Source organism: Camelina sativa, chromosome 11 (assembly GCF_030686135.1).
Source record: "Camelina sativa cultivar CO46 ecotype springtype chromosome 11, ASM3068613v1".
In the NCBI taxonomy this organism is placed as follows: Eukaryota; Viridiplantae; Streptophyta; class Magnoliopsida; order Brassicales; family Brassicaceae; genus Camelina; species Camelina sativa.
The window spans coordinates 30674357-30812572 of record NC_141890.1 but is presented as its reverse complement, the minus strand read 5'-3'; the positions used below and the strand labels follow the sequence as shown (position 1 = coordinate 30812572).

The 138216-nt window shown below is 36.7% G+C and overlaps 15 protein-coding genes, 2 long non-coding RNA genes, 2 other non-coding genes and 6 pseudogenes across 32 annotated transcripts; 12 read left to right on the top strand and 13 right to left on the bottom strand.

Moving 5' to 3' along the window:
• Positions 1-1257: 1257 nt before the first annotated feature.
• LOC104724503 (putative E3 ubiquitin-protein ligase RHB1A) lies at positions 1258-3645 on the top strand. Its single transcript, XM_010442996.3, has 5 exons — positions 1258-1428; positions 2209-2348; positions 2548-2977; positions 3078-3187; positions 3323-3645. Exons 2-5 carry the CDS (start codon positions 2280-2282, stop codon positions 3350-3352), a joined length of 639 nt encoding a protein of 212 aa, XP_010441298.1. The 5' UTR covers positions 1258-1428; positions 2209-2279; the 3' UTR covers positions 3353-3645.
• Positions 3646-4237: 592 nt separating this feature from the next.
• Positions 4238-6572, top strand: LOC104724502 (ubiquitin-conjugating enzyme E2 4). Its single transcript, XM_010442995.2, has 6 exons — positions 4238-4651; positions 4757-4836; positions 5310-5424; positions 5505-5557; positions 5661-5789; positions 6241-6572. Exons 1-6 carry the CDS (start codon positions 4608-4610, stop codon positions 6384-6386), a joined length of 567 nt encoding a protein of 188 aa, XP_010441297.2. The 5' UTR covers positions 4238-4607; the 3' UTR covers positions 6387-6572.
• Positions 6573-17702: 11130 nt separating this feature from the next.
• LOC104724499 (BTB/POZ domain-containing protein At5g41330) lies at positions 17703-20576 on the top strand. The gene is made up of 2 exons (XM_010442992.3): positions 17703-19794; positions 19928-20576. Exon 1 carries the CDS (start codon positions 18061-18063, stop codon positions 19453-19455), a length of 1395 nt encoding a protein of 464 aa, XP_010441294.1. The 5' UTR covers positions 17703-18060; the 3' UTR covers positions 19456-19794; positions 19928-20576.
• On the bottom strand, positions 19796-21532 carry LOC104724500 (uncharacterized; annotated as a pseudogene). The gene has a single exon (XR_015572840.1). The product of XR_015572840.1 is annotated as an uncharacterized LOC104724500 (transcript).
• Positions 21533-23054: 1522 nt separating this feature from the next.
• On the bottom strand, positions 23055-28223 carry LOC104728444 (transcription factor GLABRA 3-like; annotated as a pseudogene). The gene is made up of 8 exons (XR_015570486.1): positions 27934-28223; positions 27653-27787; positions 27088-27369; positions 25495-25591; positions 25324-25395; positions 24026-24862; positions 23501-23934; positions 23055-23417 (listed from the first exon to the last, which is right to left on the bottom strand). The product of XR_015570486.1 is annotated as a transcription factor GLABRA 3-like (transcript).
• An 11245-nt stretch (positions 28224-39468) lies between these two features.
• On the top strand, positions 39469-46266 carry LOC104724498 (kinesin-like protein KIN-14K). 2 transcript variants are annotated; one of them, XM_087471131.1, is made up of 21 exons: positions 39469-39661; positions 40188-40313; positions 40435-40586; positions 40687-40785; positions 41012-41230; positions 41348-41425; positions 41510-41587; positions 41674-41766; positions 41869-42171; positions 42259-42340; positions 42493-42588; positions 43073-43252; positions 43335-43441; positions 43653-43831; positions 44061-44225; positions 44312-44565; positions 44656-44819; positions 45143-45395; positions 45510-45609; positions 45687-45790; positions 45947-46266. In XM_087471131.1, the coding sequence occupies exons 2-21, from the start codon at positions 40190-40192 to the stop codon at positions 46003-46005; spliced, it is 2889 nt and encodes a 962-aa protein (XP_087327257.1). In that variant the 5' UTR covers positions 39469-39661; positions 40188-40189; the 3' UTR covers positions 46006-46266. The 2 variants fall into 2 exon arrangements, with proteins under 2 accessions (XP_087327257.1, XP_087327256.1); XM_087471130.1 differs by having other exon boundaries at positions 45143-45609.
• Positions 46267-54619: 8353 nt separating this feature from the next.
• Positions 54620-54726, bottom strand: LOC147934641 (small nucleolar RNA R71). The gene has a single exon (XR_015573406.1). It is a non-coding gene; the product is annotated as a small nucleolar RNA R71 (small nucleolar RNA).
• Positions 54727-71294: 16568 nt separating this feature from the next.
• Positions 71295-71848, bottom strand: LOC147934640 (uncharacterized). The gene is made up of 2 exons (XM_087472716.1): positions 71489-71848; positions 71295-71372 (listed from the first exon to the last, which is right to left on the bottom strand). Exons 1-2 carry the CDS (start codon positions 71846-71848, stop codon positions 71295-71297), a joined length of 438 nt encoding a protein of 145 aa, XP_087328842.1.
• A 6621-nt stretch (positions 71849-78469) lies between these two features.
• LOC147934639 (uncharacterized) lies at positions 78470-85146 on the top strand. Of its 2 annotated transcripts, XR_015570318.1 has the most exons (7): positions 78470-78730; positions 78825-78878; positions 78993-79023; positions 79126-79189; positions 79279-79365; positions 84803-84875; positions 85039-85146. It is a non-coding gene; the product is annotated as an uncharacterized LOC147934639 (long non-coding RNA). The 2 variants fall into 2 exon arrangements; XR_015570317.1 differs by lacking the exons at positions 78470-78730; positions 78825-78878; positions 78993-79023 and having other exon boundaries at positions 79049-79189.
• Positions 79841-83927, bottom strand: LOC104728442 (uncharacterized; annotated as a pseudogene).
• A 1608-nt stretch (positions 85147-86754) lies between the features above and the next one.
• LOC104728441 (uncharacterized) lies at positions 86755-89091 on the bottom strand. Its single transcript, XM_087472715.1, has 8 exons — positions 88945-89091; positions 88406-88488; positions 88032-88148; positions 87795-87927; positions 87666-87721; positions 87309-87399; positions 87016-87219; positions 86755-86940 (listed from the first exon to the last, which is right to left on the bottom strand). The coding sequence occupies exons 1-8, from the start codon at positions 89089-89091 to the stop codon at positions 86755-86757; spliced, it is 1017 nt and encodes a 338-aa protein (XP_087328841.1).
• A 761-nt stretch (positions 89092-89852) lies between these two features.
• LOC104724497 (cysteine-rich repeat secretory protein 57-like) lies at positions 89853-91366 on the bottom strand. The gene is made up of 2 exons (XM_010442989.2): positions 90551-91366; positions 89853-90069 (listed from the first exon to the last, which is right to left on the bottom strand). Exons 1-2 carry the CDS (start codon positions 91332-91334, stop codon positions 89999-90001), a joined length of 855 nt encoding a protein of 284 aa, XP_010441291.2. The 5' UTR covers positions 91335-91366; the 3' UTR covers positions 89853-89998.
• A 1572-nt stretch (positions 91367-92938) lies between these two features.
• LOC104724496 (cysteine-rich repeat secretory protein 57-like) lies at positions 92939-94511 on the bottom strand. Its single transcript, XM_010442988.3, has 2 exons — positions 93576-94511; positions 92939-93226 (listed from the first exon to the last, which is right to left on the bottom strand). Exons 1-2 carry the CDS (start codon positions 94378-94380, stop codon positions 93156-93158), a joined length of 876 nt encoding a protein of 291 aa, XP_010441290.1. The 5' UTR covers positions 94381-94511; the 3' UTR covers positions 92939-93155.
• A 1410-nt stretch (positions 94512-95921) lies between these two features.
• Positions 95922-97002, bottom strand: LOC104724495 (uncharacterized). Its single transcript, XM_010442986.3, has 2 exons — positions 96723-97002; positions 95922-96540 (listed from the first exon to the last, which is right to left on the bottom strand). Exons 1-2 carry the CDS (start codon positions 96941-96943, stop codon positions 96015-96017), a joined length of 747 nt encoding a protein of 248 aa, XP_010441288.1. The 5' UTR covers positions 96944-97002; the 3' UTR covers positions 95922-96014.
• An 82-nt stretch (positions 97003-97084) lies between these two features.
• On the top strand, positions 97085-97156 carry TRNAC-GCA (transfer RNA cysteine (anticodon GCA)). Its single transcript has one exon. It is a non-coding gene; the product is annotated as a tRNA-Cys (tRNA).
• A 791-nt stretch (positions 97157-97947) lies between these two features.
• LOC104728439 (putative xyloglucan galactosyltransferase GT20 pseudogene) lies at positions 97948-99782 on the top strand (annotated as a pseudogene). Its single transcript, XR_015570563.1, has one exon. The product of XR_015570563.1 is annotated as a putative xyloglucan galactosyltransferase GT20 pseudogene (transcript).
• Positions 99783-101414: 1632 nt separating this feature from the next.
• Positions 101415-103383, bottom strand: LOC104724493 (uncharacterized). Of its 3 annotated transcripts, none has more exons than XR_015573148.1 (6): positions 103001-103383; positions 102855-102904; positions 102238-102329; positions 102014-102076; positions 101842-101925; positions 101415-101759 (listed from the first exon to the last, which is right to left on the bottom strand). It is a non-coding gene; the product is annotated as an uncharacterized LOC104724493 (long non-coding RNA). The 3 variants fall into 3 exon arrangements; XR_015573149.1 differs by having other exon boundaries at positions 101415-101742; XR_015573150.1 differs by having other exon boundaries at positions 102238-102526; positions 103001-103380.
• Positions 103384-106276: 2893 nt separating this feature from the next.
• Positions 106277-107994, top strand: LOC104728438 (putative xyloglucan galactosyltransferase GT20 pseudogene; annotated as a pseudogene).
• A 264-nt stretch (positions 107995-108258) lies between these two features.
• Positions 108259-109815, top strand: LOC104724492 (glutathione S-transferase T1). Its single transcript, XM_010442985.3, has 7 exons — positions 108259-108489; positions 108597-108670; positions 108772-108832; positions 108927-108980; positions 109065-109144; positions 109229-109434; positions 109526-109815. Exons 1-7 carry the CDS (start codon positions 108425-108427, stop codon positions 109718-109720), a joined length of 735 nt encoding a protein of 244 aa, XP_010441287.1. The 5' UTR covers positions 108259-108424; the 3' UTR covers positions 109721-109815.
• A 112-nt stretch (positions 109816-109927) lies between these two features.
• Positions 109928-111804, bottom strand: LOC104724491 (F-box/LRR-repeat protein At5g35995). Of its 2 annotated transcripts, none has more exons than XM_087473607.1 (3): positions 110777-111804; positions 110550-110690; positions 109928-110482 (listed from the first exon to the last, which is right to left on the bottom strand). In XM_087473607.1, the coding sequence occupies exons 1-3, from the start codon at positions 111656-111658 to the stop codon at positions 110375-110377; spliced, it is 1131 nt and encodes a 376-aa protein (XP_087329733.1). In that variant the 5' UTR covers positions 111659-111804; the 3' UTR covers positions 109928-110374. The 2 variants fall into 2 exon arrangements, with proteins under 2 accessions (XP_087329733.1, XP_010441286.1); XM_010442984.3 differs by having other exon boundaries at positions 109928-110465.
• LOC104724489 (RNA-binding NOB1-like protein) lies at positions 111736-114570 on the top strand. Its single transcript, XM_087473606.1, has 5 exons — positions 111736-112297; positions 112388-113453; positions 113584-113752; positions 113961-114080; positions 114171-114570. The coding sequence occupies exons 1-5, from the start codon at positions 111979-111981 to the stop codon at positions 114318-114320; spliced, it is 1824 nt and encodes a 607-aa protein (XP_087329732.1). The 5' UTR covers positions 111736-111978; the 3' UTR covers positions 114321-114570.
• An 84-nt stretch (positions 114571-114654) lies between these two features.
• LOC104724490 (putative LRR receptor-like serine/threonine-protein kinase At1g63430) lies at positions 114655-118368 on the bottom strand. Of its 4 annotated transcripts, none has more exons than XM_087473602.1 (13): positions 118131-118368; positions 117834-117972; positions 117653-117724; positions 117394-117537; positions 117153-117284; positions 116959-117051; positions 116808-116872; positions 116508-116708; positions 116206-116411; positions 115974-116106; positions 115712-115869; positions 115407-115625; positions 114655-115094 (listed from the first exon to the last, which is right to left on the bottom strand). In XM_087473602.1, the coding sequence occupies exons 1-13, from the start codon at positions 118204-118206 to the stop codon at positions 114795-114797; spliced, it is 1938 nt and encodes a 645-aa protein (XP_087329728.1). In that variant the 5' UTR covers positions 118207-118368; the 3' UTR covers positions 114655-114794. The 4 variants fall into 4 exon arrangements, with proteins under 4 accessions (XP_087329728.1, XP_087329729.1, XP_087329730.1 ...); XM_087473603.1 differs by having other exon boundaries at positions 116811-116872; positions 118131-118327; XM_087473604.1 differs by having other exon boundaries at positions 117834-117896; positions 118131-118261.
• Positions 118369-119726: 1358 nt separating this feature from the next.
• On the top strand, positions 119727-121806 carry LOC104728437 (uncharacterized; annotated as a pseudogene).
• Positions 121807-124251: 2445 nt separating this feature from the next.
• Positions 124252-128770, top strand: LOC104724488 (DNA repair endonuclease UVH1). Of its 3 annotated transcripts, XM_010442980.3 has the most exons (10): positions 124252-124962; positions 125065-125376; positions 125519-125742; positions 125844-125929; positions 126121-126270; positions 126405-127121; positions 127399-127509; positions 127598-127858; positions 127972-128195; positions 128288-128770. In XM_010442980.3, exons 1-10 carry the CDS (start codon positions 124409-124411, stop codon positions 128496-128498), a joined length of 2850 nt encoding a protein of 949 aa, XP_010441282.2. In that variant the 5' UTR covers positions 124252-124408; the 3' UTR covers positions 128499-128770. The 3 variants fall into 3 exon arrangements, with proteins under 3 accessions (XP_010441282.2, XP_087331058.1, XP_087331059.1); XM_087474932.1 differs by lacking the exons at positions 124252-124962; positions 125065-125376 and adding an exon at positions 125475-125518 and having other exon boundaries at positions 125599-125742; XM_087474933.1 differs by lacking the exons at positions 124252-124962; positions 125065-125376; positions 125519-125742 and having other exon boundaries at positions 125846-125941.
• Positions 128771-128776: 6 nt separating this feature from the next.
• LOC104724487 (uncharacterized) lies at positions 128777-133283 on the bottom strand. The gene is made up of 9 exons (XM_087474934.1): positions 132748-133283; positions 132202-132408; positions 131978-132100; positions 131768-131808; positions 131581-131686; positions 129609-131480; positions 129402-129533; positions 129249-129319; positions 128777-129174 (listed from the first exon to the last, which is right to left on the bottom strand). Exons 1-9 carry the CDS (start codon positions 132826-132828, stop codon positions 128988-128990), a joined length of 2820 nt encoding a protein of 939 aa, XP_087331060.1. The 5' UTR covers positions 132829-133283; the 3' UTR covers positions 128777-128987.
• Positions 133284-138216: the final 4933 nt, after the last annotated feature.

The window sequence follows — 138216 nt, the reverse complement described above, 5'->3', positions numbered from 1 at the left end:
TTGTCGATCGATGCATGCTCGATATTTCACAAAATCTCTAATTGCATCGACCGATGCCTCCTCATGGTATTGATCGATGCTCGTAGGTCAAACACGCCGTCCTCGCATCAGTGTCGACCGACACAAGACTTATGTCGATCCTGTTGAACATCGCCTCTTCACAATCAGAAACTCCGAATCTCGCCTCCAAGCTTCTCCTATCTGTCCCACACGAACCCAGGGGCATATCTAAGCCTGAGGAGTCACGAAAAACGCATAGAACTCACAAGAAAACAATTACATATCACACAAAATCACATAAACAAAGATGTTAGCTTAGATAAGCCATGGTCATGCACTCACATTTGTTAATCAATGAGATCTAAGCTCAAACGACGAAGCTAGCACCACATCAACCTCCCCTCCCCCCCCCCACACTTGCTAGTCTTGGATCCACACTCTCCAGGAAGAAAACTCACTCACAAGACCAAAGATCTCCAAAAACTCAAGAACGCTTCTTTGGGAAAAAAAGCTTCTTTGGGAAAACTCTTTTTTCTTTTTTCTCTCTAAAACACTAAAAGTGTGAAAACGGCTAGAAATAAAAGAAATTAATTTTTTTTTTAATACTCGGAATCTAGAACTTTCCTAAAACAACCACGCAAACCGAAGAAATAAAATCGAATCGGTTGATTCAGTCGAACACTATATCGATTGACACGCCCACGAGAATCCCAGGTATTACAGTACTAGTTTTGGTTTGGATGTTATTTGAACCGGAAGTATTATGGCATTAATATTCATTCGAATATTTCTTCATGCTAGAATCAGATTTTTCGGTTTGTTGGAATTTTTGCCTAGTAGTAAAAATTGGTATATTTATTTTACTAAAAAATGTTTGGCTTGACTATTATGTAAATAAATATTTTTTGTAGCAAGATCAATATTTGATTGGTAATATTTTACGGTGGGACCACCGGTGCAGTGGGCTAGTAGTTTAAGTGCAGGAGTTGGATCCTTGTGTTCCCTAGTTCGATTCCTGGTGGGAAAGATGCTTTACACCATGTCATAAGGTATTAGCAAAAGCTGGTTCCGGACCATGGGGGAGATTAAAGCCTAGGTCCGAACTCTTCCTAATTAACAAAAAAAAAAAAAAATATATATATTTTACCGTGGGGTGAAAAGGCATATTACCGTTTTTGTTATGGAAAAATTAGGCAGCTAATTAGTTAATAATTAAATTAGGTAAGTTATCATATATGTATATATATATATAGATTATTATATTGTCAGTGTGAAGAGTCTTGTATTTTTCTTAGTAAAGTCGTTTTTGATAGAGCGCACGATAAACAGCACCGCAAAAGCACACAAGCAGAGAGAGAGAGAGAGAGAGAGAGAGAGACGAAGACAAAACCAAAGAGCTTCTCCCGAGAAAAGAGAAAAGAAAAAAAAGTAAAATTCTCTTTTTGATTTTGAGATTTTCAATTCTTCTTTTCTGATTCAATCTCGAAGATGATCGGGGTTCTTGTTTGGGCTGTTTTGATCTTGCTTAGTGATGATCGTTGCTCTTTAGTTTTTTTTTTTTTGGCTTTATTATGACTTATGAGCTTGATTTTTTTTTTTTTTTTGTGAATTTTTATGGGTTTTACTGTTTTTTCCTTTGTGTTTATGCTAGATTCTGAGAATTCTCATGTTTATGGAGTTTCGGTTTAGGGTTTTACGGATTAGCTTGCTCTCCCTCTCTATGAAGCTTTTGGGGCTAATTGTTTGTGTTGGAGTTGAATTCCGAGTAGAATTTTTTTTTAGTAACCTTGGGTGTTGTTAGTATTTTGAATTCACTGTGGTTGTGTGTAAAGATGGTGCTAAAAGAGATTGTGAATTTTGGCTTTCTCCCTGATTTTGGAGATAGCTCCTTAGGCTTTATCTCAAACTCTGTTGTTTAAAGTCAATTGGTTTTGCGAAGAGGTTATTTTGGTCTTGTTGTATCTTTGATTATTAAGACTGGATTTGGACTTGTTGAGTAGCTGTATGTTGGAGTGAGTCAAGTGTTGTGCTATCTCTTGTAGTTATTGTTACTGATCAGGCTTGCTTGTGTATAGACAGCTTAAACTGATATCGATAACGACAAAGCTTGTTTCAGTTTCTTGTATATATGTGATGGATACTCACTGATACTCTTTTATGGGATTCGAAAATGTAATTTTGTTTCTTGTTTCTTCACATTTCTTGTAGGTTAGCATAGATGAAGAGTCTTCAGTTTTTGTAGTTTCTGATAGAAAAACAGAAAAAAAGAAAAAGAAGAGATGGGAGGTTGCTGTTGTTGCTCTTCGTCACGAAGAGCTGATGTAGATAATGGACTTCCGTACTACTACGTTAGTGTGATACTTCTCCCACTTCCTTTTTCATTGCTACTTTTTTTTTGTGTGTTGTTCTGCAAATCAATCAATCTTGTTCTGTCTCGTATTCGTATAGCTTAGAGAGATGCATATGGGGAATGAGTTTTCCACTGTAAGATTGAATTGTTTTTTTTACCATTGTTAATCATCATTTTTTTCTGACTTGTATTTGCAGTACCCGAGGGCAACAGAAGAGCGTGTGCCTTTATCTTCTGCTCATAACAGGACTTCCTCTGCAATCTCTACTGGTGTTGTGGTAGTAGACACAAACTTAGAGACATCATCTCCCGATGCTTATATACCACCGCCACCGCCTATCCCTTTTGATGTGGCTATTGGAATTCCTCATACACCAGGGAATTGTGACGAGGCTACTTGTGTTGATATAAGAGAGGTTTCAGTGGAACCTGCTAATACCGAGCTTGCTCAAGATACAGTTGACGGTATTACCCTCGGGGTTCCAACTACATGCTCACATAAAGAAATGGATAGCAAAATCCAAACAGAGATTGATCTTGAATCTGCTGAAGAGATAGACCCCAAGCTATCAAAAGCCGTCTTTGTACCAATAGAGGAAGAGGAGGACTGTCCCATATGTTTGGAAGGTAAGAACTTTTTGCTTTTCCCACATCTCAAAGACATAAAACATCATTGTACATTGTATGACTGCGAATGTTTATTATGTTGTCTTTCTTTTTGATTCAGAATATGATATCGAGAACCCAAAACTTCTAGCCAAATGCGATCACCATTTTCACCTTGCCTGCATTCTAGAATGGATGGAGAGAAGTGAAACTTGCCCTGTCTGCAATACGGTACATTATTTTCTTTGGTGTATTCCGGAAAACACTATTCTCTAGTAAACCATAATGAGTACTCCCAATTCTACTTGTTTACATATTTGTTATACATCCGGCGGATTTGTCTGAGAGGATCCTTTTGGTCTGCAGGAAATGATATTTGACTCTCCTCTCGACTAGCAACACGCAAGTACCGGAGCTTAGAAGGTATCCGAACAAAGAAACTGGAGAAAAGGAGAAAAAACTTAAAGAAGGAAAAAAAAAAAAAACGTTTGGTAAGAATACACTAATAGTTGAATCACAAAGTTGAATTTACAAAAACATATCAGTGTTATTGATTATACATATGTTTGTACAGACGTTTCAATTCGTCTACGAAGGAGACCTAAGAATTAGAGTTTGTGTTTTAGATTCACTTATGTGAATACAAAAAAAAATGACAAAAATGAAAAGCAAAAAAAAAAATTCTGCTAGATGTCTGTTTTTGTTTTAAGCTGGGTTTTCAATTTGGGTTTGATTCATTTTTTTCTTGGGTTTGAGAAAAATATTAATCAAACAGAAATTGAATTTATTATGCATTGGGTTTATTTAGGGTTCGGAGTTTAGTTTAGTGCCTTGTTCATTCTCTTTTAATTGTTCTGTGATATGTAATACGAAAATTGTTTCTAGTGTGCATGTTTTATTTTAGATTTCATTTGACGTTTTCGAAAAGTTTGTATGTTCACTAGTCTCACTTGTTTAATACGTGTGGTACATTACATCTCTTTAATTACATCAGTAAAGTCAAAATCAAGGAGACTTATCTAGTAAATGATACCATTACGTGTAGATGCACTATTAGTATATTGCTTTGTTTGACAACATTATGTTGTACTAATAAATAACATTGTCAGAGCTAAAATAGTGGAGTAATTGTAATCTATTCTAAATGTGATCGGACATGTCCACCCAAACTATTTTTAGGTCGAACAACACCAACAAGTTCAACGTGGCGTAAAAGCGTCTACTTTACGTTCAATTGTGTCACCGCTTTAAATGTAATTTAATACTGTTAGATTATGAATAATTGAATATAAAACTTTTTATTATTTTGAAGTGATTTTTTTTTCTATAGAAACAAAAATGTAATCTAACTTTGGGAGAAAGTAATTAAAAAGAAAAACTTAGGGAGAAAGTAATTAAAAAAAGCAAAAAAAGATAACAAAATTTACTGAGGTAATATTCATATACTGTATATATATATATTGAAGAGATACGGTCTCTTCGATTCACTAATCCATCATCGAAAGAAGAAAAAAAGAGAATTTAATAAAGAAATAAAACAAAAATCTTTTCTTTTTCTCTCACATTTTTCTTCTTCTTCTTCTTCATCTCCACTCGAATCCGGAAGAAGAAATAATAAAAAAACCCAGAAAACTCAAGAGGAAAGAAAAAAATGTCTTCACCAAGCAAACGCAGAGAAATGGATATGATGAAACTGTAATCACTCTTTTTTCATTCATTTCAATTTTGAATTTTTTTTTTTAACTTTTCTAATGTCGGTTTCTTATTGATGATTTTGGGGTTTGGATTGATTTGATACAGGATGATGAGCGATTATAAAGTGGAGACGATCAACGATGGCATGCAAGAGTTCTATGTTGAATTCAATGGTCCCAAAGACAGTAAGATTTACAATTTTGACAAAAACACAAAACACACCTTATGTTTTTGTTTTATTGAAGTTTCGTTTGATTTTGTTAGTCTTCTTAATCAGACACTTCTGTGTATGTTTACTTTACTGCTTTTTGATTTTCTGGTTTTGGTGATTACTTGTGAAATGATTGAGATAGGGTTTTTGCAATTATTGATGGTTTCTCTTTTAGATTTTTGTTCATTTTTTTCTTTCTGTAAAATTCGTGTGTGGTGGTGGCATGGTGGATTCGGATCTAAGGTTTGAGTCTACTGTGTTTTACACACTATGTGTTGGTTACTTACTTGGTTCACATTTTTGCTTTTGCTATGATTACTTTACTCACCTCCGGGATTAGTTAGGCGCTTGGGATACTTCTGGTGTTAAGTTGTAAAGAAATGTTGTTAAACGATTACTTTTTTCCTCTTCTTATTTGTGGGTTTTATGTGTTTGTTGATGTGATAGGTCTCTATCAAGGAGGTGTGTGGAAGATAAGAGTTCAGCTTCCCGATGCTTATCCTTACAAATCTCCTTCTGTTGGTTTCATTACTAAAATTTATCACCCTAATGTTGATGAACTGTGAGTTTTAATGTTTTGCATTATTTATTGGAACCTTGTCTTGCTGTATCTTTTATCTTTGGTGTCTTTTGTTATCGCAGGTCAGGTTCTGTTTGTTTAGATGTGATTAACCAAACTTGGAGTCCTATGTTCGGCAAGTGCCATTTCAAATGTGGTTGATTTTGAAATAAAAATGATTGTTGTTGTTTTGAAGATTTGATTTAACTTTATGTTTTGGGTTTCTTTTTTTGATTCAGACCTTGTGAATGTTTTTGAGACATTTCTTCCTCAGCTTCTGTTGTATCCAAACCCATCAGATCCATTGAATGGAGAAGCTGCTGCATTGATGATGCGTGATCGTCCTGCTTATGAACAGCGAGTTAAAGGTAGGTACAATCAGATTCTCATGTATTAAGAGATATGAAAAATCTGCTAGTATCTTGAACTTGTTCTTAATAAGTGCGTTCTTGAGATGATTACTTAAACGCCAAATGTTCCTCATTCGTGTTTACTTGTTCTCATGAATTATAGCTTTTGTTGGTTAATGTGTCAACTGAAAAATTCCTAAATCGTGGAGCTAATGATTATACGTTAGAAACCCTTTAAGTTGATTTACTCATTAGAATTTCATAATGAATTTTAAGTTTCTGATCATTTTTAAGTTTAGGAACATTTAACAAAAGAGGTGAATAACGATATATCATTGTAGAGACTTAACCATAGGTTTAGGCGTTTACAGGGTCTTGATAGTGTTGTGATTGAGGGTTTTTTGGGGACATTTTTAAGGAAGTTTTGATGGGTTATTTTGCTCATCGTTGTTGGGTTTTGCGGTTTCAGAATACTGTGAGAAGTATGCAAAGCCAGGGGAAGGTTCAGACGATAAGTCTAGCGATGAAGAACTAAGTGAAGAGGAATTCGGCTCAGATGACGAAGATGAAGATGATGATGATGATGTTGCTATTGCAGGCAAACCAGATCCCTGAATCGGCTTTGGTAGGGAGCTTGTTCTATGTATATGATCATGCTTATAACTGAGAACTGTGAAATCTATTTCTCCCTTTGTGCTTTGTTCACCTGTTTAATTTATCGGACCGGACGTTTGTGTACATTATTAGACCGACCGAATTGCTAGTCTTTTCAATTTCAAATAAGTGGGGTTTTTCGGTTTAGACCGGTTATTGATTCGATAATTTATTTTCTTGTAGGCTTTTTATTTATTTTTTCTCTTCTCTAACATCGTTTACTTTTTACTATTTCAAACAAAGTTTAGATTACATAGATAAGCATGATACAAATCCATATTAATGGTAATATATTATACCTACCTTTATATTCTGATCTCGATTGTTTGATGGTTCATGTGTCACATTTTTAATGATTCAAATAGCCTATTTGATATGTGGTTAATGTGTCACATTTTGGCTCCTTCAAACCAAAAGAAACAGTTACTAAATTTCTCTTTGCGACATGTCGAACAAGTCTTACAATATGGCTTTGTTTTTAATTCTCAAAGATGATAACCTTTACCCTACTGTTGGAATTGGGTTTTGCTGCTCCTGGGCCAGCATCCGGCCCGTCCAAAATAATGAGCTTAACGGGCTAATGGATCCAAATTGACGACGAGCCTATAAATGTCTCAAAGATAAAGGAGCGGTAAGGTCAAGCGGTTGAGAGAATCACGGGAGGTCGAGACTAAGCGAGGAGAGATCGATGGAGTAAATCTCGGGATCCGCACACAAAATTGAAGTGATTTAAATGCCGCGAGAAGAAGTGTAGAAAGGATAGAATAAACTCGAGCATAAAACTTGTAACCTCGCAAGAGCACCTTTAAGAATCGTATTAATATCAATCCAGTTCGTCATTTCTCTAAGTTCATATCAATTTATACCGAAAGTCTGCCCAGATCTTATCATTCATTCGAACACTTTTAATTGTTGTTTATCATACCAACAATTTGGCGCCGCCTGTGGGGACACGTCTTTCTATTCTCAAAGATCGATTACATTGAAGAAATCTAGACGAAATGGATCCATCCGCAACTAACACAACCATGCCAAAAACCACTCGCGAACACGCCAACGTAACGTCACACGTCAGCCACGACTAGACAAGCGGCATCGCATCACCGGTAACGCACCAGGGGTCCTCCCCTAGCAATGCCCCCTGTCGGGGTGAGCAGACTCAAGTCCAGTCCAATCATGAAGTCCCGAGTTCGGTCAGACCCGGGATAGACTCGTTGCTCGGCGTCACTCAATCACCGGATCAAGGTTCCTCGGGTTGCTCAGATCTCACCCGCCAGAGACCCATCTCGATCCGGAATCCACGCGGCTCGAACCAAGGGGCTCCCGTCGGGGTTACTCCCACGGTCCCCACGATTCCTATGGGAAACAAGAACCAGTCTCGGGTATGGACCCATTCGAAAATAACGGAACGAATCGACCTGGGCAACCTCCAGTGCCACCCACCTCCTTTGGGGGTGAACGGCGCGACCAATCTCTCCGAGATACGGGGGATGCTCGCCGTCCTGATCGATAAGACTCAAAGTCAGGACACCACGAATCGAGCTCTTTTGAGCAGGATCGAGAGGCACAAGCACGAGCTCGCACTTCGCTCAAATCCTTATCTCCATCGGGGAGGCACATATCCTTCAGACATGATCCTCACCGACTCCGTAGAAAGAGCACTTCCACGGACGCGTCTGGACTTTGCAGCGGTCTATGCTACACCACCAGGGGTCAGAACGTTACCTGTGTTCTCATCAACGGGACTTCCCCGAGCCTCGAGCTTGTCTGGGTACCGTACAACGATAATGCGAGCATGCGACCTACTGACCCTCCATTGGTCGGGTATGGAAGCTCAGCGGCACCAGATGCCGGCATTCCAAGCGCGCCCGGAGATCCCTTGGTCGGGGTAAACCCAGCTTCGAGTAAGGAACTCGCAGGCCGAACGCCTCGCCTTGCGACGACTAGTAGCTTGGCCCTCCCCGGTCCGCCGAGGAATGACGCGATAAGCGCCCAATTTCTCATGGAATACATGAACAAGGCTAGCGCCAAAATGGACCAAATACGCTCCAAGGTCCATTTGGCCACGAGCGCGGGGAAGTACACCTTTGGGACATGGGCAAGTTACGTCTGCCCAAATATGCGGGTGCCTCGGATCCCAGGGGACACCTCCGTGCATTCAGACTGGCGATAACCAAAGCCTATCTCACCGATGACGAATGCGAGGTAGGCTATTTCCGCTATTTTGCCGAGAACCTAGTCGGCCCTGCTTTGGAATGGTTTGCTTCCCTCGAATCTAATTCCATCGACAAGTTCGACCAACTCGCTTTGGCATTCCTGAAGCAGTACTCGGTCTTCTTCCAGGCCAAGGTGACCGAGTCGGACCTCTGGCTTCTGGTCCAGAGGAAGGACGAGTCGGACCTCTGGCTTCTGGTCAAGTAAACCAAGGCCAAGATAGCTAACCTATACGACGAGGTTGCCCTGGCAGCCTTCCGACACGGCCTATAGTACACCTCGAAGTTCCGGGAAGAGCTAGCTGTTCGGCGACCACCATCGCTCGACGATGCACTTCAAAGATCCATTTATTTTGCCAGAGCCGAGGAGGAACAAGCCGCTATGACCGAACTCCATCAGTTGGCAAAGGCACCTTTTAACCCTCCTAAAAAATAGTTCCGGAGAGAGCCCCTCGAATCTGTTCCTCACGCTTTTGCGGTCGATTCCGCACCGAGGACCAAAAACAAGAACTTCGACCCTGAGAAATTCTGCAAGTATCACAAGGTACGGGATCACTCTACCGAGGAGTGCAGAAGCGTGGGACGCCTCCTTGCGAGAAAACACGAAGCAGGAGAGATTGGCAAAATCAACCTCGAAAAAGAGGGAGAAAAAGTAAGAGAAGAAAACACTAACACCAAAGACGTCGCCACAAAACGCGAAAGAACCGACGAGGCAGAGGGATAATCCCCTCCATCCAGCCCCAAAGAAACGTATTGACGTGGTCTTCAAAGGGCTCACCCTTTGTCGCACCTCTCCTAACTCGTTCTTTACACCACCTCCGGCACCTTGCAAATTCGCGAACTGCCGCCCACGCATCTGCCATTGTTTTAAAAAGTCCAACCCGGTCCACAGGATTGACTACATCATAGGAGTATCATCTTTGTGCCATAAATCTATCAACTCGATCAAAGCATAGCAACGCAGGGTCGAGAGTTACCATCGAGAAAGAAAGCCTCGCTCTGACCTCGATTACAAAATCATGTTTTGGGAGAGCGAGACCGCCGACTTGGATAAGCCATACGACAACACTCTAATCATAAGACTCGACGTTGGGATATGCAAGCTCTCCAGGATAATGATAGATACGGGGACTTAGTTCGACCTCCTGTTCTGTGACGCCTTCAAGCGAATGGGTTACCCCACTTACCCGGTTCGCCGGTGATACAACCTTAGCCAAAGGCACCGTCCAGCTTACAGTAGAAGCCAGGGGTACGCTGTTTAGTCGATTTTGTGGTCGTCGACCGTCCCGCACCCTTCAACGCCATCCTCGGCAGGCCGTGGCTGTATGGGATGAAGACTGTCCCGACAACATACCACCAATGCGTTAAGTTTTCGTCACGGAGCAGGATCGTAACTATCTATGGTAGCCAACGCACCTCGAGACAGTGCTACAGAGGCGGCTACGATTTGATCAAGAAGTCCTGTCAATAGCAATTAATGATTAGCGACAAGCTCGAAGCTCGGAAGCTCGTGGGACATAAGGACCCCGTCGCCCGCGGCCCACCAATGACCAAGGTCGACCAAATACCGATCATGGAAGGTTACCGTGACAGATGTGTCGGATTCGGAGCCGAACTGAACGCCAATTCCAGGAACGAGCTAATTCAATTCCTAGGACAGAACTTCGCCTGGTCAACATCAGCGTTATGTCATATCAGCTTAACGTCAACACCACCTACAAGCCAATAAAGCAAAAGTGTCGCAAGCTCGGCCCCGAAAGGGCCAAAGCAGTAAACGACGAGGTGGACCAATTGTTGAAAATAGGATCTATCCGAGAGGTCCAGTACGCCGAGTGGCTAGCCAACCCCGTCGTGGTCAAAAAGAAAAACGGGAAGTGGCGGATCTGCATCGATTTCAAAGATCTCAACAAATCTTGTCTGAAGGACAATTACCCCTGCCTCACATCGACAGATTCGTCGAAACAACCACAGAGCACGAGACCCTGTCCTTCATGGATGCTTTCTCGGAGGACAACCAGATCCTGATGGATCCCACCGACCAAGAAAAAACCACTTTCATAACCGACCGAGGCACTTACTGTTACAAAGTAATGCACTTGGTCAATAACCGCTTTCATAACGCCGAAGCAACCTACCAGCGGTTGGTCAATAAAATGTTCGCTGGACACCTTGGGAAAACAATGGAGGTCTACATCGAAGACATGTTTGTCAAGTCGACGTGCTAACAGGATCATGTTTCCCAGCTTAAAGAGTGTTTCAAGATACTTAACTAGTACGGGATGAAACTCAACCCGACCAAATGCACATTTTGCGTCGCGTCCGGCTAATTCCTGGGGTACCTGGTTACAGAGCGTGGGATAGAGACCAAACCCAAACAGATCACTACTTTCCTCGAGATGCCATCCTCGAAAACTACCCAGGACGGATAGCTGCCCTGAACCACTTCACCGCGCGGTCCACAAATTGTTGCCTTCCGTTTTATCAGATGTTGAAAGGTAACCGAAAGTTCGAGTGGGACGACAAGTGCGAAGAAGCATTCCGGGAGTTAAAGAAGTATCTTACCGAGCCCCCGTCCTCTCTAAACCAGCGGACGGAGAGCATCTCTTTCTCTACATCGCGGTTTCTAACTCTGCAGTAAGCGGGGTACTAGTGCGAGAACACGAAGGGGAGCAGAAACTCATCTATTATGTTAGTAAAACACTGATCGACGCTGAAACACGGTACCTCGCCATGGAAATAATAGCCCTAATTGTCGTGATGTCGGCCCGCAAGTTACGTCTCAACCTATTCGCTCGATCCTCCATAGTCTTAGCCAGTCCGACAGATTATCCAAATGGACCATAGAACTCAGTGAGTACGACATTGAGTACTGACCTAGGATCTGCGCCAAGGCGCAAGTCCTCGCCGATTTTGTAATCGAGCTCGTTCCGAGTAATGACTGCACTGAGAGCCGCACCAAGAAGTGTTCGTTGTATGCGGACGGAGCGTCGTCCAGACAAGGATGCGGGATCCGGATTTGACTCGTCTCCCCAACCAACAAAATCATGGAACAGTCTTTCCGGCTTAGGTTAACGGCTTCAAATAATGAAGCCGAGTAAGAAGCCCTAATAGCTGGACTCCGACTAGCATTAGGCTTGGGAGTCAGGGAGCCTGCTGCTTTCAGCGACTCACAGCTCGTCACCAGCCAGTTTTACGAAAACTACGACCCAAACAACGAATAAATGGATGCCTACCTCTGAATCGTTCGGTCACTGGCAGAGCAGTTCTCTTCGTTCGAACTCACCAAAATTCCTCGGGGAGAGAACTCAGCCGCTGATGCCCTCGCCGCACTTGCCTCCACCTCTGACCCTTCGATCAAGTGATTCATACTCGTGGAAGGTATAGACGAGTCCAGTATCTCTATTCCCATCAAAGCCTAGAGCGTCCACCAAGTCAAGGGCCGCATAAGCCCCGTCGAGGAAGAGCTCGAACAAGCGCCTGACCAGGACGACGAGCTCCTAGACGAACATATCTCAGGAGACGAGCACGACACGGAACCAAAAACAGACTGGCGGGTCCCAATACACGAATACATCGTAAATTGAACCACCTCCAAATATCGGTGGCAAGCGCGTAAGCTCAAAGCACAAAGCGCGAGGTTTTGCCTTATCGGTGACGAGCTTTATAAGCGATCCATCTCCGGATCATATCTGAGATGCGTCCAAGGGGACGAAACCCAAAGCATCATGAAAGAGGCTCACGAAGGCCCCTGCGAAAATCATTCCGGAGGAAGATCATTGGCTCTCAGAGTAAAACGACAGTGATACTTCTGGCCAACCATGCTCGCGGACTGCGACGCGCACGCCAAAAAATGCGACAAATGTCAAGGTCACGCACCCATGATCAATCAGCCCGCCGAGCTGATGAGCTCAGTCTCCGCCCCTTATCCCTTCAATTGGTGGTCGATGGACGCCATCGACCCCCTCGAGCAGTCAAGGAGGCGACGCGTAACTAACCTACTGGTCGTAATTGACTATTTTACCAAGTGGATCGAACCCGAGTCCTACCAGTCCATCACTGGAGAACATGTAAAGGACTTCCTCTGGAAAAACCATGTATGCCGGCACGACATCCCCTACGAAATTGTAACATATAATGGGACCAACTTGACGTTCTCCGCGATGCAAAAGTTTTGCGACGACTAGGGTATCTGGCTAACCGCATCCACACCTCGATACCCTCATGGGAATGGACAGGCCGAGGCGGCCAATAAGCTGATCCTGCATGGCTTAAAATGAAGTTTAGGCACCGTGAAATCTGGCTGGGATGCCTAGCTCCTTAGTGTCCTATGGGCTACCCAAACTACTCCGCGGGGCAGCACGGGGGAAACTGCTTTCTCCCTATCTTACGGGATCGAGGGCGTAGTACCGATAGAAGTCTCTGTGGGCAGTATCCGCCGAAAACGAGGACGCAAACAACAAAGCACTGCATGTTACCTCACAATTATCGACGAAAAAAGAGAGCAAGCCCTAGTGCAAGCTCAAAACTACCAAATTGCCATAGCCCGCTTCTACAATTCTACTGTTCGACCCCGAAATTTCGTCGTTGGAGAACTAATACTCCGCAAGGTGTTCGATCACAAGAAGGAGAAGAATGTCGGGAAAATGGGGACTAAATAGGAAGGACCCTACAGGATCACTGAGGTCGTTCGCAATGGTCTATACTGTCTTGAGGACGAGAGCAATGGAAAAGCGGAACTTCGACCTTGGAACGTCATGAATCTAAAGAAATACTTCCAGTGAGTATTAACAACAATCGAACTACGATCAAGCTTGATCCCCTTACTGGGTACGTAGGCAGCTCAACTGTGCGAGTGAAGCCACCACATCAACCTAGTTTATTCGACTCTTACACTTGTATCCCATTTCTTGTCTCATTCTGATTGTTTTTTCGGATAATAATAGAAATAAAACCACACCTTACACAATAAATCCATTTTAGTCATTGCTAACAATGGAAAACAAACTAGACCACCTCGACTTCGAGTAATTTTCTTTCGGATCGCAAGGCCCAAACAGGAAGCTAGAAAGGCAACCTCACGCGAGCTCGCGAAGAGCTTTGCTATCAAACTATCAAAACCTTTCTTCACGCGAGTTCGCAAAGAGCTTCGCTGTCAAACTATTAAAACCTTTTTGTGAACACTAAAAGTCTTAAATAAAAAGGAAAAAAGGAGAATCAGTTGTCTTCCTCCTCCCGTCCAGTTGCCAAGTCCACCTCTTTGCTAGCGTTATTCCCGTGCTCGTTCAAACCCCGCGGGACCCTGGTACCAGCGTCGACCTCCATTGGAGCAACCGAATCCTCCGAGATCTGTGGAAGATCGAGCTTTCCAACAGAGAAATCCGAGACCACAATGGAATCAGAACGAACATTGAGGGCCGCCTTCTGAGCCTTGAGAATCTGCATTTCCTCCTCGACCATGGTCTTTCCTTCGCCGATCTTCTTGATCAACAGAAGGTTTGACTCGATCTCTATGAGGTCGCCCTCAACTTCTGACTTTTTCTTCTTCTTCTCCCACTTGCTTTTGATGGAGTCGAGGATTGCACGGTAGTCTTGCGACAGTCGAGCTTTGGCGTCATGGACCGACCGACGAGTAGCTTCGGCATGTTGCTTCTCGACATCCCCGGCCTTGTCCTTCATCCACCTCTTTTCTTTCAGCAGCAGGTCCCAGTCCATAGTGGCCTTTGACTGAGCATCCTTGGACGACGTTAGCTCATTTTCAAGCTCAGTAAACCTCTCCTGTACAGTCTTCAGGGAGTTTACCTCCTGCTCGAGGAGCGTTACCCTGTCATTAGTAGCCATTTCCCTCTCCTGCGCGGCCTTCAGTGTTGTCGTCAGCTCATGGACCACCTTGGTTGTGTTCTCCAGTTCCGCAGCCTGCGGGATGTCCTTCAATCTTCGCTCATAGAGAGCCACCAGCTTATTGTCAGCAGCAACGGCATGCGGGTGACAGTCACATAAGGCGTGTCGGTTCCCCAAAACAAAGACTTACACCCAGAAATAGTAGGGGAGAATTACCATAGCATGCACCACCATTGCATCGATGTAGGCTTCTCCTTCACCAGCGAAACTTGGCACTTGGCTGTCTTTAGATGCCGGAACAACGTGGCCATCCCAAGATGGTCATCTAAGGCTGGAGAATCGCGGGAATGAGCAAATCACCAGTGAAACGGGCGGTTTGTCGACAAGCCATTCCCATAAGTCGCATGCTCTCCTGCAGGCGGTTCAGACCAATTAGCAACATTACGGCTCCCTTGGCTCTCGCGGCCCCTGTCCTCGGTAGAACGAGGAACATCTGTCTGAGCTCTTTTCTAAGGCGGAGGAGGTTCGCTATGTGTCGTCTGTGAACTAACCAGCATTACCTTTCAGCCCGGTCCGGATGGCCCCGCTGGGGTAGGAAGAACCTGGTTCTAGCGGGCTCGGCTTGCACGACTTTCAAGGCGAATGCTCTGCACCTTTGCTGCATGGGAGGGCGACTAAGTCTGGTACGTCGTGATCGTTGGGCAGGACAGGAAGAACCGGAGGAACTATCGGATTCGCAACTGGGGCTAGTGCGTCTTGGCCGACAGGTGCGTTGAGTGTCGTAACAATGCGGGCTTGGGTAAACGAGTCCCTGTTAACCTGTCCTCCTTGGAGCCTATTCGCCAACGTCTGGATCGCCGGAGTCATAAGATGCTCGCCGGAGTCTTAACAGGTAAAAAATTTAAAAGATTCAGTTTGTTTGGTGCAAACTACTGTTATATTCGAAAAAAAAAAAATTAGGTCCTATAGATATTCAGAGGCCGTCCTGACCCACACATACGGCCCATTGACTTCGGAGGCGGTCGAAATTAAGCTGCCCCAGTGAGGCTGGGTTAACATGGAAGTAGAAGTACTTCTCCCTCCATCGATCGTCGCGACCAGGAATCTCCTGGATGATCTCCCGGCCCTGGCGACGGGACATGTAGAAAGTCCCTTGGAATCCCGAGTTGTGCTTGATGTGGCATAACCGGAGAATGTCGTCGACTTTATTGTCGAGCCCCTCCTCCCGGCCTCTAACGTACATGCCGATGACGTGCCAAACAAAGTTGGGGCACATTTGAGGAAACGCCATCCGAAGCCGTCGGAGAACCAGGAAGATAATCTCCGGAATGGGGAATACGAGCCCACACCGCTCAAAGTACGCGGTGTAGGTGCAACAGTAACTAGGGGGAACAATCTCCAGGGTAAACGGTTCGCCCGGGGAAAGTATCGTCTCAACCCCGGGAGGGACACCGTGTCTCTGACGGAGATCCGCGAGTTGCCTTTTGGTAGTGATTGGCGGAAGGTGGGTTCCCCAAAGTTTGAGTTTAGGCATAGTTAACAAGAAACAAAGGAGGATTGACTTGGTGGTTGACGAGAAGTTGACGGAATTGGAAAACCGAGAGAAAAAAAAACTAGAGCAAAAGAAAGCAGGGAAGGAATTATAAAATGTAACAGCGAGGGAAAGAAGCAAGTTACCTTAACGTAGTGGATGAATGTGCAGTTGTGATGAGACGTGTGATTAAGGGGGTATAAGTCATAATTACCTTGGTTTGCGAGATCCCACGTATCTCTCCCGGTTCGATCATGACCGTTCAAACCTTTCGTATCCACTGTTGGATTTTGGAGGAGAGAGGGAGTAATCATATCAAATCTTGGGGACTCGGATTCGGCGTAATCTCCCTCAAGAAAGATCGCGAAACCTGAAACGTCATAAGATTCTGCGAATATTCGCCCTTCGGCCTCGATGAAAGGCCAAAAGGCTGAGGGGGCAATTGTTGGAGTTGGGTTTCGCTGCTCCTGGGCCAGCATTCGGCCCGCCCAAAATAATGAACTTAACGGGCTTATGGCCCAAATTGACGACGAGCCTATGAATGTCTCAAATATAAAAGAGCGGCAAGGTCAAGCAGTTGAAAGAATCACGGGAGATCGAGGCTAAGCGAGGAGAGATCGATGGAGTAAATCTCGGGATCCGCGCACAAGATTCAAGTGATTTAAATGCCTGAGAAGAAGTGTAGAAAGGATAGAACAAACTCGAGCATAAAACTTGTAACCTCGCAATAGCACCTTTAAGAATCGTATTAATATCAATCAAGTTCGTCATTTCTCTAAGTTCATATCGATTTCTACCGAAAGTCTGCCCAGATCTTATCATTCATTCGAACATTTTTAATTGTTGTTTCTCGTACCAACACCTTGGAAGATAAATATACCAAAATCGGTTTATGTTAATAAAATTCTAAAGAAATTAATTAAATGATGTATTAGAACCATGTTTAATTGGATCTTGTATTTCTCACTCAAATTTATATATTTTTCCAATCGTTAATAACATAATATTCTTCAAAGCATGCAATATTTAGTACCATACGTATGAAGGAGCTCCAAGGGCTCTTTGTGATTATCTCATCCGAAGTTAGTTTTCTAGCAAAGATTTGAAAGCATCCAAATAAATCAAAACAAACTGGTTTCGTAGTTTGCTAATATTAAATTCGGAAAGTAACACAGTTATAAAATAAATCGAACTAATGGGATCAAATCATATTAAAAAAAACAGCCCTAGTCAAAAACATCGACAATTCGGGCAGCTTCGGTTCTGCTTCAGCCAAGAAACAATACAAAAACGATGAAAAACATGTCTACACTTGTTTATGTGAACAATCGCATGGCCATCTTCAAACTCTTCAAGACAAATTGAACAACAAATCTTATCACCAAATCCATCTTCTTTGATGATATCCTTAAACTTTACTTCCTTGATCCGACTGTCTTGTTGTTGAGACTGAGGCGGCCCTAGATGTCCGGTCTCAATGTCTTGTTGAGGTAGAGACAGTGGAGGATTTTGGTGAGGCTCAAGAGCTGGTTCCGTAGGAGGTTGAATACACTTGGATAACTTGATGTAAATTTCCCAGATGATACTTATGAGGAGGGCGAGTATGACGCAGAGTATTGGAACAAACATTAGAAGCGTTTCCTTCCAGGACCAGGACGAAGATACCATCGTCCTAATTGATATTGCTTTTCAACCACAGAGAGAGAGAGAGAGAGAGAGAGAGAGAGAGAGAGAGAGATCAATAAATTTGGCGTTTAGAAACCATAATGAAAATTAATCTATCATCAATTCTCATTTAAATTATATCTTCTCTCCTTTTTCTTTTTCTTTTTCTTTTAGGAGATAGATAAACACATATTTTAGATACATGTTAGATTTTACTATATATTATGTAGACTTAAGATTAGATTTCATAATTTTGTTTTACTACATATATAAAAGGGACCAAAGTTTGTATGTTTTACTACTCTTCTCTGTTTTCTCTGAAAAAAAAAAACAAAAAACAAAACAAAACAAAAAAGCTAAGAAGGTCTTGTGATTTGCTGCTGCTCGGATGAATTTTTCGACGATCCCTCATGAATCGAACGTTGTCTCCATCAACGTCGGAGGCCGAATCTTCCAAACGACGAAACAAACCTTAACCTTAGCCGGAACCGATTCTCTTCTATCTCGACTCGTCGTCACTGACTCAACTCCTCGTTTCGTCGATCGAGATCCCGATTTGTTCTCCGTTCTTCTCTATATCCTCCGTACTGGGAACTTACCTGCGAGATCATCATCATCATCACGCTCCTTCGATGTTCGAGATCTCATCCATGAATCTGGATACTACGGTATCGAGTCTTTCTTAATCGATTCACTCTCGAATCCGTCGCAGTTCGAGCCGTTCGATCTCCGTAGATCTAGGATTCTTCAATTGAACGGTCGAGATTCTCCGTCGGCTATCTCGCCGTCGGTTAACGGCGGAGGTCTCCACGTGGCGCACGGTAGCAAAATCACTTCGTTCGATTGGTCGTTGAGGCAAAAATCGACTGTGTTGACGAACTTCTCCGCGGTGGATTCTCTTCTTGAGATATCTCCGGGAGTTTTAGCCGCCGGAGCCACCGATTTCCCAGGTTTGCAAATCATCGATCTCGAAAACGGCGGATTCGTCCGTACGACTCTTAATTGGGAAAACGTGACTAGGTCTAGCTCAACGGTTCAAGCCATAGGTTCTTCCTCTGAGTTTTTGTTTACTAGCTTTGAATCTAGCAGAAGGAACTCTAATTCGATTATGGTGTATGATCTCTCTACCTTGTTGCATGTGTCTGAGATTGATCATTGTGAGATTTATGGTGCTGGCATTGATTCTGCGATTCCATCGACTAAGTTGAGATGGGTTGAGAGTTGTAACTTGTTGATGGTTTCTGGTTCTCATACTAGTCCATCTGGTGTCAATGGCCACATAAGGTTTTGGGATGTTAGGTCAAGGAATATGGTTTGGGAGATTAAGGAGACACAAGATTGTTTCTCTGATGTTACTGTCTCGGATAATCTCTCAGCGGTTTTCAAGGTCGGTGTGGCTTCAGGGGATGTTTTCTACGCCGATTTGAGGAGTTTAGGAGCTAAGGACCCATGGGTTTGTCTTGGGGAAGAGAGAAAGAGAAGCTTGAATGAAAGAAGAGAAGGAGTTGGGTGTAAGATTGAGAGCTATGGCAATCATGTGTTTTGTAGTAAAGGAAGTGGGATCGAGCTTTGGTCTGAAGTGATCACGGGGTTGGTAGGGAATGCAAGCCGGGATGTACCGGAAGGGAGGGTTTTTAGGAAGAATTCATTTGGGAAATTAGCGGATTCAGGAGAAAACAAGATTACTGGATTGGCGTTTGGAGGAAGTAGAATGTTTGTGACCCGAAAGGATCACCAGTCTATTGAAGTTTGGCAAAGTCCTAGTCGTGGAATATCGATCTAATGAGCAAGTACCAAGCTCTGGTTTGGGATGATCACTAGTTGGTTAGAATTGAATCCAAAACCAAACTAGTTAGCGACTTACATTGTCTTACTCTTACAGAAGAATGAAACTTAATCCCAATAGTCCAATACTTGATGAAGCTGTCCCAACCATCAACTTCTTATTTCTGATAAGGACTTACATGGGTCACCGAGGCTTTGAAGGGTATATGCATTGTACATAGTAACAGGACCTTATAAAATTACCTGGAGAGAGAAGCAAATGATCATGCTTGGGAAAGAATGAAATTGTGGAAACACCTTTCGAGTTCAAACGGTTTGTTACAGAAGACATATCTATGTGAGGACAAAGACATTTTTATTTTATTTGAAGACAATCCAATTTTTCAATCTACTTTTTTTTTCTGCTCAAATATTTCGATCTAATCAAGGAACAAATAGATTATTCATTGTTGCTGTTGTCTCTGGAACAGGCATTTATCTACCAGAGCTAGTTCTGTATTCAGAGAAGCCGCTAATACAGCTTCCAACTTCGGCTTCGGGAACTCTGTTACCAGAATATCTTATGGCTCCACCTGCCATCCTCAGACCTCCGAACATATTGTTATCGTCTCTCTGCTGTGAAGAAGTCGCAGAATTCAGTTGTTGTGGAAAATTATAACCGCCGGCTAACAGATGAGGCTGGAAAGCTGCTGGAAAACCAGAAAAGTAGCCATTGTTGTGAAACATAGAATTCTCAAATCCTTGTACTCCTGTCTGAAATTCAGAAAGATCAGGAGCCTGAGCTACTGGTTGTCTCGGTTCAAAGTTGGTGTTGCTTGCTAGTGGAGTGATCCCTTGGCTTGACAAAGGAAACAATGAAGAAGGTACTGGAAAACTTGGCAGCAACAATTGTGAAGAAAGTTTTGGAAACAAGGAAGAAGATACCGGAAAACTCGGCAACGATGATGATGAAGACAGTTGTGACGCAAAGGGTGTCCCAAAGTTATGATCTGTCTGCGTTTCTTGCCCTGTTCTCTCCACCATTGATGATCTGTTCTTGTTGGTGTTAGCTTCACTTGTCTTCTTTTGTTTCTTACTCAGATTTGGAGCTTGAATGGCCAAAACAATGCTCTTCTGACTCTTCACGGTCTCATTTTTCGAATTCTCCATCTCTGTTTGCGTAACAAGCGCTTCTTGATCTTCTTGTAGTTGCTGAAAGTAGTTTCTACCGAAACCACCTGGACCGCCCTTAAGAAACTTATCCAACAGTCCAGCATTAGAACCCAAATCTCCACCGCTTTGTGCAATCTCTGGAGTTTTCTCTTTAGGTATGTACATCCCTTGACCGCCCTCTAGAAACCTATCCAATGGTCTAGCAATACAATCAAGATCACGACCGTTTGGAGCAATCTCTGAAATTTTCTCTTCAGGTGTGTTCATCTCTTGACTGTGCTCGCTTGGTTTTCTCTGCTTTTCACTCTCCTTCTCCTCTTCTTCCTTCTTCTTCATCTTCTCCTCCTCTTCCTTCTTCTTCTTCGTCATTCTCTTCTTCACTGGTCTCTTTGCTGCTACCGCAGCAGCAACCCCTCGCTTCTTCGAAGGCGGCCGAGATGCAACATTTTCATCCGATGCTCCATACAATTCAGTCTTCACCCAATCCATTAAACGCTCTCTAGAAGCCGTAAGATCATCAAGCAATGTCTCCATAAACATTCCAACACCATCCATACCCGTCCCTATTTCTTCTTTCTTCTTAGTCTCCTCTGCAGAAACAGTTCCCATTTCTTCTTTCTTCTTATTCTCCTCTGCAGAAACAGTTTTCGGTTTCCGTCTTCCTACTTGCTTAGGTTTCTCAGGTTTACTTTCATCTTTCTTGCTTCTCCTCTTCCGGGTTTTCACAGGTTCTTCTCTAGTCACTGTTTTTGGTCCATTATCGACCTGACTCGAATCAAGAAGAACATTTGGATTATGAATAATAGGATCCTGGGTCGAGTTTGAATCTGGATCATCGCTTGAAGAATCTTCAAACTCGTTATCCTTCTGAAATCCCATTTCTCACTGAATCTTGGCTCATCTCCCATTCTTAGAGATTGCAACTTTCTTTCAAACTTATTCAGACAGCTGCAAGTTAAAAAAAAAAAAAAAAAAAAAAAAAAAAAAAAACAGGGATAATTATAAAACAACAAAAGTCTGTTGTAATGGATCTAAATGGACTACAGATTCATATGCCAAAGTTTAGAAACCTGATTAAAACAAAGTACAAGGGTTAATGTTTCAAAATGGACCTTAACAGTAAATTGTGTTTAAAGACTCTTCTATAGGGTCGGGTACTATGGGAATTAGTCTACGGTCCCGTTATCAAAAACGTTATCAAAAAAGGAGGAGTACAATCTAAGAGAATAAGATGTCAGGATATATATAAACATGTAAATGCAAGTTACTTACCGGAGAGAAGAAATTTTCAGGCCAGAAGCTGCTTCACCATCTCTCTTTTCCTGATCTCTCACTTTGTATGCACACTACACAGACATGTAAAATCTTTGAATTTATGTTTTCGGTTTTGTAGTTCAAAAGGAAAGAAGTTATGTTTTTGTCTGAAAAGATATTTTCCCTAAGAGGTATGTATATATTTGCTTTGGGGTATATTTTTTCAATGAAAATATCATTGTAGTCAATTAATTTTGGTTCTAACTTCTTAAATAATAATATCTTAACATTCCAGTTTGGATTTTTTTCTTAATAATCATTTTTACCATTTTTACCACTTTTTTTAGATCTCCATGATTTGGAAAAAAAAATCTAGTAAGATTAAAACATTTTAAAAAAACATGATTAGATAGGTAAAACTAAAAATAAATTAGAAAGTAATCGGTCAACGCTTTTAAATTTGTAAAAGTAAGATACAGCATTTAGTTTTGTTGATTTTCAATTTGATTTGATAAAATAGTATGAGCCAGTTAGGGAAATTAATCTGGTTTTTTTTTTTTTTTTTTTTTTTTTTTTTTTTCACTTGAACATTTTCATTATATAATACAAGTATAGAATACAAGGGTGGAATTCGGTTTTGAAATCATAAAGTCGGAAGAAAACAGAGATACCCCCAGAAGCTTAAGTCTGATACGCGGGGAACACAAATTGAAACAACAAAGCCAAAAGAAAAGCTCTCAAAATCAACGAAGAAGTCGGAAGAGAACAATAGTCACAGGAATATATACTCAAGAGCCGACGTCGAAAGGACCTATAAGCGCAGATGGAAGAGGACCAAGGATAGAGGCTACCGCGATGATTTAACCCAACTGAAAACGGATACCTCGAACCGAGAAGCAAGGAACACGAATCTAATTCCCACCCACCTAGTTTTTTACTAAGAATCTATATCTAGGACTTTGCATCCCCACAAGAAACATTATTACAAGAGATTAGCCTTATAAGTACAGACAAAGAAGAAGACCTATTTATTTTATAAACTAAATAAATTGTTATAAACTAATCTGGGTTTTCTTTATCATAAACTTTTACCTGTTTTTCCTTAAATTGTTAAAAGATACGTAGAATCTTGTGACCACTAATTTCATTTTCACATTTTATGTTTTTTTTCCGCAGCGTCACATTATATTATTGTGCTTAGAAAAATAATACCATATGAATATTCAAAATGTGATTAACTACAAAAATAGCTTTAAAAATTTAACTAAACTAGCTACTACAAATTTTTAATTCATCGCTAAATTAAAATAATCTACCCTCAAAAGAAAACACTCGTAGTTTTTGTTTTTCCTCTTCACCTACGTTAAGAGACAGCACAAAATAATTAAGGTCTTTACACGAATTCCTAAAACCCGGTTAGATTAATACGAAAGAGTAGAAAACCAAACCGGGGAGCCTTTCCTAATTTAAACCAAGTAGTCTTCAACAAATCCATGCAACCCTTTGAAGAGCCTCTTTGATCATTCCTGGTGTCGCTATTTTTGACCCCTTGTGCTGAAAACCAAAACATTTCAATAATATGTGTATTCAGGTTAACCAAATATCGGTTAAGAAAAAATCAGGTTAAGAGTGTATACCTTGCAGTTGACGGTTAAGCAGAGTAAACCGTCTCCGGTCGATGATTGAACCGAATGAGAATCCAAGTTGAGATCACTTATCACATCCATTATCTCAAGCAAGACACCTTCTCTCCAAGCACATCTAAGCTCAATGACGACCTCATTACCAAACGAACCGATCCTTAAGTTATCGGTCAAACCAGTAAAGCCAGTGTCTGCTGGCTCGGCTTCACCACCATTGTTAACCGAAACCTTCTTCCCATTTCCGGTTTCATTGTTTGTGCAATTAGCTGATGTTCTTTCCCCTGCATCGCATGGTTTCTTCCTCTTCATCGTCATCGTCCCACGCGTATCTGTATCGGTTGATTCTCTGCAAGATTCTAGTTCTTGACCCGTCTCTCGAGTTCTTGAAGATACTCTATCGTATCGTCAAGAATCGATACTTTGTCGATCTATCGAAAATGTAAGACCTTATGATTAGTCTCCTCGCGATATTCATGGATTTTTGAAATTTTGAAGATTCAGGTAGATGTATATATATACCTTGTTGACTGAAGGAATGATTGATCTCAAGATCATGAACCGTTCGTTAAGTTTCTCGCGGCGTTTCTTCTCTAAAACAGCGTGGTTCGCGGTTTCATCACCTCTGGCATCTGGTGAGTCCAACAATAACTTCTCTTTCTGGTGCACTCGTGGAACCTCGAAAATAATCTTCTTTAGCATTCCTTGTGATGGTGCTGCGACCGTGGCGGTTCCTGATGATGATGAAGACGATTTCTTCCACCTCGTGAAGCTTGACTGCTTATCGCAGTTTCGAAACTGCGGTCCGAGAATTAACTGATGGTTGGTCTTAAAAATCGTTGAGATCACACTTTGGTAATGAACGTCGTCGTTTTTGGGATCAAATGACAACGTCTTTACATTTCTCTGCTGCTCTTGAATTTGCCCTAGTCTTTGAACCCTACCCTTTCTTGCACCGTAAGAAACCCGTCCAGCCGCACCTTCAACAAACGTTTGAGAGACGCAATCGCTAGAATTCAGCGACTGGTGAACGCAGTTGCTAAGCTCGTCGTCCATGAGCTGCCAGCTTTGCACCTGAGAAGCTCCTCCGGTGATTCTTTCGGTCATGAACGAATCATGATCTTCTGCTAGTTGCTCATATTCCGGATCGAAACCGTTGGTAGTTCTGCTCGGAGAAGCCGTCGGAAAAGGATCCGTGCCGAACATAGGCGCGTAAATCTCGTCGCCTAGAATATGTTGCTGATCGAGAACGTTGTCGATGTGATAATCGGATCTTGTTGGTAATATAGTAGCGTAAGGATCAGGGGCTTCAAGGAATGATGTCTTCACGCATTGTATTACGTTCATGTCTTCTGTAATCTACCAATGAAACACACCAAGAAAAGTTGTGTAAAATTTCAATTATAAAATTATAATTAAGTAAACATGACCTTAAGCATAAATTAGCAAACTGCTATAAGCCATATTTAAGCCTATATTTAATTTATTTGGTTTTTGTTTCTAAACCATATGGTTATTACAGAAAAACAAAAAAGACTAGTTTTAAATAAGTTTTCTACTAATCGACTTCATAAACCATATAAAGTAGGATAAAACACAAAGACTTTAGACTTAACGTAAAACCCAAAAACAAAAAAAAAAAACAAAAAATCAATGATTTGTATTGACACATCATAATCACACCGTGGAAATCTTATACCGGTACGAGACTCCCAAAATGTTAAGCTTAATTATGTGTTTTGGGTGTATTATTCGATATCAAAATGCTTTGTGGTAAGTTTGTAATTAACATTCAAGGCAGAACATAAATATTGGCTTACATGTTCTGTGGTACCAATCTCAACGACTCCTCCAAGAAACGGGAAGCAAACCACTGTCTTAACTGAAGCACTCTAAACCAGCACCCACAAAAACACACAATCAAAAATGGTACTGATTTTAGCGTTTTCAATCAGTAACAAGTACGTTGGTACTACGGTACTAGCACTTACTTTTGCCAGAAGGGAGCGGCTAAAGACTTTACTATCCGCCATATGAGCGTTGCACAACCATATCGGTTCACCGTTCGCAAACGTCCTTCCAGGCATTCTACCAACAACCAAAAAAACCAGATTAATTAAAAAAAGACGTAATTGAATTCTATAAATAAATCTATCATTTTTCCATAATTTTCTTCCTAACAATTTTCACAACTGTCGAAAGATAGATGTGTCATGTGCGCAGGAAAAACCAAAATGATGGGAAAATATATTAATCTGAACTTTTTATGATGATTAACAGGACTAAACTGAACCAAACACGAATTTAAACCGAATAAAACAAAAGTTGTTTAGAATAGAGTTAAACATACTTAAATACACATGCTTAACTCTTTAAAATTAATCATGTGTTTAACTTCTTTGTTTTTCTTAATGACATACCGACCAAATCCAAACATTAAAATTTCAAACCAAACAAAAACTAAAATAGTGGTTCTAGTATATGTAATTTTTTTTTCGTCCCGCAAAACCCTGAAATCCTCCAACAAACCTAAACTGAACCATAAAAGTCGAAACACCTGGACCTACGAGTATATTAAAAGTGTGTTTTGTCATTGAACAATATTTGGGTTCACCCATAAGGGTAAACCTTTTCATTCACCCCCTTATAAAATAAGAAAATAAAATTTGTATACATTATTATAAAATTAAAAACTTAAACCGTTTTTTAATAAACTCAAAACCTACATATAATTTCGTTCTACTTGTAAAATTTAAACCATAACCATCTCATTTGTGAACCTAAACCGACATATAATTTCGTTCTACTTGTAAAATCTAAACCCTAACCATCTCATTTATGAACCCAAACCGACATATAATTTCGTTCTAATTGTAAAATCTAAACCCTAACATCTCATTTGTGAACCCAAACCGACATATAATTTCATTCTACTTGTAAAATCTAAACCCTAACCAACTCATTTGTGAACCCAAACCGACATATAATTTCATTCTACTTGTAAAATCTAAACCCTAACCATCTCATTTATGAACCCAAACCGACATATAATTTCGCTCTAATTGTAAAATCTAAACCCTAACATCTCATTTGTGAATCCAAACCAACAAATAATTTCATTCTACTTGTAAAATCTAAACCCTAACCATCTCATTTGTGAATCCAAACCGACATATAATTTCATTCTAATTATAAAATCTAAACCCTAACCACCTCATTTGTAAACCCAAACCGACATATAATTTCGTTTTAATTGTAAAATCTAAACCCTAACCATTTTATTTGTAAACCCAAACCGACATGTAGTTTTGTTCTAATTTTAAAAATCTAAACCAAGCCAATATTTAACTTTCCTTAATTAAAAATATACAGAATTTTTTTCCTTACTATGTTTTCTTTTTAATTTAATTTGATTTATTTTTTAAATAAAATATAAGATAGAAGATTCTAATTGGTTGAGAGAAGAAGGGGTGAACCTAAACATTTTTGTTTGTCATTTTGTTTAAAAACTGGCAAAGATCAAATCCGAACACGACATATAATAAATGTCAATATATGTTGATGTAGGGAAAAGACGTGTTTACCCTTCACCGATGTTGAAGACGAATGACATACAAACCAAGAAGTACCACTCGGTGTCGGCGAGATCTTCCGGCGAGAGAGCGGCGGCGGAAGCTCTTCTAGTGACCTGAGATCCAGCGGCGGCGCCGGAGGAAGAAGATTCAGCTACGGAGAGAGACTCGTAAAGCTCGCTAAGCTGCTCGCTCCTCCTTAAACCAAGCTGATCAGCTTTGATCTCCGAAGCTTGAATCGTCTTCCTCGTTTTGATATCTCCATTGTAATATCCATCTCCCCATTCTAATACTCTTTTGAATCAAAACAAAAAAAAAACGAATCAGGAAAATAAAACAAAACTTTTTTTTTTTGGGGTTTTGATAAAACAGAACATTTTCTTGAACTAATCAAGAACTTCAAAAAGAGACAAAAAGAACAAAATTTTCAAGAGACCTAGAAATCTTTATAATAAAAAACAAAACCAGTTTTGAATTAAACCCATAAGTTTTATCTAATTTTGAAAAAATATTTTCATCAATATATGTTAAAATTCTCCAACTTATAGTTTTGGAGGAATATGATTATGAAACTTACCCAGACTGAGAAGAAGAGACAGACCAAAAGATACCATAACTCCATTGAATGCTTCGAACTGAAACTGCGAGATGTTTCTTCAGATTCTCTGGCACACTTGTTCTGTTTTGTCCAGTAGCCATTGTTTCTTCATCCCTAGATCCCCATGAAACCACACACAAAAAGATAAAATAAAGAAAACAAAACAAAATCAGACTTTCTTTTTTGTCTTGGTTTAGAAATGAATAAGATACTTATTAAATTGATAGCCTAACAGAGAAAGAAAAGAAACTGATCTTTACATTTTTTTTTTGAAGTATCAAAGAGGAAACGAATTGGATTTTATTGTGTTTGTCATTTACATGAAACAGTTTCCGTTTTCGCCGGCAAAAGACAACAAACGTACAGAGAAATGTTTGAGGTTTTTTCTTTTTCTTTGGTCACTCCATACTTTCTTTTTTTTAATATTGTTTTGAATATTACTTTTGTTGTTGTTTGAGCTTGAACTCGAAAGATTAGAAGAACTGTCTACGAGACTCCGAATCCATTTTTTTTTTTCCTTATATCATCTTAGGTGTGTACAGAACAAAACACAGACATTTATGACAAAATAAAAAATATTAATGATTTATGAGAAAAAAGGAACAAAATAGAAGAAAATAACCAAAACGGTAAGTATCGATCTTGAAGTTGATTGATTGTTCCTCTTTTTAGCTACAAGTTGTTAGATTAGTTCCTCGTTTGGGAAAAACATTTTTTTTTTGTTATAGAAAATAAAGTAAAATGATAATTGTTGGGGTCATTCCTAGATTTCGAATAGAATTGATAGACATATATATACCTAGCTAGTACGTACTCTGCCCAAACATCTCAACAATCTACCAAATAAGCATTTTTCGGCAGGAGACATACAAATAAGTTTTCATGTTGTTTGAAAATGACTAGCTATACTCTCTCATCAATCGAAACATGTTTCCAGCCGCCCCTCCGGAAGTTGTTCACCCAGCTTTTCTCAAAAATAAATTGTTTCTTTGACTTCATAATTTTTAAAATAATGTTGACAAGAATGGGCTTGTTAGCATGAGCATACCATCTCAATGTAATTTACTTCAAAATGCCAAGATTATACGGCCTGCTGGTTAGTTAGTATGGTGACTATAATTTCATAAAGTGTTGAATATAGTACTAATAAATAGCAAACCACAACTGAGTTTTCTACTATTTGAGTGATCAAAAATGTTGTATTCCTTTTCTTTTTCTTTTGTGTGTCTCAATTACTAAATGCATAAAGTTTGTTATTGTCGGTGAGTAATATCGTGTTATAAATTTTGTACACAAAACGAGAGCAAGTATCATCGTCATGTCTTAAATCAGAGCATATGATTAATTTTTGCAATCACATCGTTAAAATCTGTTAACATTTGTTTTTTATTTTAATACAATGTTATTTTCTACTTTGATTCTCCCTAGTCCCTATAGTCATATATTTTATATAATAAGATTTGAATTTCTTTAATATTGAAAACCAAATTTTAAATATTTATGCAACTACATTTTTAAAAAAGTTAATAAAACCCTGCTAAATGGACCAATAGTTTCTTTTTCTGACATCTAGAAAAGAGAGAGACGTTGACGTTAAAAACATTAAAAATATATACACGTTTGGTTCCCTACAAAATCAAAATATTTTTTTAGAACAGTAGTTTACGGCATATCACATGGTATATATGAGATATATATATATTTTTTTAATATATGATAACTTCATATTACACTAGTTTCGACAATAAATATATTATCCATTAATATATATATATATATATATATATATATTAATATATATATATATATTAATATATATATATATATATATATATATATATATATATATATATATATTAATATATATAACAATTATTAAGACCGTGGACTGCTTATTATTATTGCTTTAGGGCATATCAAATTATCGCTTATTGTTTTACCATTTGTGAATATGTACACGACAATATATAATAAATTTAAGACTCATTCTAATTTATTTGCTACTATAACAGTTGTGATTTGGGAAAATAAGTAGTATATACATTATTTTGACATTGACGGCACAGTGAAATAATGTTGAAAACCTGGCCACTAAAATCATAAATTTTGGGCATATACGAGAAGATGAGATTGAATGCTATGGTATCTGACAATGGAAGCATGACACTGATTTACTATTAACTGGTCTCTATCCTCTCTTATATGTTTAGTATTCAACATTGTTTTATAAAGTGACATTGTCTACTACTCCTCTAGGCATCTAAACGTCTGAAAGGCGGCCACCCATTTGACATTTCGATTTTCTAACCAAAAGCAATCACAAAGTTGAACAACGAAATAATTTGTTTTTTCTATGTTAATTGATGATTTTTATATGCAAAATAATTTTATGTCATTTCATTTCTTTATAATAATAAATTAGTGAAAGAAGGAGAAAAAATAACAAAAAAGCATATGCAATATATATATATATACTTTAATTTGAAGAAGTACTAAAAACAATACTACAAAAGATCACATATATATATATATATACAAAAAGATCACACATATATATATATACCAGTCTCTTATTATTCATATAAATAAGGTTCTTCTAGAACATCCGAATAGCGTTTAACAAATTTTTAGAATTTACTATTTGGTAACATCTCTATATCCTCGTGATTGTATCAAATTGTAAACCTAATACACATGTTAATCATATAAGTAAATGCAGCATATGCTGATATGCATAGCTGAAAAATGGCATTTTAATTTGGATATACTAATTAAATTGATTTAACAGGGAAGCACATATAAATGGATCAGTGGTTCCACCTCATTAATTAGTTTTTTTCACCGGATTATTGACTTAATATAATTATAATCTTTCAGAATGTGAGTCCAAGGTCATTGGACCAATCAACAAAATAATAGAAGTTATCCAAACCAAATCAAGAAAAATGACTGATTATTTCATTTGGTCGAAGTAATCTTTGTTAGTGGAAGTCAAACAATGTAAATATAAGTTTTATTTTGTTTTATTTTACGATTTGATTTAAATATCATAGAGGATATTAGGAGGTAGAGAATCACATGAATTTGGATGGGAATTCAAAAAATTATGCTTGATTACCATTTTTATACTTATTGGTTTGATGAGACAATTAATAAAGAAGAAACCAAGAGTCATTATTGTCACTGAATATGTTAATTAAGCCTTCAACTATATAAAAAACTTGTCATTTCCCTAAATTGTCATTAATACTTGTTGCATCTCCATGAGAATCATAATGAACATTAGACCTTAATTATTTAATTGTATTATTAACCCCCTGTCCTCTTTTGTTTTTATCCTGCTTTTTAAGCATTATTTTACTTAGACGATCTAGTAGTAAACTAAAATTTAGATACCTATGTTTATCTACCATTTGCACCTATTTAAATATTGCATATAAGTTTATACAAAATAATATTCGTATATGTATCCTTCTCTCGGCATTGTTTTGTTTTTCTTATTTTTAACAATCATGTTGGGAAGATCGATCCTCCCCCACTTATTTTTTTCTAATTTTTTTTATAGATAACAGTTTATAGTACTGGTCTATACTTCCGCTCCAATTTTATTGTCATACAAATTTCAAATGATGTCCACAATTCAAAGCAAAAATCCAGCGGTCAGTTGAACAACTTAACGTTCTGATTAACTTTTCTGTTTTAGGCTTTTAGCTAATGTTTTAGCAGATTTTTGGCTAATTTCGTGCTATACGTAAATTTGTTTCCCTTTGAAGTATTTGAATCAAATCAGTTCTTGACAGAAAAATGACAATCACTTTGTTGTATAACACCACATGCATATATAAAAACAAAATTGAACTACTTCTCGTTTGAGTCTATTTGTTTTGAATGGTGTAATAACATGCATGCTAATCATTTTTGTATAACTAATGAAAAAATATAAATAACAATATATTAAAGTTATATTTTGTTTGTGATCATTTGTATATTGCATATTATTTAGAAAAAATTACTTAGATGTTATTAAAAAGTTGGTTTATTCCTGATATGAATACATTTTCTAAAAATTGCTTAGATATTTAGTGCTCTGAATGTAATTACAATTTAATCTTTGAAATTATTTTTTCGATTTTAATTAAAAATAATAATAAAAAATACACATCAGCAAATTAAAATACACGTCATCTTCCATAATCCACGTCACAACCCGAAAAAAATTAACAGCTGAGTTATAGTATTTACGAGAAAACGAAAGGTCTCGTCGAAATCTGAGTTATAATGTTTTGTGGCTGAGTTATCACAAAAAATAATCTGAAAGCAAACAGTTGATTTATATTACTTGACGGCTGAGTTATAGTATTTACGAGAAAACGAAAGGTCTCGTTGATTTATATGATGGCTGAGTTATAATGCTTTGTGGCTGAGTTATCACAAGGAATAATCTGAAAGCGGAAAACGAAAGGTCTCGTCGATTAATATGACGGCTGAGTTATAATGCTTGACGTCTGACTTATTGCACAAAATACAACAAATGTATTACAATAATACTATATCAGACAAGTTTTCGCATTGTGCCCAACTTGTTTACATCGAGAACATGCGTTTAGCTCATGGCTTAACGCGTTCAATCCGTAGTCATCAAAAACAAGATTCACAAGCTTGTCGTGCATTGTTTCCGCATCTATCTGCACAACTCTACACCCTCTATCGTCAGTGTTAAATACATATTTGTGTTTTTTTTACCCAATTACCAGAAACAACAATTAATGGAACTGGATCCATGAAAGAAAATGAAGAAGAATGAGGAAAATTAATAAGAATGAGTGTAATTAAGAAGTGAAGAACAAGGAGAAAAAGAAGGGAAAAACAAGGTGAAAAACACTTTTTAACCAGTTGAAGAACAAGAGTTGAAGGAACGACGTTTCGTATTTCCGGAGAAGATGATGACATGGAATGCTGACATGGATGATGCGTCCGAAGTGGCAAGTCAGCCACCAAATGAACATGTAAATCAACCTAATTAAATCAGTCATCAAACAAAGTTATAACTCAGCCGCAACATGAATAATATTACAGTAATTAAAAAGCAAACAAATGGCTGCCAAATTCAGCCGCTTAATGTCATAACTCAACTGAAAATTTGTAACTCAGCCGTATCGTTAAATAAGTCAGCCATAACTGAATGATATTCTAGTAATTAATCTTTTGCTACTAAGTCAGTCGTAAAATGACCGAGTTTTACGATAATTCAGCTCATGGCGGCTGAGTTATAAAACTTAACCATAACTCAGCCATAACCACATCTCATAAGTCAGCCGTTGTTCATAACTCAGCCAGATTTAGAATGATAATTCAGCCGTGTCGTAGTGATAACTCAGCCAAAAATTTTACAACTCAACCATCGGATTATAACTCAGTCATAAGGGCACTTAAGTTATGGCATAACTCAACCAGATTTCATTAATCCAGCTGTAACGCTTGGCTGAGTTATGCTCTAAGTCAGCTGTCCGCTCTTACTCAAATGTTTTTTCCATAAATCAGCCGCAACATACCATAACTCAGCCGTCATTACCTCTATAACGCGTTACGTCTGAGTTATTTAATACACGTCAGCGATTTCTGACGTGGCATCTGACATGGCAATGACATTTTTGTAATTATGTTTTTTCCTGTAACATAAAACAAGGACACGTTGGGTATTTTGAAAATACCCGAAATATCCTAGTAATAAAAAAAAATTGTTGATTCTGGTAATATAACCTATTTGGAGTACATCTGAGTAAATCTCCCTATTATTTATCACTGATTAAATTGTGTTTTTTTTGTCGTCTGATAAAACAAAATGACCATAGTATTACCGTACAAAAAACATAAACTAAAACCAAGACAGAAAGATAAAAACAAAAACACAAAAAACACTTGAAATGAAACCGAGAAGGCTCTCCAAGCACTAGAGGATCAAAACGATCTTATTCCAACACCAATACCCTTACACATCTGCAGCGAGAAGATCCATAAGCCATAAAGGTCCTCCTAAAGCCAAATAGAACCGTAGTCTTCCATCCCGTGTCACACTCTTTGTAATAGATAACGCCACTTTATTTGCGGAAACCACCATTGCTTGGCACTCCCATGATACAAATCCAGCTAAGATATGATGAATATCACCTAAAAGAACACAAAACCGGGGCCAACCATGGGGTCAATTAATAGCCTCCACCACCATAGGACTATCAATAGAGACTACCACCCTCTCAATGTGCAGGTTTTGTAACGCTTCCAACGTACACAAAATACATTGTAAACCCGCTCTCACAGCCGAATCTGTTTGACAAAAACCTTCTCTAGCATGGTACACCACTTGCCCCTGCACATCTCTGACTAACAACGCACCTCCAAACATAGAAGAACTATTAATCCAAGAAAGAGCGACATTACACTTTAAGCTTCCTGGCAATGGTTTACACCAAGCTGAGTCCATGTTGTCAAGCGTCTGCTGCGCCTCTCGCTAGAGCAGGGCATTTTGTTGTGCTTTCATAACCATCTCTCTCACATCACCTTGTTTTTCTTGGAAAATAAAATTGTTTCTGTATTTCCACACTGCCCACAACACCCAAGGAATAACCAACCTTGTCTCTTCAGGGAGCAAAGGATCATGGATAACTATGTAAAAATGCTCCCAATTCTTCTCTATATCATTCTCAGGGAAACCGTCCAATGGTGGAGGGATGTTAGCCAACACAAAAGCTTGGCGAGCTACATGACAACCAAACAGTGTGTGCCCAATTGTCTCAACCTGACAACCACAAATATACACTTAGACCTTGTGAAGCCAAACGATCTGAGACCGCCAAAGCTCCTGACAACATCCTCCACATAAACGTTTTAATTTTTTGCACCATTTTTAATCTGCATACCTTAGCTTTAAGCTCATTTGTTTTCTTTAACACCACCAGCATCGTCACATGTACTGTGGGAAGAGAACACACAAGCCAATAACCTCTCTTAACCGAATATGCTCTTGATTGCGAATTTGGCCAAATGAAACGGTCTACTTGGTCCCCATCTAACTTCATTGCTAAAATAGTCCTCGCATCCTTCGGAGGGAACAACTCCTTCACTTTAGCCGCATTCCACTGACCCCCAACTAGATCCCTCAGATCAACCACTTTCAGATTCACATAAAAAAATGTTTGAAATCTGTAAGGTGCTCGAGGATGGATCTCATGAATCCACTTACCCTGCTATACCAAGGTATCACGCCCATTACCCACCACCTTAAGCAGCCCTTTCTTTAGAAGATCACGACCATGTAGAATACTCCTCCACGCATATGAAGGTCTTGATCCAATACCACATTCTAAAATTGATTTAGTTTGAAAGTAACAACCTTTATAGAAACACGCAATCAAGGAAACAACATTATTTAGCATTCGCCAAAACTTCTTTGCTAGTAACGCTTGGTTAAAGTCACGTAAGTAAATTGTGTTTAGATTAATAATAAATTAAGTTTTAGCTTTTTTAAATTGTATGTAATTAAGAGTGTTAAATATCTTTTATTTTGATAAAAAATATTGTAGTAAATAATGTTAAGCTAATACCTAATCAGTTTTGCTTTTGTTTTTGTTTTATGAGAACGACATGTTAGATAACAAAAAATTATATATATGTTCCTCAACTTCTTTAACTCAATGACATGCATATGCATTAGTCTTTTTTTTTGAACAAAGCAAATAACATGCATTAGTCAAATGTCATGTTTTCTATTGCTACCATCCCAATCAACATAGAATTAGTAATATGGTATAGAAGTATAAAATGAAGTAATATCGAGAGATGGACATATAAAATATAAACTTATACTCAGAGAGACTCGCAAAGTAAAATATTGAATGGAACAGTCCACAGTTTTCATGGTCCACTAATTTAATTAGCATTAATAACTGTGTCAGGTCGAGCCAATCTCAATTATTTGGTTCATCAAATAGCACTAGTTATAACTTATAACTATAAAAATGTACATTCAATGTATAAAGTAAGTATACAAAATAGATTCAAAAACATAATGTCCTTATATCTTCTATAAATAAAAAAAATAAAAAAATAGGAAAAAAGTGGAAAGATGAGAAAAAGTGTCTACCTCCAACTATTAAGACATCAAATCTACAACTGTCTATATTTTATTGGTTAGATAAATTAAAGAATAAATAAATAATTAAATTAAATTAAAATATTATTAATTAATTCTTTTGATACACCAAATGGAGGTATAACCAATGGACTTGCCCTTACCAAAATTAGATTTTTTATAACATGTAATTCATTTAAGATACTCAATCCTAACGAATTAAACTATTTATGAAATTTGAAATTATTTAGTTTCCAATGTGCCAATTTATGAATTTAAATTTACATTGATTAAGTTTTCATTTTCTATTTTTCTTTTCTTTTAAACTAGCTATTTCATTTTGGATTTTGGCTCTTTAATACATATTTCAAATTTTCAATCGGTTTACTTCTTTTTTTTTTGGGTATTCTCTCTTTTCGATTTTGTTTAGCCGTTTAGGATCATGGGGATGATTAGATGATTTGGTTGTTATATAAGAAAATGAAACCAATCCAACATTTCTACGTTAAATTTTTGGATTAGCTTCTCGACCAAATTTGGTTTTTTTTTTCGGTACGTACATATGTTCAGGTATAACTAGTGGGTGGACATATATTCTTTCGACGCATGGTATTTTAGATTACTTGTATTCTACAAAATCTAAATGAATTGTCTCTTTTAGTTGAAAAGCAAAATAGTTGTCTCCTCGCCGATATACGTATTTTTCACGTATATATATATATATATATATGTGTGTGTGTGCATGGATTGGAGATAATGCATGTCATTGTCTCATTCAATTGACTTTGTCCCTCATATTATACGTACTCAAACACTCTTACGCGTAGATCATATTGTGTCTATATATACAATACACACATGTTTAAGTTAGGTGGCTAGGAGGAGTCTGTGATTCCCCTTTGAGTTTAATTTACTTATTACAATTAAATTCAAACCATGGTACAACTTTTAAAGTTATTTTTCTTGTATATTATAAATCGAGTTCGAGTGTATTATTTTGCTCTTATGATACTATCGTTTATTAGTTATTACTTACTCACGAATGATGAAATTATATCCATTCTTTTTCGTTTTTTTTTCTCAATCTTTTGATATTTTTTTCCACATCTCTAATTTGATTATTGTGAAAGTTTGTTCTGTAAATTTACATAACAATGGAGCCCTAACTAATATTTTCACGTTTTAGGGAATAAAAAGAATATTTGGAGTTTTTTTTCACTAATGTTAATATTTATATTATTTTTAGAATTGTGATAACGATTACAAAATAAATAAAGAAGATAGAAAAACTGAACAATATAACTAAAAAATTACAAAACAACATAAAACAGCACAATAAAGTTTAAACGAAAACAAGCAACGAAGGACCTAAAATTAAAAATGTTAGTTTCAAACAGTGAAACTCGAACATTTACGTGATTGCTTCAAGTCTAAAGAATTCAAATCCTCATCGTTGTTGTGACGAATAACGGAATAAAAGCCTATCCAAGACCATTCCTCAAACTCGAGCCCTCATTGCTTTAAGTTGTAGTTATGAGTAATTTATCTTCTTTAATTTGAGGGATTATGTTCCATTTAAAACCATCAGTTTAGTTTTTAGAATTTAGATGAAGACGAAGACTTTGTTCATAAAAAAACAAAAAAGATGACGATGAAGAAAGCTCTATTTCTTCTACCAAAAAAGAAAGCTCTATTTTTTTTCGTTTTGACAAATTGACTTGCGTTACAGCATACGCCACGTGCTTGGTAATAAAAGAATCTGAGTTATGTCTTATTCTTATTACTTATACTCTCTCTTTTAAAAACCCCGCCTAACATCGATTACGCCTCACAAAATTATTAAATCCACCCTCTACTCGATTAATAACTAATTTCTACCTATCATCGATTATTCAATTATACATATCTAATTTGATTATAACATGTTTAATACGGTTACTTTCCGCTTAATTTTGTATATAATGATTATTTTTAGAGCCAAATATAAATCAAATATGTACTTTTTGTTATTTAGACATTTAAATTAAAAGTTTATGATATTTTACTATAACTAATGTACAAACTTTTAATGAAAATTATGAATTTTCTTTTAAAATTACATTTTAAAGACAAAACTATAATTTTATATTTTATTTGATATTTTTATTTTAACATAAACAAAATTATACTTATATTTAATAGTACATATTTTTATTTTATTAATAATTTGATAAAATAATTCTAAAATTAGTTCCCGATTAATTTTTATTTAATTTTTGATTTTTTCGTTAAATGCTCAACGCTAGATCTATCCCAACCGCCCAACTAGCGCTTAACGGTTTTAAAAAAAGGGCTTATACTATTTAGTAGTTTAGTACTAGTATTGTTATTATATTTCGTAATTAATGCGAAAGCACATTCTTTCACTTATTTCAACATTAATATATAATCATATTTATATATTTATAGAACTATTTTACTCCACCACTCTTTCCCACGATCTGTGGATGGTCTGCGTGGCGCCACGCATGAACTTTTATAAACAAAAATATGAAAACTTGAAAAAAAAAATACTTGAAGATTTCATAAATACTAACAAATTCACTGAAAAAAACAGCTAACAATCTCTGAATTTACATCAAATATTAAATGAGATCAGTGTCTATAGTTATACTAACAGTTTCTGAAGGGAATATGTAAATTAGTAGTATTCTATTTTTGCTTACAGAAAAAAGTTATACAGTCTAACTGAGGAATAATTACGAAATATTCTTTAGTTATACAGTCTAAGGAACAATTAACGTAAGAAAAACTTAAAGCTGTTGGTTGTGAATTACAATGATAATAGTTGCAGTTCTTTTGACATAAATTAGTTTTGTTTGAAACTAATGATTGTTTATTCTGCACTCAGTGTCGCTCATCAGAGCATATTTTTGTTCAACTTTCTTAAACCAAAAAAAAAAAATGTTGGATATGTAATGTATCTTCAAGCCAAAAACTAGAAAACGGTATATATATATTTTTTTTCTTTTCGTTACTGTGTTTTTAGCCTAAGACTTATAGCCTTCATTATTAAGTTACATAGGGTCTCAACCACTAGAATCAATTACTGGTACGTAGAACAGTGTATCCTATAACCATTTTTCATTTTTGTTGTGTATAAAGTGCCATAATTCGTTTACAAATGAACTTCGTATTAATCTTTCTCTTTTGCTCCTTTGTGGCAACAACAACATGAATTACGAACGGAAACTCGAAAATGAATCTCTTAGTTGTTTAATGAACTCTTGATAGACATAAACAACCATAATTACTTTGGTTGTTTAAAAGAAACTCAATGCCACATGGGCCTTTAGCTCGTAAACGTGTAAATTTTGTTTACCGATTAATAATATTTGGGCTCATTACTCTCCTTGAGAATTCTCTCTCTCTCTTTTTTTCTTCACGGTTTTTTTTTCGCCTTTCAATACCGTCCGTAGTTTTTAATTTTAACTTCAATCAAAATGCCACAAAGTCACAAACACAAAGCAGGAATGTCTTTGTAGGACTACTAGGGCCAAACCGGAAACATATTTGCTTAAAGCAAACTCAAACGTAAAATATAATTTCCATTTATTTTTAGTTTCCAGTATTTTTTTGGTGTTTGTTTTCTAAATATATAAAAAAAAAAAGAAACTAAAAGGATCGTAAACGTTTCCCGCAATTAGCCTTTTTCATTTCCAATTTCTTGTTTTTTTCTTGATTACCAAAAAAAAAACAGAAACAAAAACTGGACATTTTGAATTATTTTCCGGCAAAAGATCAACCGTCAAAATTTCTCTCTTGAATTTCTTCGAGACCATTCAACAATATCGTTGGCATTTCAAGAAGTCTCTCTCAAGGTTTCTAATCACGCCTCTATGAAAATTTGATATCCAATTTTGGTGAATTTGATATCCAATTTTTGTCGATTTGTTCACCGTTTATTGTATTTTTGCCTGTAAATTAGATTTCCTTCAAAAACATTATTGCCTCCGTTTTCACAAATTTCTTTTAATGTTTTACGTTTTGTTTTCTTTATAAATTGATGATGTTTGTTTCTAGTCAAGTTTGCTATATATTTTCAAACAAACCTATATAAAATAACTATCATTAGTTCTAAAAAACTTTTGGTCATTTGAATGCTTTTCGTACGAGTAAGAAAAAAATACTCTACAACCCAATATATTTATAAAACATTGGAAACATTATATCTCTAGCGTTTGGATTTCCCAACAAGATTTATAAATTTTGTGTTTGAATCAGTATAGTTAGCTTATTACAGCTCAGTTTTGTATGTTTTTCCATCATGTAGCAGCTATATTTTAAAATCTTATCGTACAAAAGGTTTGGGCTCATGAAGTGATGCACTTGCTTTTACATGTACAGAAATGAAAAATCGAATCGAAGAAGGATCCGGGATGATTAGTGTTTATGGACGATCAGATGGATCAAGCAGCATTCTGTCATTTAATGGATCAGAAAGTCGTCAAAGTTTAGATCAAACTAAGCAAGGCAAATGTTCTTTTACTGTCTTCTTTGATGTTTTGTCCTCTACTTTGCATGCATTTGACGATGGAAGTTTTAAAATATTCATCTCTTTGTTCTTAACCATTAGTTTTAATTTGGCTTCTAGGTCATCAAAGTTTAGTAGAGTGGTTGAATGAGAAACTTCCTTATTTAAATTTACGATGGGAGGCTTCAGAGGAAGAATTGAGAGCATGTTTGATGGATGGTACTGTCTTGCGCAATCTCTTAAATCAGCTTAGTCCCGGTTCAAATCGAATGGTACTTGATTTTGAGTACATAATTTTTTCTTTTTATTTTCTATTTTTCAATCATCTGGTTATGTGATTTGGTTTTACTCTCTTTGGACTGATCCTGCCAGGGAGGTAGCTTTGAGCCTGGTTCTGTAAATATTGAGCGGTTTTTGGCAGCTATGGATGAAATGGCATTGCCCAGATTTGAGGTTTTAGACTTAGAACAGGTTTGTTCTATTTATTTATATAATTTGTTCTTTTTTTTTCTGCTTAAAAATTTAATGCATCAAAAGGAATAATTTGCTAAAGTGGTTTTTGGATTGCCACATTTAATTTAATAAATTGATATAATTCAGACACATTGATAAATTGATTAATAAACACTAAATATTTTCTCTGTATTTGGTAAATTTTGTGTACTTTCTTAAATCAGAAATTTGGATATCTATGCAGGGGGATATGATTCCAGTTTTACAGTCTCTTAAGGCGCTTAAAGCTAGTTTCTCTGATGATAAGAATACACTTTGTGCAAGAAGAAGATGGAGTTTGCCTGAGGACCATTCAAAGGGAGTTGATAGTAACTTTAATGATGGATCACTGTTTAAGGAAGCATCTGAGATCGACATACCTCATGCTCAAATTTTGGACTTACTAAAATCAAATAGTCTACAAGTAAAATGTTATAACATCATTTTTAGTTAATATCTCGTTTCAACTTTGATGATTCAAGTTTCATTTCCATAAACCTTCGACTTTATATTCATAATACGTTTTCCTTTCTCTTGGTAGAATACTTCTACTCGGTCGTTGTTTGATATGCTCGATAAGCTTCTTGATGAGAGCCCGCAGAAGATGAATGTGTCTCATGTAAGAAAGGATTTTGCAATCTTAGTTCAAGAAACTTTTTTTCTTTCTCAGTCTTCATTTATGTTTGCATTCTTTGTTCTTCAGGCTTTTGTATCTATCTTGAGAGGCATTGTGCAAGTTGTGGAACAACGGATCTCAAATCAAGCTGAAAATTTAAAGAACGTACGATTATTAATTCACGTTTTTTTTGGTTGCCGTTTATACATTATCATACTTATTGACACAATTAAATATATGTTATGGTGCAGCAAAATATACTCTTTAGGGTCCGTGAGGAAAAATATAGATCAAGAATAAATGTATTAGAAACTTTGGCATCTGGAACGGCAGATGGGAATGAGGTACTAATTATCAATTTCTGTTGCAAATATCTTTTCATCTTGCTGCCATTTTTGTCAAAATTTTCGAAGTTTTTTACTATGTTATTTGTGCTCTATACTTAGCTACTGTCAGAGGATGAAGATGTCCTGCAGCTGAAAAAGGAAAAAGAGCGTAGTGACGCTGAACTTTCTAAGTTGAAGAAAGAACTTGAAATTGTGAAAGAGACACAAGAAAAACAATATTTGGAACTAAAATTAAATGCTAAAAAAGCTAGAGTTGAGTTGGAGAAGCAATTAAAGGATTCGGAGTTACGTGTAGTAGAAGCAAAAGAACTTGAGGAGTTATGTGAAACAAAAACTAAAAGATGGGAGAAGAAAGAACAAACATACAAGAGCTTTATAAACCACCAGACAGAGGCTTTGCAGGTTAATTGACTTTATTGATAGTTTTGTAAACATGATAAGCTCAGAAGCTCTTAATGATACTATCATCGAGTTGTGTGAGCTCTGCAGGAATTGAAAGCTACTTCTATCTCTTTAAAACGTGAAGTCCTAAAGACAGGAGAGAACTACTTCCAGGATCTAAATTACTATGGTAAGATTGATCGTTGTGTAATCCATTATTAAAGAACTAAATTCTTATGTTTATGTTTTTTTTTAGTGCTTTTTTTTTTATATATTCGATCAACTAAATTTGGCTTTAGTGGTTTTGAACTTTTGATTTTGTAATTTGAATTTACCTCTTAGGTATACAGCTAAGAGGAGTGGCTCATGCAGCAAAAAATTACCAGATAGTCATTGAAGAGAATCGGAGGCTTTACAATGAAGTGCAAGAATTAAAAGGTATAAATTGTGAAATCGTTTTTTGGCGCCAAACTATCAAAACGATTTTGATAAAGTTTTTTGAACCATAAAGTTCTAATTTCATTGCGTTTAAATTATATAATTATGCAAAAATATTGTTATACTAACCTATACCTAGAAGATCCAGTTGTTTGTTATTTAAATTTATTTATTTTAAAAATATTATTTTACAATTTAGATATCATAAAGCTCAAGTGCTTGCAATTAAAACTTAGTTTTTTGAAAAGTATAACTGATGATTATTTCATTGAAAAGTATATTCTAATTATTTGATTAGTAAATTAATTTGATCATTAACAAGGGGAAAAATAGTCAATTAAAACATTCACACATCATTTTGATAGAAATTAATTTCATATATTTTTGCAAACCAACAAACCAAAAAATAACATCCCGAAAATGGAATAACCAGTTAAGACCATCTAGCTAAAACTTTTGTTTTTTTTGTGTTACTTGCATAAAGGAAATATTAGAGTGTATTGCCGGATAAGACCATTCCTTCAAGGGCAAAACAAGAAACAAACGTCAATAGAGTACACAGGTGAGAACGGTGAACTGGTGGTTGCAAATCCCTTAAAGCAAGGCAAAGATACACATAGGTTATTTAAATTCAACAAAGTCTTCGGCCCTGCATCAACTCAAGGTTTAATCTCTTCCATTTTTTTTTCATATATGAAAAAATATATATAGTTTACTACGACTTGTCTGAATCTCTCTATCTGCAGAAGAAGTTTTCTTAGATACTCGACCGTTAATTCGATCCATTCTTGATGGCTACAATGTGTGTATATTTGCTTACGGTCAGACAGGTTCTGGAAAGACTTATACAATGGTAAGCAACATGACTAGTTTCGTTCTTTATATGTTTAGGTTTGTACGTTAAGGTTTCATTAATTTCCAATGTTGACCATTTATCAACCAAATTAGTGAATTGACTCATATTTATTATATACTACTTTAGGTCACATCTGATTTTAGATGTTGGCTTCCTAGCTAATTAATATGTGATCCTAGATATTAGTATTTCTACTTTGTTTACACAGATTGGACCAAGCATATCTTCAGAAGAAGATTGGGGTGTTAACTATCGAGCTCTGAATGACTTGTTCCACTTAACTCAAAGTAGACAAGAATCAGTGATATATGAAGTTGGTGTTCAAATGGTTGAGATTTACAATGAGCAAGTTCGTGACTTACTTTCTGAGGATAGTCCTAATAAAAGATATCCTTCTCTAATATTTATTATTTATTATTTTACTTTTTTGAATAACTAAGAGTATTTGGCCTAGATCCGTATATCCTCTCATCCTCGAGACTATAATATTTTAATGGTTTTCTCCCAAATGCCACCCGAACCGGCGGCCCCTAGGTTAATGTATCTAATATTTGATATTTTGGTGATATCATTTTCTTATGTTTACAAACGTAAACTTTCCTTAACTTGCATACACACTTGGGATTTGGAATACTGCTTTACCAAATGGCCTCGCAGTTCCTGATGCAAGCATGCATTCTGTAAATTCAACTGAAGATGTTCTTGAACTGATGAATATTGGGTTGAGGAATAGAGCTATTGGTGCCACAACCCTTAATGAAAAGAGCAGTAGATCTCACAGGTATGAACAAACTTTTCGTGATTTAACATGTCATCTAGATTTAATTAAGCTAACACATTGGTTTTTGTCCTATTCTTTTCTTGCAGTGTTCTTTCTGTTCATGTACGCGGTGTTGATATCAAAACCGAATCTATCTTGCGTGGTAGTTTGCATCTGGTTGATCTTGCCGGAAGTGAGAGAGTTGGTCGCTCTGAAGTAACGGGAGAGAGACTCAAAGAAGCTCAACATATAAATAAATCATTGTCTGCTCTTGGAGATGTTATATTCGCTCTAGCACATAAGAACCCTCATGTACCTTATAGAAACAGCAAGCTAACACAAGTCCTCCAGAATTCTTTAGGTACTATATAATATGCTCTGGCTTTTCTTAAGTTATTATTATTCGACATTGGTGTTTCCTTGCTTCATTACTCCATTGTTATTTTTTTAGGAGGGCAAGCAAAAACCCTTATGTTTGTACAGATTAATCCTGATCAAGATTCATATGCTGAGACCGTAAGTACTTTGAAATTTGCGGAAAGAGTTTCTGGTGTCGAGCTAGGTGCAGCTAGAAGCTATAAGGAGGGACGAGATGTTAGACATCTCATGGAACAGGTACATTAATATTCATGTTGGGGCTTAAACATCAATTCCTATACCCTCAAGAAACAGTTTTTTGAAAAAGTGAAGTAAATGAAATAAACAAATTTGTTATTCAAAAAAAAAAAAGAAATAAACAAATTTGTAGTGGTTTCACCTAATGTGAAATACATAAGTCCACTTAGTTTTCTTACAATTCTCTCTAAGAAATTAAACTCCACAACCTAAGAACTTCTTCATGTCAATGCTTCATTGAGGATGGAGAGATGTATTTCTCTTTATCAAAAAGAGAATGTATTTCTAATTTAATAATCTTTGAATCTTTACATTGCATGTAGGTATCGAACTTAAAAGATATGATTGCCAAGAAAGACGAAGAACTTCAGAAGTTTCAGAGTATAAAGAGTATCCCAAACCGTGGACTAAGCAAACTAAAAATTGGCTCTCCTCCTAGAAGACATTCTTTAGGAGGAGCTTTAACAAATTCTCCAAGAAGAAGACAAGGATCTGGTCTACTTGGAAGAACAACTTCAGATTCAGCAGATGAACGTCGACATCGAAATGAATCCCGGTCATCGTCTAAGTTTTCTGGTGGGGCTAAAGACAATAATATATTTGAGGATATTGAACTCTTAGGCCTTGAAGATTCAGATAATGAGCAAAGGTTGAGTGATATCTCTGATAGTTGTCTTTCAATGGGAACAGAAACTGATGGCTCAATTGGTAGCGGTGCAATGGAGTTAACTCTCTTCCCTGAAACCTCAGATCCTCCTAAAATGTCTGAACAATCTGAACAAAATGACAAGTGAGTATAGTTTATAACCTATTTTCAAATAAGATTTAAATTGTGCTTAGTGTTCATTGTTTGTATACTAATTGCAGAGCTAATGTTGAAGCATCAAAGCCACTTAAGCATACACCAAAACCAGACCAGACCAGACCTTCTCGTTTGTCGATTTCCACCTCCTCGTCCAAGACATTAACAAGTACTCTCACTATCAACTCTTTGAATACCTTATTTGTCCTTAAACCAAAGCTTCTTGGATCTACTTTGTAGAACAAACAAAGATTATATAAAATTTTGTTCAACGTCAGAAGCTTATTGCTTACGGGATCATAAGGTGTTTCTCTTTTGATCTCAGGTTCCAAAAGACCAATCACCGGCTCATCCTCAGTAAAACCTCTTAACAGAAAGAGATGAAGATTATTTTTTTCCAACGCCCTCAAGCTTCGTTTTCTTATACACACCACGTAACCTTGTTTAATTTGTGTATCAGAAAATCGAAAGTAAGTAAATCTTGGTTTGAAAAATGCTTGTGATTATGTCTTTGGTGCTCTTACAAGATGAATCTAACAACCTTCACGGGGACACAAATGTGTAACATATGTTAGTATCAAACAGTGGCGGAGCTACGAATTCAATTCATCAGGGTCAAAATATAATTTAAGAGGTCAATTGTGTTATTAATTTTTTTTATAGGGGTTAATTTTGCTATTTTATCAGGGTCAATTTGATTTTTTCCTAAAAATTCAACTAAATTTAAAATTTCACCAGGGTCAATGGACCCACATGCTTCTACCCTAGCTCCGCCCATGGTATCAAAATTATTATTTTCATTGTCTCTATAATGTTACCATTCTGGATAAGATTTCCCATTAATTATGTGTACACTTCCTAGAAGCTTTGGTGTTTTCTTTTGTTAGAGCAGTTTTTAGATAGACAAGATTACTATATGAAGAGTATATTAAATTACGTAAATCATTGATATACTTACCATTTAGACTCCAGTGATATTACAACAAATGCAATTAATGGTCATTAATTAAGTATGTTTTACGTGCACATGCGGTTAAATAGCTGTGCAATTAGTATACAAACAATGAACATTAAGCACAATTTAGCTCTTATATAAAAATCTTATTATATAAAGTTTGATGTCAAAGTTACTTATTAACAAGATCGTGACACGTGTCAATCTTATCATTCAGATGTTGACACATGTCAATTATAAATTTATGAAAATTTTAGAAAATAAAAATATAAGAATTCAAAACCTACCATAAAAAAGTTTTCTCTAAAATTAAAATAAAGAAAAGAAAACCTAATTTTATTTAAAATCTTGTAAAGAAAAAAAACCTTTGTAAACTTCCAAATGTAAAACAAAACTATCAACAGTTTTAAAAATATTAAAAGGCAATTATAAGAAAATTATAAAATTGAAACAACTTTAAAATTTAAAAAAGATCATTACAAGGAAATTATATATATATATATATCATAAAATTTGAAATTATAATATAGTTTATTTATTTTAATTTTAAGTTGCTAATTTTACAAGAAAAAGAGTACTTTTTATATAAGATAAAAAATGATTGTAAAAATATACAATTAATTACTGTTTCTAAAAAAATGTAAATACTCACCTTTACATAAAGAAAAAGATGGTTGAAGTAAAAAAACAAAATAGATCGTCTCATATTTTTTTTCACCAATCAAATAATTTATCCAAAAAGACTGCTATTGTAATATTTAAGATAGGAGTATGTAATATTAACGTATGCGTTTTTTAACTATAAAAATGTTAAAGCGAAGAGACATATAATAGATTATTTAATGTGTTCATAACAATAATTTGTTGGTAGTAGTAAAGATTAAAGAGTATATTTTAACAGTAAAATATATTTGTGCGTACAAATGTACAAATACACTTTTAGTGGTAATGTATATAGTAGATTTGTAAATGGATGTACATTAGTATATTATAGCAAAAAAAATAACAATTTTCTATAACTAAAAGTTTATCTCTTTACTTTTATACATTGTTTTTACTTATGAAAATAATTAAATATATATTTTTTGTTAAATTTAATTTTATTTTAATAACTTTGAATTTATCTACAACTATTTTCTTTAACTAAAAGTGTATCTATTAACTCTTTTTTTTTCAATCAAACAATAAATTAAAAGGATATTCCTTGGTTAGTTGTCCAAGATGGAGAGAAGGGGTTTACAAAAAACTTTAGAGATAAGAGAACGCGAAGCACGGACAAGACAATCTGCCTTCGTATTTGACGCACGCGGGATCTAAGAGATATAGAATAGTGGGAAGAACTCCAGCGAGCTAAAACTCATCGACCAGGTTGGAAAAGGACGACCAATCTTCAGGGACTGCACAATAGTGAGTAACTCAGCAAAATCATCTTGAAATGTTGACAAGCGATCCCTGCAGCACGTATCCGCTCCTTGACCCGACAACAATGCTTCTAACTCCGAATGTAGGGGAGGGGCTCTGTCTTAGACACTTGGCCCCCAACAACAAGGCTCACTCCTCACAACACAACACCACCAGCCCAATCCTGAATGCACATTGATTGCTTTCCAAGAACCATTAATCTGACAACCAGGTGAAGAAACCTGGACATCCGAAGACGGAGATGGAGCTGGCATGACCGCCGTAAAAGAGAGCGCCTCTTCCCAAGCTAACTTATCGCCTAAAGCCTTGAGCAATTATATCATTTTCCTCGATCTCTAAACTTTGAAAATCTTTTTTATTTATGGCCTTCCATATTGCCCATAAATTCCATGGCAATTGAAGAAGTTGATCAGGATCATCCTGTTGAGAGGCATCCCTGAAAAAAAAAAAAAATCTTAATTAGAGTACACCGACTCATATCGAAAACCCTCTGACGAGACCAGAGTCGGAGATAAATCCCAAACTTCACACGAGCGAAGGCATTCAAAGAAAACATGATTAATAGTCTCAACCAAAGAGTCGCACCATTTACACCAAATATCACATTGGACATGTATCAATCTATTTTTATAGATAGTTTTTACTTACTAAAAATATTTATTTTATATTCTTTGTTAAATTTAATTTTATTTTAAAAACTCTAAACCCGCACATCGGGCGGATCCTAATCTAGTAGGTTATAAAATTGAAGTAATTATATTAACTACAACTAGATTTTAAGCTGCAGTATACCGCGGGACAATTTTTTAAAAAATAATAACATTTTAATTTTTTTGGTATTTTTATATTTAGTTTATTTTGTTTAATTAAATAATAATTTTGTTTGGATTATCAATTATTAGAACAATAATAGAGGAAATAAATACATAAATATGTAATTTATAAGCTATCGTCAGATTAAGTCACAATTTTACCAATGATTTAATTGTTTTACAAAATTTTAGTTAAATTACTCTGATTTAATATGTCTAATATTCTTATATTAGTGGTATTGACCAAATAATTCAAAGAAGATTTAACCCGTGTTTCAAAACCGAATTAATAATATTTATATTTATACTAATGTTAATTCAAACCGTCATGTTAATAACATGTCCCGCTATATAACAACAAACCATCATATTAGTGGTTTAACCCATGTTTCAAAACCGTCATATTAGTGCTTTTGGTTGTGTGTTGTGTTTTGTTTGTGAAGTTGATATTTATACATGGAAAATGCTTGATGAGCAAGGAGTTTACGATCCGTAGCAATAAAAGAGAGATTTTAGTGTTTTCCTATTTGAGTTGATAACATTATCGCATAATAATATTCAGTTTCTTAACACGGTATATATTATATTAAATATTTTTCTTGATGCTAAAGTTAAATATACCCAATTATTGAGTTTCTAAAGTTGGGTTCTCGTTTTTATGAACTTTATTAATGTTATAATAATTAATTATTGCGATTGTAATCATTTGTTACTCAAACTCGGTTGTGTCATTTAAATTTAAAAGATCATACAGTCTCTAAAAATCTATAAAAATAGGTTTGGAGATTTTTATGGGATAAAAAAATTTAATGATTAGAGTTGTTTTTGGAAAAATTTAATGCACTTGTTTCACTATAACGAAATCGCACTATAACAACTTTAAACGAAATACAATCTTCCAAAAAATGATTCGACAACCACATTAACAGGGACATGCACACAGACAATTAAACAGGAAACATTATAACATCAAAGTCAAAGCTAAACTTTATTTTTTGCCCCTTCAACACGCAATCTTATTATAGAACCTTATTAAATGCAAAAACCGAAGCTGTCAGAGTCATTCCCCACAATATTTCATTGTTTCCTGAAAAAGAAATACAAACATTACAATATAATCAATATTGCACTTATAGATTAAAATCTTGTAATTGTTATTCGCAAGCTCTAAAAGGAAACTTCAAACACAAAAAAAAAAAAAAAAGTTCACTGTTAGGGTTGAATCTTCTTGTTCACTTCTTCCTTTTCAACTAGTCAGAATCTTTTATACATTATTTTATTTTTAAAAAATAAATCAAAATTAAATTAAAAAGCAAAACAGATTAAGGAAACAAATTCTGTATAATCTTTTTAAAGAAAGTTAAATATTGTCTTGGTTTAGATTTTACAATTCAAACAAAATTATATGTTGGTTTGGGTTTACAAATGAAGTGGTTAGAGTTTAGATTTTACAATTAAAATGAAATTATATGTCGGTTTGGATTTACAAATGAATTGGTTAGGGTTTAGATTTTACAATTAAAACGAAATTAAATGTCGGTTTGAGTTTACAAATGAGATGGTTAGGGTTTAGATTTTACAATTAGAATATATCGGTTTGAGTTTACAAATGAGATGGTTAGGGTTTAGATTTTACAATTAAAATGAAATTATATATCGGTTTGGATTTATAAATAAGTGGTTTAAGTTTTTAATTTTATAATAATGTATACAGTTTGTGTTTCCTTATTCTATAAATGAATATGTTCTTAAATGTATTATTACATGTCATATTCTTATTGACTAAAATAAAGAGAAGTGAACAAAGGGGTTCACCTTAGGAGTGAACCCAAGAATTGTTCTCCTAAAAATATATATATGCGCTATTCGTTTGCGACTGCGATTCAAAGTTGTTCTTTTGACGGTTGTAGGATCCTGCGACCAAACGTTGCGATTACGACTGAATATTTTTATTGCAGAAAATATCAACGACGCTACTGTTTTAAGTAGCGAACAGTCACGCGATTGCTAAACGAACAACATTCTGCGATTTAAAGTCGCAGTTGCAATCACAATCACAGTTTTTTGCGATTAATTATGAAACGAACATGGCCACACTAATATAATATATAGGGATGGAAGTATATATGCTCACCTCTGATGGAGAAAGAAGTTGATGGAAGCGGCAGCAACGGTGGAGTTGTGATAAAATAATTCAGAAAATAGTTTGGAGTGAAGATGATAGCCGAAAACTTGACACTGCAACAGTCAGTACGTAATTTCTTGTAACGCATATGCCAGACATATGGTACACTTTTCAGGATTCAAATGTGGACTATACTTAACAATATTATAGGAGCCATCAAATCGAGTCACATCCATGTAATAACACGGCGTGAGAGTTGATGACAACATAGCCGATCTTACGATAACCTCTCCAATCTTCTTATACAATCTCTTTTTGAACGGACCTAGTGATTTCGGTATTAGATCATCAGAGCTCCAAATGCTATTAGGATGTGTCAAATCGAGTCGTCTTTAGAAAGAAATTATCTGAGTAAAGGACCATACAATTGATGTAGTAAATGATTGCTTCTCGATGGTTAGAACAGTTTTTGGCAATCTCGATTATTGCATTCTTGACGCAGTTGTGGCACGTTGTTATGTTGATGTCTTGATGAGATAATGGCCAGCTCAACCAAAGAACATGGACCTGAGGAGAACCTTGTAGCAGAGGAGCAGCTTATACCAGAGGAAGCATCGGAGGAGCAAGCTTGTACTGGAGAAAGCATCAGAAGAAGTATTGATCGTTCCAACGGGTCCTTTAACAAGATCAAGATCCAAGAGGTTCAATCAAGCTATCAATGGACTACTTAGGAATATGGACAAGAAGCAAGAAGACGTAGCTCAAACCATTTTAACGATGATCACAACTTAAGGTGCTCGGTAAAAGGTTGCTTATGCACTCTTTTTCCCTTGTCAAGTTTTGTCCCATTGGATTTTATTGACAAGTTTAATGAGGCCTAAGTAGCACTTTCAAACCTCTTTTGCCAGCCAATTTCGTGGTCCAAGGTCCATCTCTATGCCTTGGTCCAATTTCTATCTTTTATGTTCAAACTTTGCATTTAATGTTTTTGTAATTTCCAAGACACTTTGCATGAGCTTGCATGAGTGTGGACTTGTGCATGTTCTTGCATGAGTTTGGGTTTGTTCATGATCTTGCATGTTTTTCTTCTCTCCCCTCTTCTCCTTCATCCTCCCTATTCTGTATAAACTCCATGTAGTTCTCATTTTCTACTCATCAAACATTTTATCAAAAACTTCTCTTTTTACTTGTTTGATCTGAGGAGTGTGTAATATCTTCTCAACTTGTTTATTTCATAGTTTGTCATATCTAAGTTGTATTCAAGCCTGTAGTCTAAGAGATTTTCATCTCTCTTGGAAGTACAATTCGTTCCCCCTTTCAATCCGCTGCATCCATTCCCTTCACCTTCATCGCCATTGATCTATCAATTCTGCTGCATCACCAAAGTTCAATTCATTCTTCATCATCATTTCGTCCATTCCACTCGAAAACCTTGTAAATTCCTTAACAGTAGGAATTTGCATTAGGCTACTTAGGGTGCTGCATTGTTGCATTTGTGCATTTTGGATGAAAACATGTGCTTTGAAGCCCAAAAAGGGCAAGAATGAGCTAAAACCCGAGATGTATCCAATGGAGTGATCGTGCGAGAAGAACAGTCCAAATCTTAACCCAACCAAAAAGGATCTGAAGCATCAAGAAGGAAAAAGGAGGCACCCGACCATACGACCCGATCATTGCCACATAGTATATGGTCGAGTTCATGACGAGACCTTCAAATATCGACTCGAATGAAGATTTTACGTTGGGATTCAGCTTCTGAGTTCTTCATCAAAGTTATAGGAAATCGAGTTCTCTTTCCAATAGTGGTGATTTCAGGCTAATCGGATGTGCGGTTCAAGAGTTATTCCTGTTTTAGTGAGCATATATACATCCAGATCGAAGAATGGAATCACCCGATCGCCTATCCGATCATGCACTCGAAGTGGAGCTCGAGTTCCACCTCGTGTGGCATGGTCGGATACCTGCTGACGTGGTTAGGTCAACCTATCTCCTTATAAATACCCCGTCTTAACCCTATTTCGGGAGACAAGAGGCGAGAGCCGTTTCTACACCTTTCTTAGCTTTTTTTTTCCAGTTTTTGTTATTCTTTCAACTTGAATTCTGTTTACATTTTGCTATTGCTTCTTTTTAATAAAACATTTATCTCCTTTTCATCTTTATGATTATGCAATTTTTATTTATTTATGGGTTTATGTTCTTTGCCATGAGATCTGAATAGTGAATCAAAGTTTCTAGGGATGGGATAGTCTTGTATGTATTCTTAATCGGTTAGGATGTTTTAGCTTGATTGTTTTTATGAAAATTCTCTTCTGGATTAGTGTTCTTAGTGCTATTCTCAGACCGAGAGGTTGAGATTAGATTCTAGGTATTTCTGCCCGAGAGGTGTTTGATGAAATGCCTGAATTAGCTAATGCTAGAGAGTTACTCACTTAGTCTAAGAGATTAGATGTGTAAGGAGTTTATTGACAATAATGAATCAGATTTTAATGCCTGCTTAGTCATGTTTCTCCAACGAGAGTTGGGTAGGGGAGTGACTAAGGTTGATTTTTTCTATCACGAGAGTGTTTTAGCAAGGTTTAGAGATTCATTATCTAGGGAATAGATTGCTTGAGGCTTGTAAAACATTCTAGGTTGATTAGGAATACTTATGAACCAATAACCCCATCCTTAGGAGCTTTTGCATCTTGATTGTTTACTGTTTTTATATCAACCCGACCACCAACCCGATCTGGTACTCGATCACCTGCATCGTGTGGTACTTCGAGTTGTTCTTGATTTTTGTTCTTTCTGTTTTCTTATTTTTATTCACCTTAGGTTGATAGATAAAACCCCATTCTTACTTGGCTTAATTTGCTTGTTTCTGATTGCATCCTATCTGCTAGCATAACAACCATTTGGAGTGATAACCCTTTGTACTACAACTGCATAGGGAATTGGGACCCTGGGTGAAAATCCTATTATCAATTTGGCGTCGTTGCTATTTGGTTGTTTCTTGTTACATTTAGGATTTCAACACTTGCTAGATCAAGTTCTTTTTATTATATCTCGGTACTGAGTGTTTGCTTGTTTGTTTTGGATCTCAGGTGAACCTACGCGACCCCTTACCCGATCCACCACCCAAACCCTTACCTGATCCACCACCCGAACCCTTACCCGAACCTGTCTACCCGAGCACCTGCTCGTGTAACCATTCGGATTCTTGATCGGGTACGTATCTACACCAATCGTTTGCCAAATGAACTGAGATATCCAAGGACAATATCATAGTAGAATAAGAAGAAGTGGGAATGGAAAACCAACATGATGAAAGTGAACCTCAAAGGAGAAGGAAGATTGGTGATAGTGATGCTCCCACTACTCATACTCAGAGGTATGGGATAGTGCCTCCCACTGTCCACAACACAACCTTCACAATCAAGAGTAGTCTGATCTTAATGGTTCAGAGCAACATATTTCATGGACTGCCTACTGAAGACCATGCCATCTTGATGAGTTTGATAGGCTCTGTAGCCTCACCAATATAAATGGAGTTAGTGAGGATGCATTGAAGCTGAGATTGTTTCCTTTTTCTCAGGAGATAAAGCCCATTAGTGGGAGAAGACTCTACCTCATGGAAAGATCACATCTTGGATTGATTGTAAGAAGGTTTTCCTTGCAAAGTTCTTCTCTAGTTTAAGGACTGCACGTTTAAGGAACAAAATTTCTGGATTTCTCCAACAGAATGGCGAGTCTTTTAGTGAAGCTTGGGAGCGCTTCAAAGTCTACCAGAGACAATGCCCACATCATGGATTCAACAATGCATCTTTGTTGAGTACTTTGTATAGAGGTGTTATTCCCAGTATCAGAATACTTCTAGACATAGCCTCCAATGGAAGTTTCATGAATAGAGATGTCGCTGAAGGTTGGAAATTAGTAGAGAATCTTTCTCAGAGCAATGGAAATTACAGTGAGAAATATGATCCTAGCTTAAGGGGAGGTGTTGATTCTGAGGAAGGGCATAAAACTAACTAAAAGACTTAAATGAGAAGCTTGAGAAGTTGGATAAACTCCTTCTAACCCAACAGAAGCAAGTACATGTTGTTTGTAAAGATGAGCAGTTTATGGTCCCAAACTATCCTCCACAACAACCCAAGCAGGCTCCTGCTCAAGATCAGGAGATGAAGAGTATGCTTCAGCAAATCCTACAAAGTCAAGTTAATGAAGCTATGGAAACAAGTAAAAAGCTCACAGAGATGAATAACAAGATAGACTGCACATATAGTGCCCTTAATATCAAGATTGAAGCTTTAACCTGCAAAATGCTTTACCTAGAGAGCAAGAGTGCATCTCCTTCTTCTGGACTATTCAATGGGACTGCAATTAACAATCTCAAAGAGTTTGCCACTGCCCAAGCTATATATCTCAAAGAACTACCTACAAAGCTCACCGTGGACAATGACAACCAAGATGGGGAGGATTTTCTCCAACCAGAAGTGCAGAATGAGAAGAGAACTGAGCTTGTGACACCACTTGACCATACACATGGTCGAGTGCTTGATCGAGTCATTGCTCAAGATACTGAAAATCCAGTTCGGTTCATTCCTCCTCCCTATCAGCCACCTTTGTCATTTCCAAGACGGTTTAAAGAGCAAATGCTGACAAAGAACAAGGCTTATATTGATAAGCAAACAATGATGGTCTTGAGTCATGAAACTTTGCTAGAACATTCTGAAATGAAGGATAAGACACAAGTTAAAGATCTTGAGCAGAAGAAGCCAACTATTTATGGGCAGACTTTCTGGATTAAAAGAGAAAGGTCATGAAACTGAGTCTGAAATCTTTGTGGGTGTAAATGGGCCAAAAGCAGAAATTTTCGCAGGATGTGAGGAAGCTCCAAGGAGAGCACGACCTCATAACTCGACCCCATGGTCGGGTTCATGTTCGGGTCCATGGTCGGGTCATACTCCAGCTCTTCCAGAATGTCCAGATTCAATCTCCGAGCTTCCCCAACAGCTAGAGTCAAGCAATCTTGCATCTGATGGGTTGTCAGCACTTCAAACTACTAACATTCTCAAGAATTCTGTGAGGGAGTTGACAGCTTCACTCAAGAAGGTGAGTGGAGAAATCAAGAAACTCCAAAGGAAAGTTAGTGGTTCTTCCTCAAAGAAAGCAAAGAAAAGGTTGTGTATAACGAGGAGGAATAACACTTTTAGCATTGATCCTGGAAAAAGAGGAAAAATGAAATCTCAGGGAATAGAGAGGACTTCATCTCCTCTCTATAAATCTTCCAAAGCATGAGAAGGGTAGAAAGTCAAGCTTAGTGACTTTAAACAAGTTCACTTGTGAGGAAGTCCCAAAGGTATCCTTCTGAATATGGCTAAGTTTTTTGTTGTTTTGATTTCTTTTCTTTAGTTTCTTTGAATTCTAGGAATAAAAGACATTAAGTGTTAAGGGGATATTTGAATGAGCTAGAGCCTATCCGATGCCTAACCCGATGGGGTACACGATGCCATACCCGATGCATGACTCGGATGCTGGTCCGAGCAACAGGTCCGCACACATCAACGAGCTCACTGATGAGCCAAATCCAGCAACCACTGGAGCTGAGAACAAGCCTGAGTGTATATTGGGAAGCATGGAAGCTGTTGTGACGTCTTTCTTCACCAACCCATGAGGTACCACATTCATCCAACCTTTGTAAATAACATTGCATTAAAGTTTGTTCCATTTTGTGATTCTTGGAATCTTTTTCAGATTTTTATTTACACAGGGACTGTGTAATTTAAGTTTGGGGGAGGGTCCTAGAATGTATTTAACATTGTGTTTTATTTTCTTATTTTCTTATTTCAAATTTTTGCATACTAGTTTTATTCATTTGAGTCTGCATCTATTTGCATAAAAAACCCAAAAAAATTGAAAATTGTAAAAATAAAAAATAAAAAAGAGTGTTCATGTAGTTGCATTTACATATTAGGATTGAGTCTAGATTGCTTCATATAGGATTGTTGCATATTCATTTTAGGGGACAATGATTAAAACCACCTTGTTTAAAGTCCAACCTTAGGATTGAAGTTATAGCCCTTAATCACAGTTCATTGTTGCTAGATCAATCTTTGAATAAAAAAGAAAAATCTTTGTTTAAAACCTTGTATCTTTTGAAAGCTTCTTCCACTTGTGTGAAACTTGCTTGAACATTGTATCATCTCTATATTATTAGACTTAACCTGAACTTAAATTATCTTGCATATGGAACTTGAACGCTTGCTCATGGTGACTCTAAACTCGGGTTAACACTCTATTTTTGCCAATCTTTTCGTTTAACCCGAATTGTTTTCCCTACCCTTGAACCCAAACCTTTCTTTCAAGCCTTGTTGTGATTTGTTGAGTGAGGCCTTTTCAGCTTTGATAGTGCTATAGGTTGTGAAACCTTGAGAGTATTGAGAACGAAAAAGAACTGCCTCTTGTTTTAGCTAAGTTTAGAACCATTTGAACTAGCTAATAGAATCGGTTTTGAAAGATAGGTGGATAGCATGTTTATTTGGGGATGGGTTAGAGGATCAAAAGAAAAATAAAAGAAGAGAGTCCTTAAGGTTTAGTTTAATTAGCTACAAGTCTCTAAGTAAAAAAAAGAGAGAGAGAGAGAAAAGTCTTGTTATAGTCTCCTAGAAAAGAAAAGAAAAAAAAAAGAGAAAGAGAAAACAAAAAAATAGGAGTATAGCAAAGAAAGAAAAAAGTTGTAAACGCGAGCTAGCTGTTCAAAGTTAATATCTTAGGGATTGCAAAGAAAAAAAAGGGTTAAGATCAAGAGTGTTAACGGTTTATGTTTTTGGGTGCTGAATAAAAAAAAGGGGAATGAGAAAAGGGTAGAATCAGATTGAAAAACTTCTACAAGGGTAGATCATCAAGAGGTAAGCTTTGTATGCCCCAATTGTTCTCAGTCTTAGATAGTTTTCACAACTGTCTAGCATTCCTTGTTTTGAGAGTAAACCACCTAAAAATACTATTTCAAACCTACCTCTAAAAGCCTTACCCTTAAAACCGATTGAGCTTGATTCACTTTCCATTTGCAAGAACTCGCCAAACACTTTAATGAATGTGAAAGAGATGTTCTTTGGAATTGCAAGTCTTTACTGTTAGTTGGAGGATGAACTAAATTGATGCATGGTGATAAGCATAGAAAAATATTTGCAAGTATGTTGATTGATCTTAGCACCATTAAACTATCTTTACGGACTATAGCTCGAATTTTTCGCTTAGTACTATGAGGTTATGAGTCCCCATTTTCAAATCTCATCCTCTTACTTCCTTGCTAGAGGACTAGCAAGACATAAGTTTGGGGGTGTGATAACTCTCCAATTTACACTTTTTAAACACCTTTTTTTGTCCATATTTTGCATTATATATATCCTAACCTTAGCATTTTTAGGTCCTTAAGCGTAGGAATTTTTATTTAGGCTACTTAGGGTGCTGCATTGTTGCATTTGTGCATTTTGGATGAAAACATGTGCTTTGAAGCCCAAAAAGGGCAAGAATGAGCTAAAACCCGAGATGTATCCAATGGAGTGATCGTGCGAGAAGAACAGTCCAAACCTTAACCCGACCAAAAAGGATCTGAAGCATCAAGAAGGAAAAAGGAGGCACCCAACCATACGACCCGATCATTGCCACATAGTATCTGGTCGAGTTCATGACGAGACCTAAAAATATCGACTCGAATGAAGATTTTACGTTGGGATTCAGCTTCTGAGTTCTTCATCAAAGTTATAGAAAATCTAGTTCTCTTTCCAATAGTGGTGATTTCAGGCTAATTAGATGTGCGGTTCAAGAGTTATTCCTATTTTCGTGAGAATATATACATCCAGCTCGAAGAATGGAACCACCTGATCGCCTATCCGATCATGCACCCAAAGTGGAGCTCGAGTTCCACCTCGTGTGGCATGGTCGGATACCTGCTGATGTGGCTAGGTCAACCTGTTTCCTTATAAATAGCCCCTCTTAACCCTATTTCGGGAGACAAGAGGTGAGAGCCGTTTCTACACCTTTCTTAGCATTTCTTTTCCAGTTTTTGTTATTCTTTCAACTTGAATTCTGTTTACATTTTGCTATTGCTTCTTTTAATAAATCATTTATCTCCTTTTCATCTTTATGATTATGCAGTTTTTATTTATTTCTGGGTTTATGTTCTTTGCCATGAGATCTGAATAGTGAATCAAAGTTTTTAGGGATGGGATAGTCTTGTATGTATTCTTAATCGGTTAGGATGTTTTAGCTTGATTGTTTTTATGAAAAATCCCTTATGGATTAGTGTTCTTAGTGCTATTCTCAGACCGATAGGTTGAGATTAGATTCTAGGCATTTCCGCCCGAGAGGTGTTCGATGAAATGCCTGAATTAGCTAATGCTAGAGATTTACTCACTTAGCCTAAGAGATTAGATGTGTAAGGAGTTTATTGACAATAATGAATCGGATTTTAATGCCTGCTTAGTCATGTTTCTCCAACGAGAGTTGGGTAGGGGAGTGACTAAGGTTTATTGTTTCTATCAAGAGAGTGTTTTAGCAAGGTTTAGAGATTCATTGTCTAGGGAATAGATTGCTTAAGGCTTGTAAAACATTCTAGGTTGATTAGGAATACTTATGAACCAATTACCCTATCATTAGGAGCTTTCGCATCTTGATTGTTTACAGTTTTTATATCAACCCGACCACCAACCCGATCACCAACCCGATCTGGTACTCGATCACCTGCATTGTGTGGTACTTCGAGTTGTTCTTGATTTTTGTTCTTTCTGTTTTCTTATTTTTGTTCACCTTAGGTTGATAGATAAAACCCCATTATTACTTGGCTTGACTTGCTTGTTTCTGATTGCATCCTATCTACTAGCATAACAACCATTTGGATTGATAACCCTTTGTACTACAACTGCATAGGGAATTGATACCCTGGGTGAAAATCCTATTATCAATGTTGTGTGACATCATTTCTGTTACAAAAGCAACTTGTTTTACTGGTGTTTTTGTACTTTTTTTTTCAGGTATCATGGTGACATCCGAAGAGGAAGAGTCATCCACCTCTAGCCTGGAAAGGAGAATTACGAAATCAATCACAGTTGCTATGGCAATGATGCTCGATGAAAAGTTTGGTGCTCTACGTCAAAGGCAACACCAAGATCTTAAACACAAGCCACCAGACGACATATCTTGATCAACCCGGAACAGCCCACAGAAAACCTCTCATTCTCCCAAATCTAAATTTGTGATTCATTCTAAATTTCCTTTAGCTCATAAACTCTATAAATTTACAGGAAAAGAAGACTACCTTGTGTGGGAGAAAAACATGGGCGACTGGTTCTACTACAAGGACATCCCAAGAAAGGAGAGATTAGCTTTTGCACTTATCCAACTCACATGAGACACTTACAAATGGTGGTTGCAAGAAGTTGATGACTGTTGGTATTACAAGGAGCCTAATATCACATTGTGGAGAGATCTTAAGAAGTTTGTAAAGAATAAGTATGCTCCACAAGCGCTACACTGTGCTCCCAAGCCAATGGCATAATCCAAGCAGTTCCTGAAAAGAAATCAGCCTTAGTCCCAGATCAAAAGAAAACCCCAACATCTATGGAGGCTAAGACGCAATCAGATCTTTTTGAGGCATTAATCGAGTACATTAAAATTGAGAAGATGATGGCTAAGTCAACATCTCAACCAAAGAAGGTCCCTGAACATATTTTCGTTCATGAGAAAAGTCTAAAATCATCACTCGAACCAAGTGGGGAACCGAAGCAATGTAAGTCTTCTAAATTGATCAAGGAAGTAATTGATCAAGGTTTAGGAATTTCCAATTCTTGTATGATGCACTTGTCTTTTCCCAAAAGTGTTTAGATAGATACATATTCTAATGGAGGACAATGGAAGCAAGCAAAACAAGAAAAGGAGAATAAGGAGTTTGGAAGAAAGGATCAGCCCGGACCCGAGGAGGAACAGCTCAGAGAAAAACCCGAGGAGAAACAGCTTGGAGAAGAAGCCAAGGAGAGACAGTTCATTGATGAGGATGATGTTGTTATACCAACTGGACCTATGACTCTATCTCAAGCTACGTGTGATCTTTCTTTTATCCAATCTGATTTTGTGCTTGAAAAACTAACCCATTTGGAACCGGAGCAACCGAGTAGCATTATTTCCTTTTTACAGGTTCAGGAAGAAGAATCACTAGAAACAACACAAATGAGTTTGCCATTAATTAGGGATTTGGAGCAGATCAACATTCTGTCAAACACAGTCCCTATACCATATTGTTGTGACTACCCAAGAAAGCATTGTAAGGAACTTGATTTGGTTATGACAGATCCTAATTATTTTGTGATGATTTCTGCTCAAGATAAAAAACATTTTGGTTTAAAATGTGAAAGAATTTTGTGCATCAAAATCTGTTTTTGACAAAATGATTCCAACTTTTGAAACATTTTCTTTTGAAAAGTTCTTTAAGCCAAAAGTTTTGTTGTTCGAAAAGTCTCATGAATTTAACTCTTCTTTGAGAGTTTCTTTATGTAGCATTGCAATGGAACCGTTTAGAACTAAAATTGAGCATGTAATGGTTAAAACTTTTTCTGAAATGAGAAATTGGCATGAAAAAGAATTGTGTGATTTTAAACCGTTCATTGAGCTTTGTAGACCAACTGTGAAAGATCATATTTTTGATTTCTCTATTTCAAGTATAATACACTTGTTCTTTCCATGATTGCTATGAAAGGAAAATGCTACATGGAGAATTTGGAGATGAAACATGTTCTGTTCAAATCAAGGAGAAACCACCAGATATATGCCAACAGATGATTTATCATTTTGGAGTTAGAAGCTAGAAGTATCTCAGGAAAACAACATAGATCACCCAAGGATGCTCCATTCTAAAACTCTATTTTGATAACAACTACATGAATATCTGTTTGATCTTTTCCTATGTGCCTAAACTGCTTCTTTTTGATGTAGGATATCTTGCAGAGCATGAAGAAGTAGTCAAATCTTCCTCAATGCTCAAAGATGAACCACCCGATGCAATACTTGTGCTCATATCCAACAATCATAAGATAAGTATTTTTATTCTCAATGATTCTCTTATCGAAGATCACACAGATATAATTCGCTTGTCTTTGTCAAAAGCGCCAAATACAGATTTTAGAGTAGTCATGAAGCTGATAAGAAAAACTAAAAAGAAAGTCGGAGACAAACGATTTAAGCCACCTGATTTGGATCAAGATGAGCACCAAAATTCTAGCAGCTTCATACCAATCCAAGAAGAACCCCCCAGATCCACTTCCATTAATTATGATGAGTATCAATCATACCAAAGGCATTATTCAGCTAAGTAATTCCATAATCTAATTTTTTCTCATGATTCTAGAACTTTGATTATCAGTTTATTACATTTAGAACATGACAAGGATAATGATTTGTACTAAACTGAGATATGTTTTCATGTTTATAGTGAATCCATGACTATAATGACGCACTTGATTATTGCCAAAGGTATTGACAACTTTGCAGATACAAAAGAGGGGCCCTCAGATTTATTAGTTCTTTCATCCAAAGTCTTTGAGAGAACCGGAATTGGAGATATTTTAATGCATGATCATAAATCTAATGGTTGTTTTAGGATGATCTTTGAGGTTGGAGAACAACTAATGGTACATTTGAGGAGTAAACATTTTTCAGCTGAAAAGGAGTCAAAACTAATCGATGGACCATTCAAAGTGCTTAAACGGATCAAAAATAACGCCTACCAACTCGATCTTCAAGGTAAGTACAAAGTGAATGGTAGTTTCAATGTTTCTGATCTTCTCCATTATTTTGTAGATAATTCGGATTTGAGGTCAAATCCTTTTCAAGTGGGAGAGGATGATGAGATCATGGCCAGCTCAACCAAAGAACATGGACCTGAGGAGAACCTTGTAGCAAAGGAGAAGCTTGTACCAGAGGAAGCATCGGAGGAGCAGCTTGTACCGGAGGAAGCATCGGAGGAAGTATTGATCGTTCTGGCAGGTACTTTAACAAGATCAAGATCCAAGAGGTTCAATCAAGCGATCAGTGGACTACTTAGGGAGCTGGACAAGAAGCAAGAAGACGTAGCTCAAACCATTTTGACGATGATCACAGCTCAAGGTACTCGATAAAGGGTTAAGTGTTGCTTATGCACTCTTTTCCCTTTGTCAAGTTTTGTCCTATTGGATTTTCTTGATAAGGTTTTTAATGACGCATAAGTAGCACTTTCAAGCCCCCTTTGCCAGCCAATTTCGTGGTCCAAGGCCCATCTCTATGCCTTGGCCCAATTTCTATCTTTTATGTTCAAACTTTGCATTTAATGTTTTTGTAATTTCTAAGACTTTGCATGAGCTTGCATGAATGTGGACTTGTGCATGTTCTTGCATGAGTTTGGGCTTGTGCATGCTCTTGCATGTCTTTCTTCTCTCCCCTCTTATCCTTCATCCTCTCTATTCTATATAAACTCCATGTAGTTCTCATTTTCTACTCATCAAACATTTTATCAAAAACTTCTCTTTTTAACTTGTTTGATCTGAGGAGTGTGTAATATCTTCTCAACTTGTTTATTTCTTATTGTGTCATATTTAAGTTGTATTCAAGCCAGTAGTCTAAGATATTTTCATCTCTCTTGGAAGTACAATTCGTTTCTCCTTTCAATCCGCGGCATTCTTTCCCTTCACCTTCATCGCCATTCATCTATCAATTCCGTTGCGTCACCAAAGTTCAATTCATTCTTCATCATCATTTTTTCCATTCCACTCTAAAATCTTGCAAAGTGTGTCCTTGGTCAGAAATCCTCATCCACGAGTCTATCACGTCTACTGTGCATAAGAACATTCCATAGATTGTGTCTGAAGCTAGACCAGTTGTGAGGTTGTAATAGTTAACGATGGATGATTGGTTGCGAAAAGTAGAGAGCATGGTGTTGAGATTTGTGTTGTAAGTTGTGTTGTGAGTGGTGTTTCTGGATGTTTTGATGCAAAAAGTGTCCATGTGGTCGGATTCGGACAGGGTCTGGTTAATGGTGAAGAAGAGACATAAGAGAACAGAGAGTTTCTTTGTTGTAATTTCCACGTTTTGTTTAGTTTTTTTTGTTTGTTTCAGAGGTTATGATTTGACAAGATCATCGGTCTTTGTTATCTTTTCTGATTTGTGTTTGTTTGTTTTGTGTGTTTGGTCTTTGTTATTTACTTTGGATTCTCCCAAAAAGAGTTGACTAATGGGTAAATATATGTTTCGGATGGGAATTAAAGTGACAAATTATTCAATTAATGTGAAGAGAAGCAGAACAGGGCAGAGAGAGTTTCATTGAGGTTTAAATTTCTTGTATGGTTTATGAGACAAGGAATCATAAATAGAGAGATAAGGTGGTTGATTTAAAAAGTTAGTTTATCGGTCTTTGTTAATTTTTTTTGGGTATTTGTCTAAGTAGCTTTGTTTTCTTCAATTGAAAACTCCCAAAAAGAGTTGACTACTGGGCGAGGATTATATATTTCAAGTGGGGATTAGTTGAGGCCTTAAAATAATGTACAAATTAACTATGAGATGTACAAACCACAAAATAATGTATGATATCACCTTAAAACCAATATATAACGTAATTAGTTCATATACTACCTTTCCACAATTCCACCTCTAATGTGATATATAATTTAAAGAATGGGTCTAAGTGGTAATGAAATAATATAGCCAAAACATGACATTAGCATAATTTGACGATAATCTTACGTCAAATATGGCGAAAATAAAACAAATGTTTATACGCAAATTATGTGATTATTTTCACAAAGTGAATTTACATGACACTTTTCTCGGGAAAGCTTTACTCGTCAGCATGAAATCTAGTATGTTAGTGTTCTTATGTGTATTCGAATTTAAATTGATGATATTTTCATACTTACCTATTATCAACTTGATAAAACTCCAATTATAGCTTGAAATTTTATGGTGGAATCTAGATCACCCCTAGTTATTAACAAAATGGAAAAAGAAGTGATGGAGTCATTTTTCTATAAAACCAACTTGTTCGGTTGTTCCTAAATTCCTAATTGTTCAACATTTTACAATGGTTTTTTAACACATGCAAATACATCAAAATCAAATGACGGGGAAAAGAAAAGAAACACAAAATCTATTATATAATAAAAAAGGACGATCCTTGACCTTACAACAACCGGAAGTATAACCACATTAAAAGAGGACAAATTAAAAAACATAATTAAGAATGATGCAAAATTAACGGAAACAATAATTTTTGTATAGACTCTCTCGTGAGAGTCTCTTTTATAGCTGTTGACAACAAAAAAAAAAAAAAAAAAAAAATTACTGATAATAATTTTTGTATTGCTCTTAAAAAATCCAAATCGAAACTCAAACCAAACCTTTTTCTTAATATAGCGATCGTAAATCTGATCATAAACCCATAAGTGCAAACACCGAAACGGCCACAGCAAGAACCATGCCCCCAAGTATTTTCTTATTTTCTGTAAAAAAAAAAAAAAAAAAAAAAAAAGAAGTAATCCAAACATTACAAACATTGACCATAATTTAATTTGAAAAACAAATCTGATAATTAATGTTGCGGCTATATGTTCTTTATTGTCTTCTTAACTACATTAGATTTCTAAATTTCTAAAGAAATCTGATATATTGAAACATAAATTTTATATAATCAAATTTTTTCTAAATTTAGTACAATTTATATTCTACTAGTATATTTATTCTTTAGTATACATAACATGTCAAAAAGTAGCCGCAACATTATCATCTATGATCTATATAAACAAAAGTAGATCATTATTTCATAGAGATATGTATATGCTAACCTCTAATCGAGAAGGAACCGCTGCGATTAATTGGCGGTGGAAGCGGCGGCAATGATGAAGTGTAGGTTTCAAAACTTACCAAACATTTGGGAGTGAAGATGAAAGCCCAAAGCTTATCACCACAGCAGTGAGTGAGTGTTTGGAACGCAAGTTTCAGACATGTGGTGCAGTTTTTTGGATCCAAATGAGGACTACACTGAACAATAGACTCAAGATCATACAGTTCATCGACCCTAGTTGTATCCATTAGATAATATGGCGTAAACGATGAAGACATCAAAGATGATCTAACGATAACTTCTCCCATTTTGTCAGACAATCCCTGCCCAAAATTACCAAATGATTTGGGTATTAAATCGAGAGACGACCACCAAAAACCAGGCTTTGTCTCTAGGGTCGAGAGAAAGAACTTACCTGAGTATCGAACCAAACAATCTACGTAGTAAATAATTGCTTCTCGATGGTTAGTACAGTTTTTGGCAATCTCGATTGTTGCTTTCTTGACGCAAGCGTTGCAGGTTGTTCTGTTGACGTCTCCTGTGCACAAAAACATCCCATGGACTGTGTCTGAAGCTAGACCGGTCGTGAGATTGTAGTGTTAGCGAATGATGATTGGTTGCTAAGAGTGGAGAGAAGAGTTTTGAGATTTGTGTTGTAAGTTGTGTTGCCAGTGGTGGTTCCTGTTGGATATGGGTTTCACCCTGCCTTAACAGACTTTCAACCTAGTCCATTCTTGAATAGTCAACCTAACCCTCAGAATCTTTGACTGACCAGATCATCTTTATCGGGCCGACAAAGTTTCTTGAAGGCCCAATAAAGACGGACAGTCCATCAAACGACAGCCTGCAAAGAGGCGATCACCGACTTTGCCCTAAAGCGGTACCATATCGATCTTGAGATATGAGGATGAGACGTCCCATCAGCTATAAATACCGAGGGACAGGCATGGAGAAGAATGAAGTAACCTAAGGCAGGAGTCTGGAGTTCGTCCGATTCTAGCTTTAAGTGTTGTTAGTCAAATTGAGAATACATAATTCTGTAACCGGCCGATCGGCTTTAAGCAGATATCTTGTAACTCGACGATCTTTGACAATCTTAAATAAAGTCATTTGTTTTGCCCTCCTTAATTATAATTCTTGAGCTAGTGCTATCACTCGTTCAACATTTGGTGCGCATCCAGGGAAAAGAAACAAGGAGAGCTTTTAAAGGAAGTCCAACATCACCAAGCAGTACGTCTTCAAGATGAGAGAGGGGGAGACCACTGGGAGCGATGGCTACGTAGCGGACACGCCGGACCACATTCAACAAGTCCAGGAAGAGCTCCCACAAATTCCACCGACCTGAGCCCCGGCAACGCCGAACGGATCGGTAGGAGAGGGAACAGGTGCCCTCGTCGTAGGCGCACTAATGCGAAGCATACTCGAAAAAATAGACGCCTAGGACAGAAAGACGGAGGAATGTTTCGCCTCACTTTCAAACATCTGTGCAAGGTTGCAAGAAAACGCCGGGCCTCCAGCTCAGAGGAAATTCCAAGGCACCACTTGATCGACGAAATCAATATCGATGAGAGCGACCCGAAGCGATGCATTGGAATCGGTGCCCACCTCGACCCAACAATAAGAGCAACTTTGATCCAATTCTTAAAAGACAACGCTTCCACCTTCGCTTGGTCCTTCGACGACATGGTCGGGATAAGCATGGACGTCACAAGTCACGAGCTTAACGTCGACCCGACCTACAAACCAGTTAAGCAAAAACGGCGCAAGCTTGGTCCTGAGCGGTCCAAAGCAGTAAACGACGAAGTTAAGAAACTACTCGCAGCTGGGTCGATCATGGAAGTTAAGTATCCCGAATGGCTAGCTAACCCAGTGGTAGTAAAAAAGAAAAAATGGAAAGAACAGGGTGTGCATCGACTTCACCGATTTAAATAAAGCCTGCCCAAGGATAGCTACCCACTGCCGCACATCTAAAGACTTGTCGAAGCCACGACAGGAAACGCGTTACTCTCCTTCATGGACGCCCTCTTAGGATATAACCAAATTTTAATGCACACTGACGACCACGAGATAACCGCCTTTATCACCGATCAGGGCACGTTTTGCTACAAGGTCATGCCGTTCGGCCTAAAGAATGCTGGGGCCACCTATCAACGTCTCGTCAATAAGATGTTCGCCAACCAGCTGGGGATAACCATGGAGGTATACATCGACGATATGCTAGTCAAGTCTGCAAGAGCAAGCGATCATGTCGAGCATTTGCGGAAATGCTTTCAGACCCTGAACAAGTATAACATGAAGCTCAACCTGGCGAAATGTTCATTCGGCGTAACGTCCGGTGAATTCCTAGGGTACATCGTCACCAAACGAGGAATAGAGGCGAACCCGACGCAAATCAAGGCTATACTCGATATGCCCTCGCCAAGGAACAAGCGCGAAGTCCAGCGTCAACCGACAAAAGCTTGCCGTTTTATCAGTTGCTACGATCCACGAACAAGGAAAAAGAGTGGACGAGCGAATGCGAGCAAGCTTTCGTTGAGTTAAAAACTTATTTGACCACCCCACCCATACTCTCGAAGCCCGAAGAAGGAGAGAAGCTCTACCTGTATATCGTTGTTTCCGGATCGGTAGTTAGCGGGGTACTAGTCAGAGATGACCGAGGCGAGCAAAAGCCTATTTTCTACGTCAGTAAGACTTTGGACGGGGCCGAGCTACGTTATCCAAATTTGGAAAAATTAGCTTACGCCATGGTCATCTCGGCTCTTAAACTTAGGCCCTGTTTCCAGTCACATATGATCGCAATCCTGACAAATCAACCCCTAAGGCAAATTCTTCACAGTCCGGGACAATCTGGTCGTATGGCAAAATGGGCAGTTGAATTAAGCGAGTATGACATCAAATACCTCGGTCGGACGTGCATGAAGTCTCAGGTATTGGCGGACTTTATTGTCGAACTGCCACAACATTTTACCGCTTCTACCCCAACCGAAGAAAACTGGTATCTATACGTCGATGGAGTATCGTCACAGCATGGTTCAGGGATCAGAATTTGCCTGACATCGCCTACCGGAGAGGTCGTCGAGCAATCATTCCGACTCAACTTCACTACAACAAACAATGAATTGGAATATGAAGCGTTACTTGCCAGGATGCGACTCGCAGCAGGGATCGGCGTGAAACGACTTCACGCCTACTACAACTCCCAGCTCGTCTCCAACCAGTACAACGGTGAGTATGGCACCAAATGCGGTCACAAGAATTTGATCATTTCGTAATCGACAAAATACCCCGAAGCGCTAATGCTCCCGCAGATGCCCTGGCAGTCTTAGCATCGACTTCGGACCCAGACTTACATCGAGTAATCCTTTCGAGAGCATTTCTACAAGTAGCATCGACGCTGTGGCCCTCTTCAATGTATTATCCACCGACCCGGCAGAGCCCATCGACCTCGATGAAGAAATGCGATCTAGCGATGCCGAGCCAACCGACTGGCGATAGGAGATACTTCAATACATCAATGAAGGAACAGCCCAGCAGACAAGTGGTGGGCCCGACGTCTAAAGAAGAAAGCGGCACAATACGCCATAATTGAAGAGCGCCTCTACCGCTGGAGCGTGGCCGACATATTACTGCATTGTGTCTTGGCGGAAGAGGCCCACCGAGTTATGCAAGAAACACATGAAGGGGCCGGTGGAAACCACTCAGGCGGACATGCTCTAACACTCAAAATCAATAAGCATGGAATATACTGGCCAACTATGATCAGCGATTGCGAGCAATTTGCCGTTAAGTGCGAAAAATGTCAGAGGCACGCATCCGATATACACGCCCCGACAGAGCTACTTTCCACCATAACGGCGCTGTACCCGTTCATGCGATGAGCGATGGACAATGGCAGACCACTACCTGCCTCGCGCGGCAAAAAATTCCTCCTCATATTGACGAACTATTTCACCAAATGGGTCAAGGTAGAATCCTATAAGAAAGTCCAAGCAGGCGAGGTCCAGAATTTCGTCTGGAAAAATATAATATGCCGACACGGGTTACCTTATGAAATCGTTACTGATAATGGATCGCAATTCATATCCAAAAAATTCGACGACTTCTGTGCCAGCTGGCGCATCTGCCTTAGTAAGTCAACCCCGAGGTACCCCCAAGGTAACGACCAGGCAGAAGCAACTATCAAGACAATTATAAATGGCTTAAAGAAACGGCTCGAAGAAAAGAAAGAACTCTGGGCCGATGAGTTAGATGGTATGCTATGGTCTCATCAAACTACCCCGCGAAGAGCGTCTGGACAAACCCATTTTCACTAGCATACGGTTTGGAAGCAGTGGCACCGGCCAAAGTCAGCGTTGGGAGTTTACGCCAAACCATGCTAGTCAAAAACCTAGAGTTAAACGATGATATGCTTTACGATAGCTTACACGAGATCGAGGAGTTGCGAGACTGTGCTTTACTCCAAATTCAGAATTACCAACAAGCTGCAGCTCGTCACTATAACCAAAAGGTCAACCTGCGATCTTTCAGAGAGGGAGATCTCGTCTTAAGCAAAGTATTTGAGAATACCGCCGAACACAACGCAGGGAAGCTCGGCGCAAAGTGGGAAGGTCCGTACCAAGTTTCTAAAGTCGTCCGCCCAGGAGTCTACGAGCTAATCACTATGTCTGGAGAGGCAATTCGGCGATCTTGGAATGCTGGCAACCTAAAACGTTATTTCTACTAAAAAAAAAAAAAAGAAAAAATCCTTGTTTACGAATATCCACTATCTATGTAATCTGAACTACGATCGGCTTGATCCTTTTTGCAAGTCACTTCAGTATCCCTTTTTATTCAAATACACTGCCTTACAAAGCTTGACAAACGTCATAACACAAAAAATTCCTAAAAAAAATGAAGGGAAGAATAACAGCAAAAACAAAACATGCAAGTAACAAAGTCGGCAACTTGGCCAGTTGTCCGGCCAAATTGTTTTTACAAAAAAAAAACCACACTCCACGCGAGGTGTAGGTAGAAGCCGGGCTACAAGCAATGCCCGCAAATAGTCCGAAGTCGACAAGCAAAGTAAGCCGCCGCCTGCGCGCAATCTCTTCAACCCAAGGCAAGGTATAAGCCGGGCTTCAACACGCGAATTCAACGCTTCCCGCTCCCGACATAATAAGATGAGAGACGTCTCACTGTCGAGAATAACCAAAAAAAAAAACAACAACACAATAACCAAAACATAGCATATCATATTCTAAAATAAAATCCGCTGGCCAGATGCAATGTTCAGAAAAAAAAAACACATTATGCCCAATAACAAGTCAAAGGCCCCGAAAAGAGTCAGCAACCCTACACACGGGTGCAAAAACTAGTTCAGTTCATAGAAATGTTAAAACAAACAACATGCAAAGCGTCCTCAACGACCCCCATGACCCTCACGGTTAAGAGCACGAACTCGGTCACGAAGCCAAAAAGGCATCATACGGAATCTCCCGAACCTGAACCGCTCCCAATCCTCTGGCCCAGCCTCCAATTTTCTCATCCCATCTCGAGATCCATCATCTGCTCGACCAGGAACTTATGTTGACGACGATAGGCACGATGCTGAATCTCAATCTACCAGAACAAAAAAATACAGGGAGAGGAAAGAGGAAAACAAAAGGAAAACTAAACAGTCAAGAATCCGAGAACTATAATTTTAAAGCAAAGCAAAAGACGAATGACGAACTAACCGTCCTAAACCAGCTAAGCGCCTGACGCCTTTCCTCGGGAGTCAAGGACCGAAGAAACTCCGGCGCAATCGCAGCAACCCCCGGCATAAAATCCCGCGGAAACGGCCGAAAAGGAGGTGACGCAGCCGCAACTGGCGGTTTCTTCCAAGGGAAGAACAACTCATTTGGACCAGCATCGATGAAGCGGCCTGACCTATCACTAGGTTGAACCGGATCGATACGAACTGGCGACGGCGAGCGATCGGTTCGGGGACGACCAAAAACGATCCAGTCACGACTTGTCACCGGTCCCATCCATGGGGAATAGAGACGGTCACGACTCACCGGAACCCACTCCCCGGAATCATCGGAGTCACTCATGATCAAACAAGAAAGGGAGCAAGAGAATGTAGAGCAAGACAGAGTTATTAGCTGAAAAGAAGAGGTGGTGTGGTTTACTCCCCCACCCCCACCTCCATTTATATAACAAGGATGAAGGGAAAGCGAAGAGACGTCGCATTAATCAAGCGCCTGCCCACTTACCAGCTTTCAATGCGCCTCCCTCTCCCGCCAATCAAGACCCTGCAATAAAAATTGCGCCACACGCAACACCCACGCGTGGTAATGATGAGAAATGTCTCGGAAAAGTAATTCACCATTCAAGTCAAGCATTTAATACGACAAAATTAAAGGGTCCAAAGGTTGCGAGTCCCCACCTCCACGAAGTCTCCAGCTCATCAAAAAAAAGGGGGGAGCTATAGCAAATTCCAACTTTGCTTAGACTCGCCCCCAGCTCGTCAAAAAAAAAGGGGGGGAGCTATAGCAAATTCCAACTTTGCTTAGACTCGCCCCCAGCCTGTCAAAAAAAAGGGGGGGAGCTATAGCAAATTCCAACTTTGCTTAGACTCGCCCCCAGCTCGTCAAAAAAAAAAGGGGGGGAGCTATTGCAAATTCCAACTATGCTTAGACTCGCCCCCAGCTCGTCAAAAAAATAAATGGGGGGGGGGAGCTATAGCAAATTCCATCTTTGCTTAGACTCGCCCCTAGCTCGTCAAAAAAAAAGGGGGGGAGCTATAACAAATTCTAACTTTGCTTAAACTCGCCCCCAGCTCGTCAAAAAAAAAGGGGGGAAGCTATAGCAAATTCCAACTTTGCTTAGACTCGCCCCCAGCTCGTCAAAAAAAAAAAGGGGAGCTACTGGAAAATTCCAACTTTGTTTAGGCTCGCCCCCAGCTCGTCAAAAAAAAGGGGGGGGAGCTATAGCAAATTCCAATTTTGCTTAGACTCGTCCCCAGCTCGTCAGAAAGGGGAAGGCTATGGCCAATTCAAACTTTGCCTAGACTCGTCCTCAACTCGTCAAAAGGGGAAAGGTTGTGACAAATTCCAATTTTGCCTAGACTCGTCCTTAGCTCGTCAAAAAAAAAAAAAAGAGGCTATGACAAATTCTAATTTTGTCTAGACTTGCCCTCAGCTCGTCAAAACAAAAGAAAGGGCTATGGCAAGTCTCACACTTTTCCATTCATAACCAAAAGGAAGGGGGTAAAGACAAACCACCCTCAGCATCTTCCTAACATTTCAAGTTCGTCCAAAAGCAAAACAAAAAAAAAGAACCACGCAAGCCACAAGCGGCATTATTCAAGAAACCACGCAGGGCTTATTCAGGGCCAGCTTCATTCACGCCTTCGGAAGCAGGAACAGGTACATGAGCTAACGGGTCCACCATGGCTGCGTCACTGACAAGTCCCGGGATCTGGATGGTATGCCCCTCTATTCCCTCAGAAATCAGAGTCACAGCTGCAGCCACCAAGGCAAGTCCGGTTACGATATCCTCCTCGTATGTTTCTTGCGGCGCCATCTGTGACCCAACATCTAGAGTCAGTTCATCGCCATCACCAGGAGGCAGCTCGATTTCCACGTCATCGGCAGCAGCAGACGACATATTTGAGCCGTACTCGTCAAAATCAGCGACCTCGTCGTAACCTGGTATACGGCATGGGTTGGCAGCGACGTGCTCAGCAGTGGGAGTCACCACGTATCCATCATTAACCAACGGATAAATTTCAATACCCTTAACCACATTATCCCAAAAAGTCGAGCCGTCTGACACAAAGTTGATCGTTCCTCAATCTGTTTCGCAATGCCATACGCTTGAGCCTTCATCATCATCGAGTAAAATGCACGCCTAGCATCCCAGATATGCTGACGGATCTGGTTTGACCGTTTATAATAGCCTTCTTTCACTTTGCGACAAACCTCCTCAGCCCTCTTATCGACAGCCAGCTTCAGCAGACGGTCATGGTCCTTAGCAGCCTGGCGAGCAGCGACCTCCAAGCGAGTAACATCAGCACAAGAACGTTCTAATGCCCTCTGCAGTTGGAGGTTCTCCTCCTTAAGACGGTCGGAGTCCCGCCAGGCCTTAGAAGCTTCGGACCGGTAATTTCCAATCTGACTCTGAGACTCCTTCAATCCAGCTTCAGCTTGAACAATGTCTCGTTCAGCAGTCTTCAGCCTGCGTTCATACCGACAGACCATCGAATACACCGCGCTCGCTGACTGACACCACATTAAACAAAAGTTTTAAAAAAAACAAAACAAAACAAAACAAAACAAAAAAAAAAAAAAAAAAAAAAAAAAAAACTAGAACCTGAAGATCATGCCAAGCCCATTCATCGAATGCGTCAGACTCCTTTAAGTCACCTTCTGAACGTTCACCGGACACTCTAGAGATCTCGCAGATGAGAGCACCGCATTCCTTCTTGTCAGACAAAAAAGGAGTGTCTTTCGCATAACGAATATGGACGGAGTGGGAAGATTGGACTTGATATGATCGTGGCCAGCAAGGAGACAGAAGCTGCAGAGAAACCGGAGATCGTGGGAAGGATCACTCATTCAAGAGCAAATGAGATGGCCAAGGAAGCTCATGCACTCATATCTGACGGGTCATTCAATCTACCGAGGATCCAAGTCTTCAACATATCCACCCTGAAGACTTCACCCGGTAATGATAACTAGATAACTTAGGTGTGAAGTTTGTACTCTTTTTCCCATAGCTGAGTTTTGTCCTAATGGGTTTTCTCGGTATGGTTTTTAATGAGGCAAATGGATCACTACGTCGAGTTATCTAGAAGTCATTACCAATGGGGATAATGTACAAGTCACCATGACTTCTGTACTAATACAAGTAACTTCTGTACTACTACAGATCACCTAGACGCTTCGTTGTTTTCTTATTTCCTTTACACGCCTTGTTGTTTTATTTTGAACTTCCTGTTGTTTGGAGTGTCGAACCCTAGGGTTGATTATAAAACCCAAAAGCGACGCCTCCTTGTTTGGTAGTGAAGAAGTTTTATGTAACAAGTATTGTTGAATCTTTCTTCTCTCAATCCGAACTCGTGAATGCGTTCATGATTCCGAGTTTCTAAACACTTTGTGATTAAGAAACTCTTCACTTTATTTTTGAATCCATATAACCATCTAACACTTCCCACCATCGAATCGTTGCTCTTCTCTCTCGAACATCACCTGCCGTCAATCGCAATCCACTTGTGCATCATCACCATCAATTCACGTTGCCTCTTACCTGTCATCAGCCTCCATCAGAGTTTCAGATCAAGTATGGGTTTTCGATGGTGGGTGATCCATCAACTTATACCCCATGATTGCGCTAGCATACCAAATGCCATTAAACCCTTTCTGCCTGGTAAAGCGCATCATATTCTCAACGAAGCAAGCCGTCAATTTAACCTCGCACTGGTCGGCGAGATATTTGAGACCGACCATATTTCGAATCGTATGGACGGTGAGCTGAGTAATCGCTATTTAACGACGCCAACAGAAGTCCATCAAGAAGGCCGGGATAGGAAAGCAAAGACCCCCCTTCGTGAAATAAGGCTCGTACAAACTAATATACCCATCCGGGCACTTAAACACCCGATCGATGGATGAAGGACATACAATAGAAACATGCCGAGGAAGCTTACAAAAATCAGTCATGGCGAAAAGCGATTCGGCATCACAGAGCGTCGGACCAGAGTCAAAGGGAGCGCCAGGATAGTCAACCCCCTCGCCGACCTCAATCTCATCTCCGGATGAGGCATTAGCAGACCTTGCATTATCACGAGAACGAGGAGAATCGAAGCGGCCTATTCGATCAGGAGCAGAACCAACCGTTTTCGGCTAAACGGGTGTGTTAGACGAAGAGGAGGACCCAGGACTGGCTCTAAATTCGGAAGACTGGCTCCTTGGTCGGCGCCTTTTGGACCGCCTCGCAAGCCTCAGTGATTGTGTCGATGTCCCGGAATCAGACATACCGAAAGCATGATTAGACGATCTGGCCCTAGAGGAACTAGATGTCGAACGCTCCCTCACATAATCCTCACATGAGTTCGACATTATAATCGAGATCGGCAATTACAACAACAATCCAACCAGACGCTACTAATATGACAAGCTAAAAATTACAGGAAAAGCAACTAGCTAAAGGTATAAAGGTGTTACCTCGAATTTTGCGGCTGGAGAAGAAGTGAGAAAAACACTCCAAAGACCCTCCTTTTATAAGAGGAGGAAAGAGAAACCCTAGACGCATCGATTGTGCGCAAAACGGCACGATTCCCAAGTCGCGACGCTTCGATCCGACTTTCCCCAGAGAATGATATTTCGTAAATGGGCCAGGCCAAAGATTTACAGACAAAAGCTCATTGGCTCAAATTAAGATCGACCGCAATGAACTTGGGGGGGGGGGACAATTGTTGGATATTGGTTTCACCCTGCCTTAACATGCTTCCAACCTAGCCCATTCCCGAATAGTCAACCTAACCCTCATAATCTTTGACTGACCAGATCATCCGTATCGGGCCGACAGAGTTTCCAGAAGGCCCAATAAGGACGGACAGTCCATCAAACGACAGTCTGCAAAGAGGCGATCACCGACTTTGCCCTAAAGCGTACCACATCGATCTTAAGGTATGAGGATGAGACTCCCATCAGCTATAAATACTGAGGGACATGCATGGAGAAGAATGAAGTAACCTAAGGCAGGAGTCTGGAGTTCATCCGATTCTAGCTTTAAGTGTTGTTAGTCAAATTGAGAATGCATAATTCTGTAACCGGCCGATCGACTTTAAGCAGATATCTTGTAACTCGACGATCTATGACAATCTTAAATAAAGTCCTTTGTTTCGCCTTCCTTAATTATAATTCTTAAGCTAGTGCTATCACTCGTTCAACAGTTCCGGATGGTTTGTTGCAGACAGTAGCCATGTGGGTGGATTCGGAGATAGCTTGTTTAGTGGTGAATAAGAGACAGAAGAGAGAAGAGAAGCAGACGAGGGCAGAGAGTTTCTTTGTTGTCTCCATGTTTTACTTTTAGATATGAGATAAAGTAGAAGAAGAAAAGATTATATATACAGAGAGATGAGAGATAGCGAAGGTCTTTATTTTTCCAGATTGGCCTTTGTTGCTGTTTTTTTTGTTCTTTGTTTTATTTTTGGATTCTCCCAACAAGAGTTGACTATTGTGAGAGATTGAAAGTATATATATATATATATATATTTTAAGTGGGAATTAAAAAAAGGATTGAACATTTTAATTAGATGTGAAACCAACAGCTCTATGTGAAAATATATATGTACTTATTGTAATTTGTGACCTATGGACATATATAAATTTCAGATTATATTGTTGTTCATCACTCAAAATCTCGAGGAAAATATATATATATATATACTAGATAAATTTTTTAAACTTTTTTTTGTTAATGTACTATTTTAATACTAATTTTGCTAATATATTCTTTCGTTAACTATAGTGATTTAGTATATAATTTGTGGTAATGCACAACAATTTTTTTTAATACAATATTAATTAAATCAGTTTGATTCGACATATTTTATATTAGTGTTGTTAAAATAGTAAAATGATGATTGAACCCGTAATGAAATATCAGATTAATGATAGTTTATTTTTTAGTATTATCAGTTCAAACATGTAATGTCATATAACCCGTCATGTAATATAGTTTGTTTGTGTTATTCTGAAAATTTAATATGTCTAAATATTCATAACTTTAAACTTTTATTTTGTTTAGATATATCAGTTATAAATCATAAATTTCTTAAAATTTTGAAATTTACTATATACGGAAAATTTACTATATAAGTATGTTAAACACACACGTTTTATATTAATTGAGTAATATATGTTTGTTTAAAATTTTCAAATCACAATATATGAATGAAAAATACACGTTTTCATTAACTTTATGTATTATATGACGATTCACTATATTTAAATTTTAAAATAAAAAGAGATGATAGGAGAATAATTTTAAAAAAATCTGGAATAAATCTTCTAAATATCTATATTAATTATAGAACATTATATATATGGATATTTAAAATATTTAAAATTGTGTTTGGTTATAGGGATAGTAGAAAAAAGTTTTAAACTTGTTTGAATATGAATATAAGCATTAAATGATATTCAATAGTAAATATTTTCATAAACATATTTTTGAGCAAAGAATGCTGCAAAAATACTAGTATAGATAATTGACGAGGCTAGAAAACTATGTTACATCATAAGCATAAGGGCCGTGTGTAGCAATTCCCTGGTAGTATAGGCGTTTAACTATAATCACTTGTATTTGCGGCCTCGGTCCAATTCACCATATTCTAGTTATAAATTTTCTAATTTCACCCAAACTATAAAATTCTATATAATTAACCAAATTTAATTAATTACGTTCGTAAAAACGCGTAACAATATACTAGGATAAGACCCGTATATACGTGCGGGATAATTTTTTTTTTCCTTTATGAAAACCTTATAGTTTAACATAAAATAGAAATTGTATTATTTTGGCATTATACCAATACTTGGTATCATATAATAATCTATACATAAATATAATCACATCGTAGTTTAGAGTTTAATGGATCAGTAGCATTTATATAAATCCGATGTTGGCCCATTAACACTCTCAATCTTCGTAAACATGTATTCGGGAAAATTAAGAGACAACAAAAAAAAATACTCATTCGATATTCAGAGTGTTTTGTGGGTTTGAGGAAAAAAGAAAGAGAGTATTTTGTCTGATCGAGCAAAAATCGAATCGAGACACCTAATCCATATCGGATATCTCCGAAGCAATGATATTCAAGATCGGATTCACAGTTTAAGAATCATGGTCGGATTTATTCAAGAATAATCTGATAAAGCTGTCTTTTTGTATCTCTCTCATTTCGATTTCAAAGGAAAAGTAAGGTAATAGATCGATCTTTGATTTATATATTTGCCTTTTCAATTAGGAAGATTCGTTGTAGATTTTAAATTTTCTTTTTCTATTTTCTTCACATAGTGCGTCGATCTGGATTCCAAAAGAATTGAATCGAATATGGATCTTCTTCTACAGGTTTGAATCTATTTCCAATTGTATTTTTTGTATTTGTTGTTGAAATCGAATCAATATTACGATCCATAGTTAATTTTTTGTTTTCTTCTTTCTTGAATTGTTATCACAAAACAGGATAATCCCATCAAGCCTAAATGAAAGATAAGCCAAAAAACCCTTTAGAATCCTGTTTATCCGTCTACTCTGATGAATTGGAAACCCTAATAATTCTGTTTTGTCTGTTCACGATAATTTTTTCCCCAAATAGACGCTCATTGGATTGAAGGAGACGTATGAACATACTGGTTTTACAAAAATATTTCAAATGAAAGGTAAGAAAGGAAATAAATTTTGGTTTATCACAGGTTATAGGGTTAATTTTTGTTTAACAAAACTAATGTCAAATTTGTTTACTTGTCAGGGTTAATAATTCTGGTTTTGACCAAATTTTCAACTACGTAAACAACAATGGAACTTGTAGTAACGAAGACATATATACACTATCCTGGTAAGTTTAATTCAACCAAAATTTTAACTTTCTCCTTACAATGTTTATTAATTATATAAATTAAATAGTTTTTGTTAACAATTTATAAAAGACGAAAGTATGTTTTTATAAATTATATTTTAAAAAAGTTTTTGATAATATGGAAAAAAGTTTGATAATAAACCTACTGATGAGACAGTAGGTTTAGCACAAACATAAAAAAACCATACTAAATTATTTCAAGAACATCCTAAGTTTAAAAAAAAAAATGTTTGCTTAGAACCATACTTGCCACATGAAACTCTTTCACTCATTTCGTTCCACCACTTCACCATCCTCGACGGTCTTCACATCATTTGAAAACATCTTGTGTTTATAACACAAATCAAAATATAATTTCAGAAACAGAGCTTACAAAATAGTATACAGTTTAAAAATACACAAAAGAGTTTATCAGTAATAGGTACCTTCAAAAATGTGTCCTACATGAAACGCCTCATTTCAAATTTTGAAAAACTTCCTTGAATACGACGTTCATTGTTTCCTTCTGTGGCTTTCCTTCTTTATCTACAATCAAAACCTTCAATCCTTTTTTATTAGTAACTCTTGAAACTGCCACATAAAGTTGACCATGTGAAAAACATGGCCTCGGCAGATACAACCCAACATAATCCAAAGACTGTCCCTGACTTTTGTTAATAGTCATTGCAAAAGTAATAACTAACGGTAACTGTCTTCGCCACATTTTGAATGGTAGTTTAGTATCTGAAGGAGTGAGCAATATCCTTGGAATGAGTACTTTGTCGTCCACTCTGTCTCCTGTAATCACAATAGCTTCCAAAACAAACTCAGCCAATTGTGTGATCTGTAACCTTGTTCCATTCATTAGCCCTCCTCTTGGATCTATATTCCTCAACAACATTACTGGACAACCCACCTTCAATCTAATTTTATGATTTGGAACTCCAGATACCTTTAGGCTATTTAAGAAATCGGGTGTAAGCATTGGATTATTTTCAAAATGTTTATCAGCTGGATCAATAGAATCAAAACTTAGGTATGTTCTTTCCTTACCTACAAAGTAAATTGAAAGATAATAAAGTGTTTGTATATATATTAGATCTTTGATAAAACGTAACATGTTTTTGAAATATGAATATTAAAATACAAATATTACTAACCTTCAAGCAGATCAAGCATATACTCATTGATTATCCCAACATTCTCATTGGTCGGACATAAGATTGCTCTTTCTTGAAAAAATTTTGGATCATCATTATCTTTCAAACATTTAGGATCTCCATAAACCTCTCTGCTTATTACCTTGTTTATTACCTCAATAGGATCATCTATCATCACTTCACCATCAGTAGGTTCAGAAATTTTTCCATCACCAACTTTTAGTATCCATTCTGAGAAATCCTTTATATCTTGAGCTGCTGTAGAACTCAAATTATTCGCAAGAAGCCTCATATTCTTGGTCAACTTCAATACTTTATAATGCTTCCATAGATAAGAAGCATTTAGTGCACTCATACATATTTCTGCTCTTCCTGCATTTGGGATGATGGGTAACACCTGCCTGAAATCTCCACCAAATACAACAACTTTTCCACCAAAAGATCGATTACCAGCTCCTTTTATAATATCCGACAAACTTCTATCTAACGATTCAAAACAATGTTTGCTCATCATTGGAGCTTCGTCCCATATTATCAAAGATGCTTCTTCCACCAGTTGTGCTTGATCTGAACCCGGACTCATTGTACAAACACTACTTTCATGCGGATTTATTGGAATTCCGAACCTAGAATGTGTTGTCCTTTCACCTGCTAACAATAGAGAAGCAATGCCACTGGACGCAACGTTTAAGACGATTTCTCCTCTCACTCTTAATCCTGCTGATAGAGTTTTATATAGGAAGGTTTTACCAGTTCCACCAAATCCATAGACAAAGAACACACCACCCATGTCGTTATCCACTGCTTCCATGATTTCTCTGTATATGTTTTTTTGCTCATCTGTCATAGACTTTAACCATGAATCATGTTTTTCTTGCTGCTCTTTCCGGTCATAGTCTCTATCATCAACAATCAACACATTAGTATCATCAATGATATCATCTGGAAGTGTAGGCATTGTGGCAAAGGCTGACAACCTTGTTCCATTGCTCTTTAATATGTTGTCTATATCTTGTAAGCCAAATCTCTGCTTAGCGTCATCGAATAGAATAAGATCTTCACAAAATCCAAAAGAAATTTCAAAATCAGACCTAGATTATAACTCTCACACAATAGACACTAATGATTATAAAGATTGATGTTTTACCTGGTCGGTTAAAGTATTCTCTCCGTCTCATCTCTATATCTTCAGTTAAAAGAGACCAAGTTTTTTCCCAAACAACTTCTGGTTGAGATAAACTAAAAGATTGAAGCATTATAGCGAATAGACGACGTAAGTAGTTTCCAATACTCCAAAAACTTGTTCGGACTATATCATCTATATATTCTTGATCATTGTCTAGCAACCCTAAAGCAAAACATGCCTCTTTGTAAGTTCCATAGACAACTCCTTCCACAGTTTTAATGTCATCAAAGCACTCAGGTCCTGTGACACTATTGAGAAGTACTCGTAGATAATATTCATCTTCGAAACCAATTGGAACATAGTTAATCCTTCCAATCGTCGTACCTGGTCTCTTTCTTAAATTAAACTTCTTTTTCTTCCCATCCCATGTGAAAAACTTAGGGATTGCACATATGTTTTTGTTTTCGCCAATGAGCTAACCTTGTTCAACTCAAACCAAGCGAGAAATATAGAATTAACTAACTCCCCTCTATCCAAAATTGTTGCTACTTCATCATCACCCTTGAAATATATTAGGTGCTTCCCTTCTAGGTGAAAAGACAACCTTTGAACTGATGTAGATCTGTAAGTTATAGGATTTTTTAATATTCTCCAACCAGCTTCGCAAGCTGAAACATACCTGCCATTTTTAAATTCGTTTATCATGTGCTAAAGTTTTTGTCAAATTTCTGGTCTGATTAGGTATGATCAAATAATACAGATAATCTAAATACTTACATGCCATCTAAGTAATCTTTTATTTCATCAACATTACCACTACCTTCAGTATTTTGAACCGGAGTCTCCTTTCTTACTTTTTTAGCTTTCTTGTTCTGTACTTTTTCTGTCGAAGATGGCTCAACAACTACTGAGACACAATCAGACCCTTTAGTAATGTACTTAAATAAATATTTGATAAAACCTGTTTGGTTGCACCACTCAACATTAAGATGAGCCCGATATCTTAGTAACAACACTTTGTTATATGGTATAACATAGCGATTGTCACACTTAAAACCATTCTTCTCAACAAAATGATTTGTTTTCCGTCTTCTGTAAACTGGAAATCCTTCTTTATCAACTGTTGTCTGATCAACATGTTTTTTGGGGAAAAACTTTGTACATTTCCCTTCGTCCATACATGGTGAATTTATATTGGCTGCCCCACATGGTCCGTGAATCATCATTTCCTTAACCATGTCATAGAGCTCGGGCTCTCTATGCTTGTCTGGGATTTCAGCTGATATTATCTTGTCGATGTCTTCTGATTTTGGCAACTTAGAATTTGGGTGCATCCATAACAAAATGTGCGCATGGGGAAGTCCTCTCTTCTGGAACCCAATGGTATACATTGCTAAAAAAACACGGAAACAAATCCATATTAAAAGAACATCCGCAAATTTAGAAAAATGTATAAACACAAATAGTTTCATCCGGAGACTTACATGAGACTGTTCGTCCTAACATATGTTTTTTGGTTAGATCATCCATTAAAGAGTTGACCTTCATCTTGAACACTCTGCTAATAATCTCAGACCTATCATCAATATTCAATTTCGAATCAGCTCAGGCCATTTAGGGTTGCAAGTGAATGTAATGAATAGATCAGGAAATCCATAATACTTACAAACTGCCATTGCATCTAGATACATATTCCTCATATATCTAGGTCCACCAACAAAAGAAGCTGGCAAGTAGCATTTGGTCCCTTACTCATTCAAATTTGTGTTGCCTTGATTATCAACATCCTTCACCGTATTATAATTAGCAGCCCTCAAATTTGACTGATTTAGCTTGAGGAAAGTTAACTTGTTTGTCTCTATAGTCGTATAAGCATCCACTAAGAATTGCTGAAACAATCTTTTGGACATTAACAAACAATGTGATTCGTTCTTCCTCTCATGTATACGGAATGCAAACCATTGGCGCATACTGATGCACTTCCTCTCTTTCTCCGTTTCTCTATTTTTTTGATTTTTTTTTCAACCACCAGGTCCTTTTAGTATTCCTAGTCTATAACCATCCTCACCCTTAGGAAACAACAAAGGATATTGTAGAGCAAGATAGGTTGGATGTATTTCACTTATTCTTTGTAATTCTCCTGATTTCTCTTCAATCACAATGTCCCAAGTAGGCATTGCAACATGGAAGTCTCCTGGAATTAATGCAGCAACCTCTGATGATGTCGGTACATCATAGTTTTGTCCGTCTTTTTGACGATCACTAACAATTCTCATGTGAAAACTTTCTTCAGGATTAGTATCTAGCCGCTCTTTAGCTGATCTAAAGTTTTCAACATAAGGGTTCACAGCATCTAGCATCTTGATTATAGCAGCAATCACTTCATGTCTTAACTCCTGTTTCTTTTTATATTTTCCTGAATTTTTTGCTTTACTGAAAAATAAAACACACAATCAAACATGTATTTAATAATAGTATAAATTTAGGCATTGGTGTTTAACATACCTCAGATTGCCAGCTCTGTTTTCAACCTCATTCTCTGTATCTACGATATACAATTGTGAAAACTTTGGAAAATCACCGTCTGTAGGCTTCAAAGAACCAAGTAGATGGTAGTTCTCTCCTTGTATCTGGAACATATTAGGACCACGACCTTTCACAACTGAGTTTTCGCAACACCCACCAAGTGAGGTGAATGAAAAAATCATGTTGTATGCTCTGATATTTTTTCTGAAATGTCTACTCAATTCGTCATCATTTGTTAACAAAGCAAATAACAACTCAGGCTGATTATGTAGAAAAGGAAGTTTAACAGATCCTTGCAAACAACATTGTGTGAAAGTAGGATTTTTATCCCTCTTGTGCCTAGTAATCCGCTCCCCATACCACGTAATAGCTCCACAATATGAACATGAATAATCAGGGTCGCCATGGTCAAGATACTCTACATATAGTATTAAAAATTTGTTAATATTAGAAAAACTAACAACTTCGGCATCTTGAAAATAATAAGAACACTTAAACAGATGATATCTACCTGTCGATTTTTTCTTGGCTTTAGGTCTAGGAGTCTTTTTTTATTTCGATCCAAATGCTTTTTTCAAACTTTCATCTAATATGTCCAAAATCTGATATCCTTTCATAACATCAGCATGAACATCTTCAACCCCATTTTCGCCTTCTGAGTCTACTGAATCACCATCGTCCGAACTGCTACTGCATTGGTATGTTTGTTGCTCTTTGTTTCCATTAGCATCTTTATTTTCCATTTTCAAATGAAGTTTGTATTAAAAATAAACTTGCAACCACATAAAATGAATATTTCACATTGAATAAACATATGACCTCTTACTCGTGTTCAATCCTCGTTGTATTTGTTGGTTGTAGATCACATCATCTCCTTCTACAAATGTTGCGGTTCCAATTGGAAGAGCATTTGGTTTCTTTTGCCTAGCAAGGAATTTTGCAAGACGGAACTGTGTTTTTGGTCGAGTAAGTAATACTCCTTTTGATGCTATAACAGGGACAGATTAGTTAATAATTATAGTAAAGTACTCTACCTACTAAGTCAACAGCTATTTACACTACAAAATCAATATTGTTGATAATACTTATATGTAGTACCTTGTTTGCTATTTACTGATTGAGGACTAAGTTGTTTAAATATCCTGCTGGATTGTCTTTGTTTGTTAGGTGGAGTATCTTCCGCAATTTGTGAATGGTTGGGCAAGGTAATATCATGGGCAAGATCATGCAATGATGTGATCCCAGAAGCTTCAATCATTCCTGAATACGATTAACAGTTAGGTTTAACTATTAGATGCTAGCTTGTATATTGATTGATGTTATGAACTAACACGAACCTTGTTTATTCTTTGCAGTTTCAAGCTTCCCATCTTTGATACTTTGGTGAGAAGCTTTCCATCTTGTTGCTGCCACATGTTTGTCACGGTTGGGACCATCAAGCAGGTTTGTAACATCTGACAACACTGGTCTTGATTTAGCTGTATTCCTAGTTGTAGATCCTATTTAAATATACAGTTTTTGATTAGGTGTTTGAATAAATACTAAATATCTTTAAACATATCTACTATGGTCATACCAGATTCGAAGCTACGCACATGTGGGAGATGAGAAACCTTGTTTGCATTATCAGGTTTGTGATTCAAACTATCGAAAACTCTTTTGAAAACTGATTCAACTTGAATGACTTCCCCTTGAAAACTGACTGTATTAGGATTGAAGTTTTCATCGTTGAATTGTGACTTCATTCTTTTTGGAAAACTGATTTATGTGTTCTCTTGAGATCTGCATTGGAGATCATTTTTTCTCTTCTTCATGGTCACAATGTTAAAATGATTTTGTTTCCAATGGTATACTTAATATATAAACTTTAGTTTATTAAAATCTTAGAATCTGAAAAATTGGTTATCGCATATCAATTTAGTTGTTTAGAAACCATCTTAATTTCTGAATTGATTTATTCCCATAATTAGTGATATAGAAATAAATTCCTCTTAGCCGCCATAATATTCTGTGATCACAGCTAATATTGTTTTACTCGTAATCTACTCGGTTAGGGAAGAATTAATCTGTGATGATCTTATTTTAAACAATGTCGACACTTCCTAAGTAATTGTTAACAATTTTAATTATTGTTTGTTTTATGTGTTTAGTTAGGAATTTTTCTTTCGCTTCTGTTCGATGTGCTACTTGGTTAAGTATGCTTAAGGATTTTAAATTATTTACTTTAAACTTGTTCCTCTATGTAGGATTATCAGTTCTTCGCAAAGATCTTGGTACAATCAGGCACTGTATTTTTCCCCCTCCAACAGGTATGTTTTTCTAGACTACAATCATTTGTTTTTTTGACTAATGTTAATAATACCCGTATTTGGTTAAAAATAAACATAATGTTTTTTTAATTTTATAAAAAATCAATATGACAACGAAAACTTAGAAATATCTAGCATGGAAAAAAGCTTAAACTAAGCCTATTCGAAACGAATATGCTAAGTTAAAACTAAAAAAAAACATCCTAGTTTATTATCTTTAAAAAAAACCAACTAATCAGTTAAAAGACTTCACGATCCGCAACAATACTTAAGGACCCGTGACTTTCTTTCCTTGAATCTTTTCTTTTTCTTCTTCTATTGCCTGATTAATTGATGGTAGACACATCTTCTTTGATGTTGAAGATTGTGTTGTGGCATCATCGTTGGACTCATCTTTACGTTTTGATGAAGGTGTGGTCACAGATGTCTCGATACCACTACTATTCGTCTGATCCTATAATTTGAAATGTTGAAATTAACGAACATGTCTTATTGTTTTTGGGAAAAACTTACAGAAAACTTTTTCTACCTGAACTTCATTAGAGATCACATCCCTAGGATCAATTTGTATGTCCGACTCTTCAATATTATCAACACCTCCCATCTCAACGTATGACACCTTATAAGTCTCTTTACCACCAACAATGTTAGAGGTTTCAACAGAAGCTAGAAATAAGAATGTCTTTCCTACCAAAGCTTGCAAAGCAGGCGGCACAATAGTAGGATCTTGAATCTGGAAATTTATTGATAGTAAAGTTTGTTTGAATTGGCAATATCATGAGATCAAAATGGTTATTTGAAAGCTAAATAACAATCAGTTACCTCATCATATTGACCACCAAGTACATCTATCGCAGTTTGATTGACTAACTTGATAGCATTGTTGTCAAAAAGAATAATCTTTGTCTCACCACTGCTTCGTGGGTGACATCAAGCACCAGTTTATACCTAGCATATGCCAAATCCATGACCAAAGGATTAATAAACAATTCTTAAGTAATTTTAACACATCCATAAAAAAAAAATATGCGGAATCAAGTACCTTCATACAACCTTCGACACATCTTGGTTGCAACTTTTGCACTCAAAGAGACTTTTTTTTGTTTTTGGTTATGATTTCATTCTCTTTTTCGGTATTAGAGGCATGTTCCCTTACACTTAACACAGGTAAAGTAATACCACCCGAACTCCATATCGATGTGGTAGATACTACAATAGATTTTGAATTTCCCCTCCTATAACACAGAATAGCAAATCAGAAATGTTTGAAATCAGAACTACATATAGTTATTAAGCTATCATAATTACCATAGTAGCTTCAAGCATATCTGATATAATGCTTCGTGGGAACTGATTCACGTAATCATCATTCTCATGTTTAGACTTTAGACAATCACAGTTCCTTTCCCCGAAAGTAATCTTTAAATCATCTTGTGGCAGCCTGTTTAGTAGTCAGTCAACAATTGCATAAACAGTGATTTTAGTTTATGTATTACATATAGTACATTCATGGAATTGTATAAATTAGGGGATGTGAAATAGTACTGGATAACAAAATCTTGAACAGCAGGGTAGTCTGCATTGATGAGCAGCAACGACATATCAAAGGCATATGAAATTGTTCTATCTCCTACACATATTATGTAGACAACATTAAGAAACCTACACATAACAATGTAAATACGAAATACGACTCGTTAAATACATACCATTGTATGTGTTAATCTTTCCACAGCGGATCAAACAGGTGACTATTCCCTGATTTGCCTCATGCTGTCCACATTTTGTCAGCAAACTTACCCCAAAGAGTGCATGACAACCGCTGGTCACTGTAATACAACAAAATAAATACACACGTTAGTGCTTAATATGTGGTTAGTCAATGAGCTGATTAGTTAGTAGACAAATGAGCCAATTACCTTGTATCTCGTAGGATGACCTCTAATCTCTTTTTCGGTTTGTCGTTTAGCTCAGATGTTTTCATTTCGCCAATGGAAACAACCTGTCCAAGAACATCTAAAATAGGGGGAAATTATGCTATGCAGTCAATAACATAGAATACAAATTCAAACTATTTATATAAAAACAAACAATATATTAGCGTACCAATCAAAATATTTTCATTCAAACCATCTTCAGCGAGTATGTTCTCGTATGAAGCTAAATCCAAATAAAAATCGTTTGAAACACAAGCACATCGGGTTATGATGGTCATCTTGTATTGATGTTTGGTTGCCCGAAACTTCCCTGTTGATCTTGACAGTTGAAAGTTCTCAATAATTCGCCACTCACCAAAAACAATAAGCCTTTGGAATTTGTTCAACTACTGCTTCTTAATAGTAGCATGAATGAGAGAACCCTATAATAACACAATAAACATATTAATTAAAACTTTGGTAGACTTTTTTGTATGTAGTAAATATGTTTATAAGTTATAAGGAGAATAATCTAAACTTACTTCAAAATCAGCCAAAATCATCACAATTGTTTCTCCAGTGTATGTCGTGTATTGTTTCCATGTATGTACGATCTTCACTTTGATTTTCCATGTTGTTTTGAAGGCCTTGAAATCGGAAAGCTGTGTGAACCCATCGGTGGCAGCCATGACTTATACCAAGGTGAATTTCTATTATCTTTGTTCGTATGTTTGATGTGTTTAAAGATTTCTAATGTATTCTATAGATTATATAGTATTTGAAGTTGGGTTTGGTAGAAATGTAGAATATTCGATGCAATGAATATAAGATATTCTCTTGTTGATTTGATTTTGGGGTTTATACGATATACTATATTAAGAACTGGGATTCGATCCAACTGTTTCTTTTTTTTGTTCTGATGATTGATATACGCCATTAAATACCGAAGAACGAAAGATAATCTATACTAAATGGTTGTTGTGATTTTTTGAAAAAAATAATATTTGTGATAAATTGTTAATATTTGTAGTTAATGTTTTGATATGATTTTGATGATTGATCTATTACGGTAGAGAATAATAAGGGATTGCATATGATTAGTTGGTATTTATTTAGTAGTTGCAGTTTTTAATGTCGTTTGTAATTAATACAGGTTTAAGGGAAGGCAAAGATAGTGTTTGGATACACATCTTTTATATCTAGGATCCGAATGGAATAATACCAAACCATAAGGATCCGCGTCCCATAACCAAATATAATGACTTCGTTGCCTTTTTTTTTTTTTTCCTCTTCTTTCTTGCTTTATCCGTAAGGGTATATTATGAAATTTTTTGCAATGTTTTTTTTTTGCTTTTGTACTCTCCAATTAATAGTATAGCTTACTTCACGATTAGAGCAATATTTTTCAAATCGATTTTGGTTTTAGGAATTTGAAACTTCTATGTTGGTATAACCACATCAAAAGAGAGACAATATATAAACAGCATTAAGCTTTATTAACGGAAACAATAATTTTTGTATTAATGCTCTTAGCAAAATTCCAAATCGAAACTCAAACCAAACCTTCGTCTCAGTATATCGTAATTGTCAATTTGATCATAAACCCAAAAGTGCAAACACCGAAGCCGCCACAGCAAGAACCATTCCCCCAAGTAATTTGTTATCTCCTTTATAAAAAAATAAATAAATAAATAATCCAAACATTACAACATTGACCATAATGCCAATAAACATACAAGAGAGTATTAATGTTCTTGATGATAAAAAAAAAAAAAAAAAAAAAAAAAAAAAAAAAAAAAAACAAGAGAGAAATAATGTTGCAGTTATTTTGTTCTTTACTGTCTTAAAGACATTTTATTTCTAAATTATTTGAAAAAGAAATCTGATAAATTGAAACATACTAAATTTACTAAAATTTGTTACAATTTATATTCCACTAGCAGATTTTGTTTTAGTATACTGTATACATAACATATCAAAGGTACTATACACACTCTATAAAAAAAAAGTATATAAAACCCATCATTAATTCAATATACATATATAGTATTATGTTCAAGAAAAAAAAAAAAATATATATATATATATATAGTATATGATGGTTGATCAAAATATATATATATATATATATATATAGTATATGCTAACCTCTAATCGAGACAGAAGTGCTGCGTGGAAGATAAATAGACATTGATGAAGAATTTGAGGTATCAAAACTGACTAAACATTTGGGAGTGAAGATGAAAGCCCAAAGCTGATCACCACAGCAGTGAGTGAGTTCTTGGAACGCAAGTTTCAGACATGTGGTGCAGTTTCCAGGATCCAAATGAGGACTACACTGGACAACAGACTGAAGATTATACTGGTCATCGAACCTAGTTGTATCCTGAAGAAAATATGGCGTAAACGAAGAAGATAGCAAAGATGATCTGACAATAACTTCTCCCATTTTGTCAGACAACCTCTGCCCAAATTTACCAAATGATTTGGGAATTGGGTCGGTTGAAGACCAGAAGGCATTAGGCTTTGTCTCTAAGGTGGAGAGGAAGAACTTATCTGAGTATCGAACCATACAAGAAAAGTAGTAAATGATTGCTTCTCGATGGTTAGTACAGTTTTTGGCAATCTCGATTGTTGCATTCGTGACGCATGCATTGCAGCTTGTTCTGTTGACATCTCCAATGCATAAGAACATTCCATGGACTGTGTCTGAAGCTAAACCGGTCGTGAGGTTGTAGTAGTTAGCGAATGATGAATGGTTGCTAAGAATGGAGAGAAGAGTGTTGAGATTTGTGTTGAAAGTTGTGTTGTTGCTAGTGGTGTTTCTGGATGATTTGTTGCAGAAAGTTTTCATGTGCTCGGACTCCGAGAAAGCTTGGTTACTGATGAAAAATAGGCAGAAGAGAGCAGAGAGCTTCTTTGTTGTTTCCATGATTTAAAACTCTTTAGGGGTTATGAGATAAATGAAGAGGAAGAAGAAGGGGACTTCTATATAGAGATTAGGGAAGGTCGTTGATTTAACTAGTCCATTTTTTCTGAATTTGTTCTTTATCCAATGAGTCTTTCTAATTTTTAAAAAGACCTCAATTTGGTTGTATGGTTGGTCTTTGATTTAAGTTAATGGTACTATTTGTTACTACTTAGTCTTTTTCATATTCGAATTCTCCCAAAATGAGACGACACGTGGTGAGAATAAATTAATAACTCGAATGAGGATTAATTAAGGGGGCAGATTGGTTAAAGAATGTGAAACCGATAACAATGTGAAAGGGAATGAAAGGACCTCAGGACCAAGTTACCAACCATTATAATGTAACTAGATAAGATAAATGAAGAGGAAGAAGAGGACTTCTATATAGAGATTATAGACAGAGAGAAGGTCGTTGATTTAACAAGTTCATTTGTCTTAATTTTTGTTTATCCAATGAATTAATCTTTTTTTTGGTCTTTGTTTATGTTAATTAATAGTACTATTTGTTACTACTTGGTCTTTTTTAAATTAGATTCTCCAAATGAGTAACTGGTCTTGGTCTTTTTTTGGTCTTTGTTTAAGTTAATAGTACTATTTGTTACTACTTGTCTTCTTATAATTCGATTCTCCAAATGAGTAATTGGCCTTTGTGTTTTTTGGTCTTTTTTAAGTTAATAGTACTATTAATTTGTTACTAGTTGGTCTTCTTATAGTCCTATTCTCCCAATGAGTAACTGGTCTTTTGTGTTTTTTGGTCTTTGTTTTCATGGATTGATTCAAAGGCTATGATCTTCCCATTAGAGCGTAAGACGATCTAATACACGCTATGGACTATGCTCGTTCGGTGTGCGATGAGTAACTTTGTCTTGTCTTTCATCACACGGTTCAACGCATTCTACACGAAGTACACGCTCACCTTCCCCGAGTCATACATCATATGGTCAGCTTCTTGTGGGATCAACACACAGTCATGTTGGGACTGAGTTGTGGAGTTCTTCTATTAGACTTACATGATGATGGTACACGTTCATCTGATTTCAAAAACAAGGTTTTAAAAATCATCAACATACTAGAAATATAAATTACTTCACTATAACACTCGAATTTACAGATTTTTATTAAAGAAACGTCCACTTTCTAGTACTTATTAAAAATCATCAACATACTAGAAATATAAATTACTTCATTATTACACTTGAATTTACAGATTTCATTACGAAAACGTCGATTTTCTAGTACTGATTAATCAAGAATAAAACAAAGTGATCCAAGTCGTTTTTATATCTCATGAGTACGATACAATAACAAAGAAAAACACAATGAATTGTTAAAAAAAACATGCTAAGCTCTTCATATGATCTTAATATCTGCTGTGTACGACATCCAAAAGTGACTACATCAGCCAACGAATCATACTGTCAAATTCAAGACGTTTTCTTAAGATACTCGGGATGAAAAAGCTATATGCGTTTTCGGTTTAAATTCAAAACATTTTCTCGAGACTAGCGTTCCCAACATTCCACCACAACAAAAAAAAAATTATATGCGTTCCTAGTTAATATATAGTTCAAAATCAAATGAATTGACAACTCAAAATGATAATAAAAAAAGGGACAAACAAGTCTTACAACAACTGAATGTACAACCACGTTAAAAGAGGACAATAAAACATAATCATGAAGCATAATTAGCGGAAACAATAGTTATTGTTTTGCTCTTAGCAAAAATTCAAATCGAAACTTGAACCAAGCCTTTTTCTCAATATTGTAATTTTAAATCTGATTATAAACCAAAAAGTGCAAACACCGAAGCGGCCGAACCAAGAACCATTCCCGCAAATATTCTGTTATTTCCTGCATAACAACAACAAAATAATCCAAACATTACGAGATTGACCATAATGCTAAAAGAAACATACAACAAAGAATTAATGTTCTTTATAAAAAAAAAAAAAATAGGAGAAAATAAATGTTGCAGTTATTTTGTTCTTTATTATTTGTCTTAAAAGAAATCTGATAAATTGAAACATAAGTTTTATATCAAAAATTTACAAAATTTGTTACAATTTATATCCTAACTGTAGTATATTTGTTTTAGTATACATAAGTCATAACATGTCAAAGGTACGTATATCATTTACTCTATCTAAATAAAAAGTGTATAACCCATCATTATTTCATAGATAGCACTGTATATACTAACCTCTACTCGAGAAGGCACCGCTGTGATTTGGCTGTGGAAGCGGCAACAGTGATGAATTTGAGGTATCAAAACTCACTAAACATTTGGGGGTGAAGATGAAAGCCCAAAGCTGATCACCACAGCAGTGAGTTAGTTCTTGGAACGCAAGTTTCAGACATGTGGTGCAGTTTCCAGGATCCAAATGAGGACTACACTGGACAACAGACTGAAGATCATACTGGTCATCGATCCTAGTTATATCTTGAAGATAATATGGCGTAAAAGAAGAAGATAGGAAAGATGATCTAACAATAACTTCTCCCATTTTGTTAGACAACCTCTGCTCAAATTTACCATATGATTTGGGTATTGGATCGGTTGAAGACCAAAAGGTATTAGGCTTCGTCTCTAAGGTGGAGAGGAAAAACTTATCTGAGTATCGAACCATACAAGAGAAGTAGTAAATGATTGCTTCTCGATGGTTAGTACAGTTTTTGGCAATCTCGATTGTTGCATTCTTGACGCATGCATTGCAGCTTGTTCTGTTGACATCTCCAATGCATAAGAACATTCCGTGGACTGTGTCTGAAGCTAGACCGGTCGTGAGGTTGTAGTAGTTAGCGAATGATGATTGGTTACTAAGAGTGGAGAGAAGAGTTTTGAGATTTGTGTTGTAAGTTGTGCTATTGCTAGTGGTGTTTCTGGATGCTTTGTTGCAGAAAGTTTCCATGTGCTCGGATTCAGAGACAGCTTGGTGAATGGTGAAGAAAAGGCAGAAGAGAGAAGAGAAGCAGAAGAGAGCAGAGAGTTTCTTTGTTGTTGCCATGATTTAAAACTCTTTAGGGGTTATGAGATCAATGAAGAAGAAGAAGAAGAAGAGAGGGTCATTGATATATGGAGATTAGTTACAGAGGCAGAGAGAAGGTCGTTGATTAGATTTAAGAAAGGTCTTTGTTTGTTTTATTTTCGTTTTTGTGCAAGTTAATTAATAGTTCTACTTCGTCTTTTTATAATTCAATGTGTATTTCTTACTACTTCGTCTTTTTATAATTCGATTCTCCCAAGATTGAGTTGACAAATGACAATGGGTGAGAAAAAAAAATTCAAGTGGGGATTAATTAAGGGCCGGGGACAGATTAATTAAAGAATGACCTTAATGCCAACATACAGTATATAATGTAATTACTAATTACAGTATTATCTATGAAAAATAATGTAGGAAATGACCTTAAACTAGCCAATACTACAACGTAACTAGTACTATTAACTTCTTTTTGGGAAAATGTAAGTAATATTACTATTACCTAGATTAGTTAAAAACAAACATAATTAGTCTCAAAATGCATACTAACGACAAAACGAACCACTAACATAGCTCCATTGGCAATTTGGCATTGCCTTGATCTTCTTCAAATTTTCTTCAACCTCTCTCTTCTTTGGTCAATTCTCGAGATCATATCTCAACGAGCAATCACGTTGGATTCATCTAAACCAGAAGACACCACATTCGTTGGCTTAAGAAAAAGACACTATCTCCACTACTATAAGATAGGGGGTACCTTACAACATTTTTTCTCTTGTTCTCCAAGCTTCTTCCTTGATTTGAAAGCCAGAACACCGTCACTTCACCAAACCTCTCTCGATAACTCAGAAAAAATTTTCTTCACAATATCTATCGGAAATACAATAGCTTTTTCTTGACGTTTTCTCTTTGTAAGAGACAATTCTCACATTATAATTCTCAAACTTTGACTTGAACCTCTGAACTTCGGCTACTAATTGGCTTTCCGTAGTGTAGAAACTGATCAAATTTTTTTCCACATACTCACAAAAAGCATCAATATATCTTCAAAAGGGTCTCCTCCTCTCCTCTAATTGACGTCAAGAGTTCCTTGAAGCACTGTGAGATCATCCTTGCGGCTGAATAACCTCTGATACAATGGTGGCTTCTTAACCTTTTCTTTTGTTACCTCATGCTCACTCACTCGTTGTTATCTTCATTTTCGTCTTCTTCTTAATGTCATCCCTCTCCTTTTTGTAAAGAGTGTTTGACCACAATAGTGTTCTGAGGCTTCTTCTTCTTTTTCGAAGTTTCGGCTTCCAAGTAAGCTTCAGGCTTCTTAGAAAAGCTGAGGAGCAACATGAGAAACTTCATTCTTCGAATCTCCATCGAAAGATTCTTCTCCAAATGATTCAGATTTATCTCGAGATCCTTCTCCAGATGATGATGAACCAAACTCTCTTTCTTCCTCTTCACGAAGAGGCCATTGGACCACACAGTCGAAGTAGTAAATGATTTCTTCTCAACAGTTTGAACAATTTTTTGCTATCTCGGGTTGTTGCGGTCATGATCAAAACATTTCAGAGTTTAAAGGAACAAGAATACAAGACTCATCATTGCATGAAAAACTTCCACAAAGGGATAATATTTACTCTACATTTCCAAATATAACAGACAGATCACAAGAGAAAAGGTATCTTTAAGTTTGTTCTAGAACTCTTGTTAGTCTCAGCTACCTCTTTCATACCTGTCCATGAATTTCTCTTCCTCTTATTAGATCCACCAACTGTTTTCTCCGCAACACTTTCAGGCTCAATCGATTTCTTACTCTTGGATTTTCGTATCCTCTTATCCCTATCCAGAGTAAGCATCATTGGCTTCGGTGTATTCGCCTCCTCCACCTGATCTTTCTCACTTCTCACAGGTGAAGAAAGCATGTTACTTTGAGGCATCTCTGTCATCTCTTGATTGATCTTATTAGGACGAGGAGCTTTCGGCTTGAAAGGGTAAATCTCTTTCATCTGACCTTTCGCAGTACCTCTGTTAAGGTTCCGGTGAGAACAGAAATTGCAATGGTAAACTACATTGTTCTGAGGCAAACAGATGTTAGACTTGTTGCACCTTGTACGTTTCTTCTTCTGCTTAGAAGAAACCTTCTCGATCCTGACATTGCAATTGACCCCTGGCTTAAGTATGGTCTCACACCTAGGAATCATCATTAAGATAAACCATGGAAATTCATAAAGATCCTCTCTTTGTAAAACATTAAGTAATCTAAACACAGAACAATGACATTTCAAGATTCTAAACCACAAAAAACCTAACTAAGCGGCGGGTTGCACATTCCAAAATTGTAGTCATGATAAGAAAACCCTTAAAAGAGGTACCTTTGGCAAGAGACGAGATCAGGATCAGTAGCTATTCCGGTGGTTTCAATGTCTGCAGCGAGACGTCGACCGAACAAGGAAGAAAGAGAAGGTATCGGAGTATCTCCGGCGGAAGACCAGAGAGCGAGATTCTTCAAATGATCATGTCTTAGTACGGATTTGAGATTAGGTCCTCCTCCTCCTTGAGTGTTTGTTAGCTTCTTAGCTCCTCGTTTGCCCATCCTTTTACCGGCGACGGAAACAGAGAAAATTATTTTATGAAAAAGAAGATTAACTGCCATAGACGGCTGCAACTAGGGGTTTTAACTTTTAAGCAATCAGCTTTTGAGTTATATTTTATAAATATTGAAGTTAATGAAATTGGGTCCATAGCTCAGTGGTAGAGCATTCGACTGCAGATCGAGAGGTCACCGGTTCGAACCCGGTTGGGCCTTTTTTTATCAACATGTTTTTTTTTTGAATAAACCAATATTTTATCAACATGTTTTTTTTTGAATAAACCAATATTTAAAAGTTAATAAAGATGATATATTATATTTTATAGAAAAAAATATATATATAGATTTCCACAGTTTTAATTAAGTTAAAAGAATGAAGAGCAAAAAAATAAAAAAATATAATTACATTTGCGATTTTATGTGAGATGTTGAGCAATGAAAAGAAAAAAAAAAGGAATAACTTCGACTAAATTTATGTTTTGATTGTAATCAGAAAATAGATTGGTTCGTATTAGATTGGAACATTCCAAATCCTTAAATGAAAATTTCATATTCAGGTTCTTAAGAGTTAAGTCGTAACTAATTCCCTTAAGTAGGTTATAAGCTGGATGTATCATCTACCATAAGTATGATGTAACACAACATACATTGAAGAAAACAGAATTATGATGTTTGACCAAATCGACTACACACATAATTAATTGTCGTGTTGTAATTTTTTTTTACGGTTTCTCTGTTTATAAAAAAAGACGAGACGAGTCCAACATTCATAATTTTATGATTACTGTTTAATCTTAATTACTCACGGTTTATACAATAATAATACGAACAGTTAATTAGATAACGGATCTTTTGACGAATGAATTCTCTTGACTAATTGAGTTCCAAGAGCACGTTGAAGTGGTAAAAGTGACAACGGTAGAAAATGACCTCAACTCCTGAAAGCTTGTGACAATGGTAGGTGATTACTTATTTTTAATTTTTAGTAAAAAGTTTTATTTGTTGGTTGAAAGAAACTATATTTTAAATCCCCATACGAAGATTTTATTAAAATCCTAAGTGGCAAAGTGAAGAAGTCAGGACCAAGTCAGAAAATAAGAAAGAAATGATAGTATCGGTGATCTCAAAGATAAAGACAAGAATTCTTCTCTTCTTTCTTCTTTACCTTTTGTTATCTTTCAACAACTTCCACATCTGTTTCTTCTCTCGGAAGTACAACGATCCTTATTGTATCACGGCCGGTTCTAAACCTGGTTTTCAAATAAGTTCTGAACAAAATGAATCTTTCACCGGAGATAGAGTTTCCGGTGATCACACGAAGATTCTTCGCAGTGGAGATACAAAGGGGTATGATGATCTTCTTGAACAAGAAGACAAACCCAAGAATATTGGTCTAGTTTCTGATCAAGAAGACAAACCCAAGAACAAGGCTGGCCTCTATTCACTCATTGACCTAAAAGCCGAGGAAGAATACAGCAAATACATCAAACCTAAGAGTGAAGGAGAGAGATATGCGTTAAGGGCAGCCGTCAAGTATCTTTACCTACAGAGATCATGGCTAGCTCCTGGAGATGAAAACATCAATAAAACGCTGTCGTGTGAAGGTAAAGGAGTTTATGTTTATGATTTACCGTCGAAATTCAACAGCGATTTGTTGGTAGGGTGCAACGATATACTTCCAAGGGTTAACTTGTGTAGTTACTTCAAGAATGAAGGCTTTGGAGAAGCTATTGAGAATCTTGGCAAAGGTTGGTTTAGAACACACATGTATTCTCTTCAGCCTATCTTACACTCTAGGGTTTTGAAGCATCCTTGTAGGGTTTACAACGAAACCCAAGCTAAGCTCTTTTATGTTCCATACTATGGCGGTTACGATGTTTTGAGATGGCATTATAGGAATGTTTCTGACGATGTTAAAGATCGGTTGGGGATCGAGGCTTTAAAATGGCTTGAATCAAAGGAATCATGGAGGAGAAACGCTGGTAAAGATCATGTGTTTGTTCTAGGAAAAATTACTTGGGATTTTAGGAGAGATAAGGTCCCTTGGGGCTCAAAGTTCCTTGAGCTACAAGAAATGCAAAACCCTACCAAGCTACTCATCGAAAGACAACCATGGCAGGTCAACGACATCGCCATTCCTCACCCGACCTATTTCCATCCGCAAACAGATGACGATATCATCAGCTGGCAGATCAAGATCGCAAGTAAACCTCGCCGGAATCTAGTAAGCTTCGCAGGAGGTGCAAGACCTGGTAACCCGGATAACATCCGATCAACTCTAATCGAGCAATGCGTGTCTTCAAGTTCCAACCAATGTTGGTTCTTGAACTGTACAAACCGAAGCTGCATGAATCCGAAGAATGTTCTTGATTTGTTTCAAGATTCGGAGTTTTGTCTGCAGCCGCCTGGAGATAGCGCAACTAGGAGATCGGTGTTCGACTCACTAATCTCCGGTTGCATTCCGGTGGTTTTTACTCCGTACACGGCTTATTACCAGTACGCGTGGCATCTTCCTGAGGATCATCGGAGATACTCAGTGTATATAAGCGAACAAGATGTGAAGGAAAAGAGAGTACATGTGGTGGAGATAGTGAAGGCAAAAACTCTAAGTGAGAAAGAGGAAATGAGAAGTTACATTGTTCATCAGCTTTTGCCTGGTTTGGTCTATGGAGACTCTAACGCTAAGATTAAAAAGTTCCGAGATGCTTTTGATATTACTTTTGATAGTTTACTTGAAAAAATCAAACAATCAAAATAAATGTGTGCACAATACATACAATTGAATAAGCAATGGTGAATCGTTCGATCATCATCTGATCTGAATCCATATATTCTTTATTCACATCTTCTATATTGACGTTCATCGATCATTTTTTTCCCCCTCAAATATTGCAACATCAATATATATGCTAGCATTTGCTAAGCAGCCAAAAATTGGTAAAATAAACCCCGCTTGTAGAGCCAGGGCCGGACCGAATATATTTGCTGCCTAAAGCAAAAACTCCCATAAACAAACTGAAATAAAATTAAAATTGGCAAACTGCATGATGCCCTCAAGTACTAAGCATATACTTCACCACTGTACTAAAAGAATTTTCTTGCTAAATGATGCCCTCAAACTGTTAATATATTTTTGATGCCTAAAGCATCTGCTTGTTGGGCTTTAGCCCCGGGCCGGCTCTGTGTAGAGCAATACTCGCCTAGTCAAAATGTAGAATGAAATATATTTTGTTTTGTCAACTACCATTATATGTACATACATTTTTTAAAACATTTATAAAATAAATCTTGAAATTAGCACTTATTTACAAGGATACCATTGGTATTAATAATTAATTTAATAAACAAATTAACTCTACTTATATTCAATTTTTTTTATAAAAACTAAGTGTTTTAAAAGGTAACAAATAAATGTATACAAATTTTATTTGAGTAATACTTGGGTTCACCCCTAGGGGTGAACCTCTTCATTCACCCTCTTATAAATTAAGGAAATAAAATCTGTACACATTTTTTATAAAATTAGAAACTTAAACCGCTCTTTTATAAACCAAACCGATATATAATTTCGTTGTAATTGTAAAATATAAACCCTAACCATCTCATTTGTAAACCCAAACCATCTCATTTGTAAACCCAAACCGATATATACTTTTGTTCTAATTGTTAAATCTAAACCCTAACCATCTCATTTGTAAACCCAAACCGACATATAATTTCGTTCTAATTGTAAAATCTAAACCCTTACCATCTCATTTGTAAACCCAAACCAACATATAATTTTGTTCTAATTGTAAAATCTAAACCCTAACCACCTCATTTGTAAACCCAAACCAACATATAATTTCGTTTTAATTATAAAATCTAAACCCTAATTCTCATTTATAAACCCAAACCGATATATAACCTCGTTTAATTGTAAAATCTAATCCAAGATAAGATTTAAATTTCTTTAAATAAAAGTATACAGAATTTGTTTCCATAATTAGTTTTGCTTTTTAATTTAATTTTGATTTTTTTTTTAGATAAAATATTAGATAGAGCATTCTGATTGGTTGAGAGGGAATGTGGTGAATACAGAGGTTCACTAGAAAAATTGTTCTGTATAGTTACGATTTAATTTGTAGGTATTACATATTATTCGTAGCAAAAAAATATTTGTTACTATTTTGCTACAAATTTAATTAGTAATTATTTGGTCGTAGCAAATTTCACCCCGGTCACTAATTGTGGTAATTTGCTACCAATTAGATACTAGTTAATTAGTAGCAAATAACTACTATTTGTGACTTATGTCTGTCGCAATTTGCTACAAAAAGTAACGAACAAAAATGTAACAAATAGATACAACCTGCTACTAGTTTTCTATGTAACAAATTTATGATTATGGTTGAATTGTATTTATACAAATTATTTATATTTTTAGTAATTATTTTTAAATTAGGAATAATGTTTTACTTTTGGAATGAAATAATTTTAAACTAAAAATACTATATTTATTATTATGAAACCATCATTTAAAAAAAACTGTATTACAAAATAAAATTAAAAACATAATTAAAAATAAGTAGATGAACACACTATCCTTCCTCTTTGATAATTGATACTCACTATCACTCCAACCCCCAAAGGAAATTACAAGCATGAGTTTAATAAACTAAGTCCAGTTGCATCCACTATAGGAAACTGTAATCTCTTTAGAATAGTCAAACCAATTTTCATACATCTAATCCTCGCCAATAGAGGAGCTCAACCAATTATCCACCTTGAAGCAAGATTTGAATCATCCTCGTGAGTTCCCTCTTAGAACCATCAAGGTCTTAGAAAAATATGTTAGTCAAGCTCAATTTATGTGTGGCCAAACATAATTCCTGAGCTACCAACAAATCTACTATCCATACCTGAGTTGTAAACTAGCAACACAATCTTGTGATATGCCCAACTTCCATTGACTCTCTTGATTCCTTCATAGCCTTGTACAGCAGCTGAGATACACTTGTCAAAATAACTCATTAACAAATATGAAATCCATTAAACATGTTAACATAACAAAAACTTCATAAGCTAAACCACCTAGAGACTAAACAGTCACACAGTTTCTTCCATGAACCTGTCCGTGAAATCCGTGATTCAAACCTGAAACAAAAATTTCAACAACCAGTTAGCAAATTCAAGATTCGAGAATCAAAGAATCTGTGACTTTGAAGAAGATCTAAAAACGAGAGGTTTTCTTGGTGAAGATCAATCTCAGAACCAGAATATAAATTATAGTCAAACGCCTTAAGGCTTAAGCTTACCTGCTAGACCATCATCTCAATGAAATGACCTCTGTCAGATCCAAAAGCCATAGACTGATCCTAAAGACCTCCCATAACCCGAATAATCATACCTGAATCATATAACGAAGTTAAATAAAACAAATCAATATTCATATAGTGGATATCACTTATGTCTAATCTCACAACTAAACAAAGCCTCAAGATGCTATCATATCATGTCTAAAATTACAAACTTAAGTAAACCGAGCTATCTTCATGTGCTATTAATGTAGGTTTTTTCTGTAGTGTGTTATTGGCCCGTAAGGAACTGAGAATCAGAAAACAAAAAGGTGAAAATTAGAAGTTATGAATTAAAAAAAATTAGACTGTCACACACAAGCAAAAGTTGTTCCCTTTCAATGATAATACAACCAAAAAATTCATTCATGTGATCGAGAACTGAATCAAAGAAGAAGCTTTTTTTATTTTCCAATTGCTTATTTCATATCTTTTACAAAGGATTTAGAAGACGATGCAAGCTCTTTTCTTAAATCAACATCCATGCTATTTTCATAGATAAATTTAACAAACCAACCATTTTTAATCAAACTGCAGGAAAATAAAATTCAGATTTTTAAGAGTTTAAAGGAGAGAACCTGTCAACAATCAGAGCTCTGCTAAAGCTCAGAAACCCAATAGACTCTTCCTGTTGCATATCACAAAATTAAGTCTCTGATTCACACTGTAAGCAATCACAAAACCCTAAATTGGGATAATTTGGGGATTAAAAAAAAGATTGAACCTTTGAGGGAGATGGGTCGAGAGAAGAATCATCAAGGTTATTGAACAGTTTCTTCATCTGATCCATAAAAACCAGTCGGAAAAATAACAAAATCGATAACTACGATGGCGAATTGAAGCTGAACGCCTTTGTACTTAAGTGAACCCTTCCCAATGTTCCTAGATCTGGTCGGTGAAGCCCACAAATCTTAGGAGAGAGAGCAAGAGGCAATGCAACGAGATCGAAGAGGAGAGGAGATGAAAGGCTTACAAAGAGAGAAGAGGAGAATAAAGAAAGCTATAAATGAGAAGGGGATATCGAGAGACCAAAAGTTGTTTTTTCTCAGATTTTTTAGGATGAGATTCATGAGAATGGGATGTTTTTTTTTTTTTTTGCTCAACAACAACTTTCTATTAACCCAACAAGTTACAACCAAATCATAACACATTAATTTTCACCTCTAAAGACTTATACCAAATGCAATGGTTGATCAAGTACAACCGTTGGATCCAACCTAATCGAGAACCATTGCATTTTTTAACCACAACGAGATAGACAACAAACCATAACTCGGAGTGAAGTCATCTCTTAAACCACCTAAATTAACCTAATGACACGAAAACAAATACTAACACATAGAAGACCAAAAACTAAACTGAGAAAAAATCAAATCCCAGCTATGAGAACCTCATGATCGATATGAAGAACTTGTCCCAATAGCTTCAACACCCAAAGGCGCATCATCAGAAGAGCTTGGTCTCTCAGGCTTTCATTGTTCCGGTCTTGAACCTAAAAACGGACAATAAATCCGACTGACCCGACCAAGAGTCATGTAGCTAAACTGGCGAAATAGATGCTTCTCCGAACTAACCATTTAATAACCAGAATGATAATCTTCTAAAGATTAAAATTGGAGCACAGGATAGCAAATCATCACCTCACAGTGCAAGATCGAAGAGCTATATCACTTCCGCCATGTTTCGAGGCACACACCTTGGCCGGACTGAAAACTAAACGACGTCGCTCCTTACTTCTTGACACCACCGTGGCTGGAATGAGAGGTAAGATCTGAAGAACCCAAACCCGACCGTTGAAGCTCGTCAAAGAGTAGCTTCATCCCTCATTGCTCACCGAAGCCAACAAACCGCCAGAGACAAAACAGCAAGCAAAGCCGCCAACCCAGATCCGCCAGATCTGGCCATAGAATCGACGCTATTTGCCAACGTCGCACCAGAGCCTTCACCAGCAACCACCACCAGACGGAACTTCACTTCACGCGCCAAGATAACACCGGAACCACCACCGTCGAGAGGCACCCAACCAACGCGAAAGGAAGATAAGGAGCGGGAATAGACAGCAAACGAGACTACAAAGAGGAAAAAAAAAAGTAATGGGATGTTTTGTACTTAGGTTTACAATTTAAGTTCAAAAGTAAAATATTTTGGCTAAGTGTGGCCGTCTTTGTTATTTATATTATTTTATAAATTATTTACTACAATTAGTGACAATTTTTCCTGTGTGTACTAGAGTTACAACATATTTTGTCCCTAAATTTATAGCAAATTTGCTACAAATTTATCCTGGTATCTATTTGTCATTATTTAACTACGAAAAGTAACTAATTTGCAACAAAATCTATTAATTCGTAGCTAATTCGTAACTTTTTGTAATTAATTTTTTCATAGAAAAAAACAGTAACTATATAATCAAATTTTTGTAGTGGTTCACCCCTAAGTATTTTTCATTTTATTTTGCTTATTTTATAAGGATGTGAGTGAAGACCTATTGTTCTTTAAAAATTTGAAAAACTGATTTGATAAAAAGTGATTTTTGGTCTCACATACTATATTTTCTTTCACGGGTTTCGTATGATGAGTTTTTGCGGATTAAAAATCTTTGAATATATTGCATGATCTGCCTAGCATGGCGGGTTTGGACTATAGAACCAACACTAAAATTATTAGTTTATTTCATATACTATAGATCTGTAGTCATAATTTGGAAAATTAAATTATAAATTATTTAATATATGAATTACAAAATATTACACATACTACAACACATTCTTAATATTCCAAAAAAAAATTGTATACACATAAAAATATACACTAACATACCATATATGCATATACCTCTATTTAATTATAGAAAACAAAATTAAGTTTTTTAAAATTTTATATTCTATCTAGTAATAAATTTAATGTAATTAGGTTATTTTTTCACAAAAAATATAATTTGGTTATAAATTGTATAAAACGTAAGAAGAAAAACATTCTAAATAAAATTATAAATCAATTAGATAAAATTTAATTAATTGAGAATTTGAAAACTAAATAAATTAAAAATTATAATTTAAAATAAAATAATTTATAATTTAGTCATGCGGTATACCGCGGGTGAAAATCTAGTTATTTTTAAATTTATAAACAAAATCCGAAATAAAAGTTATACAATGGGCTTATTCAGAAATGTGAGACATATCAGTATACAATATCACGATTAAAATAAACGTCTAACCTCTTCTATAAAGGATAATAAACATTTAACGTTTTCAGTTTTTTAATTTATAAAGTAAAATAATAGACTATTCTATGTAATGAAATATTATTTAGGAGGAATGTATAGGGAAATAAATAATATATGGGAATCAAGATAAATGCTTTTTTAGTAATATTTTTATAAATAAGTGGGGTTATTGGTTTGAGATTTAAATAGATTTTTAAAGATTTTAAACGTTATGTAGAATTTGTTGTTATTAGATCAAAGATTTTGTTAAACTATGTTAAAGTTTAATGTTATTAGTTTGTGATTTCTAAAAAGTCATTTAAAATCTTAATAAATTTAGGTTATTGGATTCAGACTTTTAAAATCATTAAAAGTTTTGTGTTATTCAATTAAAACAAAAGAATCTAGAATTGTTAATAAGTTCAATTATTATGTTATTGGTTCATGATTTTAGATACTTTCTTTACAAAATAAAGTCATGGAAAGTATCACAAAAATACAGGGATTGTTTGGAGGACTTTACAAGATTTTTGAAAACTAATCAACAAAACTCTCTAGCAATGTTTAACAATCTTTCACTAATTCACTTTTAATGATTTTGTTGAAGTCTTCAAAAATCTTTATAAATTAGAATCCAATATTTTGATTACCTAACATGTATATAATTCCAAAATTTGGGTATTTAAAATCTAAATTTATATTCAAATGCATGATGAGTTGTAACTTGTAAATGGATTTATTAAGAAATATATCTTGTTTTTAAAAAAAAAATAGTACACACGTAAGAATCGCTTAAGGAAAAAAATCATAAAATTAACTTCCCAAACCACAAAATCTATAATATGCTAAGCGAAGAAAATAAGACTGAGCAGAAGAACATGACTATCTTGGTCTCAAAGAGAAAGCCAACAACACCCAAGAAGAGAGATGGTCATCCTCGTATCTTCTTCTTCTCTCACAATCTTTGTTTTATCTTCTGCAAATCCATTCTCTATCGAATTTTTCTCACGATTTCTCTGTTCTTTGCTCTTTATCTTTGGTTATCATCGACCTTCATCATCTCCTCAAGGAAACTCAACGATCCGAGTGTTGTTCTTAAGAAATATGGAGAAATTATTTCTCAAAAGAATGATACATTTGTCAGAGCGATTGTTTCGGGTGAAGATAGAAAGCGTTAGGGTGTGAATACTAAGTCTGTTCTTGATCATAAAGCCAAGAACGAATCGGAGGACGAACAATACAAATACATCAAACCTAAGAGTGAAGGAGAAGGCTACGCGTTAAGGGCAGTGATTAAGTACATTCATGTACAGAGATCTTGGTTGTCGACCAGGAAAAAAGGCGGATCTTGTGAAGGGAAAGGAGTTTATGTTTATGATTTACCGTCTAAATTCAACCGAGATTTATTGGTTGACTGCATAGATATGGTCCCTTGGACTAACATGTGTAAGTTTTTCAAGAATGAAGGTTTTGGAGAAGCAATTGAGAATCTTGGTCAAGGTTGGTTTAGGACACATCAGTATGCTCTTGAACCGATCTTCCGCTCTAGGGTTTTGAAGCATCCTTGTAGGGTTTACAACGAAACTCAAGCTAAGATCTTTTATGTCCCTTTTTATGGCGGTTTCGATGTATTGAGATGGCATTTCAAGAATAATGTTTCTGATGTTGTGAAGGACCGGTTGGGGATCGAGGTTTTGAAATGGCTTGAGTCGAAGGAATCTTGGAAAAGAAATGCCGGAAAAGATCATGTGTTTGTCCTCGGCAAGATTTCTTGGGATTTTAGAAGAAGTAAACTTCCTTGGGGCTCAAGGTTCCTCGAGTTACAAGGAATGAAAAACCCTACAAAGCTTCTCATCGAAAGACATCCATGGGAAGTCAACGACATCGCAATCCCGCATCCGACCTATTTCCACCCTAAAACGAACTATGATATCGCTAGCTGGCAGGTCAAGATGATGAACAAACCTCGAAGGAATGTAGTAAGTTTTGCCGGAGGTGCAAGACCCGGTGATCCTCATAGCATCCGGTCAACGCTAATCGAACAATGCACAACACTTGCTGACCAATGCCGATTCTTAAACTGTTCTAACGGAAGTTGTGACAAGCCTGAAAATGTCATAGAACTATTCCAGGACTCGGAGTTCTGTCTACAACCGTCAGGAGATAGTCCAACGAGAAAATCGGTGTTCGATTCACTAATCTCCGGTTGCATTCCGGTGATCTTTAATCCATACACAGCTTATTATCAGTACGCGTGGCACTTACCGGAGGATCATAGGAAATACTCAGTGTATATAAGCCAAGAAGATGTGAATAAAAAGAGAGTAAACGTGGTAAAGAAGTTGATGGCAAAGACTCTAAGTGAGAAAGAGGAAATGAGAAGTTACATTATTCATCAGCTTTTGCCTGGTTTGGTCTATGGAGACTCTAATGCTAATTTCCAAAGGTTTCGAGATGCTTTTGATATTACTTTCGATAGTTTACTTGAAAAAATCAACAGGTTGGTCTAAGTTTTTTTTTTTGTAATGTTTGCTCCCATTGATTATTATCATAATGTTTTGTTTATTTTTGATAGTTAAAAATACAATAAATGTGATTACCATTATGATTTGTTTATTTGATAGAAACAAAATGCGATAAACGTTTTGGTATAATCCATATAATGCATTTGTTTCAAATAATTTAAAAAAATATTTTGATCTCAAGTACTGTTCTGGTTCAGGACAGGTTATTAATAACCGGTTTAGCTTTGACCAGCCGGTTAAGCTATGATCAGAACGGAGGGAAAAAACGGCACGATGTTTTTACTCTATTTTGTAGAAACAGCAAAGCTTCTGTGAGATCACTTCTCTTCTTCCTCAGATTAGATTCACCATTATCATCAGTGTGTTCTGAAACTTTCCGATCCACAAAATCAGAAGAAGAAGAGAAGAAGAAGATATGATGCTCAAAGTGTATGCGGATCGGATGTCACAGCCATCTCGTGCTGTCATCATATTCTGCAAGTAAAAACTCCTTCTTCTTCCTTGTTAATTCGCGATTCAGCCATTTTTTTTTGTTTTTGTTTGTTCTCTTATACAATTGATGATGAGCTACTCTTTGCTTTTTAAAGGGTTAATGGAATCCAATTCGATGAGAATTTGATTATCTTATCGAAACGTCAGCAATTAACCCCTGAATTCAAAGGTTCGTATCAATAATGAACAAAAAGGTTGAAGCTTGATTTGGTTTTGGTCTTTTACACAGTTAGATTTGATCTTAAAGTTTGTGTCTTTGTTGTCTCTCAGATATTAACCCAATGGGGAAAGTTCCAGCTATTGTTGATGGTAGACTTAAGCTCTTTGAGAGGTTCTTACCCAAAAATTGTGGATTCTTGCTTCCTTTGTATCGAGAAATCAACCATTTGTTTTATGAATCTTAACAGTTTGTTCTTTTTTCGCAGTCACGCTATCTTGATATATCTTTCCTCAGCATTCCCAAGTGTAGTTGATCACTGGTACGTTTCGACTTTGTTTGCTTGGTACATGTTCTTGATGCATTGGAAAGTGTAATCATTTTACTTTGATATTTACTTTTCTAGGTACCCGAATGATCTTTCCAAAAGAGCCAAGATCCACTCAGTTTTGGATTGGCATCACACCAGTTTACGCCCTGGTGCAGGTATTACACGTTGTATTCATATCGATATGGATGTGAAGAAGTTATAGCGTGATTTTGATTATGGTTACTATTCTACTGTTTCAGCTGGATATGTTCTGAACAGTGTACTAGCTCCAGCACTTGGTCTTCCTCTGAATCCGAAAGCAGCTGCTGATGCTGAGAAGTTACTAACAAAGTCTCTGTCCACTCTAGAGACTTTTTGGCTTAAGGGCAATGCCAAGTTCTTGCTCGGAAGCAACCAACCATCTATAGCTGATCTGAGCCTTGTGTGTGAACTGACGCAGCTGCAGGTACACAAACAAACAAACATATTGTCGAGCAACAATTTGCTTCCTAATCTCTGTTTTGGCTTTTGATTGTAGAATATATGCAATTTTGTAGGTTTTGGATGACAAAGATCGTATTAGATTGCTAAGCCCTCATAAGAAAGTGGAACAATGGATTGAGAATACAAGAAAGGCGACGATGCCTCACTTTGATGAGGTCCATGAGGTCCTTTTCAAAGCCAAAGATAGAATTCTGAAGCAGCGAGAGATGGGAACCGTATCTAAACCGGGTCTTCAATCTAAGATGTAGCAACAAAACTTAAGCAAAAACAGTTTCAGGGGTCAATGGTTCATTGAGCCATTGTAAGAAAATCAAAGAACGTAATAAAATCACACTTTGTCATGGTTTTCTTATACTATTTGCGGCTCAAATTGGTTTTTACCTACCTGAGCATTTTGAACCTCTTCCCGGATAGGTAGAGATGAAACATATATTTGGTGCTTCACATCATGAAGGTTTTTCAGAAGAGGGTGTTACATTAATCATGGAGCAAGATTCACCAAACAAAAAGTTACGCATAATTTCTAACTAACAACAACCAATGTTTAGCTTGGTTTTATTTAGTCTCTTCCACATTACCATCACACCAGTTGTCAGCCACAAAACCACAACAAGGAAGGGACAAAGCAGAGCGAGAGAGAAATCAGAAGAATTGGATGTTGCACATTGACGAAGCTCTATCAAGAGTCCTAAGATTGGCGCGCAAGAACTCACTGTTGTTGTTGTTGCTGTCGTCTTCTTCGACACCAATTTTCACAGTTTCAAGATATTTCAATTTTCCCAAGAAATGCGCCATTTGTCTCACCTCTCTAAAACTACCTCCAAACCCTGAAATCTCTAGCACTTTAACTCGACATGTCGATAAACAACACATCCCCTTCACCTCATCACGAGGTCTTATATCTAAACAACGCTTATATAACACCTTTTTCTTAGGCTTGCTAGTGCAAACGCATGCGTTTCCACATCTATAAGTAACTTTGTGCAAAAGACCCTGAAAGCATAGTAAAACTATTTGACATGTATAAATGTGCAAAAAAATATTGTGTGTGCTAATTTGCCAAAAGCTTTGATATACCTTTATAGCTAGAGTTTGTAGATTTGGAGATTTCAAAAGCAGACGAGGCAATGCATGCCAACCGTTTTCCTTGTCGCTCACAATAGATAGATGAAGGAGTTTGTCGAAGACCGGCATGGTAAAACAGCAGTAGTAAAACGCCTGATTTATAATCACAATCAGAAACCAAGATATATAGATAGATGGTAAACAAGACAATGGTAACTAGCAAGACTGAGAGACCTCACCTCAAGAGAACCGGAGGAGAGTTGAAGGGTCTTGACATTTCTTATTGCAGCAACCAGATTTGTAACATCACCAAATTGACGTGTGGTAGGTAACTCCCACAACCGAAGATCCAGTCTAGCTTCAGCAAGCGAATCCAGATTACCAACATCAAAATCATCGGAGAGAAGAGCAGAATAGTCAAGAAACTCAAGATTAGGTGTCTTTATCTCAACATCGTCTTCATAAGGTTCTGTGTTATAAGGAAGGTGGAACAAAATCGTGAGTCGCTTGATAGATGCACTAACCACAGACCTCGTCCAAGTTGGCGGGTCATCACCATCACCAACATCACGTATGAATAGTTCCTCGAGCACAGGGGATCCAGAGATGAGCCAATTATACAGAGCTGGATCAGCACCAAGGGAAAGTGTCTTGAGCACTGGGAAAAACACTGTGCCCTCCTCAAGTGGAACATACCCTCGAAGACAAGTTAGATAACTAGATAGTGTGAGTTTAACCAATGTATTGCTCGAGGAGAAGATCCCTATATCCAGAGAATGACCATACGGGCATTGCAACTTTAGTTCCAAGCAGCCGCGTTGGAGGGCACTGCGAATCCAACGGTGAACACTAGATTGTTCATAGAGGCAGTTCAGAGTGAGTCTCTTGATGGGACAATTGCTAAGAAGCAGAGCCACTGTTTTCTCCATGAAATCAGAGAAGCCATCATTTCTCAGAGATGTTGAGTCTTCCAAATCAAACTTGTCTACAAAAAGGAACAGATTCCTCCACCTCTTGGACAGAACAGATGTGGAGACAACGAGTTTTGTCGGAAGCAAAGACAGGATTTTTTTGCCAAGAACTTCATCCGGCAAACTGCTGATGAAATCTCTAGACCCCATACGGCCTCAGTCTCGAATTGACTGACACTTTGCTTCCGCCTGCAAATCAAACACAAGTTAGGTTTAGTTTGGTCACTATACTCTTTTGATTCTGGAGTCAAGATCGACACAAACCTCTCGGTAAAGGAAAGCAGGATTTGTCTACTCTACACAATTGGTTGGGCCTTTATGAGGCTAGAAAGGCCCATTTATAACAAGTTAACTAAACGGCGTGGTCTTCTTCACTCTGACCTAGGTTTTTTACATCTCTCTCAGTCTCTCTCGTTAAACCCCATCCATCACATTTGAAGCGGCAAGTAACGAAAACTCCAGAACGAACCATGGATCCGAATCAAACCTCGATGTGGAGTTCTATCGTGAAGAAGGATCCACCTTCAAAGCCGCCGGTTAACGACGGAGCTCCGGCAGCGATTCTCGGGATAGTCGGAAACTGCAAATCCACAAAGGGAATATCTGTGGCGGTTGTTGATGCCAATGCCGTCATTCAAGGAGGCCAAAGCTTAACAAACTTCGCCGACAAATTCGTAACCGTCCCTGAAGTGCTCTCCGAGATTCGTGACCCTGCTTCTCGCCGTCGTCTCGCTTTCATCCCTTTCACTATTGATACCATGGAACCTTCCCCTGAATCTCTCAGTAAAGGTACATGTGATTCTTGCTAATGCTTATATGTAGTGTTGGTGAAAGATTCGTATTGTATCTCTGAGAATGATTGTTTTTTTTTTGTTGCAGTTATTAAATTTGCAAAAGCTACTGGTGATTTGCAAACTCTGTCTGATGTTGATCTCAAATTGATTGCTTTGTCATACACGCTTGAGGCTCAGGTTCATGGTACTAAAAATCTTAGAGATGTTCCTCCACCGATTCAAACTGTTAGAGTAAAGAGGTTACCTGAAAAGGATTTACCTGGTTGGGGATCCAATGTGGCTAACTTGGACGAGTGGGAGGCACTTGAAAACGAGACTGAGGATAAATCCAACGCTAACTCCAAAATCCTTCCGTTGAAAGACCTTAACATGAATATTCTCGCTTCAGACACTGTTTCTGAGGTTGGTTCTGTTGTCTCTCATACTGAAGAGGATGAGCAGGAAGGTGAGAAGAAGCATAGGCGATACCCGCCAAAGAAAACAGAGATCAAGCTTGAGGGTAAGATGGTAGTGGAGGGAATTGATGCATCCAAGGGGCAATATGGTGATGATGATGATGCCAGTGATTGGAGACCTGCTGTTAGTAGAAGTACTCACTCAAGGTTTCTTAGAAGAAAGGCCAAGTGGGAACATTACAATGCCTTGGCTGAACAAGAAATTCAGAAAGATCAAGAAGCTGACAAAGCTCGACACATGGTTGATGACACAACTGATATGCATCAGCAGTCAAATCAGATGTCTAAAGATGCCGATGAAAGCCATGCAAAAGATAGTGGAAAGAATGGTGAGGATCTATCGTCCATTTTAAAAGATATGAGGTTGGAGGAAGATTCACTAAAGTCTCTTCAAGAAGGGACTGAAGAGACGAATGCTGAAGCAACTTTCATCAGTGGTGAGGATGATATTGAAGTCGAAGCTGAGGGGATCGATGTTTCAAGTCAAGAGTTAGAGGTTGCTAGTGAGGCTGCGGATACCTTTGAGGCATCATCAATTGCAGACGATGATAGCAGTGAGCAGAGTTGGTCGGTGAGAGCCTTGTCTGAGTCTAGTGTGGCCTGTATAACTGGTGATTTTGCAATGCAAAATGTTATTCTTCAAATGGGTTTGCGTTTACTTGCACCTGGAGGCATGCAAATTCGCCAGCTGAACAGGTACACTATATAAATCAGAAACTTCCTCTTCTCTTCTTTTGTTCAGATGTCGACTCTTTTCTTTAGCATGCTCATTAGTTGAGAGAGATACATTTCTTAATTCTTACCCTTATTGCCATTTTATCTTCAGGTGGATTTTGAAATGCCATGCTTGCTACACAGTAACTCCTGAAATTGGAAGAATCTTCTGTCCTAAGTGTGGGAATGGCGGCACTCTACGCAAGGTAGCGGTTACAATAGGCCAGAACGGCACCATCATAGCTGCACGCAAACCTCGTATTACACTTCGAGGGACCCAAGTAAGTACTCGTTATTAGCAGAAGCTAACCGAAACACCTTGTAGTAGTGAAGTATAAGCTAACTGAAACAACTTGTAGTAGTGAAGAATCTTGTCTTCTTTATTTGTCACTGCTTTAAAACAGAAACCCTTGTTTCCTTTAAATACATAACCCTAGTTAGACAGACAAAAGCTTCTGCTGATACATGTCTTCTTCTTTTTCTGTGCAGTATTCGATACCAATGCCTAAAGGAGGAAGAGAGGCAATCACCAAGAATCTTGTTCTACGGGAAGATCAACTCCCTCAAAAGCTTCTCCACCCTAAGACCAAGAAGCAAGCAAGCAAACCGGTTAGTCTCTTTCGTGTCTTCTATCTCAGACTCAAATCTGTTAAACTTTGATTGAAAGAAACCTTAAGGTAATTATGTTGTTGTTTTCAGGGTGATGAGTACTTCGTATCAGACGATGTGTTCTTGAACCATCATAGTGATAGAAAGGCGCCATTGCAGCCTCCTGTGAGAAAAGCTATGGCGGTTTTCAGCCAGAAAAGAAACCCTAATGACAACCATTACTCTCGTTCCATGCACTGATAAATTCTCCGACACAACAAGCATCTCCTTTGCTTCAGAAGAAATGCCAATGATTTTGTCTCTTTTTTTTTTTTTTTTTTCACTTTTTTCGTTTTGATTGTTGGCTTGTAGTCCAAAACTAGTTTGAAAAGGTGAGTTTATGATAACTTTTATTCTGTTACCAGATTTGTATCTTGATCAAAAAGTTTTGAGGGGTTTGAGAAATAGTTCATGTGATATCTTATCCCTCTAATTTTTTTTTGGCTAAAAACTCAAGTTCAGTTCTTCAAGAACTTAGTACAAGATTACACGTCCAGCCTTAACAATAGATTGACCGTAACATATACGTGATGACTTATCCAAGGCGTGGCCTCTACTATCAAATTCTTCTTGTAAGCCATGTACAAATAAGAGATGTCATCTAGCTTTGTCAACAACCATGCAAAAAAGTAGCAAAATGTTTGAAAAAGTTAATGTCATAACTCATAAGCCAATTTATTTACTCCTTTCATCTTCGTCATCGTTGGAAGGCGAGGCCAGCGCGAGCTCGGCCCATGCCAAAGAAGATGATTTGAATTCTGCAGAAATGGACACAGTGATTCTACTCTCTAGTGTCTCCCAAAGTGTCTGAATCGAACAGGAAGGCTTATCCTTGTCTTTTTCACTCTGGTCCAAGTTCAGACATTGATTGGCCACTTCACATACCGCCTCAAGCTCTTTTTGATTGAAATGCTTGAGCTCAGGATCCAGAAAGCTAGTCATCACATCTGGTGCGCTAAGGTATTTCTCCCTTGCCTGCAAAAGTTAGGAGTTGGAATCAGATCTCAGCATCCACAAGTAACCCATTTGTTTTTGCATGGATTAAAAGGTCAATACTATGCAACCCTGGAACCAATTCTTCACCCTCGCCAACTATCACATTGTACCCATTTGGTTTGAATTGTAGCAAAGTTTGAAACTTTCTCCAGTTTCGAAAATGGGGTAAAAAAGGTAATGCAACTATAAGAGATGGCTTTTAAACGAGTGAAAACACTTGCACCACTAGAAGAGAGAGAGCTTATTATAATCAACTCAACTTTAAAGCTTACAGAGAAAAGCTATTCTTACCCATTCCACCAAGCAACCTATCTCTTGGCAATAAGAAGGTCTTCCGCTTACAATTTCAAGCAAAAGTATGCCAAATGAGTAGATATTCCCTTGTAAATCCAGATCTCGGTGCTCCATTGCATGGGGAAGCACACATATAGCTCCTTCACAACAACTGATATTCCTCAGATTCTTCTCTGATCTTCCCTGAATCGACTTCCAGCATTCGAAATCAACCAGCTGCATAGAAAAAGAGGATTAAAATAAGAGTACAAAGATAGTAGCGAAGCTTAGCTAACTGCATAGAGAAAAGAGGGTCAATTTACTTTGGGAGTAAACTCTTCAGTGAGATACACTGCAGTTGAGCTCAACTCAGAGACAGTAAATGGAGGATTGAGTTCAGTATGAAGGTACTTGAGACCACGTGCGATGCCTATAACGATTTTCATGCGTTTTGCCCACGATACTAAACTCCCTTCCCCAACTGCATCAAATATTTATGAACATTTGATATTACTATCAGTTATCTTTACTCTTGTGAAAACTATCAAAGACAGAGAGCTCTAACGAAGTTTGATTATATATTACAATGGAGATGGTCGTATAGTGTCCCGTTCGATGCATACTCAAAAACAAGCATTCTTGTAAACGGTGTGCTCTCTTTACAGTATCCCAATAATTTCCCTGCATTCTCATGGTTTAATCTAGCCAAATCCGCAACCTGAAACAATGAATGGTAGAAAAAAATTCAGGCTTATATTGATGTTTTCTTGCAAGTGACTTGGTGGTGATAAACAAACATAAGAAGAAGAAGAAGAACCTCTCTCTGGAAATTAAGCTCGAGATATCCGGTCCAATCTTCTTCTTTAACGCAGAGAGAGATCACTGCGATCTCAGTCTCGCTTTTTATTGTTCCTTTGTATATCTGACTATCTGCACAAGAATCAATGATGTTGCTGAAGTCTTCACATGCCACTTCTAGCTCTTGTCTTGTGAATCTTAAAACATCCTTCAGCATTTCAGAATCTGTAAAAGAAAACGGTTCTCAGTATTCTTTTTTCATCTCTAGAAGCTCTTTCAGGCTCTTTTGTATTCATCTTAGAACTTCTAAAAATTACTAACCAACATAGACCGTGAACTTCTCCTTTTCACTTGCAGATTTCTTCCAAGGAACGATGAGAGAGGGCTTTACGTTGCACAAGCTAAATGCAGAGAAAATCACAACTAGAAAGAGTAAACCAACAGATGATCCCGTGACTATCTCAAAATTCCGAAGCCAGATATGTCTCGATGCTCGATGCTTCTTCTTGGCCACGGTTGCAGCTAAGTGAAATAACCAGTTGAAAGAATTCAAAAGTGAAAAATAAGATCAAGAAAACGTTTTATCGGCATTATTAAAGTCAAAACTCATTTTCTACAAACCACATTGTGAAAACGGCCTCTGCTTAACATCCTTGATTTGCATGCAGTTTCCTTGGAAGCTCGTTCTACAATGATTTCCAATGACACAGAGAGATATTATCAAATGAACCAAATAAAGGCTAGTTGGACAAAAGGCTCTTATGAGAAATACCTTGGAAGGTAATCCAAGCAACTCGGAATACTTCCCACGAAAAAGTTGTGAGAAAAGTCTGCCACTTTCGGTAGAGAAGACTCGCACAAACCACTGATGATTCAGACAAACCAAAAAAAGAAGATAGATTAACATTTCAATCATAGACAATAAGTGTCCATCTTATGCCACCTTGGACTATTGGATAAACTCACATTTTTGATGTATTTGCGGCAATAGGAATACTTCCTACAAGCCTATTCCTGTCAATAAGAAGTTCTTTAAGGTACTTCAAGTTTCCAATCTCTGGAGGTAACGTTCCTATTAACCCATTGGACTGAAGGTTTCTGTAGTGTTAAAAAAAAAATCACAAGAATGGTCATCTAAGCACACTATCGGATAGATGACATTGCAAATGTCAATGGATCGTGGAAAAAAGCTTAAAGCTTTTCTTACAGTGTCCTAATGCTTGACAATGTCCCTATCTCTGCTGGAATCTGTCCTGTCAAATGATTGTTTCCCAGGTCCAAGATCTTGAGTCTCTTCAACTTTCCTATCTCCTTTGGGATTGTCCCCATTAAAATGTTCCCACTCAGAATCCTAAAGAAGAGCATTCAACACCCACACGAAAAAAGCCATCAAAGAATTTCTAAACACTATTCATCATCAAACTTGTATATTTTCAGGAATTGTCAATAAAAAATAAAAACCATACAGTTCTTGCAAGTAGGTTATCTGACCAAGTTCTGGCACAAGAAACCCTCTCAACGATGTATTCGATATAATTCTGCAAGTTTCACAGCATGAAAGGGATATCAAAATCATCATAATACTAGAGTTTTTACATCCACAAAGATAACTAACTCTAAAGATAGGAGGAGACTAAAGTTTCTTACATCTTGATAACATAATCCTTAGATGGAGAACATATAATGCCGTTCCAATCACAAGGACTCAAACTGGGGACATTCCAATTAGACAAAATTAGCAAAGGGTCCTTATACATAGCTTCCTTGAATCTAATAAGAGCTTCAACTGGAATACAAGAACAACAAAGAAATCAATTACTTCTTATGATCAGTTTACAGAACTAAAGGTATTCATAGAGGCTAAAAGAAGTAAACTTTCACAGCATCCAGAATCGGCGATAGAAACACTAAAACATCGAAGAAAAGATGGAGAAATCAAAGTACCTTCATTAGAGGCAAACGCGTCACAGGACACAAAGAGGAACCCTAAAACAAGAAAACTCACAAGAGAAAGCTGCATAGTTGAAGATGAGAAGTCTAAGGAAGACGCTTTATTAATATTCAGGGTATTTAGCAAAAACCTATGAGAGGCAAATGAAGTTTTTTAGTAAGTGTAACACAGAGATGGTGACGAAAGAGAGAGAAAAGACAGAGACTTTTTGTTCTTTTTTTATATGGAGACAAAGAAATTAGTGCTTTAAACCTTTTTTTTTGTCTTTAGAAAAGAAGCATATTGTAATACTTTTATTTTAAAATATTTGTCCCTGTTGACTATATATAATTAAGCTTATCACATTTAATTTAGCAATAGATAAAATTGTTTAATATTTCTTTCTCATCTAAATTATATATAATGCATTCATATATATTTAATTAGAAACTAATATAACTAAATTTTATTTAACTAGAAGCTAATAAGTTTTATTCGTGAACTCAAATCGACATATAATTTTATTCTAATTGTAAAATCTAAATCCTAATCACCTCATTTGTAAACCCAAACCGACACATAATTTTGTTATACTTGTAAAATCTAAATCTTAATTCTCATTTATAAAACTAAATCGATATATCATCTTGTTTAATTTTAAAATCTAAACTTTAATTCTCATTTATAAATCCAAACCGATATATAACCTCGTTTATTTGTAAAATCTAAATCAATCCAATATTTAATTTTCTTTAATAAAAATTAAAAAGTATACATACTTTGTTTTCTTAATTTGTTTTCCTTTTTAATTTAATTTTGATTTATTTTGTAAAAGGAAATACTATATAGAAGATTATGATTGGTTGAAAAAATGAGGAGATTCTTACAAGTATATATTCTTTATTCCATTTTCTCATTTAAATATTATTTTTGGCACCTTTTCTTAAACTTTATCAATTAATTTAATAATAAATGAGGATTAGAATATTTATAAGGCCCTACTATAACTACTCTAGGTTTTTTATTATTTCAAATATCAACTATCTAAGAAAAATATATTTTCATTTTAATAACATGTACAGTACATATATAATATAATAGTAATGATATCAATACACTATTTCTTACTAATTTGTCACCAAATATATGTTATTTTTAGTTTTTATTGTCTTAATAAGTGGTTAATCAAAATTTTAATGTTTTTAATTTGACTTTAAAATTCTATTTACTAAAATAATGAATTATTATAATATTCTAAGTGTTGTATATACTGTAGTTATATTTATTTGTTTGGATTAACAACATCATTTACATAGGAAAAATTAAAGGATTAATATACACAAGCGAAAAAATAATGTAAATTTGTAGAAATTCATGTAAAATTATGTGAAAAAAAACTAATGTAAATTTGGGAAAGTCATGTTAAAAAAATATATGACTGCAAATCAATTTTCCTAACAGAGAATTACACATTTATATTTAGGATAGTGGATATATCCAATTAACATTTTTACAAACAATTGGGCTTTTTACCCATTTGAGTGATCCATTTAGCTCGGATCTATCAAATAACGTGAAGTCAACGATCTTACCAAAAATGTCAAAGCAATACACGTGTACAAATGTTGGCCGCCTTCTTCCTTCCTCCGCCGCTTCTTTGGTTCTCAAATTCGTATCTTCCAAGTAAATCGAACACTAAGATTCTTATGTTGAGAAGCCTTCAATCTCTCTCAATCCACTCTGTTGATGTAACTTTCGATTTGGAACGAACCCAATCGATTGCGTCTGGGATTTTGCATCAATGGCGATGAGGTTTCTTCATCTTCACCGACATCGTCTTGAGAAAGGTAATCCTGGGAAAGCTCTCTCCTTTAGCCGTCTTTTAGGTTTTAGTTTCTGGGTCCGACGAGCTTTTTGTAACTACCGAGAGATTTTGAGAAATGGTCTTCACTCTCTTCAGTTTAACGAAGCCCTCGATTTGTTCGCTCACATGGTTGAGTCTCGTCCTCTTCCTTCTATCATCGATTTCATTAGATTATTAACTGCTATTGCCAAAATGAAGAAGTTTGATGTTGTGCTCAATCTCTGTGGACATCTGCAAGTGACGGGAGTTTCACATGATCTCTATACTTGCAATCTTTTGATGAATTGTTTCTGCCAATCTTCTCAGCCTTTTCTTGCTTCGTCTTTTCTTGGGAAGATGATGAAGCTTGGTTTTGAGCCTGACATTTTCACGTTTACCTCTCTGGTCAATGGGTTCTGTCTCGGGAATAGAGTCGAGGAGGCCATGTCTATGGTGAATCAGATGGTGGAGATGGGGATTAAACCTGATGTTGTAATGTATACAACGATCATTGATAGCCTCTGCAAAAACGGGCATGTGGATAACGCGTTGAACGTTTACAACCAAATGGAGAACAATGGGATTAGACCAGATGTGGTTGCGTACACTTCTCTTGTAAACGGTCTTTGTAGTTCTGGTAGATGGAGAGATGCTGAGGGGTATGATGAAGAGGCAAATCAACCCTGATGTAATCACTTTCAATGCATTGATCGATGCGTTTGTGAAAGAAGGAAAGCTTTTGGATGCTAAAGAGTTGTACAATGAGATGATTGAAATGTCTATAGCTCCTAACATTGTTACTTACACTTCATTGATCAATGGACTTTGCATGGATGGTCGCACAGATGAGGCCAAACAAATGTTTTATTGGATGGAAACCAAGGGTTGTTTTCCAGACGTAGTTGCTTATACTTCTCTCATAAATGGGTTTTGCAAGTGTAAGAAGGTAGAGGATGCGATGAAAATCTTCTACGAGATGTCTCAAAAAGGATTGGCGGGGAACACAGTCACTTACACTACTCTTATCCAAGGTTTTGGTCAAGTGGGCAAACCTAATGTCGCCCAAGAGGTTTTTAGTCATATGGTTTCTCGAGGCGTGCCTCCGAATATTAGGACCTACAATGTTTTGTTACATTGTCTATGTTATAACGGGAAGCTAAAGAAAGCGTTGATGATATTTGAAGATATGCAAAAGAGAGGAATGGATGGCGTGCCTCCCAATATTAGGACTTACAACGTTTTGTTACATGGTCTATGCTATAATGGGAAGCTAGAGAAAGCGTTGATGGTATTAGAGGATATGCAAAAGAGAGAGATGGATATTGGTATTATTACATATACAATCATCATTCAAGGGATGTGCAAGGCCGGTAAAGTGAAAGATGCTGTTGATTTGTTTTGTAGCCTCCCTTCCAAAGGAGTGAAGCCTAATATTGTAACCTACACTATAATGATATCAGGATTGTCTAGGGAACGGTTAAAGCTTGAAGCTCATGTGTTGTTCAAGAAAATGAAAGAAGATGGGGTTTTGTAATTAGGTTGGTGACATCTCATAGGTTTTCTGATTTTCATTGCGATACCTCATAGAAACACCCAACTGTTGTACATGGTCTTTATGAAGCGAGGAGGATTTGATGGAGCTGTGAGGTTGTTTCCTTTGTGGAAATGAGGGGTTCGCCCTCGAGTACGAACAAAGGTTTAGTCCACTCCAAGCATAACCAATCTGATTTCTGTAACTTGTGGGTGCTAAAGTCATGCCACTTCACACAAAAAGAAAATATGTGTATTCTTTGACCGCTATTAATTGAAAATCAAAGTCAATAATAATGATACAATATGTTCACTTACTGGTTAAAATAATTAAAATAATAGATACTGTAAAGCTGGGAATTTGAAAATAACATTGGATCATATGCAACAAGGATGATCATTGCTACATGATGTTGTTCTCTTGTATTGAAGTCAACAATCTATTTTAAGTCAAATCAGTGCAATTCGTATGCTTACTTGGTAATAAATAATAAAGCTAGATAATGCTCTCTCCGATCTCCATTCTATTTTCATCTCAAAAATAAAGGTCTCCGACTTTCAATTTGTTTTTCTATTTTGAATTTGATTGCAAATAAATCGTTTATATTTATGAATATATTTATATATATATATATATTTTTTTAAATCTTTAGTTTCAATTCATGTGTCTCAAGACGTGATCTTAATTTTTCATAGGGCACAAGAAATATGACACCAAACATGTATTTTGATTTCTAATTTGAAGTAAACAAGAGATTAGACACCACATTGCTTTCTAATTTAATTAAACTAGGTAACATATATGCGGGACAAATCGACTCAAATAAAATTATTACAAGTAAAATTATTATTTGAAATTTAAAGTGTCAGAATAATTATTTTAGACATATATTTTCTTTTTATTCAAATTTACATTTAATTATTTTGTGTAAATGTGGAAAATAATGTTCATTATTGTGATAATTGTGATAATGTTATTTATTTTTAAGATTATTGTAATAATAATTTTTAATATATACTCTCTTTGTTTGATAAAGAGTGTTATTTTAGAATTTTATTTTGTGTTTCACAAAGAGTGTCATTTTTCATTTCCAATGCACTATTTTATATTTTCAATGCATCTTTTTCATTAGATTTTCTAGTTTTACCCTTAATCTATGAATAAATTAACCCATTAAACATTTATTAAATAAGGGCATATATGTATATTTTAATATTTTCTTAATTTGTGTAAAATGTGTCAAAATTACACTTATTGTGAAACAAAGGGAGTACTTGAATACTCATCAAATTTTTTAAAATCGGAGAATAAGTTTTGTATTTCAAAAAGTTAAATAGATGAATAAGTTTTTTAATAGTTTATGAAATGTAATTTACTTTAAATAATTAAATATGTTATGAAAATGATAATTAAATTATTAACTATATTTTCTTTTTTTAATAGTTGATGAAGTTTTTCATTTAAAAAAAACTAATAGAAAGAGACATTACATTATACTATATTCTAATGACACATTTATGTAAATAATAATGAAATAAAGATTTCCTTATATATTTTAATGGCACATTTAATAAATCAAAAGACTTATTTTTGTAAATATGTTTATCTTAAGATGCTTAATTGCAATTAAATCTCCAAATCGCTCTGACGACGACACATCAACATTTTCAACAAAATGCTTCTCTATTAATATATAAGGGGATAACAAAGTTGGCATTTTAGGTTTCTGCTCCAAGATTTTGAAGATGTGATATTTCGCTCTTTCACTTATGAATTACGATCCCAAGTTGTATTCTATAGTGCCAAATTGGCTGAAAAGTTAAAACCTTTGTGGATTTAGACAATATGTACCTTAGCTTTGATTAATGAAAAGTTGTTATTCAACCCAAAAAAAAGTAAAATAAATAACAGAGTTGGCATATCCTCTCATCAGTCATCACATTCACACTTATTCTTACTTTGCTTTTCATGTTTTAAATTGAACTTTTTTAATTTCTAATTGTCTTAATTCAGTCATTTACTAAAATTTTATTTATGCTTAAAAAGCTTTAAAATTATAGATTGAGTAAAAGTAAAAAAAAAATATTTTTAGAATCATTCAACTTAAGATTTTATTTACGAGGACAATTGTTATATTTGCTTATTATTTTGTAAACGGAACCAAAAACACCTTTTCCTAACTTATTTTCATTGGAAAAGTTAACTTTATTTGTTGCAACCACTATTTCACCTTAGATCAACCATTTATCTCCATCATAAATATTTCCTCCGCTAATACCTCACCCAAATATCTCCATGACTCCGTTTTTTTCTACGCAAACAATAATCATTATTGTAGAAAATTATTAACAATTTTAGTACAATTAAGCTTTGAAATTTGAAATCACCAAAATTAATATTATTTCTTTATGCTCTTCTATTTCTCCGACAGATGAAAGGTAAAGATATAAACCAAAGAAAAACGCATTGTCAATGATACTACGATGACACTCATTCTTACATTGCTTCTAATAATGTTTCAAATTTGAACTTTTAATTTTTAATTTGCTTTATTCGGTCATTTGTTTTGCTTAATTTTTACTTATGTTTTGCTTCCTTTTTTTTTTGTTATTATTTTCCCCCAATTGGATTTTTTTTTTTCTTTTAAATGTTTTGTTCTACAGCCAACTATTTTACATGGATAGTTTATGTCTGGATCAATGATAAATTGATAATCTATATATACAAAAATTATTTGCAAGACTAAAATTATTTCATGGTACACTAGTGAACTAAAATTATTTGCAAGACTCTGGAACGACACCGTTTCTGAAGTTTTAAACGTTTTGGAGCCCAATACAAAGATTTTAATTATCGTCCCCTACAATCTTTCTTCATTAGTCTGTTTCTCCGATAATGCGCCGTTTCTTCTTCAATCAATGGCGCTGAACTTTCATCAACAGATCATATCGGACCTTCTCGAGGACTCTAACGGCGGATTAGTGATCATCTCTTCTGGTCTCTCCCTCGCTAAATTAATCGCTTCTCTCCTCATCCTTCACTCTCCTTCCCAAGGTACTCTACTTCTCCTCCTCTCCCCCGCCGCTCAATCCCTCAAATCCAGAATCATCCATTACATCTTCTCTCTTCAATCCCCTGTTCCGGCGGAGATCACCGCTGACCTTCCGGCGAATCAGCGTTACTCGCTTTACTCCTCCGGTTCTCCTTTCTTCATCACGCCGCGGATTCTCATCGTCGATTTGTTGACTCAACGGATTCCTGTTTCTTCGCTTGCCGGAATCTTCATTCTCAATGCTCATTCGCTTACGGAAACCTCCACTGAAGCTTTCATTGTGCGAATCGTCAAATCCCTAAATAGCTCCGCTTATGTGCGCGCTTTTTCTGATAGACCGCAAGCTATGGTCTCTGGTTTCGCCAAGACTGAACGCACTATGCGTTCTCTCTTCCTCCGCAGACTCCATCTATGGCCAAGGTTTTGTAAAATTGAACTTTTAATTTTGTTGGAAAAACAAAAAAAAATAACAGTGTTGGTTTGGATTATTATTAAGCCATAGTTTTGAATTTTCTGGATTAGGTTTCAGTTGGATGTGTCTCAGGAGTTGGAGCGAGAACCGCCTGAGGTTGTAGATATTAGGGTTTCAATGTCGAGTTATATGGTGGGAATACAGAAAGCAATTATTGAAGTTATGGACGCTTGCCTCAAGGAGATGAAGAAGACTAACAAGGTTGATGTGGATGATTTGACTGTGGAGAGTGGTTTGTTTAAGTCCTTTGATGAGATTGTGAGGAGGCAGCTTGATCCAATTTGGCATACTCTCGGAAAGAGAACCAAACAGCTTGTTTCTGATTTGAAGACTTTAAGGAAGTTGCTTGACTATCTTGTTAGGTAATTGCTCTATCTCTTCTCTCTACATCAGTAATGTGCTTATGCAACTGTATACTTCTTTTTCTCTGATCATAGCTTCAAGTTGGGTGTTTGTGCAGTTTCTGACATCACTTGGTTGTTATGTTTATGGATTCGTGGGTAGGTATGATGCTGTGAGTTTTCTGAAGTTCTTGGATACACTCAGGGTATCAGAGAGTTATCGGTCTGTTTGGTTATTTGCAGAGTCCAGCTATAAAATATTTGATTTCGCAAAGAAACGAGTGTATCGTCTTCTGAAGGCAAGTGATGTCAAGTCAAAAGAACATGGAACGAAGAAAAGTGGTAAGAAGAGAAAGTCGAAGGGCGATAATGACGCTGTAGAAGCAGGTAACAAAGTCTTGATCTACATCGTTGTATATTGCATCTTGTGAGTTGTGTGTTATATGTATTTCAATTTTTTCCCTGATAATTGGACCGACCTGAATCAGTTGGTGGGGAAACTGCAACAAATGTGACTACTGGCGTTGTTATTGAAGAAGTTCTTGAAGAGGCACCAAAATGGAAAGTCTTACGTGTGAGTGACTGAGTGAGTTTCAGTTTCAATGCCGTTTGTTTGTTACTGTTGGTTTAATGATGGAAGTTGGTTTAGCTAGTGACTATATCTGTTCTTCTTTTTTTGACCTCTTCTATGATTGTCAAACATGTTTTCATGGATAGCTGTACGAAATCGCATTAAACTTAATGGTGTGCCCGTGATTAACACAGGAGATTTTAGAAGAGACACAAGAAGAAAGACAAAAACAAGCTTATTCTGAGGAAGACAACAGTGACAACAATGGAATAGTTCTTGTGGCTTGCAAAGATGAACGGTCCTGCATGCAGCTTGAAGATTGCGTCACAAACAATCCACAGAAGGTCCAGTCAGACAACTACATTTTACTAAATTTTACATCATTCATTAACAGCCGAACCATATTTTAGAAGCCAACATCCAATTTCAGATTTGTCTGGCCCACACAAATCTTCTCATTTTACCTACACTTGTGCAGGTAATGCGGGAAGAATGGGAAATGTACCTGCTGAGCAAAATCGAGCTCCGCAGTATGCAGACACCACAAAAGAAGAAGCAAAAGACTCCCAAGGGTTTTGGGATTCTTGATGGAGTTGTTCCGGTAACTACAATACAGAACTCGGAAGGTAGCAGTGTTGGCAGACAAGAGCATGAGGCTCTAATGGCTGCTGCGTCTTCTATTCGCAAGGCTTCTGGAAATAACAACCCAGAGCCTCATGTTGATAAGGCTTCATGTACCAAAGGAAAAGCTAAAAAGGATTCAACAAGTCTCAGAAGATCCATAAGAAGTTGCAATAAGAAAACGACGAATAGTAAACCTGAAATCTTAAAAGGCCCAGAGGATGAAGAAAAGGCTACTGAAGCTAGCACATCAGGTCCCCAAGAAGCCAATGTTGTTCAACCCAGCAGTGCTAAAAAGATACCGCCTGTGCATTTTTATGCTTTAGAAAGCGATCAACCTATACTAGATATCTTGAAACCCTCTGTGATCATTGTCTACCATCCTGACATGGCTTTTGTCAGAGAACTTGAGGTGTACAAAGCAGAGAACCCTCTGAGAAAGCTGAAAGTTTATTTTCTTTTCTATGATGAGTCCACAGAAGTTCAGAAGTTTGAAGCAAGCATACGTCGGGAAAATGGAGCGTTTGAATCATTGATCAGGCAGAAGTCTTCGATGATGATTCCCGTTGATCAGGTTTGAAACTCAAATCCCAACATTTCAATTGAAACGAAGCCTGTGTGAATTGTTTACTGCTTCAAAGATTACAATTTTATATGAAAGTGCATTAAACCAACTCAATTAATGGTATAGCGCACTAACACACGTTAAACAATTTTATGAAATTGAATCAGACCAAGTAGATGAAACTCTCAACTGAAATTTTGCGTTATCCTCTTGTTTTCTACCCTGGATTCCATATTTTTTCCCCTGCTTTCATCTAATCCATCCTGTACTATAAACTTGGAATTAGGATGGGCTCTGCATGGGGTCGAATTCATCTACAGAGTTTCCAGCGTCAATTACTCAAAACTCATTAACCCGAAAAGCAGGCGGAAGAAAGGAATTGGAGAAAGAGACACAGGTTCATATCTCAATACTGATCTTATCTCCAAAAATTATCTCGATTTGGAAAGCCTTTCTTGTGAAAAGTTCAATGGGTTTTTCACCAGGTAATAGTTGACATGAGGGAATTCATGAGCAGCCTACCAAATGTTCTTCACCAGAAAGGCATGAAGATAATACCAGTTACACTAGAGGTCGGTGACTATATCCTATCTCCTTCAATCTGCGTGGAGAGAAAGAGCATTCAAGATCTTTTCCAGAGCTTTACATCAGGTCGTTTATTTCACCAAGTCGAAATGATGTCCCGTTATTACAGAATACCAGTTCTTCTCATTGAGTTCTCTCAAGACAAAAGCTTCTCCTTTCAGGTATCCTCTCATATTCCAAGCTTCAGTCAAAACACTTTCATTTTCTCTTATCTGTATTATGTGTAAATTCTGTATTTTCATTGAGTTTGGATCTGTTCTTTTTTCTCTTGCAGTCTGCGAGTGATATATCAGATGATGTGGCTCCATATAACATCATATCAAAACTATCGCTGCTAGTTCTGCATTTTCCTCGGCTAAGGATTTTATGGTCTCGAAGTCTCCATGCAACCGCAGAAATCTTCACTACCTTAAAATCCAACCAAGACGAGCCTGATGAGACCCGAGCAATAAGAGTTGGTGTGCCTTCAGAAGAAGGCATCATAGAAAATGACATCAGGTAAAAAAAGCTCACTTTCTTCTTAAACTGCAAAGTTAGTTTTATTTTATCTTACATTGGTAATATTGAAATTGCCTCATGATGTGAAACAGAGCCGAAAACTACAACACATCAGCGGTAGAGTTTCTGAGAAGGCTTCCTGGAGTTACAGACGCGAATTACAGATCGATTATGGAGAAATGTAAGAGTTTGGCTGAGCTGGCGTCTTTGCCTGTTGAGACATTAGCAGAACTCATGGGTGGTCACAAAGTTGCTAAAAGTCTCAGAGAGTTTTTTGACGCTAAGTATCCGACTTTGCTTTAAAAAAGAGAGAGGTAACACTATTTAATTTAGATGCTCAATTACAAATCTACTTAGTTCGTTCTTGTTCATCTTTTACATTTGTTGTAGATTAGAAACTAATAATCTCCATTTGATTAATCTGTTGTAACAATTACACTAGTTGATTGTATTTAAATCTTGTTTTCATTGTGTTACACCTTTGGTAGTTTGAGTGGTAGAACCAATCTAAACATTGAAATGGTGAATTTGTAAGTAAACTTTTCTTTTGGGTCAAGATTTGGATATTACTTAAATGATGATAATATGCAAACTAACATAAATATTATATATCCATTATATCTTTTACAAATTTTAAATACAGCAAAACAAAGAAACTCAAAACTCACTTTTTTCTCAGAAAAAATATATATATTAAAAGAGAAACTATATATATATATGTAAAAAAAAAAAAATGAAGATAAGAGAAATTTGTACAATGCACACCATTTGGTTCTTCTGAGAATATCGGTTTTACTTCTTCTTGGCACTTTTAAGATAACGTACAGTCATGACAAGTTGTTGTCTTTCACCTTCAACTTCTGCAAATTTTAGACTTATCTCTGAATATCTCTCTTGCATTTCCTTCAATTCCATCTCCATCAATCCATTTTGCTCTCTTAGCAACGCTACTTCATTTACCAAATCTTGAAGATTGTCACTGTAAAAGCAGAAAAAGGATCAGACATTTATCATTGGTGTTTTCTTTGTTTATACTGCTTCATGAACTATTACCTCTTGTTCAGTGACAATACTTCACTGTTATGCATAGCAATCGCTTCTGGACCTTGCAGAGTTTCACCAGTCTGTTCATAAAACGAGAGTTATGTTATAATGTTTGAGGTTGTAGGAAAGTATATCTACATTGTAAAAGGTTATTTCTTTTACCTCTTGGTTATTTTGACTTCGTTCGTTGAGTTTAGTCTGCAACACTTCGATTATGTTCTTCAAATCCTTTTCCTTTTCGATAAACATCTTTGAAGAGGCTTCTAAAGCATTTTCTTTTAGTTTGATTTGTTCCTGGATTGCCAAAATTAGGCATCAGCATCAAAACAATTAGCCAAATAGTGAATGTTCTAGTTTTAGACGCATTACCTCAAGCTGTTTTATATTATCTTCGTTGCTTCTTTGCTCTGTTTTTGTTATGTTATCACATTGCGCTATTGCGGTCTCTAGTTGTGATCTTAAGATGGTAATGACTGCTTCTTTTTCATCTTTTATTCGCTGCAACTCCTCTGACAAAGATGCCTCGGTTTCCATACTTGATTTTCTCGTCCCTTCCAGTTCAAGTCTCAAGATCTCAATCTCATCCTTTAGCCTTGTGATCCCCTGTGTTAAATCTGCATTAACATCTTCTTTTTGCCTCTTTTTCTTCTCTAGATCCACTAACATTCTCTGCATCTCCTTCGTTCTAAGATCCGTCTTTCCCGACAGCTCGTTGAGCTTTGCTTCATACTCATCCTTATTTGCTCGGAGTTCATCGTTAGCGTTCATGAGAAGTTCTTCTAGCTGACGCTTCTGCATGCGCAGTTCGCGGGTTTCGCTCATCGCTTTCATAGTCACCTTCTCATTTGCTGCTAACGTAGAAGACATCTGTTCAGAGATTCTCTTGAACTCGTCCTGGATTTTTCCGGCTACACTAGCATTTTTCCACCTCGTTTTTCTCAGGGCTTCTTCGGCTTCGATAGCTCTTTGCTCTTGCTCCACTTTAGCACGTGTGACAGCTTCAATATCTCCCTCAAATATCTGAGCTTGTTTCTCAAATTCTTCTTCCATTCCCTCGATCTGCGTTTCAAGTTCTTTAATGCGACACAGGGACTCAGAGGACTCCTCGTACTGCTTCTTGAGCCTAGCTTCTAGGCTCTCTACATGATTCTCAAGCTCATTCACGTTTACAAGAGAAGATGAACACTCGTATTGCAACTTCAACTGTTCTTGCACTTGGCTTTGCTCTAGCTTGTATGAGATATCGTGATTTTCCTGCTTAAGTATCTCATAATCCAGAGAAAGCTGCTCCACCTGTATCTCAAGATCCTCTTTGTCTCGTTTATAGATCTCTATCTCATTGTATAGGTCAGTGATCCTTCGCTCCAGGACGTGTGCTTCTTTTGCATCCATGTGCCCCTTCACAAGCTCATCTAGTGCCTTTTGATCCTCGTCGTCATCTGTCTCACTTGTGCAGGACCTTCTCCTCGATTCTTCGGTGTTCCTCTCGCATGTTCTTGGTCTAGGAAGATCAACTGTTTTCTTACCTCTCTTCCCCACCATTGCTTCTAGCTCTTGCACAGCAAGGATCAACTCGGTGTTTGATTTCTGTGTCTTCTGAAGCTGTATCTGTAGATTGGAGTTCAGATCTTTCTCACAATCCAGTTCTTCTCGGGTTTCTTCTAAAAGAACTTGCGGATCCCTTCCTTCAAGCTGCAACTGGTTCCTAATTTTTGCCTCTTCCTTTCGCTTGTCAGATGCTTTAATACTCTCATTATCAGCCTTCAGCAAATCTCTCTCCTGCTTCAGGCTAGTTACTTCCCTCAGGAGATCCTGACTTCTTTTGGTCTCTTTCACAATCTGTTTCCGCAGGCTTTGTAGCTCTAGTTCAGAAAGATCTGCTCGCCTTGCCAAAGCAACAAGTTCGGCTTTAAGCTTATCTACATCTTCATTCGAGGAAGTCCTTGAGATATCTCTCGGGATTGTATCATTTGAACTATTCATGGAGTCATCAGTACTGATCCCCTGATCAGAGCTTCCTGACCACTCGGATTCTGATATATGAGGCTCTTCATATACGTTTGTAACCGAATGATGATGCATAGTTGAGTGGTTCTGCTGAATGTGATCACCTCTGCTTCCAATCTCTCCCAGTGTATCCAATTCAGACCCACTGTCAAAGCTTGACAACGTACTATCAGATTCAATGGATGCTCGACGCCTCAATTCAGCAATCCTGGAAGCTTTACCAAATGGACCTTCCTATGAAACACAAATAGAATTTTTAAACCATTGAATACACCAACGACTTAAGAAATCAAGAATATGGAAAAGCGATAATAGAACATAAGTAGGTAGATACCTCTTGTGAATCACTTTTATGGCTTTCATCTGTTTCAATACCTAAATGGGATTTCAAATCTTGACCCCGTGACGTTTTCACCAAGCTATCAATTTCTTTCACCACTCTGCAAAACAGAGAAGCCCAATAAGAACCTAAAAAAAAGGAACTCATAATAGCGGAGACCAGTTTCTTCTTATATATATACCTTTGCGGATCTGCATTTTCTAGCTGCCTTTGTATCGATACCTGATATAGAAAGAAAAAAAAAACACCAGTTCAAAGCTCAGTATCAATCACAAGTTCAAAAAGACAAAAGAAGCAAGAATCATGTGAGTTTTTTTTCTTTGGATGCAAACACTGTAACATCTCATGATAAACATTAATGCAAAGAAAGAGAGAGAGAGAGAGAGCCAACGTGCAACATTGCTTTCGAATTCGAATTCTGGAGAGGAAGAGAAACATTGCAAGACTTAACAGCATCAACGTAATCAGCAAAATCAATCGAAGTCTCTCCCAAAACACCAGATTTGCTAGATCCCTACAAAAAATAACAAAACTTATTTAAGAAACTAATCTCATCTTTTCCCAAAAAAAAAAAAAAAAAAAAAAAAGAGTTGTAATTAATTATTTTAGTCTCACCGTAGTAGAAGACACAATAAAGTGACAGATTCTCTGATTAACTTTCCCAGTCTTAAAATCCTGAAGAAACTTAACCGTCTCGTAAACCGGAGATTCCCACCGACAATGTCCGTCGAGTACCATAGCCTTCTCTGCCTTCCCCGTCGACTTCCCAACATCTCCGGGTACTACAGAGATCGTTAATCCCTCCGCCTTCAACTGAGTCACCTAACCAACCAACAAAAAAAAAAAATATCAAAGTCACACAATGATGAACTTGATCTCACATTATCCAAGATCTAAATTTCAAAATTCGAATTCTCAACATTTTTGTTGTTGTTGTTGTTGTTGTTGTTGTAATTCACTGTTTAAACTGGTCATATCAGATGTCAGATTTGACTATTTTTTTGTTTCTCCCCAATTTCTGAAAAATTCAAAATCTAACCAACATTTTCCCAAAGAAAATCAGGTAGAAAAGAAGTAAATCGCCACCAAAATTTACTGTACAGAATCGGGAAAAAAAAAAAAAAAAAAACTCGGAGGAGGAGAAGAAGAGTGAGAAATTACCTGAGTCGCATGAAACTGCAACTTGAAAACGATTTTGATTTTGTTGCTCTTCTCGCTCCGCCATCTCGCTGACTTAAACATCCTCCTCTCTCCACCGTCTTCGAGTATTTCGATCGCCGCTTACTTACTTAAACAGAATCCGTCACCGGAGCTCCGGCCATTGTCGCTGAGAATCAGCCATTACTTCTTCAGTCCAATGTAGAGTAGCTGATCATCACAGTTCACAAACAGCTAGAAAAAGAAGACGTAACTGCCAAATACGAGTCGGCTCACTGAGTTCAGCTCCCACCAGTCTTGATTTTTTTCTTTTTTCTTTTCTTTTTTTATAAATGGGACAAAAACAAAAGGTAGATCTCAATTCTCAAGTGAGACGCTGACCATATATACTTTTTATTTGTTTGTTAATTAGTACTAGTGGTAGTAGTAGTAGTACATAAACTTTTTTTAGTAACATTTCATTTAACTAAAAATCATACTACTACTACTACTATATAGTAAAAATGTTGTATCACCAAACCGAAGAAAATAATTAGCTTATCAATTAACATCACTACATTAGTTTATCAATTCACGGAAAACTAAATAATTAGGTTATCAATTACTACTAATTAAAGTTTAATGATTTATTTATTGGAGAATGAAAGTTTAATGATTTATTTACTGGAGACATAGGCTGCTCTAGTTGGTGGTGGTACCTGAATCTATTTTCTAGCGCAATAGAATAGGTTTTTAATGTAAACGAGTCAAAAAGTCAAAACTAGTATTTATTAACTTGTATAATATTGCTTCTTTATTTTTTTATTCCCTTTTTTATCATACTTTATTTAAAATTTTTTAAAAAATTTTAAAAAATAATGTTAGGCTCTACTGAATTTTAACTATATAAAATTACTTATTTTGATATAAAACAGATATTATAAGATACTGTATGTATAAAACCCCCGACAGATTTAGAAACAAGATTTTTTTATATATATAATCGACTTAAAATAATAATGTTACGCTCTACTGAAACGGTTACGCACCACAATTTTTTATTTTTATATATAGTGGAAAATTAGGTTTATTTTTATTTATTTATTTATTTATTTAATAGGAAGTGTGATTTATTTATTGAAAAAAGATACATGTTCTGGGTGGAGGGAACAGTGACCAATCAAGAACGTAATGACGTGTTTGGCCCTCCAGCTGTTGTTAGAAAATAAAATCATCAGTTTCACAAGGCGTGCGTGCTTGTAGGGATAATATAGTCAGTTTACTTAAAAGTATGCATGGTCGTTGGTCTCGATGACGGTAGGCAACGGTCATTTTTTTTCTTACAAGGAAATAGTCAAACTTTAACGTTAATTCCAATGTAATTAGATTATTTTTAACCACACCACTTTTGGATTATTTAATCGTCATCAGATTTATAGACTTACATGAGAACATTATGTTTAAACAGTCTCCTTTTTTATCTACACAAAACAATTATTTTGATAAATTTTAAAAGCCATCATTGGTATGGACATGGAACATGCGAATTTTTTCATAAGATGTGTGACATCAAAAACCTTATAGTTATTATTTTGTCTTTTCGTTGTACATTCCAATACTTGTGGGGTATGTAAGCAGCTGTATATTTCTTGGTAGCTTTATACAACAAAATTAATAAAAATAACATCAAAATAATTAAGCTAAAGTCGCTATTGAGATACTACCAAAAACTTGGTGTCCTCTGTGGTTGTTATCTGAATGTCACCTAATTTAGGTGCCTTTATATACGCTAAGCAAAAGATTCCCATTAATTACTATACGAAAACAATTCCTAAACTATATAGTCTATTAACCACGTGTCATAGGCTAGTGGTTCTAATTTTGGTGGAAGAATTGCCCTGTTGGCCCCTACCCGTGGGATATCCTCCCCCAGAGAAATTAGTCTCAGACTCTCATAGGTTGGAGATTTACTTTATGGAAAAAAAAAAAAAACTATATAGTCTATTGCTCTATTGCTCGTACGATATAGTATATAACTTTTTTTTAGTTATATGGTTCTTGAGGGTAGGCTTTAAATGTAAGCTAAATTAACTATAGATTTTGTTGTACTATCTTTTTCATTTGTTAAATTTTCTTGTATTTATTCCTTTTTTTAGTTTATATGTATAAATATATAATCTGGAACTTACAAAATAGAGAAACAAATTAAAACAAAAGAGAGAAATAGTTTGAGCTAGTGCATACACGTATCTGTACACATTGAGTGGTTAATTAGAGTAGCATTTGTCTGTACTATAGTTCGATGTCATAGATGAGAGGGTTCGACAAAGAGATCATAAATGAAGTCACGGAAGCTGCCCCGACGTCAGATACCTAACTGTTTCGTTAAAGATTTATCTCTATCCCATATATGTATATGCTTTAATCTGTGATAGCTACCAACTTATATGTATAAGTTTTAATTGACAAGACACACCAACTGTTGCCATAAATGTTAATTTTGTGTTAAGATTCTATGAGCATTAATCCAAGCAATCACACACAGTATACCAAATTTGTGATACACACAATCTATCAATACACTCTTAACATTTTTTAGTGGGTTTTGGTACTTAGGTTTGAAACAATATCAGAACTATAACAGGCTGTGTACTAGGGGAAGGTTGAAATTGAAATAAATGTTTGGTATTATTTATCTGGTATTCGTTATTTCTCTTATCCGCTTTATAAACCCAACTACAACCTTTTGACAAAGCAAGAAACAAATAACATAATTTAGAAAACTGATGAAAGTACAATATAACACATATTAAAAATAATAGAACATATGCGCCTCAGTTTACTTATTACTCATTTAACCTTCTTATTTGAAACATAATTAATACATGTACACAATTTGTAAGTAACCCTTAATTGTGGGGGGGGGGGGGAGGGGGTCAATTTTGTATCAAAAAAAAATGTAAGTTCATGTTTTATGATATGCAAGCAGTTAAGAGTGTATAATAAGTGTGTGAATGGTTATACCGGTTGGAGTGGATAAATCCGTCTACGGATTAGATAATTTTTTATTTACCATTTATTAATTGTAGTCCGCAGTGGTGCGATCCAAATGAAATATAAATAAAACCGCAGCGGACCGCTTGTGCTTACAAATAGAATTGGACCGCAGCGGTTCGTTGTCCACACTTAAAACAGAGCAGTTTGATCCGCAGACGGATTTGTTAGCCCCGACCGCGGTTACCATTTAGACTCTAATTAGTACAAAATTACAAATACAAAAACAACAAAGATTGGTCTTTAGCAGCTAAAAATTAGATTACTTACACATATACGATATCATTTAGCATTTTTTTTTGGGCAAACAAAGATTTCAATAAGCAGAAAAAGAAAGAGTTACACTCCATTACAGGAGGAATTATTTAAAGCCATTAAGGCTGATTTTGCAACAGGATCATCTACAACATTGCTAGCTCTTGGAATAAACTTAAAAGAGATATAGGCGAAGGAGGACTTTAACAAAGCTATAACATGGAGGATCCCCTTGAGCTCTGTAGTACTAACCTTTGCATTGATGAGTGTCATGAGGATTTTGGAATCCGAGAACACTGAGATGTTAAAGACACCTTACAGACCTGCAGCCATAGTGAGAGCACTGCGAACGGCTAGAGCTTCTGCTACTAAGGCAGAGCCCACGAAGTCTCTAGTAGCAGAGAAGGATGATGTTTGTTGGGTGATAGGTTCTCTAAGCACCCATCCCATTTCGCATCGACAAGAAGAGGATGACCACGCATCATCCACAAAACAAGATAAGCCTGAAAAAAGTGGCCCTTGAACATGTGGAGGCGGGATGATTCTTAGAAGTTTAGGAGTCTTGGCTTGTGCTTCGTACCATATTTTGGCATTCCGGATAGCCTTGGTCGATGTTTCTTCCTCTGCGAGAACACAATCCTCAAACACAAAACAGTTTCTTGCCTTCCATAAATTCCAAAGAATCCAAGGGAAGATAGGACTGGATGCAATGTTCTTGGGTACCACTGCTTTGCATTCTTCATCAAATCAAATAAAGAACTACTTTTTGTACTCTGCCCATGATTAGGATCAACACTCCCTACTCTGAACTCCACAACCTTAAAGAACCTTCAGTATCCCTATTGTTGTCTCTCTACATCAGATTAGTAAAAATGTGTGGTCTCGCCGAGGGAATATCGGTCACCGAACTTATTGACTCGTTCAACCTTTAATGCCCAAGACTTCCTTCATATGCTCCCTTTCCTCTCTCTTTTCTCACTTCCAAAAGATCGATTTTTCCCTAATTTTCTAGGGTATCATTGTATTTTTTTTATCGATCTCTTGCTCTTTTCTTTGGACAGGTTTCCATGAATTTCGAAGGATGCACGGGTTTACGCACAACCCTCGGTTCACTTCTTTATTACCTATATCCTCTTTTTTTTTTTTCGAGGGAAGAGAGAGGGGAAGCATACTTTGTGAGGATATGCATGTCTTGTATTGCTTAAGGGAAGCGTCTTGTTTGATGTATACCAAGTCCCAAGGCAAGAAGTTAGATCCGGTTAAGTCCTTTCAAAGCTAAAGACAACATCAGATCAGCTTAATGTTCTCTTTGGTGAGGGTCTTTCGGGGCGTGTTGAATCTGCTCATGTTCGTTCCAAGCTTCATTCTAAAATTGAAAGTACTAAAGCAATCATAAGAGTGTTAGTTCAAAGTAAAGATTCATAGAAATGGTCATAGTTCCCCAAAATTATTGACTCAATAAAAATAAGAAAATGACTCAAAGAAAAGAAAAATCAAAAGGAAACAACCAAAGAAAACGACATTAGAAACTTGGAGACATCCCTCCCCTGGACTTACTTCACACCGTCCCGGTGTGAAAGCAAAGCCAAGAAAAAAGGACTTTCGACAACAAAAAAGTAAAAAAAAAAATCCTAGAAAAAGAGAAAAAGGTAACCCATGGTCAATCAGTAGTCTAGCGGGAAGGCGAGGAGGTCTCAGAATGGTCAGAATGGAGGTTCTCAGTAGCTGCGTCCTCGGCGTCACTGGCAGCAGCATCGTCTGATGGTGGCGGTGCAAAGCAAGAAGGTGTCAGTCCTTGAAGCCAGTCGTCTGAGTAGCATGTTGTTCTTCCTTTGGGTATCGTAAACCCACTTCTCAAATTCGGAATGAGGTCCCTGGACAGGATGTGTAGCAACAAACTGGCTGACGTCAAAGGGTGGAAATGGTGGAAGTGAACGAGATGGATGCAATAGACCTGAGACGACATCTGGTTGTGGCTGTGAAGCTCGTCTGTGCCGGCGTGGAACATGCTCTCGCTCTTCATCAATCTCTGGGAATTCACATAGAGCTAAGGTAGGAGGCTCAAAAGTGATGTTCTCAGTCTTTTTGAGGGAGGTGCAGGCAGGCATGGGAATCCGCATGTAACGAAGGTCGCCTACCTTGTCTTGAAATCTGTAAAATGAAGTTGTGATGCACAAGGATCTC

Bases quoted from the DNA above. Each gene is read 5' to 3' on its own strand.
- LOC104724489 (XM_087473606.1), top strand. From the start codon at position 111,979: ATGGATCCGAATCAAACCTCGATGTGGAGTTCTATCGTGAAGAAGGAT. The intron at 112,298-112,387 runs GTACATGTGATT...TTTTTGTTGCAG, and splicing joins CCCTGAATCTCTCAGTAAAG to TTATTAAATTTGCAAAAGCT. The intron at 113,753-113,960 runs GTAAGTACTCGT...TTTTCTGTGCAG, and splicing joins TTACACTTCGAGGGACCCAA to TATTCGATACCAATGCCTAA.
- LOC104728441 (XM_087472715.1), bottom strand. From the start codon at position 89,091: ATGGCTGCCACCGATGGGTTCACACAGCTTTCCGATTTCAAGGCCTTC. The intron at 88,149-88,405 runs GTAATTGGCTCA...TGTTATGTGTAG, and splicing joins GTCATCCTACGAGATACAAG to GTTTCTTAATGTTGTCTACA. The intron at 87,928-88,031 runs GTACTATTTCAC...ACTACTAAACAG, and splicing joins GTTCAAGATTTTGTTATCCA to GCTGCCACAAGATGATTTAA.
- LOC104724499 (XM_010442992.3), top strand. From the start codon at position 18,061: ATGAATTTTTCGACGATCCCTCATGAATCGAACGTTGTCTCCATCAAC.
- LOC104724491 (XM_010442984.3), bottom strand. From the start codon at position 111,658: ATGGGGTCTAGAGATTTCATCAGCAGTTTGCCGGATGAAGTTCTTGGC. The intron at 110,691-110,776 runs GTGAGGTCTCTC...ATTATAAATCAG, and splicing joins TCTCCTCCGGTTCTCTTGAG to GCGTTTTACTACTGCTGTTT. The intron at 110,466-110,549 runs GTATATCAAAGC...CTATGCTTTCAG, and splicing joins TACAAACTCTAGCTATAAAG to GGTCTTTTGCACAAAGTTAC.
- LOC104724498 (XM_087471130.1), top strand. From the start codon at position 40,190: ATGAAAAATCGAATCGAAGAAGGATCCGGGATGATTAGTGTTTATGGA. The intron at 41,588-41,673 runs GTACGATTATTA...GTTATGGTGCAG, and splicing joins AAGCTGAAAATTTAAAGAAC to CAAAATATACTCTTTAGGGT. The intron at 43,832-44,060 runs ATATCCTTCTCT...ACTTGCATACAC, and splicing joins GAGGATAGTCCTAATAAAAG to ACTTGGGATTTGGAATACTG.
- LOC104724492 (XM_010442985.3), top strand. From the start codon at position 108,425: ATGATGCTCAAAGTGTATGCGGATCGGATGTCACAGCCATCTCGTGCT. The intron at 108,833-108,926 runs GTTCTTACCCAA...CTTTTTTCGCAG, and splicing joins AGACTTAAGCTCTTTGAGAG to TCACGCTATCTTGATATATC. The intron at 109,145-109,228 runs GTATTACACGTT...CTACTGTTTCAG, and splicing joins CAGTTTACGCCCTGGTGCAG to CTGGATATGTTCTGAACAGT.
- LOC104724502 (XM_010442995.2), top strand. From the start codon at position 4,608: ATGTCTTCACCAAGCAAACGCAGAGAAATGGATATGATGAAACT. The intron at 4,837-5,309 runs GTAAGATTTACA...TTGATGTGATAG, and splicing joins ATTCAATGGTCCCAAAGACA to GTCTCTATCAAGGAGGTGTG. The intron at 5,425-5,504 runs GTGAGTTTTAAT...TTGTTATCGCAG, and splicing joins CACCCTAATGTTGATGAACT to GTCAGGTTCTGTTTGTTTAG.
- LOC104724490 (XM_087473602.1), bottom strand. From the start codon at position 118,206: ATGCAGCTTTCTCTTGTGAGTTTTCTTGTTTTAGGGTTCCTCTTTGTG. The intron at 117,052-117,152 runs GTGAGTTTATCC...CTGAATCATCAG, and splicing joins GCCGCAAATACATCAAAAAT to TGGTTTGTGCGAGTCTTCTC. The intron at 116,412-116,507 runs GTTAGTAATTTT...TTTCTTTTACAG, and splicing joins GAAGTTCACGGTCTATGTTG to ATTCTGAAATGCTGAAGGAT.
- LOC104724495 (XM_010442986.3), bottom strand. From the start codon at position 96,943: ATGGGCAAACGAGGAGCTAAGAAGCTAACAAACACTCAAGGAGGAGGA. The intron at 96,541-96,722 runs GTACCTCTTTTA...GATGATTCCTAG, and splicing joins GATCTCGTCTCTTGCCAAAG to GTGTGAGACCATACTTAAGC.
- LOC104724488 (XM_010442980.3), top strand. From the start codon at position 124,409: ATGGCGCTGAACTTTCATCAACAGATCATATCGGACCTTCTCGAGGAC. The intron at 127,122-127,398 runs GTTTGAAACTCA...ACTTGGAATTAG, and splicing joins TGATGATTCCCGTTGATCAG to GATGGGCTCTGCATGGGGTC. The intron at 128,196-128,287 runs GTAAAAAAAGCT...GATGTGAAACAG, and splicing joins ATCATAGAAAATGACATCAG to AGCCGAAAACTACAACACAT.
- LOC104724497 (XM_010442989.2), bottom strand. From the start codon at position 91,334: ATGGAAACAACAAAGAAGCTCTCTGCTCTCTTCTGCCTATTTTTCATC. The intron at 90,070-90,550 runs GTTAGCATATAC...TTTTTTATAAAG, and splicing joins CACTTCTGTCTCGATTAGAG to GAGATAACAAATTACTTGGG.
- LOC104724503 (XM_010442996.3), top strand. From the start codon at position 2,280: ATGGGAGGTTGCTGTTGTTGCTCTTCGTCACGAAGAGCTGATGTAGAT. The intron at 2,978-3,077 runs GTAAGAACTTTT...TTTTTGATTCAG, and splicing joins CTGTCCCATATGTTTGGAAG to AATATGATATCGAGAACCCA. The intron at 3,188-3,322 runs GTACATTATTTT...TTTGGTCTGCAG, and splicing joins CTTGCCCTGTCTGCAATACG to GAAATGATATTTGACTCTCC.
- LOC147934640 (XM_087472716.1), bottom strand. From the start codon at position 71,848: ATGAGTGACTCCGATGATTCCGGGGAGTGGGTTCCGGTGAGTCGTGAC. The intron at 71,373-71,488 runs GTTAGTTCGTCA...TTGTTCTGGTAG, and splicing joins CGCTTAGCTGGTTTAGGACG to ATTGAGATTCAGCATCGTGC.
- LOC104724496 (XM_010442988.3), bottom strand. From the start codon at position 94,380: ATGGCAACAACAAAGAAACTCTCTGCTCTCTTCTGCTTCTCTTCTCTC. The intron at 93,227-93,575 runs GTTAGTATATAC...GTTGTTATGCAG, and splicing joins CGGTGCCTTCTCGAGTAGAG to GAAATAACAGAATATTTGCG.
- LOC104724487 (XM_087474934.1), bottom strand. From the start codon at position 132,828: ATGTTTAAGTCAGCGAGATGGCGGAGCGAGAAGAGCAACAAAATCAAA. The intron at 131,687-131,767 runs GTATATATATAA...TCTGTTTTGCAG, and splicing joins GAAAATGCAGATCCGCAAAG to AGTGGTGAAAGAAATTGATA. The intron at 129,175-129,248 runs GTAATAGTTCAT...CTGCTTTTACAG, and splicing joins GTATTGTCACTGAACAAGAG to TGACAATCTTCAAGATTTGG.